Source organism: Mus musculus, chromosome 4 (assembly GCF_000001635.26).
Source record: "Mus musculus strain C57BL/6J chromosome 4, GRCm38.p6 C57BL/6J".
Classification (NCBI taxonomy): Eukaryota; Metazoa; Chordata; class Mammalia; order Rodentia; family Muridae; genus Mus; species Mus musculus.
This window is the reverse complement of record NC_000070.6, coordinates 15,374,386-15,518,564: the sequence shown is the minus strand read 5'-3', so window position 1 is coordinate 15,518,564 and position 144,179 is coordinate 15,374,386. Positions and strand designations below refer to the sequence as shown.

Here is a 144,179-nt window from a genome sequence, read left to right as displayed (position 1 = left end):
TATCATAGGTGAATTCTGGGAGGCTCCACCCAACAGCTACTGGGACAGATGCCGAGACTCACAGCCAAGCATTACACAGAACTAAGAGAGTCTATGGAAGAGTTTGGGGAAGGATTGAGGGCCTGGGAGGGGATAGGAACTCTACAGGAAACCATCAGAGTCAACTCCCTTGGACCCTTAGGGCTCTCAGAGACTGAAGCACCAACCAAAGTACATACATGGGCTAAACCTCAGACCCTGCACATTTATAGTAGATGTCCCACTTGATCTTCATGAGATTCTCCCCAACAAATGGAGAAGGGGCTTGCCCTAAAGCTGTTGCTTACCTATGAAATCCCTTCCCCTAACTGCCTAACTGGCCTGCCTAGTCTGGTCTCAGTGGAAGAAGATGCACCTAACCCTGAAGGGACTTGATTTGCCAGTGTAGGAGAACACCCAGGGGAGCTGCCACCCTCTCAGAGGAGAAGGAGAAGTGTATGCAGAAGGCACTGTGTAGGGGGGAATTGGGAGGGGCAGCAGTCAGTAGGTAAAGTGAGTAAATACGTAATTTCTAAATTAAAGCATTACAAAAAGGCTTTCACTTTAGAATCTTGATCATAGGAAAACACTATAAGGAGAATTTGGTGATGATAGAGACTAAAGATTTCACTAGAGTAAAATTAAAAGTGACAAAATAATAAATAATATCATAAACAAAGACAGGAGCTTAGTATAGGTGAATTCTGCAGCCACACACAAACTTGGCTTATAATTTTTAATAAGAAAACAGTAGGAAAAGACAACATCGTTGAAAGAATAGGCAAGTATGAAAAGGCAAAGAATCTATACAAAAATAATATAAACATTCATAAGAGCACATGAAAAGGTGGCCAGTCTCTCTATTACTTGGAGAACTACAAATTACTATACAGAAAAATTTTGTCTCATCAGAGGGACAACAATTTAAAAGTAAAAAGATATTAGACTCTTATTCAAAACTAAAGTATAGATACATTTCATATTCTCTTTTGTAACTTTTTTTTTGCATTTTACAATTACATTACATTGAGATGAATTTACAGATACTCTTTTTAGAAGAAATGTCTGAACACTTATAGGGAGATCATACAGTTTTGTTTCTGGAGAATAGGGCCAAGGAAGAGACTGGATTAGGGAATAAGATGAAAAGAATTCTTCCAGATAGTACTGTATGGTTGGATATTTTAGAAAAAGAAGATAGTCACACATTACTTATATATTTGTTTTTTGGGTTTTTTATTCTTTTTTTATTAGATATTTTCTTTATTTACATTTCAAATGTTATCCCCTTTCCTAGTTTCCCCTCCGAAAATCCCCTATTCCCTCCCCTTGCTCCCCAACCCACACCTGCCCATTCCTACCCCTGGCATTCCCCTATACTGGGGCATAGAAACTTCATAGGACCTAAGACTTCTCCTCCCATTGATGACTGACTAGGTCATTCTCTGTTACATATGCAGCTAGAGCCACCAGTCCCACCATGTGTTTTCTTTGGTGGTTTAGTCCCAAGGAGCTCTGGGGGTTACTGGTTAGTTCATATTGATGTTCCTCCTATGGGGCTGCAATCCCCTTCAGCTCCTTGGGTCCTTTCTCTAGCTCCTTCACTGGGTATTTGTTTTAAAAATAGTTAGTTTGGCTTAGAAGTGGCTAAAGAAATGGGAAGTATAACTTACTCTAGAAAACAAATATATGTGTTAGTTTTTCTTCGGATCAATTGAGGCGGTGTCTTCCTGAAAGAATGTGGCTTTGTTACAGTCTGTATCTGCTAATAAATGTGTTCAGGTCTCTTCTCTTGTTCCTATTTAATACACACAAATTCAGCTTCTCTGCGGAAATGCGGAGACCCCATGTACGTTTCCATGGCAAGTGCCTCACTAAATCAGACTTCCACTTAGCTGAAGTTGTTTCACAGCTGTTACAAGTCTTTTGGGCCATTGGGCTTAAGGGAAATATCTTGAATATGCAACTTTACAATGTCAACTTCAGAGCAAAAACGAAGATACTGAACTTGGGTAAGGTAGAAGATGCTTTCCAAGCAATTTAAGACAGCTACCAGCATTCATTATTCCTGTTTCCAATAGTAAATTAAGAAGAACACTTTGATGTCTATGCATTATAGGTGGGGATGCTCCAAAGAAGGCCTAGTCTTCTTGCCTGCCCACTCTTTGCCTTACTTTCCAACTACAGAAGAAAAATATGAGAACTTTCAGATGAGTGTCATTAAAAATACAGTCAGCAACCAAACTAGGCCCTTGAAGCTCTGGTTTTCTTCCTTTTCTATTAGCATCCTATGGCGTTCTATTTAAACCCAGACCTTGTACACCAACTTGCCTTCTCTCTGAGAAACGAGATTCTGTCACCATGGATATTTCCCAGCATCCCACTGAGAAAGCTTCACCTTTAATTCTAGACACACTTTGTCTTCCACTCTGTCATTATCTACACTGACCTGGCCCCAGAGCTGCAGAGAATCCTTTACTCCAGTGACCCACCCTTCACTCTGGAGACTTCTCTTTTTCTACTGATATCATGTTAATATTATTAACTATGTAATTAATATTATTAAATATGCTTCTTTAATGAGGTATTTCCTGAACCCTACATTTTCCCCAAGCTTCCATACTCTTTCTTTACTGTCATATTTCTAAAAAACCCTTTTGGTCCTTCTCGGGTGAAACTGTTTTTAAGTCATTAATTTGAGTAATTGCCTATATTTTTCACACTTCTCCTTGACCCCACTCAAGTGGAAAATTGCTGGCTTGGCAAGTTTTCTTCAGGGGGTTATTAAGCAAAGAGAGATTTAGAATATGATTTTCAGTCTACAGGTAAAGTTAGTGGAACAAGAGACAAAAGAGTCACCAGGCTTGCCCAGCCATAACCTCTTCCTGTTGAAATATTGTGTTGATAGACAGGAAAAGTGAATGAAGAATTGGAAATGAGGAATTCCCCCAAACACGAGGCAGTTTCTTAGTGGTGTTGTTAAGTCAGAGGATGTATGTAGACAGCACCATGTTCTTTACACAGACTTCTGAGGGAGGCTCTAGAAACAAATTGTCTCCTCTGTGTCGGTAGCCAATGAGAGACCCTGCACTGGTGCCACGAGGATCTCCTAAGGTTCAGTGAGAGCCTCAGATTTATGGGTCTTTACATACAAATGTGTGAAAAGCATCCTTAAGGTTTCCAACTTCTAATCCCCTCAGAATGCTGATTACGCTTTAAGGATGCAGAGAACATCAAAAGGACCTAGCTTCATTCTGTTTTACTCAAGTGGAATATGAAACTTTAGGTAGCATAAACCAGAACCAAAATGAAACTTAGGACAAGATGAGAAACAGCCTTTATTCTTGCTAAGCCCAGTTGATATATCTTGCATACTTTTTAATTTGATCTCGGTTAGAGGTGACTCCATTATTAACTACTCTGATGCTCTCTGTCTAAACTTCATAGCACTGAAATCTCTTATATTACCACCAACTTTTGTTACTATTCTGTCTGTTTTTTACAGGCTTTTATTTGCTTCTTAACTGTTATCACTTACTGTTTCATTAAACTAACACTTGTTCTATCTTTCATGAGCCTGGCACTTCTCAAAGTACTGGGCTTACCAAAACAAAAAGAGTAGGACTGGCATTTGTATAGATGTAAAGTCTAGTGTAATGGAGAGACTCAGGTGAACAGAAAGTGATGAGGACCTTCACTCACACTTAGGCCAGGGCTGATGGCACTCTCGATGGGATTTCAGCAGCAAAGATTAAACTGCTACGCTGAGGAAGTGGTGAACACGTGTGTAAATCAGTAATGCTGAGTGCACGTTTAAATCAGGCAACATCTCCCTGTAGAATCTTAGACAACTTTGCCCTGGAGCTCTCTCTCCTTAAATATTCTTCAACGCTTAAAACGGACGTTGTCAACTGGCTTGCTGTTCCTTGTAAGTAAGTGGTACCCCCAAACCAAGTCAAATACGTGTTCCTGTTCCTTAGTATTCATCTTATTCCTCCCCTTTAATTCCATCTTGATGATCTCTTGGGGAAAATCTCATCTAGTCATAAGATTCAGAAGTTTGATCTTATATTGCAAACCTTCCCTTTTACACCCTTGGCCACCGCCCCATCGCCCCATCAGGTTACTTCATCAGTTTATTTCAGTACCCAAGAGTTCAATTTGATCGTCCTTTTTTTTTTCCTCAAAATTTCAACTATTCTGTTGTAGGGTTGTGGGTCCTATGCCTGCTCTGCCACAGGGCTTGGACACTCGGGCAGACAAGAGGCAGAAAGTTGACCTTGCTTAACCCACACCATCCGCCGGGCAGCTGTCAAGCCGTAGGCAGCCCTGGGACAAGCTCCAGGAGTGGGGAAGCACAGTCTGAGTTGCAGGACAGGCGGAGCTGTTTCAGAAATCACCAGGCCTGTAACGGGGCCCCCGCCGTCTGGTTCTCAGGTTCTTGGACACCCAGGAGCCACTGGGGGGCACGGAAGAGCTGAGAATGGAGTGGGGGACCACAGGCTGGGTCTAACCCTGGGGCCAGAAGAAAAATTGGGGAGTTCCAGCTGGTTCTTGGCTTTTTGGAGGTTGGATTGGGCTGGCCTTGGTTGTAGTCATGGCTGCGAGCAAGGAGAGGCCTTCTATAGGAGATTAGACAGTGGTTGTGTAGGTGAAGGCCTTCTCCATGATGAAAAGAGGCAGTCCATGGTTTTAAGACATTTATTGTCATAGCAGAAAGTGGATGAGTAAAACTGTACCCCATGTCTCAGAGAGGGCCTGAGGTTAAATACATTTTGTAGGGAGGAGTGTCTGGGAAGGAAAGCTTACTAGCTAAGCCCTTCAGGCCTTTACTCACCTCCTTGTCTGTCTTGAGCCAATGTGACCTATGGTCACGTCCTCTACCTGTGGAGGGGCTTGGGGCATTGACTTTATGTGACTGATGGACACGAATCTATGGAGGGCTACGGCTAGTGACAGGGGCTTGGTGCCCGGGAACAGGCAAAATGCCTACTGTCACGTCAAGATCTCCAGAGTATTCCAGCCTTAGCTCAACCCCAGGAACTAGGCTATCGTGCTGGTCCCACATCGTGCGAGTTTCTCATATGTAGTTATTTCGTGCACTGGTCCCCCCTATCAATAACTTGACATTGTTGCTATTTTCTCCCTACTTTCATTTAGAAAGTCAGCCAACATTTAGTTTGGATTTATTTCTTTTAACAGTAGAGTTTATATTGCTACAACATATAAAGCACTCCACACATAAGACCTGTAATCACATGGTATTGTAACATCTACAATCCTCCTTCTCCACCAGTAATTCTAAAATAATTCTAAGACAGTTCTAAATAGATTCTCTGCTTTCCATTATTGTGTGACAAGTATAAAAAAATTCTTGCTATGAATTATGCATAAATATAACTCATATATGTTTAATATTTACTAATCGGATATTTAAATATAATAATACTTTAAATATTGTAGAATTGTGGTTGGAACTAACACTACCAACACTTTTAATGATCAAAAACAGGCTAAATACTATTTGAGATGCTAAGGTTTGGGTGGTAAGGATTGGGGTGGTAACTTCTGTACTACAACAGACAGAAAGCAATTGCCTGGGTTCCATCTGAGGCAGATTGATTGAGAAGCTAATGACAGTAGGGTTACAGGCTCCTTCTCAGTGAGGTTCTTTCAAAGTTTCATAGGAACTTGGCCATCTTATTGTGGTCTCGTATTTTGCCATTGTCTTTTTTCCCTCCAACTGTATTCCTATCGTTATTCGCTTTGCATGTACTGTGTTTATGCACCTACAGTAATTTTGAAAATGAAATAATACACCCTGGATACACTAAATTTGAAATACAATAAGATATATTTGTTTTCTCCATCCTTTTTTCTATGCTCATGAGTTTTCACTCACTAATGAATAAAGTATTCTATCCATGTGTGTGATTAACATCTACAAATACTCAGCAGTTCTGTAGATGGCTATCTCAAGGCCAGCCTGGACTACAGAATCAGACAATCTCAAATAAACTAAAATAAAACAAAGTTAAAAATCTATGGTTTTACATTCCATAAAAACTATTGTGTTACTTTGGTTGTTTGGTTAGGTATTTTGTTCGTTTATTTGTTGGGTTGGTTGGTTGGTTGGTTTTGTTTGTTTTTAAAAATTTGCCATTTTTGTATTGATTTTCCTAAGGAGACTATTTCAATTTTTTTGTGTGTGTCTGATGCTATGTAACTAGGTGGTATCCTTGGTTTTTGTTTTGTTTTGTTTTGTTTTTTCTGTATAAGAAGAAAGAATATAAGGGCCAGAAGAAACAAAGAGTTGTTTGTTAATACCATGAATTATAGAGTTCTATTTTCTACAGGAAGAACCGCCCTCCCCCCTCAAAAAATAATTCATCTGTGACTTGCACCCTTTAATGAAACTGGCTTCTGTTTAGGTTTTTTTTTTTTTTTTTTTTTTTTAATGGCTGTGATGGTTTGAATAGGAATGGCCCTACAGGCTCATATATTTAAATGTTTGATCATTATCAAGTGATGCTACTTGAGAGGGATTAGGAGGTATGGCCTTGTTGTAGTAGGTCCAATTTAGACCTAATAGCCAGGTGGTGGTGGTGCATGCATTTAATTCCAGCACTTGCGAAGCAGAAGCAGGTGGATTTCTGAGTTTGAGGCCAGCCTGGTCTACAGAGTGAGATGGACAGTCAGGGCTCACAGAGAAACCCTGTCTTGAAAAAAAAAATTGTGACCTAATAGCTCTCTTTTTCTGTTTCCTGTATAACTGTCAGCTGCTTTTCTGGCATCATGTCTGCCTCAATCCTGCCATGATCTAAATTCCTGAAATTATAAGCAAGCACAGATTAAGTGATTTTCTTCATAAGAGTTGCAGTAATCATGATGTCTATTCATAGCAATAGACCAGTGACTAAAACAGAAGTTGATATCCAGGGGTAAATTATTGTTGTGAAAGGTCTCACCAAGCTGCTTATTGGTGGAAAGTGGTCTTTGTATTAGGAAAAGAGTTGAGTGCTTTAAGTGGGTCTTAATGGGCCATTCTAGCACAAGCAGGTAAGATAGTGGTGCTGAGAGCAATGTGGATTATGCTGGCCTGATTTAATATGTTTCTGAGGAGAAGAATATTACTAAATAGCCTAGAGAGCCTTTTTGGGATATTTTGGTAAAGAATGTGGCTACGTTCTGCCTTTGCCACCCCCCCCCCCCAAAAATCTGCCTGGTGCTAAATTGAAGAATTTTGGATTAATGGTACTGGCACAGGAAGTTTCAAGATAGACTAGTATGTACTGTGTGCTTATTAGTGGCCATCCTCATGTAGATCTATAATTAAAAGGAGCAACCTGAACAAGAAAAAATAAAAACTTTACAGTTTAAAGAGAAAAGAAACTCCAGGATTTATAATGACGTTAAGTCCAGAGCTCAAGAATATAAAAACTTCAAAGGAAAACCAGATGCTAAGTAGAATAAAGGCAGTGGTGGCCTCAGGGATGAACTAAGCTTCCAACCTGTGTAAAGGAATTATAGAAAAACATGCAAAGTGAAGGAAAAGATCAACTACACAAAGCTGGTACTGATGTAATCAAACAAGGGAGGTATAATCCATCCCAGCAAGCAGCAGAACCTGACAGCTTCAGCCACGTGGTTCTAACTTTAAAATACATGAAATTACATAAAATACATGCGATTGTGGAATCTCCCTCCACTGCCGAGGAAGCTTACTGAGGCCAGGAGTGTGTCAGGGGCATCTCTACACATAGGTCCATCGTGGACCTTTGTCCACTCTGCAGAAAGCTCTGGAAATGAAACCTTGATTTCATTGAAGACCCCAAGATGTTTGAGATGCCAGAGTCATGAAAAACCTGCCAAGGAGAGCTGCAGACCAGTTATGATGCCATCCCATGAGAGAGCAATGTGTTCCAGGCATCAAAACTGAAAGGAAATGGAGATGTCAGGAGTGCTTTGACATCATATATGAAGATGGAGCATTTGGAGGTTGTCCATCTGGTTTTGGGCCTTGTTTTGGCCCAGTATTTCCTCATGATGCCACCCTTTCTCTCTATTGGAATGGTAATGTATATTCTGTGACATTATTTGTTGTAAGTATGTGATCTGCTTTTTACGTTTGATATTACAAGGGACTTATATTTAAGAGATTGTTCTGAGTCTCAGAGACTTTGAGCTTTAGACTTTTAAACATACACAGGCTGGACCTAGGCATCCCCACTCATGTGTAGCAAGTATGCAGCTCACTCTTCTTGTGGTTCCTGAATAATTGGGTCTGGGACTCAAAAGCTGTTGCCTGTACTTGGGATATATTCTTCTAGCTGGGCTGTCTTGTTTGGCCACATCGGGAGAGGAAGCACCTAGCCTCATAGGGACTTGAAGTGCCAGGGTGGGAGGGATACCCAGGAGTGCACTCACCCACTCAGAGGAGAAGGGAATCAGCATGGGGGAAGGATTGTGGGATGGAATGACCAGGAAGGGAGCAGTGAGTGAGGATGTCAAGTGAATATGTAAAAAAATAAATAAATTATATTTAAAAAATTTTGATTTGTTCTTGTTTTTTTAGAAAAAAAAGTTTTGAGATGGGGACTTTTGCAGTGAAACTGAATACATATACCTTTTTTGCATTATGATATAGCTATAAGTCTGTGGTGCCGTGGAGTAGAATGTTGTGGTTTGAATAGAAATGGTACCCATAGGGTCATATATTTGAGTGCTAATATTTGAGAGGGATTGGGAGGTATGGCCTTATTGGAAGAATTGTGTCACTCAGGGTGAGATTTGAGGATTCAAGGACTTAAGCTAGGCCTTGTGTCTTTTCTTGCTGCCCATGAATCCATATGTAGACCTCTCAGTTGCTTCTCCAATACCATTTCTGCCATGGTCACCACGATGATAAAAAAAGGACTAAACTCCTGTAAGGTTTCCTTTAGAAGAGTTGCCATGGTCATGGTATTGCTTTAAAGCAATAGAACTCTGACTAAAACAATGAGCTTTTTTGGATAAGCCTTTTCACCATGGTCCACTATTGTTCAGCCACAAATGAATCCAAGAAGGTGTAGCATTCCCAGAAAACAGGGCAGGTTTTAAATATGAGAGAAGATATTTTTCACACTGTGTTTTCTTTATTTGCATTCTACATGCAATAATTCTAGCTTTGGTGCCACCCTCCAAGAGATATAATAAAAATGAAACAAGAAAAGCAGGCAACCATTACACAGTCTCAAGCACATACAGTTGTTTCCCAAAGAAGCCTTGTGTTTATGATGCTTTTAGCAAACAATAACTGAAGGCACACTGAGAGGCACACTCTGCATAGAATTACGTGTTTAAATGGGAAGTGGGTAAAGGGACCTATGCCCTTTGTCTAAATGGTACCCTACTCAAACTGGAACAAAGTGTACTACTAACATATTGTCTCACAATCCTCAGGTAATTCAACATTGCTAATTGGAAGCAGAGAAACAAATTTAAATGTCTGGCAAAGAGCCTTGATGGTAGCAGTATTTAAATAACTCAACACATATAAAAGGATCTAATGTTGGAAATATTCTGCTTCATAATCAAAGAGTATGAAAATGATTCTCAGAGGAAAGGAAAAATGATGAGCTTTCTGCCAGCTTCACTAAAGTGTGAATCTCTTAGCTTCTGAGCAAGGAATTGGCTATTTTGTGTTATTACATAGCAACACTCCTGTGCTCAACAGCGAATGACTAATTAGCAACATCTAGGGCACACTGTCATTTGTTTGAGGAAATCTCAAGAAAATAAAGGAATATGCTCATTCCCAGTTTTAATTAGTGTGTTTAATGTGCTAAACTTTCTTCTCTCTGTTGCCTGACTCTCCCTTGGTAGAAGAGAATGTTTTATATGATGAACGAAACAAAATTATGTGTCTGCAGTAGAGGTTAACATTTGATGAGAAACCTATTGTTTCCATTTATTATCATGGTTAATGCACACAAGATCTCTACAAGATTAATATTATTATACCTACTTTACAAATGAGAATTGAGCTACAATGGAATAAAGTAACCAAAGTAGTTAATAACTGGTTGAGTCAGAATTTACACTCAAATCGTACCACATCTCTCTCTTACTCTGCCCCACAAATTCAGAGATTGGTTAGCTGAAAACATAGACTTTGGATAAGTTACACTTTACAAAGGAATGGTCCAGAAGCAGATCAGGGCTTCTAAATATGACTAGAGGACTGGCTCTGAGCACCATGAGACATAAAGTATGCACTCTGTCTACCTACAAAATGTCATTCCTGCCTAAGAAAGCAGTGTTTAGAAGGACTCTTGAGGACATGTTGGTTGCCCTAGAAAAGAATGGAAACTGGGGAGAGGAGGTCTTTTATTTTGTGGTTCTCAGATACTCACTGAGAGAAATAACCAACTCATCACACAATGATAAGAAATACCCAGCAGTGGTGGCACATTCCTTTAATCCCAGCATTTGGGAGGCAGAGGCAGGCAGATTTCTGAGTTCAAGGCCAGCCTGGTGTACAGAGTGAGTTTCAGGACAGCCAAGGCTGCACAAAGAAACCCTGTCTCGAAAAAAAAAAGAAAAAGAAAAAAAAAAAAAAAGAAAAGAAAAGAAAAAAATCCACTGGTGCTATTCTAGAAAGTGTTCTTATCCATGTTATAATTTTTTTCAAAATGATTTCTTTATTTATTTTATGTCTGTGAGCTCTATCTGTATATATACCTGTATGCCAGAATAGGGCATCATATCCCAGAATACATGGTATAGTTGTAAGCCACCATGTGGTTGCTGAGTATTGAACTCAAGACCTCCTGAAGAGCAGGCAATGTTCTTAACCACTAAGTCATCTCTCCAGAACTCCAGGTTTCAATACTTAGCTATCATTTGGCTACTCATCAGAGCCAAAAAATTTTCCAGGTAACTACTCTTACTCCAATTCATATACTCTCTATACACAAGAACCAGACAATATTTTCAAATTCTTTTTGTACTTTGGTATTTCTCTGTGCCTTTGCTTCCTACATCTTATTTGTTGAGTATGCCACCCACTCCAGTGTCTATGGTAGACTTCTCTGTTTTAGAGCTCAGTTAATGTTTCTGGCGTTTTTCTTGACTACTTTAGGTAAAATTAATATTTCAAGTCTCTAAGATTGTTTAATAGTTTTTGTCTTTGTTAACATATAATAATAGTAAATAATAGTATTGTATGATAATTTAATCATTTTATTTAATTCCAACTATTTTTATTTATCTTCATGTGTATGTTTATATACAGATAATGTAACTGCCTTATTTACTAGGTCAGACAATTACTTCTACTTATTTTGAGATCTTATAGTCTATTTGCCTTCTTTTTGATAATACAGACTCAGTCTTTGATTCCAAAGACATGCATAATTACATTCTAGAAACCTAAAGAAGAGAAATGGGAGCAAAAGTGGAAGAGGTGGTTAGAGAGCCTGGAGAAAGAGAGCAGTGCACACCATGTCAGGTTTCGGTAGAAGGAGTCACATGCTTTGACCATCTAGAGACTGCCATATCCAGGGATCCACCCCATAATCAGCTTCCAAACGCTGACACCATTGCATACACTAGCAAGATTTTATCGAAAGGACCCAGATGTAGCTGTCTCTTGTGAGACTATACCGGGGCCTAGCAAACACAGAAGTGGATGCTCACAGTCAGTTATTGGATGGATCACAGGGCTCCCAATGGAGGAGCTAGAGAAAGTATCCAAGGAGCTAAAGGGATCTTTAACCCTATAGGTGGAACAACATTATGAACTAACCAGTACCCCGGAGCTCTTGACTCTAGCTGCATATGTATCAAAAGATGGCCTAGTCGGCCATCACTGGAAAGAGAGGCCCATTGGACACACAAACTGTATATGCCCCAGTACAGGGGAACGCCAGGGCCAAAAAAATGGGAATGGGCGGGTAGGGAAGTGGGGGGGGAGGGTATGGGGGACTTTTGGGATAGCATTGGAAATGTAATTGAGGAAAATATGTAATAAAAATATTTTTAAAAAAAGAAAGAAAGATAGACTTAACATTTTTGCATCCTTGGTCAGAATACAATTACATCACAATATTTGAAATTTTGCTAGAAGAGGATGTCGTCATATCCTACAAAGAGGTCTTTTTTTTTAATCATTCAGTACTCTACATATATCTTAGGTCAACCAAAATCAAAGATAAATAGAGATTATTAACTTGACGGCAGCATGAGGCATTTGACAAAACAGGAGATTTCCAACTCCAAATCCTGAAATTGTTCGCCATTTGTCATTTATTCACACTGCCTTTGCATAGCTTATATAACTTCTCTGTACCCCATGGAGAAAGCATCAGCATACCAACAACAGCCCAAATTACTGAAAACACTTTCATGTCTTGCTTCAGAGTAAGAGCTGTTTACTGTCATTTTCCTTCCTTTGAAAAAATATGAAAGCACATTAAAAATGAAGTCTATCCAGCATTTTTCTCAAATTATCATAGATATAGCTAGAATATTTCTTAATTTCTTTGTTTTTTAGTTTTTGAGACAACGTAATATAGTGGTTTGAATAAGAATGGCCCCCATAGACTCATGTGTTTGAATGCTTGGTCCATAGGGAGTGGCATGATATAAGAGGGGTGGTGTTATTGGAGTAGGTGTTGCCTTATTGAACAAAGTGTGTCACTAAGGGATCAGCTTTGAGATCTCAGTAGTCCAAATGAGTTCTCCTCCTCCTGCCTTCAGATCTAGATGCAGAATTCTCAGCTCCTTCCTGCACCATATCTGTTTGCATGCTGCCCTGCTTCCTATCATGACAATAATGAACAAAATCACTTAAACTATAAGCCATCTCCAATTAAGTGTTCATAGGAGCCTTGTTTGTGATTACCAGAAGCTGGAAACAACCCAGATGTCCCACCACAAAAGAATGGTTATAGAAACTGTGGTTCATTTACACAGCAGAAACTACTCAGCTATTAAGAATGAGGACATCCTGAGTTTTGCAGGAAAATGGATGGAACTAGAAAAATATCATCCTGAGTGAGGTAACCCATACTCAAAAGGACATGCATGGTATGTACTCTCTAATAAGTGGATATTAACTTTAAAAAAAGGTGCAAAAAAAAAAGATACAGAACTCAAAAAGGTCAACCAGCTGAAAGGTCCAAGTGAGCACACCTCAATCCCACTTGGGAAAGAGAAGAAAGCAATCACAAAGGGAACAGAGAGAGGGACCTGGGAGGGACAGTGAATGGGGGGAGGGAGTGGGGAAAGAGGAGAACATGATCTGGTATTGAGTGAGGAAAAGGACTGAAGCCCTGAGGTCCAGCAGAAAGAATGGAAACAGGCAACCTCAGGAGGTAGGAGGTTGGGGGTGGGGGCACCATCCAGAATGTACCAGATATCTGGAAGGTGAGAGACAACTGGCACTCAAAGGGAGAGACCTTAGATGAAATGCTACAGTGGGGAGAGAGAACTTGTAGAGTCCACCTCTAGCAGAAAGACATGGCATCAATTGAGGGATGGGGTTGCCATCCCTCAGTCAAAACTCTAACCCATAATTGTTTCTGTCTGGAAGAACTGCAGGGATGGAAATAGAGAAGAACCTGGGGAAAAAAATAGTCCAGCAACAGGCCCAAAGTGGGATCCAGATAAACCAGAGGCTCCAAGGCCAGACACTACTACTGAGGCTATGGAACACTCACAAAAAGGGACCTATCATTATTGCCCTCTGAAAGACCCAACAAGTAGCTGAAAGAGTCAGATGCAGATATTTGCACCCAACCAATGGACAGATGCAGCTGATCCCTGTGGTTGAATTAGGGAAGACTGAAGGAAGCTGAGAAGGGTGACCCTGTAGGAGGACCAGCAGTCTCAATTAACCTGGGCCCCTGAGATTCCCTCAGACATTGGTCCACCAACCAGGCAGCACACACCAGCTGATATGAGGCCCCCCAACACATATACAAAGAGTACTGCCAGGTCTGTGTTCATTCAGAGAAAATACAACTAACCCTCAAGAGACTGGAAGCCCCAGGGAGTTTAGAAGTCTGGTGAGGTGACAGGTTGGGGTGGGGACATCTTCATGGATACAGAGGAGTAGGGAGGGGGTATGGGATGTGGAACAGTTGGATGGTAGACCGGGAGAGAAATAAAATATGGAGTGTAAGTAAGAAAATAAGTAAAAGATTAGATTTAAAAAAGAGTTGTCATGGTCATGGCATCACTTCACAGCAATAAAACCCTAACTAAGACACATAGAATATTTCTATGTGGCTGTAATAATTATGAAATAGAATGTTTTGCATCTAAAAGGCTGGTACACAAACGAACACACACAAGAAAAACAAAACAACAACAAAAACCTACTGAACCAGAATTCTGTTTAATTATCTCCTCCAATCCAAATATAAAATAAAAGGTCTATCGCTTACATCTTAGGCAGAAATATTTCCAAAAGACAATTGTATGTATTCCTCATATTGGTGGAATAGTTATTATGCTTAGCCCAGGGACCAAAACATTACTTACTTGTATACTATAATATGGATCTTCTTTATATTTATGCAATTGGAGCTTTTCAAACCGCATTTGAGTGTTTGTTTTCCTCTCAAAATAAGTAAACATGTGCACTAATAAAAGCAAAACACATTGATGTAAATATAATAGATTACTAGTGATGAGATTGTTTGGAACTTTTTAATTTCTAAGTAGTAAATATTACTGCAGAGTAGCAAAAAAATGTTAGAACTTACCTCAGAAAAATGTTAGCAATGACATAATTTGAGTATAATTTCTATGTATATAGTGTCTCACTAAGGTAACATGAGCACAATGTGGCATTACCTGATTTGCTTTGCAATTTCAAAAGGTTAATTAAATTGTTGAGCAATATTTTAATTTATTCTAATTTTCCTCATTGGGATTCATTCTTCTAATAGCCTTGAATATCTTTGCATTTGTTAAAGCCTACCAAAATAAAGCTTTTTAAAATGTTTAACTGACTACTCATTCCTGACCTCACTTAAAACATGAACCCCATTGTTAGCCAAATGTCAGACACTTTAGAAATGTGTGCCTTTAAAGGTCATTTTTCCCTTAACTGAATTCCTTTCAGTCTTATTATATCCTGGGAGAGAATTTGTTTAGTTATTCACAAGCTCTTTCCTGTCTGTTGTATGTATGGAGAAGAACTACAGAGCTTTTACTGGTATGGTGGTATTTATTATATCAAACAATTTCCAGGATTTCATTTTTATAAGGGCAAGTCACACCATATTTCCCATCTCAAGCAAAACATTTTTCTGGCCTGCATGTGGGAGCAGATATGCATGTATTGAAATAGAGCATCTACTCAAGGAAATGGCGTTTTGCCAGCAGTTCATACTCCTCACCTACTGTACACAATATGGTTTTCCCAAGCAGTGTTAACAATTTCAAGTAGGGAGTAACACTTTTTAGATTATGTGTTTCAAGAAGATTTCACTTTCAGCTATAGAGATTGCCCAGCAGTCAGGAGCACTGCTCCTGCAGAAGACTGGGTTTAAATCCGGTACCTACATGGTATTTCTCAACCATCCTTAACTCCAGTTCTGCAGGATCCAATACCCTCTTCTCGCGTCCACCACATCTGACACACGAATGATTTACATACACACATGCAGACTTAATATCATGCAGATATAAATCTTAATAAAAGAACATTCTGCTGAGCAATGATAGTGCATGCCTGGGGAGGCAGAGGTAGGAGAATTTCTGAGGGCACCCTAGTCTACAGAACAAGTGTCAAGACAGTCATAGATACACAGAGAAACTCTTGTCTCAACACCCCCCCAAAAGAACATTCTATGTGTTAGTAACATAATTTAGGGGACCATAGAATACCACAGTGAGTACAGGAAAGAAAAGCTTTTACCCAGGAGTTTTGAAGGGAAATTGATGTCACCACTCAGTAGATATACTTGTAATATGTTTTAGTATCATTGGTATGAAAAAATTACAACCAAGGTAGGTATTATTTTCAGACTTTCAGAAGTATTATATCCAGAAAATGTAGATATCAGAAGATATATGATTCTGTAAGATTTTACTTAATTTATTAATTAACAGTGAAACTAATGTACTGTTTTGATTGATTCAAAAAACAGTTATTTTTAAGGTATTTATAGAATATTTAATATTAACATGAGATGCTTAATGGTTTTGATCTTATTAATAGCCTCCAGTATAGTCTAAATGTCATAGCTATTTAACAGTTTTATGTCACCAAGTTATTTCCATCTTTATTGAATAAAAACATGTCAGATAAGTAATTTCATGAAGTCTGGGATGTCCAGTCAGTTATAATCAATGAGATAAACTAAGTACATTATTCTGGACAGTGCCTAATGGCCTTTGCCTTGCATGATATTGAAAAACATAATCAGACTCTATGACTTATGCCATGTTTTTGATAATTTTTCTGATAAAAGTAATGAATTATGCAGCACATCCTTTTGTAATGTTTTGGTAACCAGGAAATGGGTATTTCAATTGTGATATACAGTAAATGATAAATCTTTGCTTTGGTTTCCTGCATAGAATGAAGTTGAATTGAGAACGAGTATTTAGTATGAATGATATTCTATATTCAGTTTGTGCTGCTTACACACCCTGATGCCAATATACATTTTCATTGAATGCATGTCTCATTTTTGAAATGTGTAGAGTGCATGTTAGTACAGGGCAGAGAGACGCACACTGTCTGCATCGGATACTCAGATTGCCTTGCTCTGTTCTATGCAGACCCACAAGGATGATCAATTCTTGAAGGTGCAGGAATATTTTTATAATATACAAATCTACCTGTCTCTGCCCTAAATGCTGTCTTCCCCAATTTTCCCCAAAAGTGCTTCTCACAATGTCCCAACACATAGCATGATTTGGGCACATCATAAGAACACTCTTGGATTACTGCATGAGGACATAGGCTCTGAGATTGTATTTGTTGCTTTGAATTCTGATTAAGAGGCCATAGATAACCCTAAATCTCTCATTTTTAAAATAAACCAACACAAGTACCTTTCAGAGAGCTCTTTTATGAGGACTAAAGAACTTTTATCAAGTACTTAAGATATTGTATATGACATAGTAAATGAACAGCAATTAAATAATGAATGTATTTCATATCAATATAATTTTTGTAATAGTTATAATCAAATCTCAGCTCTTCTGGTCTATTTATCCTCTCCATCTGTTCTTCTGTGTTTCCTTCTTTTTCCTCACTTCTTATCACAACTAGAAAATTAACCACAGCCATTCATTGACACTCTATCCCAATTTCTCTACCTCTAAATAATGTTCAAAACAGCCACTGGAGTAAATTATTGCTCTAGTCACTGTTCTATTGCTGTGAAGAGATACCATGACCAAGGCAACTCATTAAAAAAAAGCATTTAATTGGGGGCTTGTTTACAGTTTTAGAGGGTTAGTCTATTATCACCATGGTAGATAGCAGGCAGGCAGGCATTGAGCTGGATAAGTAGCTGAGACCTTTACATTCTGACTCACAGGGATCAGACAGACATAGATGATGATGATGTAGATAGATAGATAGATAGATAGATAGATAGATAGATAGATAGATAGATAGATATAAAAGGGTAGAGGGAGAGTGGGCCAGGGGTAGGATTTTGAAACCTCAAGGCCCACTCTCATGACACATTTCTTCTAACAAGGTCATACCCAATCCAACAAGGCTATAGCTCCTAATCCTTTTCAAACTGTGTAATTCCTGGTGACTACTAACCATTCAAATATATGAGGTTATGAGGGCAATTTGCATCCAAATGACCACAATTTTATACTACCCCATGTTTGTTGCTACTCTGTGTATTAAATTAATCTTTCTATTGGACATGTGCTTCTTGACAGTTTGAGAACAGATGCAGAAATATTCTGCTTCTGCTTAAACCTGAGAAAACAAGCTCTGAGACATGTGTTAACAGATTAAGATGAAGGAGAGATGAGATATAATGTCATCAGGTAAAGTTTCTGTCCAAGAACCCTGCTTTCGACTAAGTAAACTGATTATTTCATTAGCATATTTGTCTGTCTCCCTATCTGCATATGAGGTGTCACTAGGACTCATACTTAGAGTGTTGTTTGTAGGCTTAGATTTTTTTTTAAAACCTACTTTAAAGGGGGTTCTTAAATGCTTTAACCTCCTTTCTAGCCCAATACCCACCAGAGGTGCAGTTGACTGGAAAGATTAATAGGGCAAAGGAGAGGTGTGTGGACCTGTTTAGAAATAATTCTTTGGGCCAATTCCAATATTTGTTGTCAGGATAGCAGCAGTTCCATTCATATTCCGCAGTGGTAGCTTGACCTACTCACAAACACCATTGGGGAATCACCAACAGCAGTTCAATACAGAAGAAACCTTGAGGCTGTGCCAATCAGCCTGAGTCCACAGGAAGGGCAAGAAACCACTGGAATATCATGAGAAGTTCATCAGTGGATTTCTTCCTATGAAGTCATCACAAGTAATGATCGACAAAGAAGGCAAGGTGAACCAATGCAACAGCATAGTCAGTGAAGACCAGTATCAGCCCAGACTAATAAAGACTAGCAAATAGTAGCAAGGCAAACCAATGCCACACCATTGTCCACTGTTTGTTGAGTTATACTTACACCCTTTCTAAACATCATGTGTTCTCTCAAGCATCCACTCCAGTAAAACATGACATGCCCTTTCACTAGGCAGATTATATAAAAAAGCACCATGTGTCTCTTCTCAGCAAAACTTCCTCTCATAAGACAGTTTCCATAAAAACATCACATGACACAACTGACTTTCTAAAGAAACCCAAAATTTCCTCTTCAGTTGTTCTTGACAGTTTAGTTCACACTTGATCTAGTGTCTTGAAGTACAATGGAAGAAATCACCAATTTGTAAGAACATGGAAAAATAATAATGAAACTGGAAATAATTTGCTTCCATCTGAGTAAACAACTTTTGCCTTATTACTGTGTATAAACCACTGGAGATTAGTGGTGTACAAGACATTGTTCCCTTTTTCAATCCATTTATACTTTTGTGAGCACAATAATAGTATTCCTAATTTGCTACTTTGTACTCTGAATTGTTATTTTATTTGACAGTTTTTTTTTTTTAGTTCTACATTTATTCATTTGTTTTGGTGCCTGTACTTGTGGGAAAATCAGAGTATAACAGGTGGATATGGGTTTTCTACTTGTACCATGAGTGGTCCAGATGAGACTTGGGTCATCAAGTTTGTGAATAAACACTTTTACCCACCAAGCAATCTTGCTAACCTTGTATAAATTTTAAATATAGATGATTAATTTCATCCCTATACCATTTCTTCCTTAGCAGTTTTGGTTCATGTAAGTCTCTGGAGGGAAATAGAGTTCACATAAATTTTCCTTTCACATGATTTCCAAAGAGCTTGCATTCCATACTGCTTTGGCCCAAGAAACATTTGGTCAATTCATTCAGATGTATTTCCTATTAATGTTTTGTTCCCTCCTTCCTCCCCCTCCATCTACATGCATACATGCATACATACATACATGCATATATACATACATACATACATACATACATTCATACATACATTGTTCTCCCTGTCTCTTTTTATCCCTTCTTCTTTTCTTCTTTATTTTCTTGTCTCTTTTTCCCCTTCTTTCTCTTCCCCTTTCTTCTTCTTTCTTCCCTTCTGCTTCACACCAATTCTTCTTTCTACCTCAGCACAAACTATTTCTGCCCCAATATTCTGCAAGTTTTTCAGGTAAAAGGTAGTACAGTAAGTAGGCTAGTTCTGCATATCTGCACCGGGTTTCATGGGTTCTGTAACTCAGGAAATCCTGTTTTTCAGAGAAACCAGGACAAGTAGGGATGTCTTTCTGTCAACATGGTTTTGTCTCAAATACTATATTAGAGATTCTTTTTTTTTTTTAGCTGAGGACAATGAATACTTTTTTTTAATTTATGTTTTTAATTAGGTATTATCTTCACTTACATTTCAAATGCTATCCCAAAAGTCTCCCAGACCCTACCCCCTCACTCCCCTACCCACCCACTCCCACTTGTTGGACCTGGCGTTCCCCCATACTGAGGCATATAAAGTTTGCAATACCAAGGGGCCTTCCCAATGATGGCCATCTTCTGATACATATGCAGCTAGAGACAAGAGCTCCGGCGGTTACTGGTTAGTTCATATTGTTCTTCTACCTATAGGGTTGCAGACCCCTTTAGCTCCTTGGGTACTTTCTCTAGCTCCTCCATTGGGGACCCTGTATTCCATCCAATAGCTGACTGTGAGCATCCACTTCTGTGTTTGCCAGGGCCCAGCATAGCCTCATAAGAGACAGCTATATGAGGGTCCTTTCACCAAAAATGCTGGTGTATGCAATGGTATCAGCGTTTGGAGGCTAATTATGGGATGGATCCCCGGGTATGGCAGTCTCTAAATGGTCCATCCTTTCATCTCAGCTCCAAACTTTGGCTCTATAACACCTTCCATGGGTGTTTTATTCCCAATTCTAAGAAGGGGCAAAGTGTCCATACCTTGGTCTTTGTTCTTCTTGAGTTTCATGTGTTTTACAAATTGTATCTTGTATCTTGAGTACTATAAGTTTCTGGATTAATATCCACTTATCAGTGAGTACATATCATGTGAGTTCTTTGTGATTGGGTTACCTCACTCAGGATGATGCCCTCCAGGTCCATCTATTTGCCTAGGAATTTCATAAATTCATTTTTTAAATAGCTGAGTAGTATTTCATTGTGTAAATGTATCACATTTTCTGTATCCATTCCTGTGTAGAGGGACATCTGGGTTCTTTCAGGCTTCTGGTTATTATATATAAGGCTGCTATGAACATAGTGGAGTATGTACCAGATGGAACATCTTCTGAATATATGCCCAGGAGAGGTATTGCTGGATCCTCCAGTAGTACTATGTCCCATTTTCTGAGAAATCACCATATTGATTTCCAGAGTGGTTGTACAAGATTGCAATCCCACCAACAATGGAGGAGTGTTCCTCTTTCTCCACATCCTCGCCAGCATCTGCTGTCACCTAAATTTTTGATCTTAGCCATTCTGACTACTGTGAGGTAGAATCTCAGGGTTGTTTTGATTTTCATTTCCCTGATGATTAAGGATGATGAACATTATCTCAGGTACTGCTCAGCCATTCGGTATTCCTCAGGTGAGGATTCTTTGTTTAGCTCTGAGCCCCACTTTTTAATGGGGTTATTTGATTTTCTGGAGTCCACCTTCTTGAGTTCATTATATATATATATATATATATATTGGATATTACTCCCCTCTCTGATTTAGGATTTGTAAAGATTCTTTCCCAATCTGTTGTTGGCTTTTTTGGCTTATTGATGATATCTTTTGCCTTACAGAAGCTTTGTAATTTTATGAAGTCCCACTGGTCAAATCTCAATCTTACAGGACAAGCCATTGCTGTTAGATTCAGGAATTTTTCCCCTGTATCCATACCTTCGAGGCTTTTTCCCACTTTCTCCTCTATAAATCTCACTGTCTCTGGTTTTATGTGGAGTTCCTTGATCCACCTAGATTTGACCTTAGTACAAGGAGATAGGAATGAATCAATTCACATTCTTCTACATGATAACTGCCAATTGTGCCAGCACCATTTGTTGAAAATGCTGTCTTTTTTCCACTGGATGGTTTTATCTCCCTTGTAAAAGATCAAGTGACCATAGGTATGTGGGGTCATTTCTGAGTCTTCAATTCTATTCCATTGATCTACCTGTCTGTCACTATACCAGTACGATGCAGTTTTTATCACAATTATTCTGTAGTGCAGCTTTAGGTCACCCATGGTGATTCCACCAATGATTCTTTTATCATTGAGAAGAGTTTTTATGCCCTTCCATTCCACTCGAGCACCGGGGTGCCTTGCCAGCGGAGTCGCCCGACACCTGCAAGGGCCCACACAGGATTCCCCACGGGATCCTAAGTCCTCTGGTGAGTGGAACACAGCGTCTGCCCCAATCCAATCACGCGGAACCTGAGACTGCGGTAACTAGGGAAGCAGTGGACCCGGGCCTGACCTGGGGCACAAGTCCCTTCCGCTCCACTTGAGCACCAGGGTGCCTTGCCAGCAGAGTTGCCCGACACCCACAAGGGCCCACACAGGATTCCACACGGGATCCTAAGACCTCTGGTGAGTGGAACAGAACTTCTACCAGGAGGCAGGTTCAAATACCAGATATCTGGGTACCTTCCCTGCAAGAAGAGAGCTTGACTGCAGAGAATACTCTGCACACTAAAACTAAGGAGAGACCTAGCCTCCCAGGTCTGCTTATAGAGGCTAACAGAGTCACTTGAGGAACAAGCTCTTACCAGAGACAACTATAACAGCTAGCCTCAGAGATTACCAGATGTCGAAAGGCAAACATAAGAATCCTACTAACAGAAATCAAGACCATTCACCATCATCAGAACGCAGCACTACCACCCCACCTAGTCCTGGGCACCCCAACACAACCGAAAATCTAGACCCAAATTTAAAAACATTTCTCATGATGATGATAGAGGACATCAAGAAGGACTTTCATAAGTCACTTAAAGAATTACAGGAGAGCACTGCTAAAGAGTTACAGACCCTTAAAGAAAAGCAGGAAAACACAACCAAACAGGTAGAAGTCCTTAAAGAAAAACAGGAAAACACATCCAAACAGGTGATGGAAATGAACAAAACCATACTAGAACTAAAAAGGGAAGTAGACACAATAAAGAAAACCCAAAGCGAGGCAACGCTGGAGATAGAAACCCTAGGAAAGAGATCTGGAACCATAGATGCGAGCATCAGCAACAGAATACAAGAAATGGAAGAGAGAATCTCAGGTAAAGAAGATTCCATAGAGAACATCGGCACAACAATCAAAGAAAATGGAAAATGCAAAAAGATCCTAACTCAAAACATCCAGGAAATCCAGGACACAATGAGAAGGCCAACCCTACAGATAATAGGAGTTGATAAGAATGAAGATTTTCAACTTAAAGGGCCAGCAAATATCTTCAACAAAATAATAGAAGAAAATTTCCCAAACATAAAGAAAGAGATGCCCATGATCATACAAGAAGCCTACAGAACTCCAAATAGACTGGACCAGAAAAGAAATTACTCCTGACACATAATAATCAGAACAACAAATGCACTAAATAAAGATAGAATATTAAAAGCAGTAAGGGAGAAAGGTCAAGTAACATATAAAGGAAGGCCTATCAGAATTACACCAGACTTTTCACCAGAGACTATGAAAGCCAGAAGAGCCTGGACAGATGTTATACAGACACTAAGAGAACACAAATGCCAGCCCAGGCTACTATACCCGGCCAAACTCTCAATTACCATAGATGGAGAAACCAAAGTATTCCACGACAAATCCAAATTCACACAATATCTTTCCACGAATCCAGCCCTTCAAAGGATAATAACAGAAAAGAAGGAATACAAGGACGGAAATCACGCCCTAGAACAAGCAAGAAAATAATCCCTCAACAAACCAAAAAGAAGACAGCCACAAGAACAGAATGCCAACTCTAACAACAAAAATAAAAGGAAGCAACAATTACTTTTCCTTAATATCTCTTAATATCAATGGACTCAATTCCCCAATAAAAAGACATAGACTAACAGACTGGCTACACAAACAGGACCCAACATTCTGCTGCTTACAGGAAACCCATCTCAGGGAAAAAGACAGACACTACCTCAGAGTGAAAGGCTGGAAAACAATTTTCCAAGCAAATGGTCTGAAGAACCAAGCTGGAGTAGCCATTCTAATATCGAATAAAATCGACTTACAACCCAAATTTATCAAAAAAGATAAGGAGGGGCACTTCATACTCATCAAAGATAAAATCCTTCAAGAGGAACTCTCAATTCTGAATATCTATGCTCCAAATGCAAGGGCAGCCACATTCATTAAAGAAACTTTAGTAAAGCTCAAAGCACACATTGCACCTCACACAATAATAGTGGGAGACTTCAACACACCAGTTTCGTCAATGGACAGATTGTACTGGTTAGTTCATAATGTTGTTCCACCTATAGGGTTGCAGATCCCTTTAGCTCCTTGGCTACTTTCTCTAACTCCTCCATTGGGAGCCCTGTGATCCATCCAATAGGTGACTGTGAGCATCCACTTCTGTGTTTGCTAGGCCCCGGCATAGTCTCACAAGAGACAGCTACATCTGGGTCCTTTCGATAAAATCTTGCAGTGTATGCAATGGTGTCAGCGTTTAGATGCTGATTATGGGGTGGATCCCTGGATATGGCAGTCTCTACATGGTCCATCCTTTCATCTCAGCTCCAAACTTTATCTGTGTATATGAATCCTGCAGGGTTCATTACTTACTCATGTGTTCAGTAAATCACAACTTGTATAAATACATTCTAGGGAATTGAATGTATATCTGGCCATTATTCTCAGAAAAAAAAGTTGACATGTTTTAAGGCTATGTATTTTTCTTCATTAAACAAAAGAGAAAAACATTGGCTGTTTTTCTCTTACATTTATTTCATCCTTTTACTCTAAAATTATCAAGATGGCCTTATCTTTAATATTAGAATTTAGCACTTGGTAAAAGAAAATAAAAAAGCCCATTGTGTCTGGCCAAGGAAAAGCTGGCCTTGATTTCAGACTAGACATTTAAATAAAGCATCCTTGGCATATACTGTTTTCTATAGTTAGAAAAAGAGATCAAGGTAAGAATCTTGGCTTGGAGTGATATGAAGATACTAATTAGCTGAATTTAAACAAGGAAACTTTCAGAGGAATATTTAGCTTTTCCAAAACCTGAGAACCTACAGGAGAAGAAACGAGTGGGAGAGGAAAGGAGGGATGCTGAATCTACTAAGGGGAGGAGGAGGCAGGAAGGAATAACAACACAAATTTGTAATGAGTAAGGTTTAGGGAATCATTGTTCTATGCTCTTTCTTTCATGAAACTGGTGTTAACTGATACAGTCTTCTAGGAGATAGTTGACCAACTGCTACTTTGACTTGTTATGAAGGAAGAAACTAAGAGTAGACTTAGTGTCTGACATAGGAATGGGTGAGTGGGAGTGGGTGGGTAGGGGAGTGGGTGAGGAGGGTATGGGGGGACTTTTGGGATAGCATTTGAAATGTGAATGAAGAAAATACCTAATTAAAAGTGTTCAGTGTCATGAAACTCAAGAAAAATGAAGACTGAAGTGTGGACACTATGCCCCTCCTTAGAATTGGGAACAAAACACCCATGGAAGGAGTTACAGAGACAAAGTTTGGAGCTGAGATGAAAGGATGGACCATGTAGAGACTGCCATATCCAGGGATCCACCCCATAATCAGCATCCAAACGCTGACACCATTGCATACACTAGCAAGATTTTATTGAAAGGACCCAGATGTAGCTGTCTCTTGTGAGACTATGCCGGGGCCTAGCAAACACAGAAGTGGATGCTCACAGTAAGCTAATGGATGGATCATAGGGCTCCCAATGGAGGAGCTAGAGAAAGTAGCCAAGGAGCTAAAGGGATCTGCAACCCTATAGGTGGAACAACATTATGAACTAACCAGTACCCCGGAGCTCTTGACTCTAGCTGCATATATATCAAAAGATGGCCTAGTCGGCCATCACTGGAAAGAGAGGCCCATTGGACTTGCAAACTTTATATGCCCCAGTACGGGGGAACACCAGGGCCAAAAAGGGGGAGTGGGTGGGCAGGGGAGTGGGGGTGGGTGGATATGGGGGACTTTTGGTATAGCATTGGAAATGTAAATGAGCTAAATACTTAATAAAAATGGAAAAAAAATTTTAACCCTTTAAATCCAGAAGAAAATGTTCAAAACAAGTATGAGATCTTGGATTTTTAAGTGTTCTAATCTTGAGGACTTTACAGATATTATTGGAAACACATATTAGAAGACAACATACAAGGTTGAATGTTCCTTGTCTTTGTTTTGTAAAAGGTTCAGGGTTTATGGCTATTTTTGGAGACACATATTAGGAAACACAATACAAGATTGAATGTTCCTTGTCTTTGTTTTGCAGAAGATGCAGATTGTATGATGGCAGTGGTGAATCCAAAACCCTCATCTTAAGTGTAACTTCTCATAAGTTTAACATCTATCCTGAGTGAGGTAACACAATCACAAAAGAACTCACATGATATACACTCACAGATAAGTGGATATTAGCCCAGAAACTTAGAATATCCAAGAAACAATTTGCAAAACACATGAAACTCAAGAAGAAGGAAGACCAACGTGTGGATACTTTGCTCCTTCTTAGAATGGAGAAGAAAATACCTATGGAAGGAGTTACAGAGACAAAGTTCAGAGCTGAGATGGAAGGAAAGACCATCTAGAGACTGCCCCACCCAGGGACCCAACCAATATACCACCACCAAACCCAGACACTATTGCATATACCAGAAAGATTTTGTTGACAGGATCCTGATATAGCTCTCTCTTGTGAGGCTCTGCCAGTGCCTGGCAAATACTGAAGTGGATGCTCACAGTCATCTACTGGATGGAATGCAGAGCCCCTAATGAAGGAGCTAGAGAAAATACCCAAAGAGCTAAAGGGGTCTGCAACCCTATAGGAAGAACAACAATATGAACTAACCAGTACCCCACCACCACCCCCCCAGAGCTGTGTCTCTAGTTGCATATGTAGGAGAGGATGTACTATTTGGCCATCAATGGAAAGAGAGCCCCTTGGTCTTGCGAAGATCATATGCCCCAGTATAGGGCAATGCCAGGGCCAGGAAGTAGGAGTTGGTGGGTTGGGGATCAGAGTTGGTGGAGGTTATAGGGGGCTTTGGGGATAACATTTTACATGTAAATGAAGAAAATATCTAAGAAAAGAATCAGCACTGAGCATTGCCAAGATAATAAGCATCTCTTCAGAAACTGATAGTAAAGCCCTAATGCTAAAGAAATTACCCACACAATTCATTGAACATGGAGATATTGAGCTAATGCCTCGATAGAGCCTTTATCTTTACATTCTAATATCTTTGGTATGCAAAGGTACTCTTCAGTCTACCAGAAGAGAAAAATAAACACCAACCCAGCCACAAAACCTTTAACCAATGCTTCTGTCTGTGAAATGTGCTAGAGCAATTGTGGCACAAAGCTAATGTGAGTAACCAACCAGGATCTGACTTGACTTAAGTCCCACTTCACAAGCTGCAACCTATACCCGACACTGCGTAGGTAACCAAGAACCAGAGTCAAGGTAACCCAGGGATCTAGGGTAAAACCAAATACTGCTGGTCTAAAAAAAAAATGAAAGTAGCAATAAAATAACTCCTAATGACATTATGTTATACTTGAAGATCAATTCCTATCTGGGTCATCATCAAAGAATGTTCTTGTTGTAGCAGACAGGAACAAAGGCAGAGACCAACAGCCAGACATAATGCAGAGAATACTCAGACCTAAATGGGATGTTTCCATTCAATTCCTCCCCTCAGTGCCTAGGGAGCTCTGTGAAAGAGAAGGCAGAAAAACTGTAAGAGCCAGAGGTGATGGAGGACACCAGGAGAACAAGGCCCTCTAAATCAACTGAGCAAAACATATATCAACTCACAGAGACTGCAGCAATATTAATCCTTCAGGGATCAACATCAGGTCCTCTGTACATGAATTACAGCTTTCAGCTTAGTATTTTTACATGACTCCTGAGTGTGTGAACAAGTTGGTCTCTGATTCTTGTGCCTACCCTTGGGGACCTTTTCCTTTTGTCGGTTTCCCTTTTCCAACTTCATTGTGATGGACTTTGCTTGATCTTATTATATTTTATTTTATTATGTTTTGTTGTTATCTCTTAGAATTCTATCTCTTAGATCTGGATGGGAGTGGAGATGGGATGTACTAAGAGGTATAGAGGGAGGGAAAACTGTATCCAAGGCCTTCTAGCAATGTCCAGAAAGGAATTTTACCATCACACATGATGGAGAGAAAACACTAAGGTCACCTAGTATATGGAGGCTCGGGATATTGATCCACACCACAGAGCTTCATCTAGCATTTAGTATCAATCATAACAAGATAGACAGCTCTGAACCTAGGACTTTGTCTCCTTCCATATTTCTCAGTACCTTGGCTTCCTTTGGGGCCATGTTCTCATTATATTGGCCTCCTTTCTATCCCTGAAGGAGTGTTCCCTATCCTTCCTATATTTGGAACTCTGGCATGATAATTCTACTAAAAGAGGCACTTCCCCTAGACCTTTCTATACTGCCCTAGTTAGCATTATTTTTCTTAATCCCTTGACTGTAGAAGTACTTTATCAGAGCACTTCACCCTATTAATCAGACAGAAAGTTATCAGTGGTCTTCCCTAGCTGTCAACTTTGTATGCTATAATTTCAACCTACCAGGCAAGATAGGTGCAATTGTAAGAATATTTGGGGAATGACCAACTGCTTCCTGATCTGATTTGAGGCCCTCTCTGTGGGAGAGAATATATGCCTGATACAATAAACTTGATTTTGAACAAAAAAAAGAAAGAAAGAAAGAAAGAAAGAAAGAAAGAAAGAAAGAAAGAAAGAAAGAAAGAAAAAACAAACAAACAATAAAACCCTAATGCTGGGAAGATCCCAGCCCCTAGGGGAAACCTGCTGCCCATAATTTGTTAAGTGGTTATGTAGTCAAGTTGCCTTCTATATATTAAAATTTATATTTGTAGAATAATGCTGTTATGTGTCTGGGTCAGAGAGGTTCCCTTTTCAGAGGGTGTCAGTTAAGACAGCCCCGAAATTGGTCAAAGTTCTAAAAAGTGATTGATTGTTAAGTGGTCAGCCATAGAAATGAATATATATTACCATGTCCAAGGCACAGGGAACATAGAAGAGGGTCTATTACATTGTAAGACCAAGAAAAAGGAGAGATACACTGTGAAATGTGTCTTCTGGGTATGTTGTGGCTGCCTTTTTGTTTGTTTGTTTGTTTGTTTGTTTGTTTGGTTGGTTGGTTGGTTGGTTGGTTGGTTTTGGTTTTATTTTCTCGAGACAGGGTGTGGCTGCCTTTTTTAAAAAAGACATGGGACTGGGGAAGGGGCTTGGGAAGAGGAAGCCAGCATGAATGGGAGAGAGTAAGAAAAGGTAAGAGTATGACCACAAATCTTAACCAATGTATGTTCATAGTTGTAGGTAGAAAAAAATGCAAATGCAAAAGGCTAATGTTTAGAATGGAATTTCTTGCCTGGTGTCTTATAAAACTTACTTCCTTTTTGTAATATTAGCATAAACGTTTCCTGACTTCTTTCATTTTTTTTGACAAGTGGAAACAGAGTCCCTGAGAGGCGACGATTCCTGCAGAGCAAACCTGTACATATAGTTTGTGTGGGTACCATGATGCCTGCTCAGATTTGGACGACTCCAGAGATTATTACAGAAAGTTTCTAAAAGAGCAGTGGGAGCACTCAAGAAGAAAAGAGCAAGAACCATGGAAGACACTGCTTTGCAGAGACACATTTTCCTGAAGAGTTTTGCTCAGGCAGCCTGTGTTCCAGGAAGACATTTCTAAGCATTTTGAAGCCTAGACCATGGCCAAGATGAGGTCAGATATTGCAGGCTGCAAAGCAAGTTGATAAGGGGGAGCCAGAGGGACTCAGGATTAAGGACTGGTCAGAGTTACAGACTTAAGAATATTGCTTTCTGAGTCCTGAATACTAACCATAGTTCATAGTATGAATTTTTTTCTTTTTTTTCTCATTAACCTTTCATTTTTTAATTTATTTTTACAATAAACAGAAAAGCTTATCATTAAAAAAATACCATAGCTGTCAATTTTTAAAATGTGGTTCAAGTTTTAATGCATTACATCTATATCCTATAATTATATCCTTTATATACAGGAAATGTGTGCAAAGTGCTTTCAAACTATAAAGTAATTCTGATATATAAGATACAAATGGTTGCCCTTAGGAGTTAGTTACACTTGACTACTTGCAATGAATCACAGCTGGTTTTATATTTGATATGCATTCTATTTATGTAAGAAAAAAAGCTATCACTTTATCATACCAACTTCTTTTGTAATTTAAAGCAAAAAACTTCACAGGTCTAAAGTTTTCTATAATAATTCAGTTATTTGCTTTTTTTCTTCCTTTTAAAAAGTAGAAGATAGATTTGAGTTTTTTTTATCATAAGCAAAATCCAGTATATTATTTTAGGCCTATTAACCAAGTTGTGATACACAATTTTAAAATAAAGTTACAGTTTTGAAAAATTTGTAAAGTCTAGGACTAGGAAATTATCTTCTAATACTTTTTTTTTTCCAAAGAACAACCCTATTTTCTGAAGATGGATTCTTTTCTTCTTACTCAAAATATTCAACACGTAATGCTAACACTCCCAAAATCATATAAATCAAGAACAAATTGAAATGTTACTCTCTAAAGCTGGCCATGGTGGTACATGCCTGTGTTCCCAGAAACTGAAAAGAAGTAGAGACAGGGACATCAGACACTCAAGGTCATCTTTAGCTACATAGAGAACTGGAGGTGGCAGGAGCTACCAAGACTCTGTCTCAAAAGGAAAAGCAGAAAAGGATTTGCTATAAAGTTTTTTAAATTAAATCTTCAAAGCATAAAGTATATTACTGAGCACAGGTTTGAGAAAGTACACAAGAAAGATTATCTTTCAAATTCAGTCTTCCAGAATCTAAATTAATCTTCCTTTTGTTCTAATAGCTAGAAGGAACTTAACTTTCCATGAGTTAGCCATTCCTTAATTATGTGGACATAGAGACCTGTAGACTGAAAGTACTTCTGATACCTTGTGAAGTATACCCCAAAGGAAAATGGAGGCACTAAGAAGTTAAGAGTCCAGACTGTCATTTACACTTGCAGAAAAAAAGTATTTTCATGCTTTTGTTACCTTAGTAAAAACAGTATAAATAAGTTTTCATGTTATTGCAAAGCACCCTATGAAGCAGACAGTAGATATCCTCACTTAAAGAAAAATGGTTACAAAGGATTAAGTGTGTATGGTTGAATTAAAATATAATTAACCATCTCTAGATTTGGAATACATGTTTACACCTACATTAGGCCTATTTTTCATCATTTCCATCATCAAGTTAAGTCTGTTCAGTGAATCATTTGTAAACAGTAGCACAGTACAAAGAAAATGATATTCTGAGTTCCCCTGAGCAAGCTAGGGAAATCAAGCCACTAAATAAAACCAAATCTTCTGTGCAGACCACAAAGCATGTAGAGGATTCTTCCATCATGTTTCTGCCACATAGCTGACAGTTCAGTGAATGATACAAAATCGATTTAACATCATTTAAAAATCACTCTTGTCTTTGCATTCTTCCTTGTGTTTAATTTAGAAAAGTAAAAAGCATAAATTTTATCTCATAATGGGAGCTATACCTTAGAAATGCTGCTTATAATTCTTATGGGAAAAAATCAGGTGATCACTACTGAACAATAATTAATAACTTAGTTCTTCAAGCTCAAAATGAGTAAGTCTATGGATGTTACTTAAAATCTAGTTGACACTGATTTTTCAAGTATCAGCAATATTAGTCTTTAAAATGTTACCATTTGTGTTGTGCAAAGAATATTTATGTATATAAACCAAACTACTGGACAAAAAAGCAATGCAATCATCCAAACTGAGATTTTCTTCTGAATTCCACTTCATTTCCAGTCCATCTCTTAGGTCATCCAGGCCCAGCAGCCTTCTTGAGTAAAAAGCCATTTCTTCAATTTAGTTTTCTTCTCCTTCTTTGATAATACAAGTGTGCCAACCACTGAGAAATAAAAGGGCGTATACTAGCAAAAGCTAATGCACCAGGGGACATCTCAAAGAGCCATCAAACTGGTCTCTGTGAGGAGGGCTGATTACTTGTCTACAAAGATAATTTTGCCTGCAGTTAGCGTTTCCAGTTTATGAAGTCTCTGAAGGACATTCTTTTTGTTTTGTTTTGGTTTTGGTTTTTTTTTTTTTTTTTTGATTTTTTGAGACAGGGTTTCTCTGTGTAGTCCTGGCTGTCCTGGAACTCACTCTGTAGACAAGGCTGGCCTCTAACTCAAAAATTCGACTGCATCTGCCACCCAAGTCCTCCTGCAATCTAATGAGCACAAGAGCGATCTGCTCATTGTGGTTGCCTCTGGACCCTCGGTCTGAGCTTTCTGTTTTCCAACTCCTTCACTCCCTAAGTTTGGCTGTCTTGAAAAATTTTACTATGTATACTTTTCAGTCTCAATATCCTCACTAGGATATTCATCTTTGGCATTGGATTTTGTTTGCCTGTGTTTTCTTTCTGTATTTTTTTTCTCATTTTGTTTGAAACAGGAGCTTGAGATGTAGCCAAGGTGAGCCTCAAACTCCATCATCCCATGTCAGCCTCCTGATCATAGGCATACAGCACCATGAATAATTCTGCTTGAGACAAAGTCTTACTGTGTAGCCAAAGATGGTCTGAATCACCTGCTCTACTCCAGAATGGTCTTAAACTCCTGATCATCCTACCTCGGACTCCTATGACTTGGTTTACCACAATATCTGGGTGGTTGATGATATTGTTTTCTTGTTTGCATGTGTGTGTGTGTTTGTCTGTGTGTGTGTGTGTGTGTGTAGTACATCTACTACATGTATGTTTCTGACTGTGAGTGAAGTTATACACTATCAAAGCACACATATGGTAGTCTGAGAATATAAACCTAAAGTACCAGTCCTTGCTTTCTACCTTGGCTGAGACAGGGTGTTTTGTTTTGTGACCAAGTGTAATAAGTTAGCAATTCCAGAACTACTGGAGTGTCTTCTGTCTCTCCCTTCTCTAGCCCATGCTTTCTTTCATAAAAATATAAGTATTGCCATTTTTAAGAGATCTTATTTTCAATTTTGTGGGGGAACAGGTTCATGAGAGTGAATCAGATCCCTTGGAGCTGGAATTACAGACAGTTGTGAACTTTTCAAAGTGGGAGTGTAAAACTGAACTCAGAGACTTTGAAAAATCAATATGTCCTCCTAACCACTGAGCAAGCTTTCCAGCCCCTGTGTGTGTATTTGCCTGTTTGTCTGTTTGTCTTAATTGGCTCTGTCAAGTGTGACTGCCAAGAACTGTTTCAGAGGATTGGAATAAAAAGGAAAAGAAGGCGCTTAAGAAAGGCAAGTGCAGTGCACAGGGAAAGAACTTTGTGTCTGGCGGGCCCAGAAGACTGAGATAAGGAGGTCCTAATATAAATGTTTTGTTTACTTTCTTAAACTCTCTACGCCTCTCTATATATTAAATATTACGGGATTTTTATTAGATTTTAACTATGATACTGTTGTAAAATATGCTAGTGTCCATAGACATCTTTAAGTTCAACTTATGATGACTAGATTTTGTGCTAAGTTGATCATATTTAGAAACATCCATTCAGTAAAAACATACTTCTAAATGTGACTCTGAGAGAATTTCTAGAGAGAACTGATCCCCATCTTGGAGTATAGACAGTACCACACTATAGGGCAGGGGCCACAATGGAATAAGAAAAAGTGAATGTGGAGAGCAAGCAAGCCCAGCCCAAACATTTTCCTCTCTCTGCTTTCTGGCCACCTTAAAGTGAATAACTCTCCTTCACCATATGTGCTTGTCATTGATATGCTAAACTAAGCACATGCAGCAATGCAGCTATGGACTAAGTCCCCTGAAACTGTGAGTCACTATAAATCATCCATCCTTTGGTTCATGTTTGCTGTGTTGATGAGAAAGGTAATCCAGAAAGCAAGTAGAGAGGGTCACTGCGGTGAGAAACCCTAAGCATATGATTTTGAAAACTTAAGAACTTGCTTGTGGGATGAATATGCTAGAGTTTAAAGAAATGGGTATAGAATCCCTAGGATTATGTAAGCAGAGATTGATAGGAGATTCTAGCACCATACAAAAGGGTTTATTTTACATCATAGACAATCCATCATGGCAGAAAAGGGACAGTATAGGAACATGACACAGCCCTTGGTCACATTGTGTCCACAGCCAGGAAATAGGGATAGTTGGGTATTTTCTACTTTTTCAGTAAGATCCAGTCTATGTGACACCCAAAGTAGTAGGTCAGGCTGCCTCCTGTCTGGACCCTCTTGAATAGACATCCCCAGATATTTGTTTCCTGAGTGAGTCTAGTTCCTTTGAATTTGACATTAATTTTCTGTCACACATAGCAAATATAAATGCCACATCATACCTTTGGGGTTCCAGGCCCCACTCTGAGTCTAAATGGAAGGTTAGAAAAAGAGTCTATCCCCAAAGCTAAGTAAAAATCTCTGCGCTACTAATTATAAGATCAAAAGAAAATAGACTTAAGATCTCAGAAGGGAAAAATAAAAATGAGGGTAATTGGTGTATGTTAGATATAAAAGAAATGTGGATTGACTTTAAGTATGTAAGAAGGTTAACCACTTTTTCTTGAATTTAAGTCATGACTTTAGAGAGATGACCACTAAACAATAGCATAACAAGGGAATGAACACCAAGGGAGGGTAGATAAATGTGCAGTGATTACAGCCAGAGGGTAGAAGAGGGCAAGGTATAGGCAAGAGAGTAGGCAATGATAGCACACAGAGATGGGAGTGGTCCAAAGAATGGAAGAATAAGAAATAATGTTGCAGAGTGAACAATAAAATGCACACTGATAGGATATTAGGGAGGCAAGTTTATTTATAGTGTGGAGAGTGGAGAGGTGAGTGAGCTGTAAAAGTGAGATGTAGAAAGACAAATGGGGAGTGAAGATGATGAGGAGTAGGTACTGGTTGGTAGTAGAGAGAAGAGTTAGAAATGGTCATGGTGGTGAGAAGGTAGAAGACTAGACAGTGATGGTGAACACTGGGGGAAGAATGGAAAGTTGATGAGCAGTGAATATAATGGAGGAGTGTGGGAAAGAAGGTAGTGTGGGTCATCATGAGTAAGAGTATCAGAGTGGGCAATGATAATAGACAATGAGTAGGAAGTTGAGGAATGACGGTGGGGACTGGAAAGGAGTGGGGAGTGAGAAAAGAGTGGTAATGAGAACAAATAGAAAAATGACCATTGAAAATATTCAGAAGAAGGAATAATGATAGGTACTGGGTAGGTAGCAAAGTGGGTACTAGAGGAGTGGGTAGGGGAGTGGGCAGTGATCTTGCAGCATGGAATGGATAATCACTAGCAGTGAAGTGGACAGTGTGTAGGGGAATAGGCACTGATGTGGGGCCACATTAGTATACTTGGCAGTGATAGGAGGTTTGAGTATTAGAATTGTAAGGTATTTGAGGCATGGGCATTAAAATGGGTGGCAATTGGGGTTGGCATCTCAAATGTGTCACTGTCTTTATCCAAGTGCCATATTTTGTATAAACATTTTCTCTTTTGTAAAGTATGTCCTGTCAACAATTAACTTACTGCACCACAAACAACATGAGTATAGTTAAGTACGAATCTTAGCAGTGGGTGAGCTGTGTAGAGAGTATGTTGCTGTAAAAGTTAGTTTGCTACCCTCTTCTTTAAACACATGGTGGCTTCTCTGTGCTATGACATAGCAAAAACGCTTCACAGATGCTGACTCTTTGGTTTCCTAGCCCCCACACCTATCAGGAAAATAAACTTCAATTGTTTTTGATCAATTACTCAGTCTGTAGTATGCTTTAGTTCAGGACTGGATAAGAGCAGACTGTTTCTGTAGTCCTGCTCCACACCTTCCATCAGTATGTGCAGAAATACATTATCAATGTTCTTGGGCCATGTAGAGCATACGTGTTAGTCAACAGTCCCCCTTGCATAAAACTTGGCCAAACTTGATATTAAAAATGTTTTGCTCTGAGTTTGTGGAAAGATCGCTAAACTGTGTTATTGAGAGTTAAAGACCAAAGAGAATGCATCCCCATCATCTAAGTGTGTGATTGATGCTGTAATGAGACCTAGTTTAATACCAAAAGGAGACTAATGAGCTTATCTAAAAATACATGCACCAAATATCATTGCAAAGACATAGATGCTGAGTTTCAGGTTGAAGGAAGGAACCTCGTGGCAGTAGTATTCAGTCTTTAAAGAAGGGAGTTCTGGGAAGAAATGGTTTTTCATCCTTTTCTTCTGCCTGATCTCAAAGAGAAACAACTTTACAATAGACATGAAAATGCTCATCTACTTAACAGATTAAATATGGATGATGTGTCTTCTGGATAAAACAAATTAATTTTTAGTTTAAGATTTCCCCTCATTTTGTGAAGCTGAAGAAATTGGGGTATTTAAGACATTACACAATTGAAATTGCTACCTCCAAAACCTTATCCTTAAAAAGAGGTATTCTCTGAACACCTGGCATAAATTTTCCAAGATTAAAAAAAAATGATATGGGTTTTTTTTTTGTATACTTAAATTTTCCTTGGCTCTCTACCTTTGATGTTTGAAAAGGGAAATCTTCTGTAGAATTTATTATAAAGCATCCAGAAACTTTGCCTTTGGTAGAGTAGAACTGTTATTTAATTTTTAGTCACATAAAATAACTTCTTGTTTAAAAAAGATCTCTACTCTTGGTACTTAAATGTATTTATTTTACCTATAGAAGAATTTAAAATTTTACATTTGGATACTTTGCTTGCTATGCTGTGTAGTTGGTGGCTGTTTGTTACAGGGATTACATTTTTCCTGCTTTGTTCAGAGAGCAGAGCTCTCTGACAATGGTTCACATTGCCCATGGGGACAGCTCTAGATAGAGCAGAACATCAGCACTGACCAAATTAGCCTGATATAAATACACTCTCACTTCCCAGGTACTTTCTAACTCACATGACCATTTGGAAACTGACCATAAACTATGACTGAATCTGCACCTTCTGCACTTGGCAAAAAGCCTGGAAAAGAGTCAGCCATGTGTAAATATTTATTGACTGGCTGTGGTTAGGACAGAATCCTATGGCTGCTTCAGATTTCATTGCAGCATGCTCTTACAGAGTGCATGGATTCATTTTCGTCCCCAGAAATTGTATCTGCTTCCTATCATAGTCTATTCTTTGAACATCAGACTTCATTTATAAGAATCTTATTATGTGTCATCCAGTTTCAAAGGAAATTCTGGTTCGATGGAATAAACACATTGTATGTCCCTGCTTTCAGAAAATACTGTAAAAACAAATCCCAAGTTCTTACACTATGATGGGGTTTAGGAAGAGGAGTTGTTTATGTGAGCCACACTTTCTTGTTGCTATTACAAAATATGGGCAGCAAGACCCTAGCTGGGAAAAGAATAATTTTGGCAGTGGTCTCAGAGCTTGCAGCTTATAATCCTTGCTTATGTTGGTTATAGGTCTGTTGTGAGTCTTAACTCATGGTGACAGGAACCTATGGAGGAGAAGGAGGCTACTCATCTCATAATGGACAGAAAGATATTGAGCTCAGGACTGAAGACCAAGTTTAACCTTCAAACATGACAACGATCACTTCTGTTTAATCAGGTCCTTCCTAAAATTTCAGTAACCCCAAATAATCATATCAGTAGTAACATCTGAACCTGCTAGGGACATTTAATGTTCCAAATCATAATACTTCCTCTACTCCACTAGAATCATCAAAACCCATGCTTAGTCACCTGGCTGGACTGTCATCAACAGCTAATCCCCAAACAGCTGCCACACTTCCTTTTATCTTGCATTTATGAATCCACTGGAATTTGCATTTTATATATATTTACCTACTGTCACTTCAAAGCTTGCCACGAGGCATTTCAATAGCTCCTACTTATCAAATATATATATATATATATATATATATATATATATATATATATATATATATATATATATATATATGTATATATTATCCTTAGGATGAATTTCTGAAGGTAAAATTGGGAATTTTTATGCATACATCTGTGCTTCACATATCTTTCAGGAATATTATCAGGCTACTTTCTAAAAAGATTAAAACATACTATATTTATTGCTATTATAATGTTTAAGTGTACACTTTAATATTCTCTCTCCAAAAAAAAAATATCAGATTTTAAAAGCCCAAGGAAGTTGCTCAGTTTAGTAAGTAATGATTTAATTTCATTTTGTTGGAGCTGACACTTTGGGGTTTAGAAATGCATGCTTCATTATTTTTTTATAGTGCTGTATTTCCTCATTAACTGATGAAAATGTCTTATGATTGTTTTCCTTTACAATTGCTTGCATGTTACTGATTCATATCCATTTTATAAACCAAGGTGTTTTCCAGCACTGATGGCAGAATGTTGCTTCTTTGCAAGCCATGAACAGCTAGAACTATAATCTCATTTAAATAGAAACTCAATGGGTACATGCATGGAGTAGTGATACTAAATAAAATTTTAGACCACTTAAAATTTTCCTTCATTTGCTTAATTAGTACATACTAGTTCATTGTTTTGACCATTAAGATTCTTATAGACTGAGATTTAAACCAGTAGGGGCCAGTCTACCTTGGTCACAAACTCAGCAGACAGTCCAACAGCCCCCAGAGGAGGTACCAGTCCCAGAATCTATGGGTCCCAGGATCCCAGGATCCCAGAATCTCAGAAACTTGGTCACACCAGGATCTCAGGGTCTCTAAGGCAACTTTACTCCCAGGAACTCTGACAGACCCAAAATCTAAGAATCATAGGCACCTGGAATCTCAGGATCACAGAGAAAGCTGGGCTCTGAGGAGTTCTGATTCAGACTGCTAATCAGAGACTATGAAAGCCAGAAGATACTGAGCAGATGTCATACAGACCCTAAGAAAACACATATACCAGCTCAGGCCACTATACCCAATAAAACTCTCAATTACCATAGATGAAGAAACCAAAGTATTCCATGACAAAACCAAATTTACACAATATCTTTCCACAAATACAGCCTTTCAAAGGATAATAAAAGGAAAACTCCAACACAAGGAGGGAAACTATGCCCTATAAAAAACAAGAAAGTAATCTTTCAAAAAGAAGATAGCCACATGAACAGAATTCCAACTCTAACAACAAAAATAACAGGAAGTAACAATGACTTTCCTTAATATCTCTTGATATCATTGGACTCAATACCCCAATACAAAGACATAGAATAATAAACTGGCTACATAAACAGGACCCAACATTTTGCTGCATACAGGAAACCCACCTCAGGGACAAAGACAGATACTATCTCAGAGTAAAAGTCTGGAAAACAATTTTCCAAGCAAATAGCCCCAAGAAACAAGCTGAAGTAGGCATTCTAACATCAACTAAAATCAACTTTTAACCTAAAGTTATCAAAAAAAGACAAGGAGGGACACTTCGTACTCATGAAAGGTAAAATCTTCCAAGATGAACTCTCAGTTCTGAAGATCTATGCTTCAAATGCAAGGGAATCCACATTCATAAAAGAAACTTTACTAAAGCTCAAAGCACACATTGTACCACACACAATAATAGTGGGAGACTTCAACACTCCACTCTTATCATTGAACAGATCCTGGAAACAGAACCTAAACAGAGACACAATGAAACTAACAGAAGCTATGAAACAAATGGATTTAACAGATATCTATAGATCATTTTATCCAAAAATAAAAGGATACACCTTCTTCTCAGCACCTCATGGTACCTTCCCCAAAACTTACCATATAATCAGTCACAAAACAGGCTTCAACAGATACCAGAAGACTGAAATAATCCCATGCATCCTATCAGATCATCATAGACAACGGCTGATCCTCAATAACAACATAAATAATAGGAGACACGCATACAGGTAGAAGCTGAGCAACACTCTACTCAATGATAACTTGGTCAAATAAGAAATAAAGACATTTTAGGGTTTAATGAAAATGAAGCCACAACATACGTATGGGACTCAATGAAAGCAGTCCTAAGAGGAAAACTCATAGCACTGAGTGCCTCCAAAAGAAACTGGAGAGAATATACACTAGCAGCTTAACAGCAACCCTGAAAACTCTACAACACAAAGAAACAAATTCACCCAAAAGGAGTAGATGCCAGGAAATAATCAAACCCGGGGCTGAAATCAACCTTGATTTCATAGGTGGAAACAAAGAATCAACAAAACCAGGAGCTGATTCTTAGAGAAAATCAACAAAATAGATGAACCCTTAGCCAGACTAACTCGAGGGCACAAGGACAGTATCCTAATTATCAAAATCAGAAATGAGAAGGGAGACATAACAACAGAAACTGAGGAAATCCAAAAAATCATTAGCTCCTACGACAAAAGCCTACACTCAAAAAAAACTGAAAAACCTGGATGTAGTGGACAATTTTCTAGACAGATACCAGGTACCAAAGATCAGGATCATATTAAAGATCTAAACAGTCCTGTATCACCTAAAGAAATAGAGACAGTCATTAATAGTCTCAAAAAAAAAAAAAAATCCCAGGACCAGATGGGTTTAGTGCAGACAGAATTCTATCAGACCTTCAAAGAAGACCTAATACAAATACTCCTCAAACTATTCCACAAAATAAAAAACAGAAGGCACTGTACCAAATTCATTCTATGAAGCCACAATTACTCTTAAACCACACAATGACCCAACAAAAAAAGAGAACTTCAGACCAAATTTCCTTATGAATATCAACGCAAAAATACTCAAAAAAATTCTTGCCAACTGAATCCAAGAATGCATCAAAATGATCATCCACCATGATCAAGTAGGCTTCATCCCAGGAATGCAGGGATGGTTCAATATACAGACAGACATCCATCAATATAATCCACTATGTAAACAAACTCAAAGAAATAAGCCATATGATCATTTCATTAGATGCTGAGAAAGCATTTGACAAAATCCAACACTCCTTCATGATAAAAGTATTGTAAAGATCAGGAATTCAAGGCCCATACCTAAACATAATAAAGCAATATACAGCAAACTAGTAGACAATATCAATCTAAATGGAGAGAAACTCGAAGCAATCCCACTAAAATCAGGGACTAGACAAGGCTCTCTCCCTATCTATTCAATATAGTATGTGAAGTCATGGCCAGAGCAACTAGACAACAAAAGGAGCTCAAGGAGATACAAATTGGAAAGGAAGAAGTCAAAATATCACTATTTGCAGATGATATGGTACTATTTATAAGTGACCCTAAAAATTCCACCAGAGAACTCCTTAACCTGATAAACAGTTTCAGTGCAGAAGCTGGATATAAAATTAACTCAAACAAATCAGTGGCCTTTCTCTACACAAAGGATAAACAGGCTGAGAAAGAAATTAGGGAAACAACACCCATCAAAATAGTCACAAATAATATAAAATACCTTGGCGTGACTCTAACTAAGGAAGTGAAAGATCTGTGTGATAAGAACATCAAGTCTCTGAAGAAAGAAATCAAAGAAGATCTCAGAAGTTGAAAAGATCTCCCATGTGCATGGATTGGCAGGATTATTATAGTCAAAATGGTCATCTTGCTAAATGCAATCTACAGATTCAATGTAATCCCCATAAAAATTCCAAATGAATTCTTCACTGAGTTACATGCAAATTCATCTGGAATAACAAAAAACTAGGATTGTAAAAACTATTCTCAACAATAAAAGAACTTCTGGTGAAATTACCATCCCGGACATCAAGCTGTACTACAGAGCAACAGTGATAAAAATTGTATGGTATTGGTATGGTGACAGGCAGGTAGATAAATGGAATAGAACTGAAGAACCAGAAATGAATTCACACACCTATGGTCACTTGATCTTTAACAAAGCATTTTCAACAAATGGTGCTGATTCAACTGGTGGTCAGCATGTAGAAAAAAGCAAATCAATCCATTCTTATCTCATATAAAGCTCAAGTCCAAGTAGATCAAGTACCTCCACAAAAACCACAGACACTGAAACCTATTGAGGAAAAAGTGGGGAAGAGCTTTGAACTTATGGACACATGGGGAAAATTCCTGAACTGAACACTAATGGCTTGTACTGTAAGATCAAGAATTGACAAATGGGACCTCATAAAATTGCAAAGCTTTTGTAAGGCAAAGGACACTGTCAAAAAGACAAAAAGGCAACCAGCAGTTTGGGAAAAGATCTTTACCAATCCTACTTCCAATAGAGGGCTAACATCCAATATATATATATAAAAAAAAAAACTCAAGAAGTTAGACTCCAAAGAACCAAATAACCCTGATAAAAATGGAGTACAGAACTAAACAAAGAATTCTCAGCTGAGGAATACCGAATGGCTGAGAAACACCTAAAGAAATGTTCAACATCCTTAGTCATCAGGGAAATGCAAATCAAAACAACCCTGAGATTCCACCTTACGCCAGTCAGAATAGCTAAAATCAAAAACTCAGGTGACAGAAGATGCTGGTGAGGATGTGGAGAAAGAGGAACACTCCTCCATTGCTGGTAGAATTGCAAGCTGGTACAATCACTCTGGAAGTCATTTTGGTGGTTCCTCAGAAAATTGGACATAGTACTACCTAAGGACCAATCAACACCCATCCTGGGCATATACCCAGAAGATGCTCCAACATGTAATAGGGACACATGCTCCACTATGTTCATAGCAGCCTTATTTATAATAGCCAGAAGCTGGAAAGAACCCAGATGCCCCTCAACAGAGGAATGGATAAAGAAAATGTGGTACATTTACACAATGGAGTAGTACTCAGCTATTGAAAAGAATGAATTTATGAAATCCCTAGGCAAATGGATGGACCTGGAGGGTATCATCCTGAGTGAGGTAACCCAATCACAAAAGAACACACATGATGTGCACTCACTGATAAGTAGATATTAGCCCAGAAGCTTGGAATACCCAAGATACAATTCACAAACCACATAAAGCTCAAGAAGAAGGAAGACCGAAGTATGGATACTTTGATCCTTCTTTGAAGGGGGAATGAAATACCCATTGAAAGAGTTACAGAAACAAAGTGTGGAGCAGAGACTGAAGAAATGACCATCCATAGAGTGCCCTACCTGGGATCTATCCCATATACAATCACCAAACACAGACACTATTTTGGATGCCAGCAAGTATTTGCTGACAGAAGCCTGATATAGTTGTCTCCTGAGAGGCTCTACCAGTTATTTACTGACAAATACAGAAATGGATGCTCACAGCCATCCATTGAACTAAGCACAGGGTTCCCAATAAAGGAGCTAGAGAAAGGACCCAAGGAGTTGAAGGGGTTTGCAGACCCATATGAGGAACAACATTATGAATTAACCAGTATCCCAGAACTCCCTGAGACTAAACCACCAACCAAAGAAAACACATGGAGGGACTCACTACTCTAGCTGCATATGTAGCAGAGGATGGTCTAGTTGGTCATCAATGGGAGGAGAGGACCTTGGTCCTGTGAAGGCTTTATGCCCCAGTTGAGGGGATTGCCAGGACCAGGAAGCGGGAGTGTGTGTGTTGGTGAGGAAGGGGAGGGGGGAGGTGATAGGGGTAGTGGGTTTTTGGAGGGGAAATCAGGAAAGGGGATAACATTTTAAATCTAAATAAATAAAATGTCTAATTAAAAAGTCATCACACAATTGAAAAATATTTTAAAAATTTTTTTTAAAAATGAAAGAAAATAAACAACTCAAAATACTTTCAGGAAGTACCTGAAACTGACAAGATTCTCTAGACTTTTTCCCCTATAGTCACAGTTCTTCATCTGTGGGACACAGCCTCTTTCATGTAGAACTATCCTTTCACAGGGTGTCTCATCAGATATCCTGCATATCAAATATTTATACTACAAACCATAACACTAGCAAAAGTATAGTTATGAAGTAGCAATGAAAATAATTTTATATTTGGAGTCACCCACAACACAAGAAACTGTACTAAAGAGTTGCATTATTAGGAAGGTTGAGAGCCACTGCTTTAGAGTATGTGAACAATAAAGAAAGATTATCTCTAAGATAAGGCCAGTCACCTAGAAGAAACAAAGGATAGGTAAACTGCCTAGAAAAAACAAAAGCACTGCCTGGAAAAGGCTCATACACACACATCCACCTAGAAAGGATATTTTTCAGTCTGTTGAGCTGCCTGCAGTCTGTCCAGTGTGCTCCAGATTTCAGCTTTTGTGAACTATCACACATAGTGGGAGGGCTTTGGTGACACAGCTGTCTTTGAGTCATTTCTGGTTCTATAAGTAACCCCTCACCCATAATCCTGTAAGTAATCTCAATAAAATTCATTGGTTCATTAAATTAGACTTTGTTGGTAATTATCCTTTGGTCTGTTCCTAGTTTCCTTTCTAGGGTGAGTAGGTGTGTGTGTGTGTGTGTGTGTGTGTGTGTGTGCGCGCGCGCGCTCTTCCTATATAAAGTCTGTCACAAGACAGATGTATTTGGCAATGGTGCCTTACCATGTAGTTATGGTATCTAGTCAAATGCCATGGCAGCCTATAAAACCTGTGTGATCAGTAACTCTTAGGGCAGTAAACTGCCACTGAGAATTTTTTGTTTGTTTGTTTAACAGCTAGTATCTGCTGTGAACAGTATTCTCCACCTATAAGGGGAGGGTACATCTGTTTCAAACCCCTTTTTTAAAAACGAAGTTTTTAATTACCTTACAAAATTGTGGGTTTCCATAAGGCTTTTTCATAATCTTCAGTTGTGGTTATCACACCCGTTCACCTTCTCCTCTTCACCATCTCGTTATTCTTGAAGGCTGTTATTATTACTTTGAACTTCTTTTGAGAAACCTGCCATTTTTAAATTAGATGATTTGCTTGAAATATTTTGCAACTTAGAGAAAAAAGTGTCTCTTTAAATATCATTGGAGTAAGTAGTTGGGTTGACTACAGATGACTAAGGGCTATGCCGTGATCAGTTTTTTGTCACTATCAAACTACCATAAACATTCTACTTTTTTTATTTATTTGGGGTTACAGTTTTTAAGCCTTCTGCCTTGATCTTTATTTTTTATTTTTATTATTTAGTTAGTTTGTTTCTCAGAATGTATCCTGCTATTTGAGTGTCTGTTGCCTGAAGGCATCACTATCCTAGACTGTCACAGGATCTAACCACTGCCAATAGCATACTGCATGCCTGCTGACTTCCCTGGATCTTCTAGGTCAAGGTCCTAGTACACTGAGATACCACCCAGGTGGCAAGGAGTGTTACCCAACAGTGACCTCAGATCACTGAAGTTCAGGATAGCATTGGAGGAGGTGCTTAACCTTAGATGATTGGTATGGTTTGTTTGTTGTTGTTAGGGATGTTGATGTTGTTGTTGAAAGTTAATACATTGTAAAAGGGAAAAATACCCTACTATAAATTCTTTAGAGGTTAAGCTAAATTCATATATTTTTAAGTTAAGTAAGAAATCAGACTAGATAAGCAAAAAAAATGTCTCAATCAAATGGCTTGGTTGGTACTGTTTTCAGACAAGGGCTATGGGGACAGCTTTTCACCAGGAGTCCCTGAGCTCATTCATCAGTACTTTCAAACAGTGTATGGTCATATCGAGACAAACAGCTCATAGAAGAAGAACTTCCTTTTGGAGGAGAGGATTCCAAGTGCACCCATATAACTGGGATTCGGATTCACCTCTGCCACTTACTGGCACAGTGACATTAGGCTGATACCCTTCCTGAGCCTCGGGCACTTTTATAAATAAATGAGAATCTCAAGGTTATTCCGCACATAGCAAGGAGAAAATTAACTGAGGACATACACTGTGTGCTTGTTTGTTTCCAGGGTACAGCATAAAGCTAGGAAGAAATTAGGGAGACATCAGGATCAGGACTCTATGAGACCCATATTTTTGTCTTCCTTGCCAAGATATGCCTTTTGGGTGACACTAAGCACAGTGCAAGCTCCAGACGGTGTGAGAAAAGAACCAAAATGGCCATCTCTGCCCTGTTGTTATCTCTACCAGCAGAGAAATCTTTATCACAGCAGTCTGCCCTTTCCAAGTACAGCTTGCTGTAAGTGAAAGAATTAATTGGGTATATTGCAGGTAGTAAGAATGTCTTTGGGGTAATATCCACTTATCAGTGAGTGCATATCATGTGTGTTCTTTTCTGATTGAGTTACTGCACTCAGGTGATATCCTTCAGATCCATCCTTTTGCCTAAGAATTTAATAAAGTCGTTGTTTTTAATAGCTGAGTAGTATCCCATTGTGTAAATGTACCACATTTTCTGTATCCATTCCTCTGTTGAGGGACATCTGGGTTCTTTCCAGTTTCTGGCTATTATAAATAAGGCTGCTATAAACATACTGGAACATGTGACCTTATTACATGTTGGAGCATCTTCTGGGGTATATGCCCAGGAGTGGGGTTGCTGGGTCCTCAGGTAGTACTATGTCCAATTTTCTGTGGAACCACCAGACTGATTTTCGTGATAGCATTTGAAATGTAAGTGAAGAAAATATCTAATAAAAACAAAAAAAAAAAAATGTCTTTGGGGAAAAGCCTGGTCTGGTTTGGTCAACCTGAAGGAATATTTGTCCTATTGGTCCCTGGACCTATAGGACCTTCCCTGTCTCTACTACATTTTTTGGAAGTTTGTAGTAGTTAACGTTAGAGTAGAGAATGGTATGAGGATTGGGTAATCCCCTTGTAGGGTTGGACATGAGGTAGAGTAGTTTCTAAGATCAGAAATGGTGAGGCTTAGAACCCAAAACTCTTACCATTTCAAACCTGGGAGAGGCTGAAGTAGTCAGAAACCTAAAAAGAAGCAAGCCATGATTAAGCTAGGCTAACAATTTGAATTTCAATTTTGTTTATCTTAAAAATTAAAGCAACAGCCAACACTCATATGTATGGATAGGCATTACTTTTCCTAACAGTTTTAACTTGTTAACTTTCAGTACCCTGTTATAATGTATAGATTATCTGAAGCTTCTGCTATTCTACTCCATGAGAATTTCCAAAAACCATTTGTCACATCCCTTCCACTCTAATCTGTCATATCTACTTGTCATCTTTTTAATATAGAGCCTGTTGGAATTTGTGAACTTTAGCTCCTAGCTCTTTTAACTGTCCCTCCCTTAGTATACATTAAACTTTTTTATTAATTAGTTATTTTATTAATTTACATCTCAAGTGCTGCCCCCTCCTGGTCCCCCATCATACAATCCTTCCCCCATCTCTCCTCCCCTTAACCTTTAAGAGGGTGCCCGCCAACTAGGTGTCCCTCCACCCTGGGGTATCAAGTCTTTACTGGATTAGAAACATTGTCTCCCCATGACACCAGACAAGGCAGTCCTCTGTGCCAGAGGGTCTTGGACCAACCCATGTGTGCTCTTTAATTGACAGAAGTTCTCAGGGAGCTCTCACGGTCCAGATTAGTTAACACTACTGATCTGCCTGTGGGGTTTCCATTCACTTCAGACCCATCAATCCTATCTAATTCTTACCACCCCTGGGCATATACCCAAAAGATGCTCCACCATAGCACAAGAACACATGTTACACTATGTTCATAGTGACCTTATTCTTAATGGTCAGAAACTGGACGCAACTCAGATGTCCTTCAATTGAAGAGTGGATACAGAAAATATGGTTCATTACACAACAGAATACAATCTAGCTATTAAATACAGAATGGAATACAATTCAGCTATTAAAAACAAGGGCATCGTGAATTTTGCAGACAAATGGATAGAACTAGAAAATATCATCCTCAGTAAGATAACCCAAACCCAAAAGGACATATATGGTATGTACTCATTGATAAGTGGATATTAGTCATAAAGTACAGAATACCCATGATACACCCCATAGAGCCAAAAAATGTTAAACAGGAAGGAAGGCCTAAGTGAGGGTTCTTAAATCCCATTTACAAGGAGGAACACAATAGTTATGGGAGGCAGAGGTAGGAGGGAGGGATCTGGGTGGGAAAGGGAGGGGGTATAAGGGGTCAGGATCAGGTATGGGGGGAAACAGGAGAGAGGCCCAGAAAGCCAGGAGAATGAATGGAATATGTAGCTGCTGGGATGCAGGACTGGGGAACCTCTCAAAAGTTCCAGAAACCTGGGATGGGGGGGGGTGCTCCCAGGATGTAGTGCAGGTGACCTTAGCCAAAATGCCCAAGAGTGAAGAGATGGAAATTGAAGAGACCACTAGGACCCCAATGGAGAGATGGGGACACCAATCCACCTATAAAACTTTCAACCCAAAATTGCTCCTGTCTAAAAGAAACACAGGGACAAAAATGGAGTAGAGACTGAAGGAATGCCAACCAATGAACAGCCCAACTTGAGCACCAATTTGGGGACCAATCCCTAACACTATTACTGATGTTATATTGTGCTTGCAGACAGGAGTCTAGCGTGGCTGTCCTCTATTAGCAGCTGACTAGACAGATGCAGATACTTAAGCCAAACATTGGACAGAGTTCAGGGACCCCTATGGAAAAGTTCAGCTGAAGAAGCTGAAGAGGTTGTAACCCCATAGGAGGAACAACAGTATCAATTAACTAGACCCCTCAGAGCTCCCAGGGATGGATGGCTCCTGCTACATATGTAGCAGAGGACTGCCTCATCTGGCATCAGTGGGAGGGTATGCATTTGATCCTGTGAAGGCTTGATGCCTCAGAGAAGGGGGATACTAGAGGAGTGAGGTGAGAGTTTGTGGGTGAGTGGAGGAGTACCTTCTCAGAGGTGTGGTGGAAGACTCATGGAGGAGGTACTGGGAAGGGTAAATAAAGAAAATAATTAATAATAGAAATTAAAAAGAAAAAAAACAGTTAAATTGAAATCAGAGTCCAAAGTGGCTCTGATGAATATTAATATTTTGGTATAGTTGAGGGAATAATTCTATAGGGACATACTGGAATACACTTAACAAAATTTTACCTAAAGTGGTCACACATTACTTTTTCTGCAGTTTTACTAAACAACTTGTTTAGTCTTTTTCATGTCTGTAAAAACAAATATAAATATTTTAAAAATATCTTCATGGCACATTTATGACATGCAGACATGAGCAGATCAGTGGGTGTTAGCTGCTAAGTAATGTAGACATCCTTATGAGTAAATACCTATTTTAACACACTTCAAACTCTTCTTTTCTTACATCTCAGCAGAAACGTCCTTGCACGAGCTGAGTTCCATTTTTTTCTGATGTGAATTGAACACACCCAGAGATCTTCCTGACATTTCACTGAACATGAGCCTCAGTACTTTCAGCCAAGCGCATTCCAAAGTATGTTCACTACCTTTCCTTCTTGAACTATGGTCTCAAACTGAGCAAGCAAATGCACATACTCCTTGACTGAGCATGCTCAGTAATGTGACCAGCGTAAAGTTCTTTTCTATATGAGTGTGTGTGTGTGTGTGTGTGTGTGTGTGTGTGTGTGTTTCTCAAGCAAATGCTCATCCTTTCCTTGTAAGAAGAATGATTATTTGGGAGATACCATTGGTACTTTTCTTACCAGTTTCAAGCAAAGACTAACAACAACAACAAAAACCACACACACACACACACACACACACACACACACACAAACCAAAACCCAAAAAGCACCACATCTTTTTCACTATTATTGTTGCCTATTTATCTTGTGATTGCCCTCACCAGGATGCAAACCCACCACATTTAGTTATACTGTCCCTGTCACCACCTGGATAGTCACTGGTATGTGGCCAGGGTGATCATTTCACTAAGTATTCATTTGATATTCTAATATGAATACTTTTACAAATAGCTAAACCAGTCAAAATATTTTGCTGTGATTGCCACAAGCAGTGTTGAGCTGCATGGGGACTGAGAGGGCCTTTCAGTGGCTGAGTGGTATTTTGCTTGGATACATATGCATATGATATGATAGTGCTAGGTAGGACCTTTGAGGGTGAGAGTTAGGTGACATGGAATGGTGCAGTCATAATGACAGAGTTAGTATATTTATAACAACTACTTCTGCTTTGAGGACCTTTGAGGGAGAAGTTAGCCTGTGCCACCTTCAAGCAGGCTGATCCCAAAACTTCGGATCTCCATAACCCTGAGATACGGCCTTGATTATAAAACAACCAAGCTAGAGACGTTTCTTGTAGCAATGTAAACAAACTGTCCTGATATTGTTTTCCAATAGTCTGCTTTTATGTAAATAGATTTGTAATAAATATATGGAGATTGAGCGTGGCTCTTTATCCTAATCTTGAAAATGGTGTGGGGGATCACGTATCAATATCATGGAACAATGGTAAAGTGTTGAGGGCCAGCCTGGGGTTTGTCAGTCCTATCGCTAGTTATTACATAGTTTTAAAAGAACAATTTCAGTGTTATCCAGTGTATATTCTAACTAGCTATTTCTTATAAAGATATTCATTCATTTTGCTAGCATTTTCATAACTTTAAAAATGTCAGTGAATGATAACCTACATACTATTATTGAAAATAAAATCTGGTGGCTGGAGAGTTGGCTCAACTCTTAAGATCAGATGCTGCTCTTGCAGAGGCTCTGGGCTCAGTGCCCAGCAAGCATTTGGCATCTCACAAACACCCATAACTCTAGTCCTATGGGGTACAAAGCCCTCTTTCAGCCTCCTAAAACACATGGTGCACATACATAAATTCAAAAAACACATATAAAAAATTTTTTAAAAAATGAATATGGGAGCACGGGGGTCTGCCCGGCCTGAGAGGTTTGTGTCACAGGCGCCGGCGGGAGCCTTCTTGGCTCCGGGACTCCACGGAGGGCAGGCTGCATGGGAGACCGTGTGGAATACAGAGGCCAGCCGTTTCTGGGACAGGTGAGAGTCGCAGAGCTTCTGGGGCGGCGCCATCTTCGGCTCCAGACGGCCGGCCACCTTCCTGGCGAGAGCCACAGAGCTTCTGAGGCAGTGACATCTTCGACTCCAGACAACCGGCCACCTTCCTGGCCAAAGCAACACAGCTTCTGGGAAAGATCCTGTTTTGGGCCTTCACCTTCAGCCAGGAGGAGGTCCAAACACCAGATAACTGTACACCTTCCCCGAAAGAGGAGAGCTTGCCTGCAGAGACTGCTCTAACCACTGAAACTCAGAGGAGAGAGCTTGTCTCCCACGCCTGCTGATTGAGGGTAACAAAATCAACAGAGGAACAATCTCTTAACAAAGACAACTATAACAACTAACTCCAGAGATTGCCAGATGGCGAAAGGTAAACGTAAGAATCCTACTAACAGAAACCAGGAACACTCACCATCATCAGAACCCAGAACGCCCACTTCGCCCAGTCCAGGACACCATAACACACCTGAAAAGGTAGACCTGGATTTAAAAGCATATCTCATGATGACGGTAGAGGACATAAAGAAGGAATTCAATAACTCACTTAAAGAGATACAGGAGAACACTGCTAAAGAGTTAAAAGTCCTTAAAGAAAAACAGTAAAACACTGCTAAAGAGTTACAAGTCCTTAAAGAAAAACAGGAAAACACAACCAAACAGGTAGAAGTCCTTATAGAAAAACAGGAAAACACATCCAAACAGGTGATGGAAATGAACAAAACAATACTAGACCTAAAAAGGGAAGTAGACACAATAAAGAAAACCCAAAGTGAGGCAACGCTGGAGATAGAAACCCTAGGAAAGAAATCTGGAACCATAGATGCCAGCATCAGCAACAGAATACAAGAGATGGAAGAGAGAATCTCAGGCGCAGAAGACTCCATAGAGAACATCTGCACAACAATCAAAGAAAATGGAAAATGCAAAAAGATCCTAACTAAAAACATCCAGGAAATCCAGGATACAATGAGAAGACCAAACCTACGGATAATAGGAGTGGATGAGAATGAAGATTTTCAACTCAAAGGACCAGCAAACATCTTCAACAAAATTATTGAAGAAAACTTCCCAAATCTAAAGAAAGAGATGCCCATGAACATACAAGAAGCCTACAGAACTCCAAATAGACTGGACCAGAAAAGAAATTCCTCCCAACACATAATAATCAGAACATCAAATGCACTAAATAAAGATAGAATACTGAAAGCAGTAAGGGAAAAAGGTCAAGTAACATATAAAGGCAAGCCTATCAGAATTACACCAGATTTTTCACCAGAGACTATGAAAGCCAGAAGAGCCTGGACAGATGTTATACAGACACTAAGAGAACACAAATGCCAGCCCAGGCTACTATACCCAGCCAAACTCTCAATTACCATAAATGGAGAAACCAAAGTATTCCACGACAAAACTAAATTCACCCATTATCTCTCCACGAATCCAGCCCTTCAAAGGATAATAACAGAAAAAAACCAATACAAGGACGGGAACCATGCCCTAGAAAAAACAAGAAGATAATCCCTCAACAAACCTAAAAGAAGACAGCCACAAGAACAGAATGCCAACTTTAACAACAAAAATAACAGGAAGCAACAATTACCTTTCCTTAATATCTCTTAATATCAATGGACTCAATTCCCCAATAAAAAGACATAGACTAACAGACTGGCTACACAAACAGGACCCAACATTCTGCTGCTTACAGGAAACCCATCTCAGGGAAAAAGACAGACACTGCCTCAGAGTGAAAGGCTGGAAAACAATTTTCCAAGCAAATGGTCTGAAGAAACAGGCTGGAGTAGCCATTCTAATATCGGAAAAATCGACTTCCAACCCAAAGTTATCAAAAAAGACAAGGAGGGACACTTCATACTCATCAAAGGTAAAATCCTCCAAGAGGAACTCTCAATTCTGAATATCTACGCTCCAAATGCAAGGGCAGCCACATTCATTAAAGAAACTTTAGTAAAGCTCAAAGCACACATTGCACCTCACACAATAATAGTGGGAGACTTCAACACACCACTTTCATCAATGGACAGATCGGGGAAACAGAAACTAAACAGGGACACAGTGAAACTAACAGAAGTTATGAAACAAATGGACCTGACAGATATCTACAGAATATTTTATCCTAAAACAAAAGGATATACCTTCTTCTCAGCACCTCACGGGACCTTCTCCAAAATTGACCATATAATTGGTCACAAAATAGGCCTCAACAGATACAAAAATATTGAAATTGTCCCATGTATCCTATCAGACCACCATGGCCTAAGACTGATCTTCAATAACAACATAAATAATGGAAAGCCAACATTCACGTGGAAACTGAACAACACTCTTCTCAATGATACCTTGGTCAAGGAAGGAATAAAGAAAGAAATTAAAGACTTTTTAGAGTTTAATGAAAATGAAGCCACAACGTACCCAAACATTTGGGACACAATGAAAGCATTTCTAAGAGGGAAACTCATAGCTCTGAGTACCTCCAAAAAGAAACGGGAGAGAGCACATACTAGCAGCTTGACAACATATCTAAAAGCTCTAGAAAAAAAGGAAGCAAATTCACCCAAGAGGAGTAGACGGCAGGAAATAATCAAACTCAGGGGTGAAATTAACCAAGTGGAAACAAGAAGAACTATTCAAAGAATTAACCAAACGAGGAGTTGGTTCTTTGAGAAAATCAACAAGATAGATAAACCCTTAGCTAGACTCACTAAAGGGCAAAGGGACAAAATCCTATTCAACAAAATCAGAAATGAAGAGGGAGACATAACAACAGATCCTGAAGAAATCCAAAACACCATCAGATCCTTCTACAAAAGGCTATACTCAACAAAACTGGAAAACCTGGACGAAATGGACAAATTTCTGGAAAGATACCAGGTACCAAAGTTGAATCAGGATCAAGTTGACCTTCTAAACAGTCCCATATCCCCTAAAGAAATAGAAGCAGTTATTAATAGTCTCCCAGCCAAAAAAAGCCCAGGACCAGACGGGTTTAGTGCAGAGTTCTATCAGACCTTCAAAGAAGATCAAATTCCAGTTCTGCACAAACTATTTCACAAGATAGAAGTAGAAGGTACTCTACCCAACTCATTTTATGAAGCCACTATTACTCTGATACCTAAACCACAGAAAGATCCAACAAAGATAGAGAACTTCAGACCAATTTCTCTTATGAATATCGATGCAAAAATGCTTAATAAAATTCTCGCTAACTGAATCCAAGAACACATTAAAGCAATCATCCATCCTGACCAAGTAGGTTTTATTCCAGGGATGCAGGGATGGTTTAATATACGAAAATCCATCAATGTAATCCATTATATAAACAAACTCAAAGACAAAAACCACATGATCATCTCGTTAGATGCAGAAAAAGCATTTGACAAGATCCAACACCCATTCATGATAAAAGTTTTGGAAAGATCAGGAATTCAAGGCCCATACCTAAACATAATAAAAGCAATCTACAGCAAACCAGTAGCCAACATCAAAGTAAATGGAGAGAAGAAGGAAGCAATCCCACTAAAATCAGGGACTAGACAAGGCTGCCCACTTTCACCCTACCTTTTCAACATAGTACTTGAAGTATTAGCCAGAGCAATTCGACAACAAAAGGAGATCAAGGGGATACAAATTGGAAAAGAGGAATTCAAAATATCACTTTTTGCAGATGATATGATAGTATATATAAGTGACCCTAAAAATTCCACCAGAGAACTCCTAAACCTGATAAACAGCTTCGGTGAAGTAGCTGGATATAAAATTAACTCAAACAAGTCAATGGCCTTTCTCTACACAAAGAAAAAAACAGGCTAAGAAAGAAATTAGGGAAACAACACCCTATTCAATAGTCACAAATAATATAAAATATCTCGGCATGACTCTAACTAAGGAAGTGAAAGATCTGTATGATAAAAACTTCAAGTCTCTGAAGAAAGAAATTAAAGAAGATCTCAAAAGATGGAAAGATCTCCCATGCTCATGGATTGGCAGGATCAACATTGTAAAAATGGCTATCTTGCCAAAAGCAATCTACAGATTCAATGCAATCCCCATCAAAATTCCAACACAATTCTTCAACGAATTAGAAGGAGCAATTTGCAAATTCATCTGTAATAACAAAAAACCTAGGATAGCAAAAACTCTTCTCAAGGATTAAAGAACCTCTGGTGGAATCACCATGCCTGACCTAAAGCTTTACTACAGAGCAATTGTGATAAAAACTGCATGGTACTGGTATAGAGACAGACAAGTAGACCAATGGAATAGAATTGAAGACCCAGAAATGAACCCACACACCTATGGTCACTTGATCTTCGACAAGGGAGCTAAAACCATCCAGTGGAAGAAAGACAGCATTTTCAACAATTGGTGCTGGCACAACTGGTTGTTATCGTGTAGAAGAATGCGAATTGATCCATACTTATCTCCTTGTACTAAGGTCAAATCTAAGTGGATCAAGGAACTTCACATAAAAACAGAGACACTGAAACTTATAGAGGAGAAAGTGGGGAAAAGCCTTGAAGATATGGGCACAGGGGACAAATTCCTGAACAGAACAGCAATGGCTTGTGCTGTAAGATCGATAATTGACAAATGGGACCTAATGAAACTCCAAAGTTTCTGCAAGGCAAAAGACACCGTCAATAAGACAAAAAGACCACCAACAGATTGGGAAAGGATCTTTACCTATCCTAAATCAGATAGGGGACTAATATCCAACATATATAAAGAACTCAGAAGGTGGACTTCAGAAAATCAAATAACCCCATTAAAAAATGGGGCTCAGAACTGAACAAAGAATTCTCACCTGAGGAATACCGAATGGCAGAGAAGCACCTGAAAAAATGTTCAACATCCTTAATCATCAGGGAAATGCAAATCAAAACAACCCTGAGATTCCACCTCACACCAGTCAGAATGGCTAAGATCAAAAATTCAGGTTACAGCAGATGCTGGCATGGATGTGGAGAAAGAGGAACACTCCTCCATTGTTGGTGGGATTGCAGGCTTGTACAACCACTCTGGAAATCAGTCTGGCGGTTCCTCAGAAAACTGGATATAGTACTACCGGAGGATCCAGCAATACCTCTCCTGGGGCATATATCCAGAAGATGCCCCAACTGGTAAGAAGGACACATGCTCCACTATGTTCATAGCAGCCTTATTTATAATAGCCAGAAGCTGGAAGGAACCCAGATGCCCCTCAACAGAGGAATGGATACAGAAAATGTGGTACATCTACACAATGGAGTACTACTCAGCTATTAAAAAGAATGAATTTATGAAATTCCTAGCCAAATGGATGGACCTGGAGGGCATCATCCTGAGTGAGGTAACACATTCACAAAGGAACTCACACAATATGTACTCACTGATAAGTGGATATTAGCCCAAAACCTAGGATATCCAAGATATAAGATACAATTTCCTAAACACATGAAACTCAAGAAAAATGAAGACTGAAGTGTGGACACTATGCCCCTCCTTAGAAGTGGGAACAAAACACCCTTGGAAGGAGGTACAGAGACAAAGTTTGGAGCTGAGATCAAAAGATGGACCATGTAGAGACTGCCATATCCGGGGATCCATCCCATAATCAGCTTCCAAATGCTGACACCATTGCATACACTAGCAAGATTATGCTGAAAGGACCCTGATATAGCTGTCTCTTGTCAGAGTATGCCTGGGCCTAGCAAACATAGAAGTGGATGCTCACAGTCGGCTATTGGATGGATCACATGGCCCCCAATGAAGGAGCTAGAGAAAGTACCCAAGAAGCTAAAGGGATCTGCAACCCTATAGGTGGAACAACATTATGAACTAACCAGTACCCCGGAGCTCTTGACTCTAGCTGCATATGTATCAAAAGATGGCCTAGGCGGCCATCACTGGAAAGAGAGGCCCATTGGACACGCAAACTTTATATGCCCCAGTACAGGGGAATGCCAGGGCCAAAAAAGGGGAGTGGGTGGGTAGGGGAGTAGGGGTGGGTGGCTATGGGGGACTTTTGTTATAGCATTGGAAATGTAAATGAGCTAAATACCTAATAAAAAATGGAAAAAAAATGAGTATGGACTTTTTTGCAGGGGAAGAAAAGCTAAAATCAGTACAATATAATAAAGTTTACTTTGTAAAAGCCTTAAAGCCAAATACAGCATTTTATCCCAAATACAGGTCAGAATGTATCTCTCCAGTGTGGTACGTTGCATTTATAATCAGAAAAACGAACTACAGCGATTGTCCACTTCCTACAATGTGACTTAGGTCAGCCTTCTGTCTAGGATTGCATGAATTTTACTGTAATGATTTATGTAAGTTCCCTTGCTTCGTTATAAGTGTATATGCATGTTAAGTTTCAGTTTATTTTATGTGGAGGTTTTTTGTGTTTATATTTTGTCACAGAGGTAGGGGTGCTGGTTTAAGCTAAACAGAACACTGTGAAGTGCACAAAGACTAAGTTTTAGTTGAGTGGATTTCAAAATGAAATATACCTTCAATGCCTCTTGAGGTATACAGTCTACATAGTGTTACCCTTATATTTTCCTCAGAAGTATTCTCGGGAATAATTCACTTTTTAAGTGTAACATCAAGCCTGTGAGAAGCTAACAGTGTTAGTTTTCCTCCTGAGTATATCACCATTGATATATTCATTCCACTAGTAACGTTTGTGGTTGCCAAGTCAGAACAGCCTTCATTGGACTTCCTGCACATATCATTGGTATACATCTCTGTAACTCTGGTTAGTGTGCACACAAGTGCCTCAGGGCTGTCACAGACTGTGTTCTGCCTCCTAAAGGATTCCCATAACGGCTGTCAAGTGTTCTTTCTCAGAAGTATCATTTGAGCACCATGGCACTTATTTCTTGGCGTCATGTAGTGTTGTCATGGCACCAGGTTTTGGTTCATGCCACGTAATGGAGTCAGTGAGTCAAGAGTCATGGAAATGATCAAGGATCTTTGTTAGCAACCAACATGTCGGAAGTTGGCCAGTTCTCACCCTTCCACAACCATACGCCTTGCTCTAAAACAGAATCTTTAATAGATTTCCCCCAAGGGAAGTCATGTGCATCCTAGACACTGGGTAGTACAGTTGCCCAGTGTTTCAAAACGTATCCTCTAGTGTGGACTCTTCCCAGCACAGCTCCTTCTAGGTGACTAAGAGCCATAGCCTAGTGAATCTAAAGTCAGCAATCATCAAATCCTCTGTTGCAATTAATGTAGCATGCATAGAATTTTTTATGGAAAAAGAGAGAAGGTAGAAAGAGGTAGAGAGGCCGGCCATGGCCATGTGAAGAGAGGGGGAAGGGAGAGAGAGAAGGAGGGCTAGAGATGAGAGTAAGAAATGTGAGACTTTAAAGAGATGCATAGTATTTTTGTGGCTAGTATTTCTGGCAAGCACACTTCCAGATATGTTCTTCCAGTTTCTCAGAACTTGGGAGTACTAGGAAAAGGGGGTCTTGTACATTCATAATTGTATTTACAGTGGAGGTAATTTGTTGAAGTGGCTGTGAACCTTAAGAGATGGAGCAGAAAGTAGCAAAGAGAAACTTCTGAGACTGGGTCTCTGTGCAGAGAAGAGCGCTGCATCTCTCATCGCTCTGCAACATGTTTTTTTTCTCCATTATGGTGGTATGTGGTTTCCATTCACATCTCTTGGTGACTGAGTTTGCTCAGCACTCTTCCTTATGCTTGCTGGCCTTTGGTGACCTCTGCTGCCAGAAGACTGTTCAACCTTCTTGCCTAAAGAACTGGGTCATCTGTATTTTTATTCTTATTTCTCAGCTTTCTGCTCTGGATATGGTCCTATGCTCCATCAATGTGTGGCAAATATGTTCTATCTGTTTCCCTTCTGAATTTTTGAAGTAGGTTTTGATTAAAAACGACTTTTTAATTTTAATCAATTTTTCTTTAACTGTTGCTTCTGCTATCCTCTCTTTTCCTACTTGGATAAAAATTTTATATCTATTCTGAGTTTTTAGTTCTGCTTGCCTATTGATTTTTCTGTTCCCTTTTATTCTCCAACCAATACCTTTTATAGTCTTCAGTTTGAGACCCCCCTTTTTGTTTGTAATTATGTGCTGGAATTCTCATTCATCATGATCACATTGATTTTTAAAGTTTACACATCATGATTTTATGGTTTTAATCACTATAATTCTGGGCTGTGTGGTCGTGGCTTTCTCTTAGGACTTACTATCTCCACTTAGATAGATTTCATTATTAATTGGCTATTTTTCTATCACAAGCTTTTGAGGGAAGCCAAAGTTGTGGTCACAGACTCAGCAGTGGGGCTTTGATTATATCTATGTTGGAGTCCTCCATCTGCAGATCACAGGCTACGTTTCGTTTTGGGTGAGGGTCTTTCCATTTCCAGTTCTCAGGTCTTTCTGCTCTGGGTGTATCTCAGGACACAGCTAAGTCTTACTCTGCAGTCTTCACCTTGAGATCTTCAGCTCTGGCACCTCTGCGAGAACCTGTTTGTCAACACTGGGCATGGTATGAGGGACAGTTTCAGAGCTGAAAGAGTTACTTGATCATTGTCACAGGGCTTCGGTCTGTTCCTAAGTGGGGATATCCACATTTAGTCCTATCCATTGTAGCAGTGTACTGATCTCACTTCCTCGATTTGAATGTGAGTACCTTTATTAGATTATTCTGTGCTTGTTTCTGAAGCAGGTTTGCATGATGCTCTCTCATACTATTGTCAGATATACATTACTGTTAGCTTTATAATTTTTATTTCTTTAAACTAGTATATATAATAATGTGTTCATGGTATTTTCACACATACTTTGCTTTTGTTCACCTTCTTCCCAGTTTTTTTTTTTTTTTTGTCCATTTTCTTGTGTTATAGTGCTCTTCTTTTCACCAAAAGTGTCAGTTCTGCATTTATTTCACATGAATTTTATTACACTCTTTATAAAAGCAAAATTTTCCTCTAACCTCCTTAAGACTTTTAGTTCCTAGTTCCATGTTCTCACCAACACATGCATAAGAGGCACAGCTAGGTTACGTCACTTCGCGTGTACTCTATGAGTGCTTCTTCATTTCTTAGTTCTGCTTTAAGTGTAGGCTGGGATGGATGGAGCCTTCCTTCAGCTCATGGTTTGCTTGTTTTATTTTCTGAGTCCTCCTGGTGAATTAGCCTTACTTTGACTAAGTTCTCTCCTATTATTTGGGGCAGGGGTGGGGTGGGGACAGGACTATATTAAGAACTATGATTTGGCAGAAGCCCTGCTTATATTTGTGCATATAACTTGCATTCCAAACAAGGTTCAGAGAAAATAGTACTAAGGTACTGTTTGGGAAAATATAGGTGGTAGTTTTTTATGGATTTAAATTTTTTTAATTTACTGATGCTTCATTACAATCTTTTATTTTATACTCCTTTAGTTTTTTGTTTTGTTTTGTTTGGTTTGGTTGGTTGGTTGGTTGGTTTTGTTTGTTTGTTTGTTTGTTTTTTTTTTTTTTTTGGTGTTTTGAGACAGAGTTTCTCTGTATAACCCTGGCTGTCCTGGAACTCACTTTGTAGACCAGGCTGGCCTCAAACTCAGAAATCCGCCTGCCTCTGCCTCCTGAGTGCTGGGCTTAAAGGTGTGCACCACCATGTCCGGCTTATTTTCTTTTTTTAAAGATTTATTTATTTTTTTAATTAGGTATTTTCTTAGTTTACATTTCAAATGTTATCCCAAAAGTCCCCCATACCCTCCCCCCCCCACTCCCCTACCCACCCACTCCCAGTTCTTGGCCCTGGCATTCCCCTGTACTGAGGCATATAAAGTTTGCAAGACCCAGGGGCCTTTCTTCCCAATGATGGCCGACTAGGCCATCTTCTACTACATATGCACCTAGAGACACTAGCTCTGGGGATGCTGGTTAGTTCATACTGTTGTTCCACCAATAGGGTTGCAGACCCCTTTAGCTCCTTGGGTACTTTCTCTAGCTCTTCCTTTGGGGACCCTGTGTTCCATCCAATAGCTGACTGAGCATCCACTTCTGTGTTTGCCAGGCACTAGCAGAGCCTCACAAGAGACAGCTATATCAGGGTCCTTTCAGAAGAATCTTGCTGGTGTATGCAATGGTATCTGCGTTTGGAGAATGATTATGGGATGGATCCCTGGGTGCGGAACTCTCTAGATGGTCCATCATTTCATCTCAGCTCCTAACTTTGTCTCTGTAACTCCTTCCATGGGTATTTTGTTCCCAATTCTAAGAAGGGGCAAAGTGTCCACACTTTGGTATTCGTTCTTCTTGAGTTTCATGTGTTTTGCAAATTGTATCTTGGGTATTCTAAGTTTCTGGGCTAATATCCACTTATTAGTGAGTACATAGCATGGGAATTCTTTTGTGATTGGGTTACCTCACTCAGAATGATACCCTCCAGGTCCATCCATTTGCCTAGGAATTTTATACATTCATTCTTTTTAATAGCTGAGTAGTACTCCATTGAGTAAATGTACCACATTTTCTGTATCCATTCCTCTCTTGAAGGGCATCTGGGTTCTTTCCAGCTCTGGCTATTATAAATAAGGCTACTATGAACATCATGGAGCACGTGTCCTTATTACCAGTTGGAGCATCTTCTGGATATATGCCCAGGAGAGGTATTGCAGGATCCTCTGGTAGTACTATGTCCAATTTTCTGAGGAACCACCAGATTGATTTCCAGAGTGGTTGTACCAGCTTGCAATCCCACCAACAATGGAGGAGTAGGTGGTAGTTTTATTAGAGATAAGTATATAAATATTTCATGGTAAAATGAGGGATTGTAAATAGAAAAACAATAACAATGGTAAGAATGAAAAGAAGTTGAAGAGACGCAGGTAGCCTACCTATGTGCTTTCTGGCTGCTTGCAGAATTTCACTACCACCACCACCACCACCACCACCACCCTGCTCTTTCCTGCAGCTAACAGAGCTCCCCTCCCCTCCCTAGCCTTTCAGAAAGGACCAGATCTGGTACCAAAATATTGCCATCCTCATTTTCATAGAGGCACTCCCTAAAGAACCCCACCCCCACCCCCAGGAGCTTGAGAATAGTCAAAAGGCAACATCCCTCAGGCCCTGTGTCACCAAGGCTGGCACTCTCACTGAAGGATGGCTAAGCACTTCCCAGTGCAGGTGGCACCTTTTCTTGGGGAGAGTGAAGACCAAACATCCTTGAAGAAATAAGTGTCCCACATTTGGAACATGAAAGGAGGGTAATCAAGCATCCACAGACAGTTGTGGCTAGTTGTAAAAACACCCTAGTTCCTGATAACACCATAAAGCTACTTTCTAGGTCAGAAGGGTCCCACTCCAAGTTGCCTGATTCTGTACCACCACCTGAACAAATGTTATCATGTTTCCCTTGTCACCTCCCCCAGCCCAGGCACCGTAAAATCCAAAGAACCCCTGATTATGATTATATAAAAATGCCAAACCCCTAGACACAGGGTCACACTTCTCTCCTGCACAGTGGGAAGTTTTTGATCCAAGCCTGACTTGAATAAATAAAAGATTCTCCTGTTTCACTACATTGGGTCAGAGGTTCTTAGAGTTCTGTTGCAGATCCTGCCGTAATGTGGACACAACATTTTGGGGGACTCATCTGCCCAGGATTCCCCAGATCTCCAGAATCTGCAATCCAGAGAGTCTAAAGCCTGAGACCGAGTGTGATGAGTGTCAGTGTTTCTGTATTGTTCATGTCTGTTCTCTGTATGGTTCATGTCTGTTCTTTCTGGCCATATTTTGGCATCAGGACAAAACCTTGAGGTAATGGTGTAAGGAGCAAGAAGTGGCTAAAGTGGACACTATGGGAAGTCATGACCACAGGGGACAGTAAGGTGTTCCTGACCCCAAGTCCAGGGTGGATGAGATACATGCCCATTGGTTGGAAGTGTTCGAGGAGAGACCTCATCACAATCTGCTTCTGTATCCGCCTCGCTTCCACTTTTTGAGGTGAGGGTCTGCGAGTTCTAATACTTGGATTTACTTTTGTTTCCAGTTGCAACGTGGCTATTTCATGCATGTGGTTTTATAAGTGGTGTTTCTCATAGTGTTTAGTATCATATTATACTGGACTATAATGGACACAACGCGACAGGTTAGCTCTCACTCTCTTCTCTCCCACCCTAACATTGTTTTAGCTCACTTTAAGGAAATGAAAACTAGAGCTCACAATCTCTCAGTGGACATGAACAAGAAGGAAATGCACACATATTGCAGCTCAAAGTGGCCTAACTTCTGAGTAGATAAGCACCAGAGGATACCTTCCATCTCCTCATCTAGCAGTGGAAGACAAAGTGTTTCTGAAGGTTCGAGGGCATCTAGAACAAGTACCCTACATTGTGGTATGGAAAGATTTGGTTGCCAACCCACCAGCTTTGGTGAGATCTTTTCTATTGCCCCTAACTAGCACCTTCATCTTCAGGAATAATGCCTGCCCTTATGGGAGAAGAACAAAAGTGGGAAGTCTCCAAGTCTTCCAAGTCCCTCTATTCCATTTATAAGGCAGTCAGTACACCAGAAGAAGTCATTTAGCCAGTGACTTACACTCACACACCAGCTCTGGCTGAGGCATCGACCCTTGCCTCAGCTGGGACCCCACCTGTGCTTCTGCCTAGGGGACCTGCACACGTGTTCCCACTCACACCTTTGCCTGCAGGACCTGCACATGCGTTTCCACCCCAGAGAATTCCCGCAGAAGAGCCAGCAGTCCCCACACCAGCTCTATTCCCACACATGTATCCCCCAAAGGGAGCACCCCATGTTCCAATAGTGTCCACCTCAGGAGTGGAGAGAGGTCCAGTTCAAGGGACTAGGAGCAGGTATGCTGAGGCACTGCCCCAGGCTATAGAACCAGGGGCAGATTCCATTATCTTTCCCCTGAGAACAACGGGATCAGTTGATGCACAGTGATACCAGCCCCATCAGTACTGGCCTTTCGCTACTGCTGATCTTTACAATTGTAGAAGAGAGCATGCTAGGTTCTCTGATAACCCCTTCATGCCTTCAAAACCAGTACCACCTGGGTGACCCTTACACATTACCAAGTCCTGCTGCAGCAGGAGTACATCCTTGGCTATCTCTGGAACACAGCCTCTTTGTGTTTTCAGAAAACACTTCCCAGAAGATGTCATCTCAATGATGCTGGTCTCTTCTTAATCACCGCAAATTTCTTAGCTCCAGCTAACCAGCATCAATAGTCCCAGTAATCCAAAGTTTTTGCTTTAGTAGTTCTGGTATCTTGTTAATCACAGATGATTCTTCAGCCCCAGCTAACCAGAACTACAGAATCTTCACAATCAAAACAGCAATGGCCCTGAAAAGAGTCTTTAATTTTCTCTCTGAAATTTCACAAACCAGACTGTTCTCAACATTATCTTCCAAGCTCCTACACAACATCTGACAGAGCTCTTAACAATGAATGGATCTTCAAGCCCAAAGTTCCAAAGTCCTTCCACAGTCCTCCCCAAAACATGATCAGGTTGTCACAGGAATACCCCACTATGCTGGTACCAATTTGTCTTAGTCCAGGTTTCTATTCCTGCACAAACATCATGACAAAGAAGCAAGTTGAGGAGGAAAGGGTTTATTCGGCTTACACTTCCATACTGCTGTTTATCACCAAGGAAGTCAGGACTGGAATTCAAACAGGTCAGGAAGCAGGAGCTGATGCAGAGGCCATGGAGGGATGTTCTTTACTGGCTTGCTTCCCCTGGCTTGCTCAGCCTGCTCTCTTATAGAACCAAGACTACCAGCCCAGAGATGGTCCCACCCAAAAGGGGTCTTTCCCCCTTGATCACTAATTGAAAAAATGCCTTACAGTTGGGTCTCATGGAGGCATTTCCGAAACTGAAGCTCCTTTCTCTGTGATAACTCCAGCTGTGTCAAGTTGACACAAAACTAGCCAGTACAGAGTTCTTAGGGAGTCACTAGCAAAAGTTAGAGAAAGCATAAATAAGCACCAAAGGAAAGGTTTGTGATCCGAGTCTGACTACAACAAATAAAAGACTCTCTTGTTTCACTATATTGGGTCAGTGGTTCTTAGTGGTTCTCCTGGGGATCCTGCAGTGACCTGGACAAAACAAAGTTGTTGGTTAATATTTTTTATGTGACAAACCTTTCTCTGGGGAGATGCAGCATATGAACCTACTCAGCCACAGTAGGGAATCCATGACAGGCCAAATTATGGATACCACCAAAGTCCAACTTGGTGAACCAATGGGTTTTATTGAGGTCACTTACAGAAATGGGTGAGCGGTTACATAAATGAGCAAAAATGACTCAAACAAAACTACTACCATCACCAAAGCACACCCAACATGTGCATGCTGAGAATGTGGAATACACTGCACAGCCTGCAGGCAGCTCAACAAATTGGTTAGTGTTCTTTCCAAGAGACTCTCTGAACTTCTTCCAGAAGCTAGTCTTGTCTCAAAATTTTCTTTGTAGGCTTTCCCCTCTGAGAGCCATCTTTGCAGTTCAGCTTCCTTCCACCTGAGGGAGACTCACAGCTTTTATTGTTTACTTTGACAGGGAGGAGACTAGTGGATCTGGTCAGTTTCAGGGACTTCCTGAAGCTACTTTGAGTTTTTTTACCTTACTGTTCATAAAGCTTCCCTGCAGGATGAAATGTTTCAATCTTGGGGGAACCTGTTACACAATAGCATTGTAGAGAAAATTTTATAGGCAGTATGTAGCAAAAGCAAGGACAAACATGAAAGCCTTTTCCTAAAATGTGTATGTTAAAGTACAGCAGCCAAACAGTGAAATCACAAAAGAAGATGTAATAAAAATGAAAACAGCAAAAGCAAAATTCACAATAACATCAAGCAGAAGGTATTATGGCCCCAGTCAGTACTGCTTAGCCACTGGAATGACATCATTTCTTCCTCCCTTTGTTTGCCTGTTGTATTCATATCCACAGCTCCAAAAGAGGCTGCTGTTCTCCAATTCAAAACCAGCTAAGAAAGTGTGTCCTTTCAAATGAAGATTCTCTAACCAAAGTTTACTTTCTGGCAGATTTGCCTGGCCTGGGGTCCCTGCCTACATATTATAGGTTCATCTTTAGTATTTGGGGTTGTTTAACCCATAAGCAGGGCATTCTGTAACTGAGGCTATGAGGGTATGAAAGGCCTTCTTATGTCTATGATGCTCTCAGCATACTACACTGTTTTGTAAGACAGTCCTCTTCCCCCAATCACTAGTAGCCTGCCCAACTTTGAAGAAGGAAAGAGATCTGCCTTCACTAGAGAAAAAAATCTGTTAATCAGAGAAGCCATACTTCTGTTTTGATCTCTCTACTTTGTTCTGTTCCAACCATACTCCTTCAAGAGTCTCTGGTTTCTATTAGCATCTCCAGAGCTCAGGCTGACTCCATGACAGTACTTCCAGGAAGCCATATTGACTCCAGCCTGATATTACGTGTCTGGGTGTCAGAAACTTGACAGTTTCTTTGGTGAAAGTGGGGCATCCCATCTTGACATCTTTTTTTTATTTCTTTAAGTCTTGTTCTTACAGAAATAGAATTCATTGTCTTTTCCTTGTCCTTCTTGTACTAACAGTTAAGGCTTCTGATCTCCTATCTTACTCTGAGGTCACAAGCATTGCCCTTTTTATTTTTTTCTTTTATCCACATGAACTAGATTTATTTGATAAATGCTCTTCCTGAATAATCTAAGCCGATCCTGTTTCTTGTGGTACCACTGAGGAACTCTTTAGAAAGAAATGCTACGGTTTGGGTGCCACTCAGTGTCTGCTCAAAATTCAGGGATTTCAGGGCCGTGGGGGAAGGAGATGAACAAACAAAAATTAACACTCAGTGTCTTTTAACTATGAGCCTGAGTCAAGGCCTGCCACATTCTGTAGGAAGAGCATTAGCCTGTGTGTGGTCATATTAAATGTCCCTCGGCAGGGCCCATTTGAACTTCCCTTGCCAGATTTCTCATAGAATTTAGCCTTTCTAAGGCTGTTGTTGATAGGATTCCTTTTACTCCTTCCTGCATGGACTCCATGCATTATAGCAGCTAACCATTTAGTTTCCTGAGAGCTACAGGGTTAGGGGAGAGAGAAAGATACCAAAGTCTTGAAACTTAGTCTCACTTTTGTGAGGTTCTAGTTGTTAAAGCAAGATGATAGGTCAACTCATATAAGGAAAAGGTGTTTTACATAACTCACATTGACATTAATTTCTAAACATGATCTCTTTTGAGAGTAAGAATGTTGTTGGTCACTCTAACCTGAGGTTCCAAGATGGAAATAAGGAGAATACTATACTATATCAAAAATCACATGACTTCTTAACATATAATGAAAATGTTATTACATTCTCAATTTGGATGTTAGCTATTTTGTTTGTTCATTTGTTTTTAGGAAAGGTGTTGCTATATAACTCAGGCTGGCCTTGAAATCACTCTCTTGCCTCTGCTTCTAAAATTAGACTCACAATTTTTGAAGAATAAAAGAATAATATGAACAACCATCTCTGATAATATACCCAGTAGATGAGACATATTAGCCATGTAAAGAGTCCCTAGATTGTTGAAATTTAGTTGCTCAAATAGAATAAAAACAATCCTCTGTAGAAAAGTTAGTATAATTGAAGTTTGAAAGGTACCTTTAAAATGAGCAGCTCTTGAGACGCTCTGGCTTGGATACTACAACAGAATAAACAGATCATTCAATGGCAAATGATAGTATTGCTAGGTAAGTCTTTAGAAATTCATCCTAAAGGTAATAGTATATGACCTTGCTGCCCCCTAGTTTCTCAAAGTGACTATCAAACTCTTAGATATATGTATTTTGATGTCCAGTTGCCGAAGTCAGCTTCTAATTTATGGAAGTTTGACCAGATGCTGCATCATATTGCCAAAGGGAAGGCAAGATCCCTCTAAGCTGTCTCATTGGACTTTGATGAGAGAAGAAGGGGCAAACTTCAAAACATCAACTATTTACTGTTGGGAATCATTTGAAAGCTATGGATCACTTGATCAATAATCTTAATTAAACTCATTTTAAGTTATATTTTCTTATATATTTGCCCTAAAGCCACTTTAACAAGAAGAAAAATGCCTATAATCAAGCATATAAACAGAAAAGTCCTTGATATATCATATAATAATAGAATCAGTAAAAGAATTAAGTCTGATTTTCTTGACCATTTAAATGGATTGCCTTAGCAAGTCTTTTTATATGTAAATACCAGCTTCTCAGCATTCATTGTGTTATAAACACCCAGTGCACAACGGGAAACATACCCGGTTAGTATAATTTCAGAATTTAGAGTAGCAATTGCTTTCAGGAAATTATGTGTTTACTCCTTTTAGAGTGTTTGTAAAGTTTTTGAAATTTAATTATTTTAGGAGTAATGTGTTCTTTTATTCAGTTTCACTGGATTAAAACCCTAATGGCATCTGTTATTTTTATGCTGGGTATTTTGATATAGCATATTTCATTTGTAATTTTTATGATTTCTGTATCTTATGGGGTGGATGGTGTTCTTTAATTTCACCTGACTGTATAACTGTACTTCCTCTCATTCTGTATGTCATCTTAGTACTATTTTTTAAGCATGTAAGCAATGTCCACTTGCAAAGACTGTAAATGACAGGCTTACTGGGAATTTATGCTAAAGTCAATTCTCTATCAACTCTTGAAGTTATATAGGCACCAATAGTTCCATTTCATCAATTAATAATGCTCTAGGACATATTTTATCAACTAATGCAAAATAGAGTCTGTGGTTACCTTCCTTTTAATATTGAGAAAATGAAATATTATGATACTCGAATTAAAATACTGCCAACAAAACATTGATTTATTTCTCTGTAGTCAAAGAATGTCACACATAGGTCCAGCTACTAATGGCAAAAGATACCATGTTGCTTGGGAGAGGAGAACAATTAGAAAAATAAATTTAAGGCTTCTTCATTAGCAGCAAAATAGATACTTCATAATAACATTTAATTAGTTTCCCTAGTGATTATGTAGTTTAGTGCCAAGGCATCTGTATGGTTTCCTGCTTCTTCAACGTATAGCTCTCTGAAGACTTTTGTGGCACCCATGTAACTTGTCTCCAGAAAGGAAAATACTCGGATTTAAACTCCTTTGTCATTAAAGGATAGTGGACCAAAGAAATGGCTCTTATCAACACTGAATAGTCAATTCAAGCAAACAATCATCAACTAGCTTATTTGGTGAAAAGTTTAAAGATAAGAATATGGCGTTATCCACAACTGTAGGCCCAGAGAAAAGCATACCTCCAGTGCAAACAAGAAAGAGCTGCCACCAACAATGATTCTTCTACAGGTGATGATGCATAGTCAAACTCGACAGCATCAAACTGGAATGTATCTCATTGTTTTCCCAAGTGTTGCTGTGTATTAAGACTGATTCTGAACAGAAGTTAGCATTATATGTAAAAGGTATTTCAGTGGTCCACAAATGAAGTAATATGAGTGTAGGCCAGTGTGACTGTCCATGAGAAAGAAAAATTAATGGTAGATTTGGCAAATAGTAATCAAGATCAGAAAAAAATGGAGGAATAATAAAGGAGAATGGGGTATTTAGGAGTTGTCAATAACACTAAGTAAACCAAAAACATTTCTATCTAGAAAGATATTGTTCACCAGTTTACTGTTTCCTGTGTATGTTTGTGTGTGTGTGTGTGTGTGTGTGTGTGTGTGTGGTGTGAATACACACACATACATACACACACAGGCATACCACATATCACACACGCACATGTGTGTGTGTGTGTGTATATATATATATATATGGCATTTCAGTTTAGGCAGCTCTAGGGAACAGCCCTAATCTCTTCCATCTCATTTGTAACTGGGACATATGCCACAATGGGCTGCTGAGCAACAGACACTAATTACTCCCTGAGCTTGGGCAGAGACAGCTTTCATTTCAGTTCAATGAACATTGACTTAGTGGTCATTCTGTAAAGACACTGCATAGAAATTAGGATAGAATCCATGCCATAGGAAACAGGTTATGTGTTACTGCAATTGTGCATTAGACAAGGAAGTCACTAAAAGCTAAGCAAAAAAATCCCAGAATTTTGCTAGTCAAAAAAAAAGAAGCAAGCTCCAGAAGGTGAAGGAGATAATACAGATGCAAAGGATGCTATCTGTCTAATTAACTTGCATAGTATTACACATTTGAGAGCTTAGTTTAGTATAACACTCAGTAAATATAGGCACACAATGACTGCCTCTAATGCCATTGTGTGAAAGCCATGTTTAGAGAATGAAAGCCAAGACTGCTTCCATTTTCTGACTGAATAGTAGACATGTACTATATCTGGACACAAGAAAGCAAGGGTGAAAATAGAAGTAAGGCAAACACCTGATTGGGTTGAGGGCTCAGCATTTCATGATACAGTTTCAATAGCCAACTAGCTCAGTAAATGCTTTGACTCTGCAAGGAAGAACGCTTTATTAATAAGCTGTTAAATAGCAACTATTAACTGTATTGAAAATCATATTCTTCTTAACAAAAACAAAATTTAACAAGCTGGACCTGAACATAATATTTCAACATTTTGAACATACCCATGCTATGTTTGCCTTATTATCTTTATGTCAGGATAGGTAAATATCACTAAGCAAACCTAAGAGTTAAGGACACAGTCTTTGTATGATTTAAAATCAAATGCTTTGGAATGTACACAATGGAGACAAACTGTGCTTACCATATGGAAGTATAAGATGAATTACTAATATTTGAGTGTTCATTTTTATTGCTTTATCTTATTTTAAAACTGCACATGTTTACAGCTATGATAATTTTTTGGGAAAGGGCACCAGTTGAACATTTTCTAATAATGTTTGTTGCAAGATTTCTTTATATATGACTCATTAAAATTAGAGACTTTCAACAATCACTTTCTCTGTCAGCATGCTTGCCTACATGATGCTTCAGATATGTGAGAAATGAATGATGGCTTTTTAAGACAAGAAATTCATAGCACTTTTGCAATTCTATTTCTTGCATTTTACTTCTCTTTCTCATTTATATAATTTAACAAATTTACTCTGTTAACCTAGTCATAAAAATAGCAAATGCTCAGTACACAAATAATCAAAACTAGAGAGTACATTAGCAAGTTGGAAAATCAGAATTAAAAGTCTTGATTAAAGACATGGCAGGGTACAGCCTTTGTTGTTTGTTCAGATTCAGAGAGAAGCTCGTTATTTAGGAAGAACATCTGAGAACAAGACAGCCTGGAAGTGAGCATAGTCAGACCAGACTATACAGTCCCAGGGAGGCTTCTACCAAACCCAAACAGTGACAGTACTTGACTAATAACTTTGCCAACTTTCACTGTTTGTTCCCCATCAGAAAGCTGAACAGCTGTCTCAAGGCTGCATATTGGAGCCAAAGTCTAAATTCAAAAAAACCAGTAAGTTAGACTGCTAAATGAAGTGCCCAGTTTCTCCCATCCTCTGATAATTCCAAAGATTGATTTGTATGTGTTCAGAACCCTGTAACTTTATGAGAACTCTTAGATTTATAGATCTGCTTCACTAGAGCAAAAGAGTTTTTAAATTAAAAATGTTCTTGTTGCTTAAAATTATGATCCCTTGAGTTATTACTAAGGGTTGAATAATAAGTTGATTGTATGGTGCACATATTTACTTTGATAATCACTCTGAATGCCCTATCATAGGATGTGATAGTTTTGGTCTTGGTTGCTAATTTGACTGCACTGAGATGTCTAGGATGGTGAAATGCACCTGCCTATTTGCAGAGTTTTCTCTAGAGTGGAATGGCATAAGAAATGCCGTCATGGAAAAGACCCACCTTAAACATGGGCAGTACCTTCTAAGGAACTGGCAGCTTATGGAAAAAGGAAGTCAGCATGGAGCAGCAGGCAAGTTCTTCTTTCTGAACATCCCTGTCTATCAATGCTGACATTGGCTTCCAGTTCCTTTGATCTTTCACTGTGGGTTATTCAGGGAGTTTCTAGGCTTTTAGCATAGTTTTGGGCCTGATGAGCACCCTGCTTCTTAAATTGGAAACTAAGTCCACTGGCACTCCAGGATGTACAGAGTCATTGTGTTGGATTCCCTGGGCCCTGTCCTATGAGATTATTCTATAAATCTCCTCTATGATATCTACTTACATTCTGTTATTTCCAATCCTGCAAAGAATCCTGTCTAGTACATCTAGTCATTACTTCATTTAGATGTTGAGGAAGAGTGGAGAGAATTTGCACAGCCTGTTTGAGGCCATCTGTACAACTATAGATAGTAGAACTGAGATATGAGATTCAAACTCAACCCTGAGAAGGAAGTTTAAATGATAATGGCCCCCGTTCTGAAGTTAGAAGAACTATTTGGGAAGGATTAGGAGGTGTGGCATTGGCAGAGTAGGTGTGGCCTTGTTTGAAGAGGTATGTCACTGGAGGTGAACTTTAATGCTTCAAAAGGCCACACTAGTCCCAGACTCAGTCTCTCAATCTCTCTTTCTCTGTCTCTCTGTCTGTCTCTGTCTGTCTCTGTCTCTGTCTGTCTCTGTCTCTGTCTGTCTCTGTCTGTCTGTCTCTCTCTCTCTCTCTCTCTCTCTCTCTCTCTCTCTCCCATTTTCTTTTCTGCAGATTAGGATATATTGCTCTCAGGTGCTTCAGTGCTGTGTCTGCCTGCTCTCCACCATGATGATTAAATGTCTAAAACTATAAGCAAACCTCCAGTTAAATGTTTTCTTTCATAACAGTTGCTTTGATGATGGTGTCTCTTCATAGCACAACAGTAACTAAGATACCATTCCACTGCAAGTTCATTAGGGAAATCAGCAAAGGTCTTCTGGCATTCTCTCTGGTTGGCAGTTCAGTTGCTATGAGCCTCTATGGGTCTAGGTTAATTGACTCTGTAGGTTTTCTTGTAGTGTCCTTGACTCCTCTGCCTCCTTCAATTCTTTCCCCTCTTCCACAGTAATCCACAACCTCTACTTAATGTTTAGCAGTGGATCTCTGGATCACTTTTCATCAGTCTCTCTGATTACAGTTATGCTATGTTTCTGTCTGCAAGTACAGCAGAATAACATTAATAGTGTCAGGGGTGGGGTCCCTCTCATGGCATGGGTCATAAGCTGGGTCAAATATTGGTTGGCCACTCCTTCAACTTCTCCTGTATCTTTAGCCCTGTACATCTTGTAGGCAAGACGAATTGTGAGACTAAGGTTTTGTAACTGGGTTAGTATTTCAATCTCTCCATTGGAAGTCTTGCCTGGTTACAAGAGATAGCCTGTTCAGGCTCCATGTCCCTTATTGCTAGGTGTCTTAGCTAGAGTCACCCTCACAGAACCCTTGGAGTTTCCATTATTCTAGGTTTCTAGCTCATCCCAGAGATGCCTACCCCAAATAATCCAGTTGTCCCAGTACTCTCTCCCTCTATCCTCCCCATACTTCATCCCTCCTGTTCTCATCCCTGCTCCCTCTTCCACCCAGTCACCTTCCTCCATCCATCTCTGATTTCTCATTTATTTCCCTTTCTCAGTGATATTCATGACACGACCCCGCCCTTAGGCACTTCTTTTTGCTTAACATCGTTGGGTTTTCAGTTTGTAGTATGGTTATCCTGTACTTTATGACTAATATCCATTTATAAGTGAGTACATACCATGTTTGTCCTTCTAGGTCTGGGTTACCTCACTCAGCATGATGTTTTCCTTTGTACAGCTATGTCTTCGTATGGAACCCCTAAAGTAGAAGCAGGGGTAATCTCATACTACATTGCCAGTCTTTGGATCCATTTCCCCTCACTAGACTGCCTTATCTAGCCTCAATAGATGAAGATGTGTTTTATCATACTGCAACTTGAATATATCAAGGCTGGTTGATACCCAAGAAAGACCTCCCCTTTCTGCAGAGAAAGGGAGGGGAGATGGGGAGGAAAGGAGGTAAGATAGAAGAACTGGGAGGAGAGGACGGAGGGGCAGCTGCAATAAGAATGTAAAGTAAATAAATAGTTTAATCAATAAAAAATATCTTGCCATAAATAAACTTAAAAAAGAAAAAAAGAAGCAGAGGTTTTTGTCTTTAAAATACTCAAACACCCATCTGCAGTAATAACAAATTCTGAGTTAGAAATCATGAGGCTATTTAGCGAAAATAAAAATAAAATAAATCTGAAGTGCTTATCTTCCCAAATTTTTGATCACATCCTCTAGCAGGATGGTAACAAGATGACTCAGTCAGTACTTTCTGAAAAGATCTCAGTAAGTCTCACATCCTGCTTCCCTCCCCGATGCCCTGGTCCTACAGCTGTCCTCCTGATTTGCTCTCCAGATCTATGAGATTCTTTCCATTCCTCATTCACTCACCCCTTCCAGTTCCTCAGGGCTGCACATGCAGTCTGACACAGACACCTTTACACCCTTCACATACCGCTGCCCTTGCCCAGAATCCTGTTCTCTTTTAAAGGTCTTGGACTGAGGTCCCCTAAATCAGAGCCTAAAATGAGGTCTGGAAGAAGTTAAGTGATTCCATAGTGCAGTAGTGAGGGAGCAGAGTATGAACACAAGAAAGCAACCAACCAGAAATGGTTGCCTCTGTGGCAATGATGTTCCTTCTTGCTGACAATTCTCTGAAGAATCATTCCAAATTTATCCCAAAATTCTTCCTCTAAACTGTGGACACCTGCACATTACTCTTCCAGCTGTTTCCCTCTTTGAGTAACTATTACTCTCTAGGCCCCCAGCTTCCCTATGTTTCCAATTGGAGCAGGTTTCAGGGAGGCAGAATCACTGACGGAAGAGACCAATGACAGGTGTGGAAAATCCCACAGTCCAAACATGAGGCAAAGTCAGTGGGAACCCCAGGAATTATGATGTAAAGCCCCAAGATCATATACACATGGAAAATTTAGTCTACTTATTCACTTGTTAGGGTGTAATGATTTTTTCTTAGTCATTTGTTGTTGGATCCTCAAGCCTATGGGTTACTCAGGGTCAGAACACAGGTGCATGCTTGTTGTCATTTTCTCAACTTTCTGAGAACTTTTCCTGGAGTATCAACACACAGAGCACTGCAGAATGAAAGTATTACTGTGTGGGGCTATATTTGTACCCATTGCAAGAAATGCTGGCACATTCTATGAGACCTCTTCTCTACACCTCCCCAAGGAAAGAACTCTCTAAGCACATATCTTTTTTTTTTTTTTTCTGTATACATGGAGTTTAACTCTGGGAGCTCCAATTTCTCCATCTTCAGGTTAGAGATTATTGACATGCAAGCATCTTTGGGTGACATCCTTTTCTGTGTAAGCCACTTTATCTACTAGTAGAGGTTTTCTCACTCCCTGGACACTGGGAATTGCTTGTACGGAAATATTCTATAGATTATTATACAAAGTGAAAATTTGTAAACTTTATTTAAGCTTTATTTTACTTATTCACTTTCCATCCTGTTCACTGCTCCCTTCCTGGTCACCACACACACACAACCCTTCCCCTATACCCTCTTCTCCTCTGAGCAGGTGGATCCCCTGGCCACACACACACACACACACACACACACACACACACACTGGCACTTTGAGTATTTGCAAGGCTAGTCACATCCTCTCCAAAGTGGAACTTTTGATCCTTCCCATTGATACTTGGATCAAATTAACAAAACTAAGAAAACTGAAGAGCTGAAGAGTCATGGGTTTCACCATCTTTGGATTTCAGACATAATAATTATTCTTGAGGGACTCTTGTTCTATCCCTAAAATCTCAAGAAACAGCCCATTTGATATTCCCTTCCTATCTGTTCTCTCCAAAAATAATGGGGATATGTTTTGAATACCAACTATGTACAACACTGTGCACTAGAGTTTAATTCATTGACTTTTACGAGATCTTTATGTAAAATATAAAATCTCTGGAAAAATAGATATAGACTCAGAGAGTGGACTAACCAATCTGAAGTCACTGAGCAACATTCAAAGAACCAGGCTATACTGCCTTTTGTCTTTGGGTGTGCAGATATGAGCACAATCCCTGCTATGTATAACAGATTCTCCATTCATCTTAAATGCAGCATATCCAATGGAACACTCAGTTCTATACTTCACCTATCATCAGCTATTTTACCTATGTCTAAGGTCAGCTTAGGCTTTGCCAGACATTGGCAACCAATGTCTTGGTTGGATTTTGTCAACTTGACACAATTGTAGACATATCTAGGAAGAGGGAATCTCAACTGAGAAAAACTTCCATCAGATTGGCCAGTTGTGAGTCTGTAGGGTGTTGTTCTGATTAATGATTGAGGTGGGAGAGTTCAAATAACTGTGGACAGTGCCATCCCTAGGATGGTTATCTTGGGTTCTATTAAATGCAGGTTGTACAAACTATGAGAAACAAGCCAGTAATCAGAACTCCTCAGTGTCTTCAGGTTCCTGCCTTGAGTTTCTGCCATGATTTCCCTCAGTAATTGACTGTGATCTGAGAAATATAAGATGAAATAAACCCTTTCTTCCTCAAGCCACTCTGGTTGTGGTGTTTTATCAAAGTAAATGACACCCTAAGACAACCAGAGAGGGAAATGACTGAGGAGCTATATTTTTGCCACCATGGATGTGAGACTTCAAAGAAAGCAAAGGAGAACAGGAAAGGTAATGGAACCAGAAGAGATGAGCCAAAAGGCACATGGAGGTTGGTGCACTCACTCTGTGTTCTCAAAGCACAGAAAGTCCTCAAGAACCTCACAGCCCTCAGAGAATACAGGTTATTCATCCTTGGTGTTGCCATGACCTACTTCCCTGGAGAAATGGTGAAACACTGAGTAGAAAGCATACAAGATGTGAAGAGTATATTATGGAAGGCAATGGAAATAGATTTGCTTTGGGGAAATATAGAAAAATACAGTGTGACATGCAAGAACATTCAAAGAACGTTATGCCTGTGATTTTTTTTAAACTAATGTTAATTTCACAGCAATTTCTACATGATCTCATGTCATTTTGAATCTGTTCTCTTGACCAGTTTTGTTTTACAAGAACTGCCTTTCAGATGTGATTTTATGAAATAATTACTTGCACCATGGGTTTACTTCATTTTCTTTCAAGAAATTGCTTTTGATCTTGATTGCATAATAGTTAGGTGAGGTACTTAAAGAAGCTAAAAGCTCACACAAATAGGAACTGGAAAAAAAAAGTAAGAGATGTTGCAATAATTTTCTTCCTTTTGGGGAAGACCCCAGAGAGCTCCCACTTTAACCTTAACTGGAGGCTATTATCATGAGCACTCTAGAGAGAATGAGCTTTGGCCCGATTCTATCATTTTTATGACAGGTGCATTTCTCTCATGGCCCTTTACAAAATGAAGTGGATATTTTCAATATAGTTTTCAGATTGATCAGAATAGAAAACAAATACTCATGAACAAATGAGACAATTATTAACAATAAATAGTGGAAAACAAGATCATAAAAATGGAATAATTGAAAATTGTTATATATTTTTTTTCCTTACTGGAGATTGAGCCCAGAGACTCACATGTCATTAGATACTCTCTCCATTATTCTTTCTGCCTCTCTATCTATCTCTGTCTCTCTGTCTATGTCTCTGTCTGTCTCTGTCTGTCTCTGTCTCTGTCTCTGTCTCTCTCTCTCTCTCACACACACACACACATACACACACTGCCATACTTCCAGCCATTATATATCATTACATTTGATATTTGATTATCCACTGATATTTGCAATAGTAGCTCACTAATCAAGAAATATGAGTCAGTAATTGGTAATGATAATTCTAGAATGACAACTAAAACTCTGGTTACTTTAAATCTACTAATGCATAGAAGCACAGAAAAGTTAGTTAACTTTCACTGGACATTCTAGATAAGAATGGGACCCCAGGTGCTTAAGCTTTAATACCTATGCATTTGACTAGTAGTTAGTCCTGCCACTAATGAAGTCTGAGTTATTCATGAAAATGGACAAGATCCATTCTCTGCTCTAGGAGATTGTATTTATATAACAGAAAGACTGAATTTCTGTCCTGACTTCCCTTAGTGATGGACTAATTATACTCAATCTTAGTGAGAGCTTCTTAAGAAATATCCAGGGAACATCAGAACCCATCTGGATAATTGACTGAATGGTGAACAGAAGCTAAGCAGATAGATATAATAGAAGGCTGTTGATGGTGAAAGAAACAATTCAAAAGACACTGAGAAAGAAGTCTTGAAGATTTAGTAAAGAGAAGTAATCGAGAAAAGGCTTCTGTAACAGGGGGAAGTTGATAGTATTGAGATGGGACTCAAGAATTAAGTTTCTAACCTCCCAGAGACTCCAGTTAGGGCTTCTATTGCTGTGATAGTTAGAACACTATGATCAAAGCAACTTTTGGCAGGTTTGTTTTGTTTTTGTTTTCTTTTGTTTTGTTTTGTTTTCAGTTTTAACACTTTTAAGCCCACAGTCCATCACTAAGGGAAGTCAGGACAGAAATTCAAGGCAAGAACTTGAAGGCAAAAATTGATACCGAGGCCATGAAGGAATGATGCTTACTGGCCAGTCCTCATAGCTTGCTCAGTCTACTTTATTATAAAACTCAGGATCACCCAGAGCGAGCTAGACCCTCCCACCTTAATCAAGACAATTATCTGCATTAACCTGTTTCCAGTTCAATCTAATATAGACATTTACTTAGTTAAGACTCCCTCTTCCCAGATAAGTTTAGGTTTTTTACAAGATCAATCCAGAAAAAGAGCTTTGTGGATCAGACTGCAGATTTTGGCTACTCACACTGTAGCTACAAAACTTCCAAGCATTCTATGCAGGCATGTGATCTAACAATACTTTTAAGTAGATACCCAAAGAATAACGGAGAAAGTTCTGGAAGGTGGTGTCTTCTGACATAGAGAAAATTTGTGGGGAGTTAGCAATAATTACTGGGAAAACAGCAAGTTATCGAGTCTTTGAAGGTCTCTGCATGTCTAAACTGGACTCAGTAGTGGCTATTTCCAGGGGAAAAAAACTTCTGCAGCATTCTTTCAGTTAAAATTTTAATAATAACATTTCACATCTGATAGTTTCCATAAATTGCCTAGTGATGTATGTAAATTGTGTTTTGTATGTGATATATGTAACTATTCAATTATTTAGCCTTTGTGTACTTCATATGACACTCATTTAATTGGAAGTATTTGTTGAGGTTTTATTTGTATTTTTTTTTCAAAAATTTGTAGCAATATAAACTGTAAAGAAAGCCAGGCATAATAACGCACAGATATAATATCAGCACTTAAGAGATGACGGCAGGCCAGGCAGTGGTGGCACAGGCCTGTAATCCCAGCACTTGGGAGGCAGAGGCAGGCAGATTTCTGAGTTTGAGGCCAGCCTGGTCTACAGAGTGAGTTCCAGGACAGCCAGGACTGCACAGAGAAATTCTATATCGAAAAACCAAAGAGAGAGAGAGAGAGAGAGAGAGACAGAGAGACAGAGAGACAGAGACAGAGACAGAGACAGAGACAGCAGAATAGCGAGTTCAAGATAATCCTCGGCTACCTAGCAAATTCTGGGACAGCCTGCATTACAAGAGCTCAGTGGGGCAGGGAAGCCTTGGTGGCAGAAATATGAGTTAGCTGCTCACATTATATTTACAGCAGCAAAGGTGTGTCTGACCGACAGTTCAGTCAATAGGTAAAGTATTATGTACTGCTAGATAGAATCAATATGTCCAATATCAGTAATGTATTTTATATCTCAAGATACTTAAAAGAGTTAGAAGAGTGTAAGGGTCTTCCAAGAAAAGCCATCTGATGGCCCACTGAAGGTTGTAAGTGAAGCTATTTCTGTATTCATTTGAATATGGGCATCATGGTGAAACAACCAAAAACAAGTTTAGGATGATATATATGTGAATTACCCTGAGTTGATTACTGCTCCATATATCCATGAATCAAAATTCCATGTTGTACCATATAAATAAGGACAAATACATTAATAAGAATTGAAATGAGAGTTCAAAGGGTAAACATGCAATTATTATATTTAGCAACAATTATCCAATTTTCAACTTTGGGAGGGTTAAATATAGAAATTAGATTGTGACAAAACCCTTTTGGCCAGCTATGCAACCCTTTCCCCTTATTGCTGTGCATTTATGCTAAGCTTGTGACTCTTTATCTTTGCATCTCAAGGACAGAAGTGAGCCCATTTTGGGCTGATTTTTTTTTTATAATCATGGTGGACTGCTCATGAGGAGTGGGACAATTTTTATAAAAACTGCACTCAGAGGAGTTTGTTAAACTTTCCAAAGTAGCAATTCAAAAAACTATGGGAAGTGTTAGTGAAAGAAAAAGCATTGTTCTCTAACAATGGTGATAATTTGGATGGAATCTTAAGTAAGAGAAATCTAGCCTTACATCACAAATGAAATAATGATGCCTGTGTGCTGGGATAAATAAAGTCTCTTCCTAAATGCCCAATCTGTTACCCTGGCACGACAGGAGACCCCAGCTCTGAAGCACAGGGCTTTGTCTGCTTTATCTTATTCTATCTGTGACTCAGCCAATTAAGTCCTATTGTCATAGTGATTACAGTCATTTGTTTTCCATAGTTACTCCGGAGCACTAATGTATAATTTGTTCAATAAAGGCCATTTACCTAAAGTAATTTTTCCTCAGATTATTTATGGCTGTAAATACAGACGAGCACGCACACACACACACACACACACACACACCATAAATATGTCTAATAATGAAAAATAAAATTTCCAGGGAAAGTTCATATTATCCCTTTGTCTCTGTCAAGCAAGCCATTTTTCTGTCTGCCACAATTCAGTATTTCCAGTGTCATTAATGTGGGTATTTGATATGACGGTTGGCTTTGATTTAGGGGAGGGGAAAAGAAGAATGTCTTCTCCGACACATTTCAGCCTTGCCAATCAAGAACCAACTTAAGAGTGCTAAGGAAAAATAAATGATAACTGCTAGCTACAACCCTGGGCTGGGAGTGTTCACTCCCCCAGTACCTTGCTGCCTTATTACAAAAGGCAATGTGAGGTTTTCATTGCCTTGCCTTTTGTGTTTCTGAATGCTTCCCTAGCCTCCACTGTGGCTTCGTCTGTGGCAGCTGATGCCCTTCACTGAATATTCTAACTATATCACTGTTTTCTCTTTTGTATCTTTCATACGGTTTATGTTCCCACCTAGCTCAGCATAAACATGAAACAAGGGCATGCTGTAAAAAAAAGTAAGTCCGGTGGCCAGCCTGCTTAGAGAAATCAAGTCAGCAGAGTGAGGATTCTGAGTATTGGGTTCATATAACAAGCTATTGTGGAAAGATGAAGACTATAGGACTTTTCTGGGAAAAACAAAAGCAAACAAAAAGCCCCAGGTGGGCCTTTGAGTGATGTAAGCTAAAATTATTTTCCTATACAATAGCATCAGACATTCATGGTAAACTGCTGAGACATGAAACAGAGTCATTCAGAGAGTGTCACATGGTCTTGTCCTTGAAGTCCTAGCAGAAAGATAATTGACTTTTACTTGTATAGAAAACAAAGAAACCTCCTAGCCTGCTAGACACAATGCCTTCTCTTCCCAAACATGTATTTCAAGGGTGTGAATCAGGATGACGTGGCCTAAGAACTCTTGTCTCTGGTCTAGTGAATGCAGGATTTGGCCATGCTGCCTGCAGTTCCTATGCAAACTACATGGACTGGTCCAAAATGACTTCCAGCTGAGGCTGACTCCACAGAACACTTTAGCTAGGGAGCAAATCAGTCTGTCTGTCAGATAGAAAATCCCTCCAAGAGCTTCCACAGATATTCAGAAATCCTGTGTATCGATCGGAAAATATAGATGTGTTTTAGGCCGAGACAAAAGCGATACCTCGGTACTCTTTACCTAACACGTCTGTAAGGGTCTTTGCCTGAACAAGTTTCTCTGTCTCTTTCTGTCTCTGTCTCTGTCTCTGTCTCTGTCTCTCTCTCTCTCTCTCTCTCTCCCTTTCTCTTTCTATCTCTCTCTCTCAAATTTATGAGTAACAAGTATTCAGTGTAGACAGAAGTCTGAGACCAAAGTCTAATGAATTCTCATGATTAAAAATCCATATCTATCTATATATCTATATCTACATATCTATCCCTATCTCTCTCTATATATATATATGTACATATATATATATATATATTCAATTTTGTTTACTGCCAAAATACTGAATCAGAATTTTAAGTTTAAGAGGGAAAGTCTAGCATGATATAATTTTTCTCTTCTCCATCTCCTTTTTCTTTGTGTTGCCTCCATTACTACTGCATGCTATGAGGATTAGGGCAACATGAGTACTTTTCTTTTTTTTTTTTTTTTTTTCTTTTTCTTTTTTGGTTTTTTGAGACAGGGTTTCTCTGTATAGCCCTGGCTGTCCTGGAAGTCACTTTGTAGACCAGGCTGGCCTCGAACTCAGAAATCCACCTGCCTCTGCCTCCCGAGTGCTGGGATTAAAGGCGTGTGCCACCACGCCCGGCTGTACTTTCCTTTTCTTAACCCATTATCTAACTCAGTGGCTCTCACCATGTGGGTGGAAACCCTCTTTAGGGGTTGAATGACTGATTCACAATGGTCACCTAAAACCACTGGGAAAACATAGATATTTACATTAGAATTCAGAGCAGTGGCAAAATTTCAGTCATGAGGTAACATTAAACATAAGGTTATGGATTGGGGTCACTATAACACGAGGAAGTGTATTAAAGGTGGCAGCATTAGGAAGGTTAAAAGCCACTGGTCTAACTCAAGGTAGTAGACCATTTAAAATAATTGTCCTAACAGCTGCTGTCAACAGTATTTCTGGAAAAGGAAACAGAGCTAACCTTGGAAAATCTGTGGTTCTTAACTCCAAATACAAAAAGAAAACAAGGCTCTGCTGGTACAGAGCAGACCGCAGTCACAGTACCAGCGTATTGGCCTGTATCAGCCTCTGTCTTCTCCTAGGCAGCCTTGAATCACACCAGGAAAAGGTAGCCATCTACCTGCTTTCCAGAAGAAGGCTATTAGAGCAAGACCAACTTTCTCCTACATGACTTGCAGAGCTTTCTTATCTGGTACAAAAATAATATAAACCACCCTAGCAGTTACCCTAGAAAAAATGATGAGGTGTTTTGGGCAAAGACACACCCACCTGCATTCTCTCCTCTCTGGGGAGCAGAACACTGCATGCCATCTCCTTTCTTGTACTCAGAATTACTGTCAGACATCTGTTTTTGACACTCTCAGAAAAGCAGCATTTATCTACCAAATACACAGCTTTATCTCCTGTCCACCCAATTACTGTCGAATTGGGTTTTTTTTCTCTTTCCTTTTTGAATAATTTGACATTTTCAAATGAGGCAAAAGGATTTCTCGTAGGCCAGATATCTAGCTTTGTATTTAATTATCCTGTCCATACTAATGAGCCATTTAAATCAACAACCAGTAGACCAAACCCCAGGAGAAGATTTTAACACAGTGTTTGAAGACTTTGTCAAGTCCACCTTTGAGGCTGTCTCCTCTAATTACTAGAAATTTACTGCTGGTTTCAGATACACGCACTATGGGGGAGAGAACACATTACACAGCAGTTTCACTTCACAGCCCGTAGTCATGGCAACATCAGGGGATACATCTTAAAATAAGGAATACATTCCAAGGGCAAGAGCTTGGCTCTTGCCACCAGATGTTTGCAGTCTCGTTTTTGGAAATAAACATATTATTTGTGTTTTTAAAAGCCTTAAAAATCTATTTTAATGGTACAGTATTTTTTTTAAGTTCACCACAAAAAAAAAAAAAAATTCATGATGTTTCTCAAATAGCACCATATGCTCCATTCATTTTACAGCTTTTAAAAATAAGTTTTGAATTTTCTTATTTCAGAAATACATGTTTACATATCCTGGTTCATTCACACAACCTTTTACTAAGCACTTACTTTGTGCTGAATACCTTGTTAAATAACTTCCTCTCACTGACTTTGAACCTAGAAGAGTGCTTCCTCTTGTACAAACTTGAGAAAAATTAATGTTTACTTTTTTCCTGTTACAAATTTATAGAAATCACAAATACTTACGTGGTAATCCAAGAGAAATTACTCTTCTTTATGCTATGTGTAGAACAGGAAACAAGCTACATATAATATTATCTTTTTAGCTTTTAAACATTTTGATCAAAGAGAAGTGATAACTGACTGGGCTATATTTACAAAAGTTTTACACCACTATCAATCTTTGGAAGATAAAATGGAATTTACTGCCTGTGGTAAAGCTCAAAATTCTGTATTTCTGTCTTATCAAACTCAATCGAATTTACCATTCTATACTTACCACCCTGCACTCTTACAGAGTTCTATTGGCTCACTTTGAGAAAGTTATTAACGGTGTCTCCAATATGCCAAGCACTGTGGAAATAAAAGGATGAATCGCCCAGATTCTTTTTCTTTGGGGAGTATTTGGTCAGGTAGGAGGAACAGTTGTCTTACCAGTAATCAGACAGCAGCATGCACACGTGGCTATGTGAGTGTGCATAGCAAAGCCAGACTGGAAATTAGAGGGTTCGGTGGGTGTGAACATGGTTGTTAGGAACAGGTCATTTGAAGGCCTGCAAGGAAGACTTTACAGAAGAGGTGACTTCTAGCAGGCATTATGGGAGAACTGTGGGTGTAGCTCAGGGGTGGAGTACGTAGGTAACAAATGTGAGGCCTTGCATTCCACCCTGGTTTTCAATACAAGCACAGAAACACATAGACAATGAGCATCGTAGAAAAGCTGAGCACTTAAGCATTCTTTTGTCTTTCTCCTGCCTTCAAATTTACTCCACATTTTAAAAAAAAAGTTAAATTGCACATATTTTGCTCTAGCTACACCTGATAGTGTGCACTGTTCTTCAGCTATGTCAGGATATATTGGAGAATTACTAATCTTTCAGGATGTCCTCCTCTCTCCCATGGCCGTGAGCTGTGCTTTAAATCATGTACTTGATTAGAAGTGCTCATAACGCCTTCTTGAAATAACAACAATGTCTTCATTTTTAAAAATAAATTATTTGATTGAAGGCAACGCTATGTAGGTTCAACTTAAGTCTAATGATATGTTGGTCTCTTGCTCTGAGAGAAAGTTTGCCTTTTATGATCCAGCTCAATTCATAATCTTTCTAATTGCCACCCAGCATTTTGTAACTCGACTCCATACCCACAACTGCCCTCTCTCTAGAACTCTGGCTATGTCTTTCTCTGAATTTGAAGCTCATTTGATGTGCTTTTTTTTTTTTCTTAGCAGAGGGAACTCAGTGATTAAATGGTATTTACATTTTACTCCCTGTGCTACATTGTCAAGTGTTTTCTGCTGCTCATCAGGGATGCAACATTTATTAAACTGAGGGATGTATGCCTACATTCAGGAACAGTATTATTATTATTTCCAAAAGCCTGATGAATATTAAACCTTCTTTTCAAACAGTGGCATATTTTGCCTTCTGATGTTTTTGTGTGGTAGTCACTTAGCTAGCATATGCTCCAGACTTGAACTTTTACTTGAAAAGGAAAATTACTACATACCTTTCAAATTTGTGTATATATTCATATATATGCATTAATTATAAATAATACACACATGCATACAGATACCTAAAGAAACAATGGTTCTAAACATGGCACCAATTTGCATTGTTGTAAGCATCATAAGCACATGACCATTATTTCTACTTTGCACTAAATAGCCTTAAGAGTTTGTGAACTATTCTGCTTAAGACATCTCATTCAAGGGGCTCAGAATCCATATGTCCTTATTTTCAAGCTACATTTAGCAAGAAATGGATATTATACCAATACTTAGACATAACTACAGGACAGAAGCAAAACACAGCACTAATTGAAACAAATTCACCTACTGAAGATTTGGCTATGATGAGACTGACTGTGCATTTCATTCATGTAAAATTCATTTTAGGAAGAAAAAGTTTCATCTCCATATTATCTAGGATTTACATTTGGATATTCAATAATTTATAAGCATTTCCAGCCATTTTTTATATTTAGCCCAGCTTAACATAACAAAGTACAGACTTTGGTATCAACAGTACCTATGGTATCAAGCTAGTACCTCAGTATCAACAACAAGAAGTTAAGACTAGGACTAAGCTTAGGAACTTCTGATATTTTCAAATTTTAAAAAAGGATTTTTATTTTCCTAATACAAAAGAAATCAAACTTGCCATTATAGTAAACTCTAAATTCATTTTTCCTTCAATTCATTAGAATAAGAGCATCCTACTTTAGAAAAGCAACCTCCACGCGTTTCCATGGTATCCGTGCAGAAGAGGCTCCACTAGCCTTGGTCCTTTGCACTTCCCTTTCTTCCATCTTAACTTCTGGGTAGTTTTATCCGAATCCTGATTCTTTCTTTTTAAAGTGATCAAAGGGCAAAAGTCTCAATATATGATGCATTCTTATAAGTCTACTCTACAAAATGCTGATATTTTTCTACATGACCTTTTATGCTTGCCTTGTATGTCAACATAAAGCAATCCACCTGACTTGTTCACGTTATAGATCTTCCTTCTCTGAAAGAACACCTCATTCAAAGGAACACTATGGTGTGGAAGTAATTTTCGACTTAGCCATTTAGAGGACTTCAGTGGGCTGGAGGCATGGCTCAGTCATTAAAGGCTAGGCTCACACCCAAAACTAGAGTTACTCCAGCAGCTTTTGGCATGGTTGTGACATATGGCCCAACTATGTGTCATAAGAACTTCATAAGCTTACTGATAAATTGCTTATGTAGTATTCATTTTTCACTTTTACCAAGCTTATATAAAATTTCATTGATATCCACTCAAGTGAAATGCTTACTTCGAGGCATACTGTGGGCAGTGGAGTTACACTCACTCTGAAAGTAAAACAGACATAGCAAAATGTCAAGGCCACAAAAGGCTCTAGGGAACACTGAAGTTTACAAGGAAGAACAGCCCAGGTAGAAATTAATGAGGCCTAATCACATAGTGCTGAAGGAGTAACCCAAGTGTGGAGTTCTAACAGAGCATGTCTCTATAGGCAATGTAAAACACCTGCAATAGTGAGTTAATGAACAGTGTCGTTGGTTTGTGCAGTGATTCTATGTCATTTCTTATACACTGCTGGAATTCTAGAATTCAAATGTGTGGAACACATTAAAATGTTTATGAGGATTTGTTTCAGGAGAGCAAGAACACTGATAAAGAAATGGAACAGTATAATCTTTGTAAATGTTTTAATTTTGACAGCTTGCAGCATTACAAGGAACAGCTATTAGGACAGCTTTCTTTGAATCCTAAATAACGCACAGAGCCAGCCTATAATTATGTCTAGAGAGGTGTCAAATCTATATTGTTCTCACTGACCTTGTGTTCTAACCAATGGAATCCTAACAGAACCATAAATGTGTAAGGTTGAAAGAAACTGAAAGAAATCCTATAATTCATGAATCAGAATTTGCTAGATGTAGCTTTTCTGAGGCACATATCTTTTGCTAAAATAATCAATCCTTTGTTATGAAAAGCTCTAAAAAGTAAGACCAGAAATTTTAGAGCAAAAATTCAAGTAAATGATTATGACATGTGTCATTCTTTTCTAAATTTAAGTTTTCAAGTGATTATTAATTAGCTCATAGTATACCTTAGATGAAAATTCTAACTTGAATATTAAAAAGTGGATTATGGCTTGCATTGTAAGCAAAAAGATTCAGCCAAGATTTGCTTCCTAGAAATACAAAAGGATATTTTACATTAGAACATTTATATTAAAACCTATATGTGCCATATATACATGGAAATACATGGAATGTGTTTGCATTTATTGCCAAGGCATAAATGAAACAAAATATTTAAAATGGGGGCTGGAGAGATAGCTTAGAGAGTAAAATGTGCACTCATGTGAAGGATACATGCAGTGGTACTCATTTGTAATCAGAGATCTGGGGCAGAAGGCAGAGACAGGCACATCCCAGAGGTCTCCTGGCAATCCAGTCCCACAAAAATAACAAGCTACAGATTCAGCATTTACTGTATCAAAACTAATGTAGAGAAACAATAGAGAAAGACATGTGATGTTAACCTTTGGCCTTCACAAGTGCATGTGTGGAAATATATGCACCCATAGACATGGATATTCATAGAAAACACACACTCATACCTACACCCAACACACAAACACATGGACACGCACACATGCACATGGACACACACATATATACACACATTCCTTATATACACATATATGCATGCAAAAAGAGTACTATAAGTGTAAATATTAAAGGCAGGCTTCTATATAGTCTTACTGACTGATCTGCAAGACAGTAGATTATTACTGCAATATTCTCCTTTGCTGAGTCCACCTTTATCATACTGGGCACCTTAATTTTTTTGGAGTTTGCCAAGAAAACACTTCCTTCTAAATACTTTCTGCTTCTGCAACAGGAAAGCTCCTTCACTGAAAGATGGATGCTTCAAAGCCTACAGGCTCTGATCCAATATCAGCATTGCAAGAGTGTTTTTCTTTAGTACCGTGAAGACCAGCAACACCCTGCCCACCACCATTTTTAGTACCTTGCTCTCCCCTGCTTCTTTCTGCTGATGCAAGTTGTGCTTGACATAAAAACTTTCATTTTGTGCTTTCAATTTAGTGTTCATTAGTAGAAAGCAACAACTTCGTCACTATTCTGCCCTGTTCAAAAAGAGGTTACAGGTGTAACCCAGTTGTAGAGCATGTGCTTAGCATGTGCAACACTTGAATTCCATCTCTAGTGTGAAAGATGAGACTGGTGTTGACAACCATGAAGACAGTAACAGAAAAATTTCAGATGCCTTAACTTGTGTTTTGCAATCCAACCATAATAAGTCGGTAACAAACCCCAAACACAACAGAGACTCACTCATAGGATAAAATAAGTTTAAATTACTTGTTTCCAAAACAGAACAGAAAAAAATTTTTTAATTTCATGATGACACCTGCCTATGGTAAGTATGGTGTAATGTTTAATTTCATGATAAATAAGTCTTCTACTTCCACTAGTAAATAGAAATGTTATATAAAATTTTAGTCACTAAAACTTATTGTTAAAAATAGTTTAATAATAATTGTTTAAAAAAGAAGGGTATAATCTATGTTGAATTTGATGAAAAGGTACTCAGATTTAAGGGGATGAAGAAAGACACAGAGGAAGGAAATGAACGGATATTAATAAAATAACTAACTAAATACATCTAGCTCAGTGATATTTCAACTTGAGGAATTCTGTCCCTTCACTAGGGAATACTTGAAAATATCTACCATATTGTTGGTAGCCATAGCTCTTTTGTGTGCATTTCTAAGAGACATGGACCATAATACCAGCATATAGTAACTATAGGCTAAGGATTGGGCTAACCCACTTATTTATGCTCAGAGCAACCTAAGACCTATCCAATACAAAGCTTCAATGATGCTGAGACAGAGAAACCTAACAGTTTCCAGGCTCATAAGAAGACATAATGCTATTTTTACTATTGTAACATGAAAGCCTGCACTCGTTCTGATTAGGCTGAGATCTCCCACTTGTTCAATATTGGTTGAATACAACTAATCAATCAGTGTAACTCAAAGCTATCCAGTGACTTAGTTGTAAAGACGAGAACAGGACCTACTTTGTCAGATTTTAAATGCCACCTTTCTCACCACAGTGGTGCTTCATGCAGTGTGCCTGAAGCTCATTGTATTTACCACATGCTTCCTTTGCAAGCAAGTAACAGCTGGTCATTGGACCCCATGAAGATGAAAAAAACCTTGAGCAAGATATTCATTTGGTCTATAATGATTGTCCTCTGATCATAACTGTGATGTGCTGCACACTAAAAAAAATGAAAGCAAATGAATAGTCTTCATTTCCCTGGACGATAATAAAATCAGGTCTTTTCCTTTTTCCTAATTGTTATCGAAATGATGTTTTGTGCCTAATTTTTCTAAATGTATTACAATATCATGATATATTGCCCTTTCCTGATTTTTTTCCAATCTCACTGAGTTTTTATTATTGTTCATATGTGCATGGGTGTAGTCATCTATTGGAACCTGGGTAATTTCTCAGAGGAGACAACTGAATGCCCCAGGAGCTATCAATTGCCTGTATCTTCTCAACCAAGAATGGCAGTCCCTTCCATAATAGATGTGGGTCTTGGCTCACTCGATCTTGTATAGGTCTTATGCATGCACTCACATTTGCTGTGAGTTTATGTAGGAGATGACCCTGCCGTGTTCCATAAATTAAATTTCACTGTAGGTATCTACTATTTCTGGATTGTACAGCCTTCCTGCCTACTCTACTGCAATGATACCCTAAACATTGTAGGGAAAAGGAATGAATATCTGTTCTGCTTAGTACTGAGAACTCCATGGGCTCTTATTCTCTGCAAGTTGACCAGTTGGGTCTCTTTATACTAGTAATCATATACTATAAAAAGAAGTTTCTCTGGTGAGAATTGAGAGATGAGTATGTCTGTTAGTGTCAAAATACAAACTTAGCAGACAGTTTACTACTATGTTTATAGTAGAATAGTATTAGGATCTGCCCTAGGCCCTATTGCATATTCAGTCATGGATTTTTGAGCCATTTAATATAACCATTCATGAATTCATATTTTCCTTATGTAATTTCAAACCAACAATAGTCCCAGAACTGAAGATTAAACTCACCTATCAAAATTAGGCCACTAAATTACTTCTTGCATTCATTTGTCCTCTTCTGTTTCTACTGGCAATACCATGATGTATATGATGTCAGCATACAATCGAGGCCTTCATTACTACCCAGCTGCAAAAATACCAACTTTACTCTCTAGCATAACTGCCAAAATTTTCCCTTATATCTGAAATGCCCATACAGGGCTGATCTTGATTATCAACTTTATTGAATTTGGAGACATAATAAGTTGGTAAAACAACAACAACAACAACATACCTTTGGGTATGTCTGAAAGATCATTTCCAGAAGTAATTAGACTGTGAAGGGTCTGGCCTAATTATGATTTAATCCTATGATGTATTCATGATTAGAGGCATTATTGGAAAATGGCAGAAAGGAGGAGGGGCGGTCTAGTTGAAAGGAATGTATCAGGACAGGTGGAGGCCACACAGCTTCTGGGCTAGACCCAGTTTCGGGCTCCAGACATGCAGGCACCACCCCTGCCAGAGGAGAGGTGTCTGCCCCACCCAGGAGGGCTTTGCTAGAGCACCTGGGGGAGCCATCTTGTTTCCCAGAGCCATCTTGGTTCCCAGATCCCTCAGAGACTGGTCTTCACAGGTAAGAGTGTGGACTACAGAAGCTGACAGCTTCTGGGACTTGCAGAGGTGGCAAGGCTTCTGGGGCAGACCCCGTTTCAGGCTCCAGACATCTGCACACCGTCCCTGCCAGAGGAGAGGTGTCCATCCAACCCAGGAAGGTTTTGACAGAGGACCTGAGGGAGCCATCTCTGATCCAGGATCTCTCAGAGACTACTAGACTGTGTAGGTGAGAGTGCAGACTACAGAAGCTGCATGGCTTCTGGGACAGGCCCTGTTTCAGGCCTTCATCTTCTGCCAGGAGGCAGGTCCGAAGGCCAGATATCTCTGCACCTTCCCTACAAGTAGAGAGCTTGCCTGCAGAGAGTACTCTGACCAATGAAACTCAGGACACAGTTAGTCTTCCAGGTCTGCTGATAGAGGCTAACAGAATCACAGGAGAAACAAGCTCTAACCAGAGACAACTATAACAACTAACTCTAGAAATTGCCATATGGCTAAAGGCAAGCCAGAATCTTACTAAGAGAAAACAAGATGACTCACTATCATCAGAACCCAGCACTCCCTCCTCAGCCAGTACTGGGTATCCCAACACACCAGAAAAGCTAGACCCGGATTGAAAAGCATATCTCATGATGATAGTAGAGGACATCAAGAAGGACTTTAATAACTCACTTAAAGAAATACAGGAGAACACTGCTAAACAGGCAAAAGTCCTTAAAGAAAAACAGGAAAACACAACCAAACAGGTGATGGAATTGAACAAAAAAATACAAGACCTAAAAAGGGAAGTACACACAATAAAGAAAACCCAAAGTGAGGCAACGCTGGAGATAGAAAGCCTAGGAAAGAAATCGGGAACCATAGATGCGAGCATCAACAACATAATACAAGAGATGGAAGAGAGAATCTCGGGAGCATAAGATTCCATAGAGGACATGGGCACAATAATCAAAGAAAATGCAAAATGCAAAAAGATCCTAAGTCAAAACATCCAGGGAATCCAGGACACAATGAGAAGACCAAACCTAAGGATGATAGGAGAAGATGAGAATGAAGGTTTTCAACTTAAAGGGCCAGCAAAACCTACAGAACTCCAACTAGACTGGACCAGAAAAGAAATTCCTCCAACACATAATAATCAGAACAACAAATGCACTAAATAAAGTTAGAATATTAAAAGCAGTAAGGGAAAAAGGCCAAGTAACATATAAAGGCAGGCCTATCAGAATTGCACCAGACTTTTCACCAGAGACTATGAAAGCCAGAAGATCCTGAGCAGATGTTATAAATACACTAAGAGAACACAAATGCCAGCCCAGGCTACTATACCCAGAACAAACGTTCTATTACTAGAGATGGAGAAACCAAAGTATTCCATGACAAGACCAAATTCAAACAATATCTTTCCATTAATCCAGTCCTTCAAAGGATAATAACACACACACACACACACAAACCAGCAATACAAGGTCGGAAACTACACCCAAGAAAAAGCAAGAAAGTAATCCTTCAACAAACCTAAAAGAAGGCAGCCAAAAGAACAAAATGCTAACTCTAACAACAAAATAATAGGAAGCAACAATTACTTTTGCTTAAATCTCTTATTATCAATAAACTCAATTCCCCCAATAAAAAGACATAGACCGACTGGCTGCAAAAACAGGACCCAAAATTTTGCTGCTTACAGGAAACCCATTTCAGGGAAAAAGACAGACACTCCCTCAGAATGAAAGGCTAGAAAACAATTTTCCAAACAAATGGTCTGAGGAAACAAGCTGGAGTAGCCATTCTAATATCTAATAAAATCAACTTCCAACACAAAATAATCAAAAAAGACAAGGAGGGGCACTTCATACTCATCAAAGGTAAAATCTTCCAAGAGGAACTCTCAATTCTGAATATCTATGCTCCAAATTCAAGGGCAGCCACATTCATTTAAGAAACTTTAGTAAAGCTCAAAGCACATACTGCACCTCACACAATAATAGTGGGAGACTTCAACACACCACTTTCACCAATGGACAGATCATGGAAACAGAAACTAAACAAGGACACAGTGAAACTAACAGAAGTTATGAAACAAATGGATTTAACAGATATCTACAGAACATTTTATCCTAAAACAAAGGGATATAACTTCTCAGCATCTCATGGTACCTTCTCCAAAGTTGACCATATAATTGGTCACAAAACAGGCATCACAGATACAAAAATATTGAAACTGTCCCATGCATCCTATCAGATCACCATGGACTAAGGCTGATCTTCAATAACAACATAAATAATAGAAAGCTAACATTCACGTGGAAACTGAACAACACTCTACTCAATGATACCTTGGTCAAGGAAGGAATAAAGAAAGAAATTAAAGACTTTTTAGAGTTTAATGAAAATGAAGCCACTTTTTCCCTACCTATTCAACATAGTACTTGAAGTCCTAGCCAGAGCAATTAGACAACAAAAGGAGACCAAGGGGATACAAGTTGGAAAGGAAGAAGTCAAAATATCACTAAATGCAGATGATATGATAGTATTTATAAGTGACCCTAAAAATTCCACCAGAGAACTCCTAAACCTTATAAACAGCTTCAGTGCAGTAGCTGGATATAAAATTAACTCAAACAAGTCAATGGCCTTTCTCTACACAAAGGATAAACAGGCTGAGAAAGAAATTAGGGAAACAACACCCTTCACAATAGTCACAAATAATATAAAATATCGTGGTGTGACTCTAACTAAGGAAGTGAAAGATCTATATGATATGAACTTCAAGTCTCTGAAGAAAAAAATTAAAGAATAGCTCAGAAGATGGAAAGATTTCCCATGCTCATGGATTGGCAAGATTAATATAGTAAAAATGGCTATCTTGCCAAAAGCAATCTAGAGATTCAATGCAATCCCCATAAAAATCCAAACTCAATTCTTCAACAAATTAGAAAGGGCAATGTGCAAATTCATCTGGAATAACAAAAAACCTAGGATAGCAAAAATTCTCAATAACAGAACCTCTGGTAGAATCACCATTCCTGACCTCAAGCTGTACTACAGAGCAATTGTGACAAAAACTGCATGGTACTGGTATAGCGACAGACAAGTAGACCAATGGAATAGAATTGAAGACCCAGAAATGAACGCACACACCTATGGTCACTTGATCTTTGAAAAGGGAGCTAAAACCATTCAGGGGAAAAAAGACAGCATTTTCAACAAATGATGCTGGCACACCTGGTGGTTATGATGTAGAAGTATGAGAATTGATCCATTCCTATATCCTTGTACTAAGATCAAATCTAAGTGGATCAAGGAACTCCACATAAAACCAGAGACAGTGAAACTTATAGAGGAGAAAGTGGAGAAAAGCCTCGAAGATATGGGCACGGGGAAAAATTCTTGAATACAACAGCAATGGCTTCTGTTGTAAGATCAAGAATCCACAAATGGGACCTCATAAAATTACAAAGCTTCTGTAAGGCAAAAGATACCATCAATAAGACAAAAAGGCCACCAACAGATTAGGAAAGGATCTTTACCAATCCTAAATCAGATAGGGGACTAATATCAAATATATATAAAGAACTCAAGAAGGTGGACTCCAGAAAATCAAATAACCCCATTAAAAAATGGAGCTCAGAGATAAACAAAGAATTCTCACGTGAGGAATACCGAATGGCTAAGAAGCACCTGAAAAAAATATTCAGCATACATAATCATCAGGGAAATAAAAATCAAAACAACCCTGAAATTCCACCTCACACCAGTCAGAATGGCTAAGATCAAAAATTCAGGTGACAGCAGATGCTGGCGAGGATGTGGAGAAAGAGGAACACTCCTCCATTGTTTGTGGGATTGCAAGCTTGTAAAACCACTGTGGAAATCAGTCTGGCAGTTCCTCAGAAAATTGGACATAGTACTACCGGAGGATCCTGTAATACCTCTCCTGGGCATATATCCAGAAGATGTTCCAACTGGTAAGAAAGACACATGCTCCACTATGTTCATAGCAGCCTTATTTATAATAGCCAGAAGCTGGAAAGAAACCAGATGTCCCTCAACAGAGGAATGGATACAGAAAATATGGTACATTTACACAATGGAGTGCTACTCAGCTATTAAAAAGAATGAATTTATGAAATTCCTAGGCAAATGGATGGACCTGGAGGGTGTCATCCTGAGTGAAGTAACCCAATCACAAAAGAACTCACATGATATTTACTCACTGATATGTGGATATTAACCCAGAAACTTAGGATACCCAAGGTACAATTTGCAAAACACATGAAACTGAAGAAGAACAAAGACCAAAGTGTGGACACTTTGCCCCTTCTTAGAATTGGGAACGAAACACCCATGGAAGAAGTTACAGAGACAAAGTTTGGAGCTGAGGCAAAAGGATGGACCATCTAGAGACTGCCATACCTGGGAATCCATCCCATAATCAGCCTCCAAATGCTGACACCATTGCCTATACTAGCAAGATTTTGCTGAAAGGACCCTGATATAGTTGTCTCTTGTGAGACTATGCCGGGGCCTAGCAAACACAGAAGTGCATGCTCACAGTCAGCTATTGGATGGAACTTCCCCAATGGAGAAGCTAGAGAAAATACCAAAGGAGCTGAAGGGATCTGCAACCCTATGGGTGGAACAACAATATGAACTAACCAGTACCCCCAGAGCTAGTGTCTCTAGCTGCATATGCATCAAAAGATGACCTAGTCGGCCATCATTGGGAAGAGAGGCCCCTTGGTCTTGCAAACTTTATATGCCTCAGTATAGGGGAATGCCAGGGCCAAGAAGTGGGAGTGGGTGGGTAGGGGAGTCGGGGGGAGGGTCTGGGAGACTTTGGGGATAGCATTTGAAATTTAAATGAAGAAAATACCCAAAAAATAAATAAAAAGAAAGGAACGTATCACTAGGGGCTATGTTTTGCCTTAAGCCCTTCATGTATTTCCTCTCCCTGCTTCCGGTCTACTATGATGTAAGATGCTCTGCTCTGCTTCCTCTCCACTATGAAATGAATATTTTCCTCAAATACATACTTATCCCACTATCACCTTCAACTGCATCACAAGCCCAAAGGAATGGAACCAGCCAATGAAAGGAATCCTATACATCTGTGACCCAGAGCAAATTCTTTCTTCCTCAAGTAGTTTTTCTCAGGTGTTTGGTCACAACAGTCTCAGTCATAACTGTTGCCTTTTTCCTTGTATTTATCATCTACAGGGCAAAGGCATCAGTAGCCTATATTTTCCCAGAGTCTCTTCTGTGCATAGCTCATGTCTCAGCAGGAATGATTTGTGGTCAATTAAAAATACTACAAGAAAATTCACTGTTCTCCAGACAACATAATACTTGTTGCTCCAAGTACTCCACTGTCCTAGTGCTTAGGGCCATTGGTTTCCTCAAATGTGGTGTAAACACCTCTTTCGTTTCAGTGTCTTGACATTTTATGACTTACTCAAAGTGCTAAGATCATTGATACATATTTTTTCTTAAAGTTTTATTGGAAGATAATTGAAAAATAAAATTTTTGTATATGCAAATTATAAACTGTTATGTTCCCCTTCTGCTTATTCCTTTTTAATGGCATTTGGATCCAATGTAAGGATGTTACCCATCTTCAGAGCAAGTCTTCCCCTGTAGTTCATCCTCTCTGAAAAGAGCACCACACAATGGACTCAGATATGAGCTTTGCTAACCTGGTAGCTGTAAACTAATGGTCAAGACTAACCATCATGCTGACCCCGCTAACACCTACTACTTAAGACTCTTTACTATTTTTAAGAAGAAAGTATAAAGAAAACATGACTTTTTGAAGGGTGCATATCCCTGGAAAAGTGGGCACATTGTGAGTCTGTGTTTGTGAACATGAACCAAGTTGAAGGGGGGGACATGGAGATAGACCAATCACTCACATGGAACCATCTCCACTAGGCAAGTTGATTCTGTGTGTATGGGGACATGTTTGATTATTTAATAATCATTAAATGTTTGAAAAGTCTGAAAATTTATTTCTACAAGATCGGCACATACATTGGCCAGCCCCTGCCATGCCACGCCCCCACCACCACCTCCCATAGTTCATTGACAAGATCGCAGCCTTTCCTTGAATAGACATTTGAGGTTTCTTAGAAAAATCTTTCCTGGTTTATTTCAGACTAGTCCTCTCTGTGTGTGAGTCATCCCGGTACACGGGAAGGAATGTATGCCTTTGTGAACCATCAATGAAGGACCAGAGTCCTCAGCAAAACTTCTGTGCCCTAGTTTGAATGAAACATAAATTGTGTAACTTAGTGGAGGAGATGATTTTTAATTAATTCTTAAATGCAAGTACCTTGTAATAATGCTTTCTTTTCTAAGACATTTTATGAAGCTATCAACTACATCAAAGTTTTCAGATAATTTTCAGCCATTCAGGTTTAAATCTATTTGTTACCAAATTTCAAGCACTTTGTCAATTTTTATTTAAATAATTACTTATTTTAGTTTTACAATCTGTGTTTAGTTGAGGGGGGAGAAAAAAACCTTCCTATGAGTATGTTCTGGTTTTCTTCCTTAGTTAATGAGATGTTTGCTGTGTACCTGACAGGCTCTGATGAAAACAACTGACCTCTATTATCTGACCATAGAAAAGACCCACATCTCCAATGTCATGGCCGTCTGCAAACACAGCAAAACTGGCCTTGTTTTTTCTTCACTCTAGTTACTGGAAACATCTATTCCATAGAATAAAAGTGACCATGGCAACATGCAGTTGCCAAATCAATCCCAGGAGGTGGCAGCAATTGTCAGCACTGCAGTTAGTTTCCACCACCAAACACATTTCACATGCACCCTATTACTCATCCCAGCAATTCAGCATTTTTAGGATATTTTATTCTATTATTTCTTTGTGTCCCTGTCAATGATGAGCAAGTGTGCCTGGGCATGCATGTAGAGGTCAGAGGCCAGCATGAAAAAGTCTTTCTCCCTCTACCATGTGGGTTCCAGGGGTCAAACTTGGGCTGGTAAGCTTGCCCAGCAAGCATTCTTACCTACTGAGCCATCTCACCAGCCCCAAATGTTTGCTTTTGACATCTATTGTTCCTGTTGATGTTAGTATCTTTAATATATCTCTTAACACATTCCATTTTCTTTATTTTTTTTTAGATTTATTTTTATTTATTTTATTTATACAAGTACACTGTAGCTTCAGACGTACCAGAAGAGGGCATCAGATCCCATTACAGATGGTTGTGAGCCATCATGTGATTGCTGGGAATTGAACTCAGGACCTCTGGAAGAGCAGTCGGTGCTCTTAACCACTGAACCACCTCTCCAGCCCCCACACTCCATTTTCGATGTCCTCTTCTCATTGCCAGTGGAGAAACGGGGACCCACTGCTGGCCCATGATGGGCAGCTCTCCTCAGCTCCAGGTTAATGTGCTCAGTGTCAACACTTGTCAGATCTCAATAGATTTGTGTTGTTGTCTCTTTGCTTTTACTCTCAAGTTCTGTGACAAATTGTTTTAGTTTTTATATTCTGTAATCACCACACTTTACACAGTAGAAATCCAAATGCTTTTTTGTTCTTTTCGACTACTACTGATTGTCCTTGGAATAACGGACAATTTCTATAATTATTAAATGTATTTCATTTTTGCTGCACAAGTCATTTGATATATATATATATCTTAGGGTTTTACCACTTGACCAAGGCAAGTCTTATAAAAAAACAACATTTAATTGGGGCTAGCTTACAGGTTCAGAGATTCTGTCCATTATCATCAAGGGGGGAGCATGGCAGCATCCAGGCTGTCATGGCACAGGCAGAGCTGAGAGTTCTACGTCTTCATCCAAAGGCTGCTAATAGAAGACTGACTTCAAGACAACAAGGGTGAGGATCTTATGCCCACACTCACAGTGACACACCTACACCAACCAGGTCACACCTATTCCAACAAGGCCACACCTCCAAATGGTACCTCTCCCTGGTCCAAGAATATATAAACCATCACATTCCACTCCCTGGCCCTCATAGACTTGTTCAAAAACATGAGTCTATGGGGTCCGTACTTAAACATAGCATAATGCAAATGCATTTTGTCCAACTTTCAAAATCCTCATAGTCTATAGCAGTCTCAACAATGTTAAAAGCCCAAAGTTCAAGGGCTCTTCTGAGATTCATCCAACTAATTAACTGTAATCTCCAAAGCAAGGCAGGAAACCAGCTGGGCAAACTGCAAACTCTGCATCTTCATGGCTGATGTCAAAGCGGTCTTCAGATCTCCACTCCTTTTTCATCTTTGTTGACTGCAACAAACTGCTTTGTCCTGGGCTAGTTCCACTCCCTGTTAGCAGCTTTCGTCAGCATGTATCCCATGGCTCTGGCATCTTTAATATCTTTAAGTCTCCAAGGCAATTTTAATGTTACAGCTTCTTGTTTCAGTGTCTGGGATTCCACTTGATCTTTTGGAATCCTCCTAAGGGCTCACATCACTTCTCCAGCTCTGCTCTCTGTAGCACTCTAAGCTCAGGTTGATCCACTCCACTACGGCTACTGTTCTTGGTGATCATCCCATGGTACTGACATCTCCAATACACTGGGGTGTTCCACTCCAACTAGGCTTTACCAATAGCCTCTCATAGGTTCTCTTCATGGTGCCAAGCCTCAACTCCTTTGCCTGACCCCTTCAGACCTGGGCTACTGCTTGTATATTCCATATTCCTACTAGGATGGCCCATTAATCCCCATTTAAAGCATTCCACTGTGTTCCAAATACAAAGTCCCAAAATCTACATTCTTTTAAATAAAAGCATGGTCAGGACTATCACAGCAATACCCCAACTCCTGGTACCAACTTCTGTCTTAGGGTTTTACTGCTGTGAACAGACACCATGACCAAGGCAAGTCTTATAAAAAAAACAACATTTAATTGGGGCTAGCTTACAGGTTCAGAGGTTCTGTCCATTATCATCAAGGTAGGAGCATGGCAGCATCCAGGCTGTCATGGCACAGGCAAAGCTGAGAGTTCTACGTCTTCATCCAAAGGCTGCTAATGGAAGATTGACTTCAAGGCAACAAGGGTGAGGATCTTATACCCACACTCACAGTGGCACACCTACACCAACCAGGTCACACCTATTCCAACAAGGCCACACCTCCAAATGGTGCCACTCCCTAGTCCAAGAATATACAAACCATCACAAGATATGTATATATATATATATATATATATATATATAGAGAGAGAGAGAGAGAGAGAGAGAGAGTCTGACATGTAAATGCCTGGGGGTAGAGTGGATAAAAAATACAGAATGTGATACAGTTATACAATGGACGATTACTCATCTGATTAAAAAAAATAATACCATGAAATTTTCAGGCAAATAGAACTAGAAAAAATAATCTTGAACAAAGTAATCCAGACCCAAAAGGGAAAACATTGTATGTACTCATTTATAAGTCAATATTGGCTGTAAAGAAAGGATAACCATGCTACAAACCACAGACTCTGAGAAGCTAAGTAATAAAAAGAGTTCCAGGGTGGGCACATGAATCTCCTTGGAAGGAGGAAGTAGAATAGATAATGTGTGTTGTGAGGTAGCAGATTGGGTAGGAACAGGAGAAATCAGATAGGAAAATGATGGAAAGAGATTACTTGGAGAGACAACTGGAATTGGGGGTCATTTCAGGGGTGATATAGAAACCTAGTGCAATGAGATTTCTAAGCAATCTACGAGGGTGGAACCAGTTAAGACCCTTAGCAATGTGCAACAGTGACCCTGAACCAGCCATCTCTTCTAACCAAGCAAGACTTTCAATGATGAGACTGGCTCCACAACCTAGCCATGAAACCTTTGACCTACAATTTGTCCTGGCTACAAAATGTGCTGGGATAAAGATGGCATAGACATTGTGACAATGGCCAACCAATGACTGGTCCAGCTTGAGACCTAAGGCATTTCAGGGAGTCCATCCCTGAACTACCTAGAAGGATGGATAACCCAGATACACAGGGCAGAACCAAACAGGACCAGGAAGGAAAAAATAAAAATAAATCAACAAAATGATTCCTATGGATATTCTGCTATACTCATAGGCAGGAGCCTAGCATAATCATCTTTAAGAGGCTTCATCCAGAAGCTGATGGAAACAAATTCAGAGACCCACAGCCAAATATTACAAGAGCTTGATGAATTCTGTGGAAGAGGGGAAGGAGGAACCACAGGGTTTGAGGACACTGAAGAAAACCCACAGAAACAACTATCCTAGGCTCATAGGGGTTCACAGAGACTGAACAGTCAGGGATCCTCCATAAGTCTGACCTAGGCCATATATGTTATAGTTGTGTACACTATCTTCTCATGGGATACCTAACATGGGAGCTGGGTTATCTCTGACTCTTTTGACTGCTTTTGGGATCCTTTTCCTCCTACTGGATTACCTCTTCTAGCCTAAATACTAGGGAAGGTTCGAGTCTTACTGCAACTTGTTATGCAATGTTTGATTGATATTCCTGGGAGGCTGTGGTAGTTTGAATAGATTTGACCCCTTGCCCCCCAAAATTCATGTGTTTGAATGCTTGATCATAGGTAGTAGCATTATTAGGATGTATGGCCTTATTGGAGTAGGCGTGGCCTTGTTGGAGGAAGTGTGTCACTGTTTAGGCAGGCTTTGAGGTCTCCTATGCTCAATCTCTGCCCAGTGTGAGAAAAGAGTCTCCTCCTGGCTACTGGTGGAAGAAAGTCTCCTCCATGCTGACTTCAGATCATGATGTAGAACTCTAGGCTCCTCCAGCAGCATGCCTGCCTGGACACTACCATACTTCCAGCTGTGGTGATAATGCATGAAACATCTGAAACTGAAAGCCAGCCCCAATTTAATGTTTATCTTTACAAGAGTATCCTTGGTGTACCTTCACAGCAATGAAACTCTAAGACAGAGGTTTGTCCTTTTCTGAAGAGAAAAGGAGGAGACTTGGATTGGGGTAGTGGGGTACTGGGAGGAGAGGAGAGAGGGAAATTGCATTTGGGATTTAATATATGAGAATAAATTTCAAAAGAATCAGAAAGACAACTTTCAATTCTGGAATGATGCTTTTAAAATATTTATAGGGTTGCATAGAGGTTGGTGTGGGGAGAAGAGCTAGTTTTATGTCAAATTGATACAAGCTAGAGTCATCAAATGAGACCTCAAATGAGAAAATGCCTCCATAAGATTAGGCTATAGGCAAGCCTGTAGGGCATTTCTTTAATTGGTGTTTGATAAGAGACAGTACAGCCCATTGTGTGTGGGGACATCTCTGGGTTGGTGATCCTGTTCTCTATCAGAAAGCAGAACAAGCCATGGGGAGCAAGCCAGTAAGCAGCACCCCACCATGGCCACTGCATCAGCTCCTGTCTCCAGGTTCATGTCCTGTGTGAGTTACTGTCCTAACTTATTTTGATGATAAACAGTGATATATAAGTGTAAGCCAATTAATCCTTTCCTCCCCAGGTTGCTTTGGTCATGCTGTTTCTTCAAAGACTTCCTTTGGTGAGGAACAGTGATGTAGAAGTATAAGCCAAATACACCCTTTGCTCCCCAAATTATTTTGATCATGGTGTTGTATCAGAGCAATAGTAACCCCAAGACATAGAGAAAACATCTACCTATATGTACATATTCATTCTCTTAATCTTTCTCTGTGCTACACACACACACACACACACACACACACACACACATGAGAGAGAGAGAAAGAGAGAGAGAGAACACCCCACTAGTCTGGCTAGCAGAAGAGGTACCCATAGATTTCCTGATAAACCTATTGTTACCCACGTAATTCCTAAAATCAAAACGATTTAAGATGCCTGAGATGTCTCAGAGTTCTACAGAAAGCAATGTGAAAACTTAATTTTAAGTACTATTAAGAACTCCAAGGATAATTTAAATTGGATAAATATAAGACAAAAATAAAAGATTAATGGAATAATGCAGATACTTTCAAGCCACGGTGCATATGCTCAGACAATATCCTTTGTTCCCTTCACTAGACTTCTTGCCAGCCCTTGAATCCATATGCTATGAGTAGACATTCTCCATGTTACCTCATTCTAGGGACACTATGTGAGCTAGCTACTTCCTGTATAACAGGTTTACCTTGAACTGCAAAGTTTCCAACTCTGGATGCATACTAAGTAGTTCATAAAAATTTAATACATTCACATAGGGACTGGTAGATAGCTCAGTCAGGAAAGTGCTTGCCCAGCAATGAGTATGTTGCAAAACTTATCATGGTAGTATGCATCTGCAACGTCAGAGACAGAAGAATATCTGTGACTTCTTGACAAGCCAACCCTACCTGGAGCTCCAAGGTCTCATGAAAAGACCCAGTCTCAAAAATAAACAAGGTGAAAAATGATTGAAGGAAAGAAATAAAACTGAGGGATACCACTGGCCTCCATGAGCACAGGCACATAAGCACATATCCACCTCCATACATGCAAACACACAGACTTACAATTACCTTCCACACGCATAATGCATACATAAACCACACTTACAAAGTATATCACCATACTCTAGGAACTGAGGCTGGCTTTCTGGAATTCTAAAATCCAAGTTAAAGTGGTTACATGTGAGTCCTGAGACCAAAACACCACAAGGAGCTCCTAAGTTTGTTTTCCTTTTTTCAGGACACATGTCTAGTTGACTTTTTGACTCTTCCACAGTAAGTTACTTACCACTAACCAGGCAACAGAACATAGACTCATAGCCTGTCAGACATCATGCCACACCTAAAACGAATTAACTCCTATAAAGTAAAAATATGTATATCAAAAATAGAATTATTTGCTAATGCCACCCACACTGCACGCCTTTAAACTGTAGAGATTAGTTGCCTTAGAGAAAAGCAATTTCAGTGCAAGAAGAGAAAAAAAAAGCATTCTAGCTGGTTAAGTAGTAAGTCTGTAAAACACATGATTTAAAAGACTAAACTGAGTTATGAAATTCTCGACTCCAATTTAAAGTTTACTTTCAAGGCAATTATGAAAATGCATGAGGCTATTTTTAATAGGCCAGAGAAACATTGCTAGCAGGAAGAGCAGTGAGATCTCCATCTTGTTAGATTCTGGAAGATTTCCCCTCGTTTACATAGTTCAAAGAGCTCTGCATATTCCATTAAGTAGTTGGGCTTCTATTAAAGACTGGGGACACACTGGGCAAAAGAAGAGAACACAGACAAGCACTGTGGAGGGGGTTGAGGGGAGAGTGTACAAACTACTGAAAGTAACCAGAATTAACCAAGAGCTCACTAAACACTCTCTTTCAAAATGAACCACCAGATCTGCTTGCAAAGTTTAAGGGTCAGAAATGCCTAAAAGAGGACAGAAGGCTTTACAACTCAGGGCACTGAGGCAAAACAGTGTGAAACAGAAGGTGAAGGTAGAGGGTGTTCTGCTCCTTCAATCACTATAAGGAGTCTGAGTCCAGATAATACCAACTATAAAACAGTGATACTCAAGTGAGTCTAAGGTTCTCCACAGAAGCTTGAGCTTTCAAAAACTCCATGTTCCCTCAAATGACATTGCGTCTACCTCACACCAGTCAGAATGGCTAAGATCAAAAATTCAGGTGACAGCAGATGCTGACGAGGATGTGGAGAAAGAGGAACACTCCTCCATTGCTAGTGGGATTGCAAGCTTGTACAACCACTCTGGAAGTCAGTCTGGAGGTTCCTCAGAAAATTGGACATAGTACTACCGGAAGATCCATCAATACCTCTCCTGGGCATATACCCAGAAGTTCCAACTGGTAATAAGAACACATGCTCCACTATGTTCATAGCAGCCTTATTTATAATAGCCAGAAGCTGGAAAGAACCCAGATGCCCCTCAACAGAGGAATGGATACAGAAAATGTGGTACATTTACACAATGGAGTACTACTCAGCTATTAAAAACAATGGATTTATGAAATTCTTGGGCAAATGGATGGACCTGGAGGATATCATCCTTAGTGAGGTAACCCAATCAAAAAAGAAGTCACTTGATATGCACTTACTGATAAGTGGATATTATCCCAGAAGCAGAACACACAAGATACAACTAGCAAAACATAAGAAAATCAAGAAGAGGGAAGACCAACGGTGGATACTTCATTCCTCCCTAGAATAGGGAACAAAATACCCATGAAAGGAGTTACAGAGAAAAAGTTTGAAGCTAAGACAAAAGGATGGACTATGCAGAGGCTATCCCACCTGGGGATCCATCCCATAATCAGCCACCAAACCCAGACACTATTGCATATGCTTGCAAGATTTTGCTGAAGGGATCCTGGTATAGCTGTCTCGTATGAGGCTATGCCAGTGCCTAGCAAATACAGAAGTGGATGTTCACAGTAATCTATAAGGTGGAACACAAAGCCCCCAATTGAGAAGCTAGAGAAAGCTGAAGGGGTCCTCAACCCTATAGGTGGAATAACAATTTGAACTAACCAGTACCCCCAGAGCTCGTGTATCTAGCTGCATATGTAGCAGAAGATGGCCTAGTTGGCCATCACTGGGAAGAGAGGCCCCTTGGTATTGCAAACTTTGTATGCCCCAGTACAGGGGAATGCCAGGGCCAAGAAGTGGGAGTGAGTGTGTAGGGAAGCAGGGCGGGGGGAGTGTATAGGGAACTTTCAGGATAGCATTTGAAATGTATATAAAGAAAATATCTAATAAAAAAAGTCCAAAAATGCTCCTAAATAAAACAGTGCTTTCTAGTTAACAATAAGCCAACTTCACCCTCTACAAAAGCATGCCTTGTTATTTTTCTTAAGCCAGATTTAATTTAATATAGTTCTAACAAAATGGGATTTTGCAAATATTCCTGTACCAAAAATATAAATACTTTGTGTTTCCTCCATTATATTGACATCTGGTTCTACGAGGAAGTCAAAAGAATGTGATTATCACCATGAGTAAACCGGAAGCAGAGAGGTGAGAGGAAAGAGTTAAAGAGTTGAAAATGATTTTAAATAATTATGTAGGAAATAAAGCAGAGAAGGTTAAAGAGAAACAGACCAATCTGGAAGGCAAAGAAGACGGCACAGGGCAAGGCTTAGCAAAGATGGGTGCTAGTGCTGTGCCTGCTTGTTTTGGGCTCTACTGTGCAGCTCTAGCACTGGACTAATATCTGGTGCACTGAAGTCTTCGATGCTTGTGCTGTTCTGAAACCCTCTTTTATTACTTTTCCTCCCCATGAAAATAAAGGAAACATTTTATTTTATTCTTTCTTTTTCAGGTAGTATTAACAAATTCAACCGAATTTCAGCTAACACTGTCAGTAAGAAGAGCTGTCAAATATTACAATTCCCCTGTCACTCAGAAAAGAAAATATGCCAAATTTACCTGTCAAAGTTAATTGTAGTTAAAATGTATTATTATTTCCCTGCAAGAACCACTTGTAAACTTGGAAGACAGAGGTCTAGAAAGAGTATTGTAATTCCAAACTGTACTAATAATTATGTATTATGTATGCATTGTCTTTTACTTGAGGACATGAAAATACATTAACTCTACCAACTAATTAGTAATCTAATTATGCAAAGTTACTAAGAAGGAAGGATTACGGAATAATCCAAAGCAGGATGCAACATGACATACTTATCTAGTCACTGTGTTTTACCAGAGTTCAGAAACAAAAGAACTACTGCCACTCTGTATATGCAAGTGATTTGCTCATCATTTATACTATTCTCTTTACATTATACTTGATTAAAATTCTGAAATTATGGACTTTTAGGAATTGACCTGGCTCATAATTTTATAAGTGATAGCCTTTATCAATAAACCCAAAATAGTATAAATTATATATTCCAGACCTTTCTTTGAGTACACTTAATTTGGGCCCATATGTTAATAGTGCTGGGACCTATGTAGAAGTCCTTCTCTAAATGTCTTCTTTCATATGCTGCCCCATGAGTGTGACTAGGTGTTCTTCTGTGGTAGAGTCAGCCTAGGAAGAGACACATTCTGTTGTTGGTCCTTGATGCACACATACTGCCCTGAAGGTTCACCACTGAGTAAGATGTCATAGACATGCAACAATAGAGACAGTGTTTTATTTTTAAGAAAATACTGTGTGCTCAGGAATGTAAAGCCTTCAGATTTATCTATTCATGTTAAAAACAAAAGCACTCTCTGTGTATGTAGACATTATTAATAGTACTTTTCCTGGAGATAGAAATGAAATAGTATATAAAATGGAACACGGGGCCCCCAATGGAGAAGCTAGAGAAAGCACCCAAGGAGCTGAAGGGGTCTGCAACCCTATAGGTGGAACAACAATATGAACTAACCAGTACCCCCCAGAGCTCGTGTCTCTAGCTGCATATGTAGCAGAAGATGGCCTAGTCGGCCATCATTGGGAAGAGATGCCCCTAGGTCTTGCAAACTTTATATGCCCCAGTACAGGGGAATTCCAGAGCCAAGAAGTGGGAGTGGGCGGGTAGGGAAGCAGGGTGGGGGGAGGGTATAGGGAACTTTCGGGATAGCATTTGAAATGTATATAAAGAAAATATCTAATAAAAAAGAGAAATGAAATAGTAGGGATGGTATGATAGATTACTTTTGCTCAACAATTTTCATTATAGATTGATATCAGAGTTTGTTGGTCCCATTTGGAGAGGTTCCAGTTTCTGCACTCCTGGGACTAGGAATTGGATAGTAGCAGAGGCATGGGTTTAACTGGAAAAAGATGCTTCTCTGAGGGAGTTAAAAAAAAGAGAGAGAGAGAGAAGAGTAGCAGCCTTTCTTGGAGGAGGTGGAGCTGATGTCACACGGTGGGGCTTCTCATCTGATACATGCAATTCTGCTACAATTTTGTCTGTCTTATTTACATCTTAAATCTTCACACAGCAGCATTTTTGTATGATAATGAGCTATTAGATCAATTTAGACACTCTGAGTACCTTTGTACTTGTGCCAGTTGTTCTGACCTACATTCTGGTCAGTTGGTCTGAGCCTGTGATTTCCAGTCTTCCTCTTTGGTAAAGACATCTCATATGCTAATTAGACCTCCTCCCTATCCCATTTTCCTACCTCAGTAAGAATATTTAATAATAGAAAAACTGTATTTTTGTTATAAAGTTAGCATTCTATAAATTCTTTTAAAAAGAGGTTGAAGTTTTTCCAAATAAAACCTGGAATTGAACATTTTTGGCACCTAGGTAAATAAGTTGTATTTGAGTAGAGTATAATATGATGTTATTTCAAAGTCAGGCCACAGAGGCTAGTCCATTTCACTTATGAAACAAACCAGTATTGAGCATCTATAATTAGCTTATTTATTCTCCCCAGAATTTAGGGACTGAAAGCTCCCTTATCTCTATGACCTAAAGCAGGTGACAGGAAGCAAAACTATAATAAAAATAATCATCTTACAATTCTTGGTGTGTGAACATGAAAGAAGAGTATGAACCTCAAATGGAAAGGTCTACATATCAGTGCTTGACCATGACTCTCAAAGAATAAACAATAATTAATGAAAGGATCCTGACATGGGGGAAAGCCCTCATAAAAGAGACTGGAGAAGGAGGAGGAGGAGGAGGAGGATACTGTGTTTCAGAGCCTTGTACTTAGAAGTGATTTTAGTATAGAGACCTGTTCCCACCCCTTCCCTTTCTTCCCCTTCCCCCTCCCACCTAGGGCAGGGTAAAAAAGAATTTCACCTAATAAGTGAGTCAATAAGAATGCATGAGAATGCATGTAAAGCTACAAAAAAGAGGGAAGGATTAGGTCCTGGGAAGATAATTATGGAGTGGTAGGGAGGTCACAGTAGAGGTTAAATAGCCATAGGTGGGCAGAAGCTATTCTGTACTGACTGGAAGGTAAACAAGGAAAGACTTGGATGAAAATATTTTGGGGGATTGTTTGAAGTCAGTAAATGAAGGTAATACCTGAAATGATTATTTTTTCAATTGTTTTCTGTGAATATAAAGTCCATGAGTAAGCCAGGTGCTTAATGTTTAAAAACTTACTTAAGGGCATATAAGATAAAGATTTTTGTTATGCAATTTAGGAAAAAAGAGAAGATATATAGTTCAATAAGTTATAAATGGAATAAATGTAATAGGAGAACTTTTTAAAAGGGCACAATAGCTCAAAGTAACATATTATTTTAGGTAACATTCCTTTTTAGTTTAGAAGTACCAGGAAATTTTTTAAAGTGACACAGTGGCTTCAAATAAGGAACTGAGCTAAAAATCAGGGAAGCACATAAAGGAGTGATTATAGACTAGTCACTGCAATGAAGGAAAGGGAGAGGCATCAGCATCTTCTCCCACTTAAAGACTGCTAATCCTTCTTACTATCTCTAATTTAATAGCCCCTCTTTCTCTTCTCTCTTTCCCTTCATCCCTCAGTTCTCCTCTCCTCCTCTGTTTGCTCTTTCCTCCTTCATCTCTGGAGACCTGTAAGACTATTGATCTCACTCTAACAGAAAACAGTGGTCTTCTTAGAATTCTGAGAGATAACACTGGAGAAACTGAAAAAAAAAGAAATATGGGAATATTTGTGTTAATGAGGGGAAAGAAAGGGATCCTGAAAATAAGTCAGGAAGAAAGAAACAATTCATACTTTGGTTTACCCTAGAGGCTAGGATACTATAGATTTATGTAGTATAAGTATCTTATAGATAAGATTATTATAATACATGAGGACCAGGGTGTTACAAACTCTGTCCTCTAGCTATGACATGGCTATTACTGTCTTAAAATCAGCGCAGATATGATTAATGATTACCCACAAAAGATAGTCATAAGATTGAGCTTATTGCCCTTCCACCCACTCCTTTCTGCTGGGACAGACTCCTAGTTGTCTGCTCCCTTGAAGACATCATATCCCAATCCATTCCTAGAGGACCTGCTGCACTCAGAGCAGTTGAGCAGTTGAGACCCCTCTGCACTCAAAACAGTTGAGGATCAGCTGCTCTCAGGGCAGTTGGACAATAGCTTGATTGCTCCACTGAAGACCCAACAATCTCAAGGTCTCCCAGGAGATCTACTGCAGGCAGGTCAACAGAGCAGCAGCTTCTCTGCCCCTGTAAAGAGCCCCCAGTTGGAAGGCCCCACAGGTGGTCTGATACAGCAAGGACCACAGGTCTACCAGGAGACCTGAAGCAACCCAGGGACAAAAGAGGCAGAATCCATACAGTCACCCAGCCCAACAAACACCAGGTTTATCCAGATGTTGAAAGGCAAGTACAAAACCATAAGCAACAGAAGCCAAAATATGTGGGAATCATCAGAACACAGTTCTCCCAACACAGCAAGCCCTGAATACACCAACACACTTGAAAATCAGGAATCTGTCCTAAAATCCTATCTCATGAAGATAATAGAAACCTTTAAGGAAGATATCAATAACTCGCTGAAAGAAATACAGGAAAACACAAGTAAACAGGTGAAGGAATTGAATAAAGCAACCCAAAACCTTAAAGTGGAAGTAAACACAATAAAGAAAGCACAAATGGAGGCAAATCTGAAAATGGCAAACCTAGAAAAGAGGTCAGGAATTACAGATGTAAGTATTGCCAAGAGAATACAAGAGATAGAAGAGAAAATCTCAGGTGTAGAAGATACAGTAGAAGATAGTGACACAACTGTCAAAAAAAATAAAAAACAAACAAACAAACTCCTAACCCAAAGCATCCAGGAAATTGAGGACACAATGAAAAGACAAAATCTAAGAATAATCGAAATAGAGGAGAATGAAGATTCCCAGGTGAAAGGAACTGAAAATGTCTTCAACAAAATAATAGAAGAAAACTTCCCCTACCTAAAGAAAGAGATGGACATAAAGTTACAAGAAGCCTACAGAACACCAAATAAATGGCACCAGAAAAGAAAATCTTCTCGTCACATAATTATCAAAAATAATAAATGCACAGAACAAAGAAAGAATATTAAAAGCTGCAAGGGAAAATGGCTAAGTAACAACATAAAAAGGTAGACCTATCAGAATTACACCAGACTTCTCACAGAGACTATGAAAGCCAGAAGAGCCTGGTAGAGGTCATGCCGACTCTGAGAGAGCACAATTGCCAGCCCAAGCTACTATACCCAGCAAAATTCTCAATCAACACACATGGAAAAACCAAAATATTCCAGGACAAGAACAAATTCAAACAGTATCTATACCAACCCGTCCCTACAGAGGATCCTAGAAGGAAAACTTCAATACAAGGAAGGAACCTGCACCAAAGAAAGGACAAGATAATAAGCATCTCACAACAAAGCCAAAAGCAGAGAGCCACAAGCACATAAAGCCACCTATAAAAAGAAGCATATCAGGAACCAACAGTCATCTCTCTTTGATATCTTTCGATCCTAATGGACTCAACTCACCTACAAAAAGACATGAGCTAACAGACTGGATATGCAAACAGGATCCAGCATTTTGCTGCATACAAGAAACACACCTCAATAACAAAGACAGACACTAACTCAGAGTAAAAGGATGGGAAAAGGTCTTCCAAGCAAATGGTTCCAGGAAACAAGCAGGAGTTGCCACCCTAATATCCAATAAAATAGACTTTCAACCAAAAGTTATCAAATGTGATGAAGAAGGATGCTTCATATTCATCAAGGGGAAAATCCACCAAGAGAAAGTCTCAATTCTGAACATCTATGCCCCAAATGAAAGAGCACCCACATTCAGAAAAGAAACTTTACTAAAGCTCAAAACACACATTGAACCCCACATGAAAATAGTGGGAAATTTCAACACCCCACTCTTACCAGTGATCATTGAAAAAGAAACTAAACAGAGATACAGTGAAATTAAGAGATATTATGAACCAAATGGATTTAGCAGATATCTACAGAACATTTCACCTTAAAACAAAAGAATCACCATCTTCTCAGCCCCTCATGGTACCTTCTCCAAAATCGACCATATACTTGGTTACAAAACAATCCTCAACCGGTATGAGAAGACTGAAATAATACCATGTACCCTATCAGATCACCATGGCCTAAGGCTGGTCTTCAATAACAGCAAAAACTACAGAAAGCCCACATACACATGGAAACTGAACAACTCTTTACTCAATGATAACTTGGTTGGGGAAGAAAGAAAGAAAGAAATTAAAGACTTTGGGGAATTTAATGAAAATATTGACATTTCCAAATTTATGGGACACAATGAAAGCAGTGCTAAGAGGAAAGTTCATAGCAATAAGTGCCCTGGTGAAGAAACTGGAGAGATCTTACACTAACAACTTAACAGCACACCTAAGAGCTCTAGAACAAAAAGACACAAACTCACCCAAGAGAAATAGAAGGCAGAAAGTAGTCAAACCCAGGGCTGAAATCAAGCAAATAGAAACAAAGAAAACAATACAAAGAATCATCAAAACCAAAAGCTGGTACTTTGAGAGAATCAACAAGATAGATAAACCCCTAACTAAACTAGCTAAAGGGCCAACAGGCAGTATCCAAATTAAGAAAATCAGAAATGAAAAGGAAGACATAACAACAGAAATGGAAGAAATTAAAAAAATCAGCACATCCTCCTATAAAACCTTGTACTCAACAAACAGGAAAATCTAAATGAAGTGGATGGTTTTCTAGACAGATGCTGCATACCAAAGTTAAATAAAGAGCAAGTAACTATCTAAACAGACCCATATAGCAAAAGGAAATAGAAGAAGTCATTAAAAACCTTCCAACCAAAAAAAAGCCCAGGGTCAGATAGATTTGGTGCAGAATTCTACCAGACCTTCAAAGAAGACCTGATACAAATTTTCCTCAAACTATTCCATATAATAAAAAGTGAAGGAACACAACCTAACTCATTCTATGCAGCCACAATTACTCTGATACCTAAACCACACAAAGATCCAACAAAGAAAGAGAACTTCAGACCATTCTCGCTTATGAATATTGATGCAAAAATACTCAATAAAATTCTTGCAATTCAAATCCAAGAACACATCAAAACAATCATTCATCATGATCAAGTAAGCTTCATACCAGGGATGTAAGGTTTGTTTAGCATATAAAAACCCACTAACATAATCTACTATATAAATAAATTCAAAGGAAAGAAAATCACATGATGATCTCCTTAGATTCAGAAAAAGCATTTAACATAATACAACACCCCTTCATGTTAAAAGTATTGGAGAGATCAGGAGTTCAAGGCCCATACTTCAACATAATAAAAGCAATTTACTGCAAACCGACAGCCAATATCAAATTAAATGGAGACATACTTGAAGCAATCTCCCTGAAATCTGGGACAAGACAAGGTTGCCCACTCTTCCCATACCTATTCAATAAAGTATTGAAGTGTTTGCTAGAACAATAAGACAACAAAAAGATCAAGGTGATACAAGTTGGCAAAGAAGAAATAAAAGTATCACTATTTGCAGATGATATGATAGTATAAATAAGCGACTCCAAAAATTCTACCAGGTTACATCTCCAGCTGATAAACAACTTCAACAAAGTGAATATAAATTAACTCAAATAAATCAGTAGCTTTCCTTTATACAAATGATTAACAAGCTGAGAAAGAAATTAGGGAAACAACTCCCTTCACAATAGCCACAAATAATATAAAATATCTTGGGGTAACTCTAACCAAACAAGTGGAAGACCTGTGTGACAATAACTTCAAGTCTGTCAAGAAAGAAATCGAAGAAGATCTCAGAAAATGGAGAGATCCCCTATGCTCATGGATGGGCAGAATTAACATAGTAAAAATGGCCATCCTACCACAGGCAATCTATAGATTCAATGTAATCCCCATCAAAATCCCAACACAATTCTTCAAAAAGACATGGAAAGAGTAATTCTCAAATTCATCTGGAAAGGCAAAAATCCCAGAATAACAAAAACAATTCTTAACAATAAAAGAACAGCTAGGGGAAATCACCATCCCTGACCTCAAGCTGTACTACAGAGCAATAGTGATTAAAAATTGCATGGTATTGATATAGAGACAGACATGTTGATCAATGGAATAGAATTGAAGACCCAGAAGTAAAATCACATACTTAATGGTCATTTGATCTTGACAAAGGTGCCAAAAATATACAATGGAAAAAAGAAAGCATCTTCAATAAATGATGCTGGTTTAACTGGCTGTCTCTATGTAAAAGAATGAAAATAGACCCATATTTGTCACCTTGTACAAAGCTCAAGTTCAAGTGGATCAAGGACCTCAACATAAAACCAGATACACTGAATCTAATAGAAGAGAAAGTAGGAAAGACCCTTGAATTCATTGGCACAGGTTGAAATTTCCTAAACAGAACTCCAGTGGTTCATGCTCTAAGATCAAGAATTGATAAATGGGACCTCATGAAACAAGAAAGATTCTGTAAGGCAAAGGACATAGTCAATAAGACAAATCAGCAACCTACAGATTGAGAGAAAAATCTTCACTAACCCCAAATCCAGTAGAGGACTAATATCCAAAATATACAAAGATCTCAATATACAAAGTAGATTTAAAAAAATCAAAAATGGGGTATAGACCCAATAAGTAGCTAAAAGAGTCAGATGTAAATATTTAGGGTTTTTCTTTTCTTTTCTTTTCTTTTCTTTTATTTTCTCTTCTCTTCTCTTCTTTTCTTTTTTATTGGTTATTTTCTTCATTTACATTTCAAATGCTATCCTAAAAGTCCCCTATACCCTCCTCCCCACTCTGCTCCTCTACCCACTCACTTCCACTTCTTGGCCCTGGCTTTCCCCTGTACTAGGGCATATAAAGTTTGCTAGACCAAGGGTCCTCTCTTCCCAATGATGGCCAACTAGGCCATCTTCTGCTACATATGCAGCTAGAGACACGAGTTCTGGGGTTACTGATTAGTTCATATAGTTGTTCCACCTATAGGGCAGATGCAGATATTTGTACCCAACCAATGGACAGAAGCAGCTGACCCCTGCTGTTGAATTAGGGAAGGCATAAAGAAGCTGAGAAGAACAGTCCTGTAGAAGGACCAGCAGTCCCAATTAATTTGCCCCCTCCCCCGAGATCTCTCAAACACTGGACCACCAAACAGACAGCATACACCAGCTGATATGAGGCCCCCAAACACACATGCAGTAGAGGAATTACAGATCTGTGTTCCTTCACAGATGGTGTACCTAACCCTCAAGAGACTGGAGGCCCTAGGGAGTTTAGAGGTCAGGTGGAGTGGGGGTTGAGGACATTCAGGTGGAGACAGGTGGGTGGAGAGGAGGTATTGGATGTGGAACATGTGGAGGGTAGATCTGGGGGGAGGGATAAAATACAGTGTGTAAAAAATTAATTAATTAATTAATTAATTAATTAATAAAAATACTGAGCTTATTAATATTCCTTTATGGGATGGAGAGAGATTATGAGTCAGTCATGAATGCCATAGGGGGCCCCACCCTTATTTGAGGGCATATAAACCAAGAAAGGTTATTAGAGATTGTGAGCATCTTTCCTAAAGTGGTATAGACTTCTGTAAATTGCAAATGTGGCCTGAAATTTTTGATGTTTACTCCAAAGCCCTGCTCTGAGCTAATGCTTGTAGCAAACAATACGTTAGACCAGAGGAGCACATGTGATAGACCCAAGATGCTGAAAAGAAACTAGGGTTAGTCTAGATGGAGACTTATAACAGAAGTGCAGAGGGGGCTTCACCAGTGAAGACCTGTGTTAATCTGAGCACATCACACAGGGAAGGCAATCCGATGAGCAGACTGGGTAAAAAGGTATGCCACAAGAGAAGTCTTGCATTGATTTTTCCTAGGTTATAGTTGACTTTTTCTATTCTGTTATTAATGCTATTTAATATACACCCAGATATCAATATTTTAATGGAGAAAAAATGCTTGGGCAGTCAATGTTTTTAGAGCTTTATTGTAGAAAGGCAGGGGGAAAAAGATAAGGTAGAAAGAGAGAAAGAGGCCGGCCATGACCAAATGGAAAGAGGGGGGAAGGGAGAAAGAGAGAAGGAGGGCTAGAGATGAGAGTAAGAAAGGTGAAAGCTTAAAGAGAGTGAGGAGGTGCCAAGCAGTCTCTTTTATAGTGGACTAGGCTATCAGGTAACTGTGGGGAGGAGCATACCTGGCTATAGTCAGGTAACTGTGAGGGTGGAATATATCCAGAATACCATAAGCTTGGGACATTGTCTGCTTGACTGATAGTCACAAATCTCTCCTGTGGGGGTTGTGGGGGAAGTAACTTTGACAGGAGGCAGGGGTCCAGGAGACATGACCGAATACCTTCCATCCCATGTAGGTAGAAATGACCATCCATTGGGTCACCCAGAGTTCAAGACCTATGCTTGACTGGAAACCAGGCTGTCTGTGTGCAGCCCACTGCCCCACAGGTAACATCATAGGAGTATCTAAAAGATAGATGTTACCATCAAAGAAATATATAAGTATCCACAAAAATTTTGACATAAATAGGCAGATGTTCATCAAAGAGATTTGTGTTGTTGTGATAAGATACCCAAACAAAAACACCTCAAAGAATAATAAACTTATTGTAGCCCCCACACCCAAGCTATAGAGCATCTTGATGGGAAGTTAGGAAAGAGGGGCTGGAAGTAGCTGGTCACATGACATTAACACTCAGTCACAAGACAGAGAATGAGGAATGCTTGTGCTCAGCTCACTTTCTCCTTTTTATTACATAAAGAATCCTGCCATAGGGAATGGCACCACCCTCAGTGGACAAATCTCCTACTCTCAATTAGCCTAATCAAGATAATTCCTCACAAAGATACATCTCCAACACGACTCTAGATCTTCTCAAGTTGATACTTAAGATTACCACAAGGAGTAAGTCATGGTTTGTGTATGTGATGGCATACCATATGATGTATTGATGTATTACTAATGCTATATTAATAGCACACCATGGTATAACCAATGATCATGAAAAGCTGGAAACTAACATGTACAAATATTAATAATAGCTAACTACAGACACTTTACAAGCAACTTACTTATCATAATGTTTACTATATTTGTTTTAAAATGCATTCATGAATATAATTTAAGATAAACTAAGTAAAATGGTAAGCCGTGCAGTTTACATTGCCTCTCAGTAAATATCTAGCTTTTATCATTTCACTCGAACAGTGAATAAATAAGGGAAATTAGTCAATATACTTCCATTTATAATATTTTCAGGCTGATGTGCTGACTGGTCTCCAAGAGAATCAGAAAGCATTGTAGCAGATATAAGAAGTTAATGATTCTCATAACAAGAAATTCAGGCATATTAGCACTGTTATTGTTTTGCTTTAATTTTGTCTCATGTTTCCACAGTTATAAGAGATCTTACCAGGCTTTTTTGCTCCATAAAATAAATAGTATAAGATGAATACAGGAGCAATGGCAACCATCTTTGTAACAGTCACTTACTTCATATCAAAGAAAATAGATGTTTAATCTGTTTTGTTTAGACATCATCCTGGCTTTGGGCAAAAGCTAGAACTAATTATATCCTAAGTTACATTCAGACTGGTATCATGATACTGCAAGATAGTATTCAAAATAAGCTGGCTATATTATCATCTATATCTGATGACTTGCATTCTCATGCATATCACCTAGTCACTAAAGAACACATCTAAAACTAATTAGGTATCAGAATGACCCGTCTGGAGAGCTTGTGGAATCAGATTACTATTTTGTACTTCGATAGTTTTTAATTCGAAGCCTTGGAATGGATTTGGATTTCTAACAAGATTCTGGATGCTGTTGATACCACTGAGTTACCTCAAGAAACAGTCACTGCTCCACATTGATCACTTCAGTTCCTGTAGTTACTACTCAAGGCAGACAGTCATTTGTTTTCCCTGACTACATTTACCCTAGTCGTTTACTTTTATAAAGATAACACAACAGATAACGGGAGTGTTTCTCATTTTCCCCAAAAGGCATTTTTGATAGTGATGGCATAAGTAGCTTTCCAAAGAGAAATCAGGCTGTAGATTAGGAGCACGAAACACAGCGTTGGTACTCCTAATGCCTGTTTCCATGGCTGCAACGTGTCCAGGAGATAGAACACAGCTCACCTGAGCACTAAGATTATGAGCTTCTTCCTCAATAATACAAGCTAACAAACAGATGTGGAGATTTTGAAATAGAACTTTTGAAAGGCAATATCTGGGGATTATCTATAAAAGGTGAACAGTTATCACGAAAGAAAAGTTAACACTAAGCATGACATTCTGAAACCTAGTCCACACTCTTAAGCTTTTGTAGCAGAATCAAAGCTCTTTGTTCTCAGCACTGTTTTAGATGAGCTCTTTGAAAAAGCATAGTATATCTGACCCATGTTTCTCCGGGATCAGAGAAAATGTAACTATGGATGACACCATTAAACATTTTACCTACTTTACTTTGTTATATAATTTGCATATACATGCTTTTCTTAGTGTTACATATGGAATTGTTATCATATCCTTTTGAATCATTGTAGAATGACACACACTTAAACATACATGTAGGATATCAGAAAGAGTTCAATATAAAAATAAAAACACAATGGGGATTTTTTTTGTAGTATGATGGAATTAAATGGAGAATGCAACTAATAATGTAGAACTTGAGGATACAATCAAGAACGTGATAGCAACTTACCTCTGGAGTGGCATGATGATTGGTGTTAATGTCACTTTGCTATGTATTTGAAAATTAGAGACCTCAACTGAGGAATTGTTTTAATTTCCTTAAGTGACATGGAAATACCCATCCCAAATATGGGTAGCATTTTCTGATGAGATCCAAGATGAAAGGGGACATGCCAGAAGGAAGACTGTGGCCTTTTGCTCACTTGTTCTTTCCTGATGTTTCCTTTGTTAATATCCTACCCAGAGTTTCCCCAGGATTTACTGTCAAGTCAAAAGTTAAAGGTCATCACGCATAGCCACACGTGGCTGTTCTATTAAAAGCCTGGCTATGTCCACTGGGTATATAAACTCCCTTTCAGAGTTTCACTTTCTAATATAAAATGACAACGAAGGAGAAAAACTGTTTGAGACATTCCTATATTCTAAAAGACAAGCTTGAACTAAACCAACTAACAACATGGCTGCTGAGGACAAGCTTGGTTTTGCTACAAAGCAAACAAGTTCAAGCAAAAACAGCAATTGTTTTCTACTTCCTTCTATATGCTCAGCATAGACTACCAAGAGGGATCTGTAGGGTTACTCATAGTTCTTGGATGACACAGATGAGTAGCTTAGCCTTGCTTTCTAACTGAACAGTCACCATGCCAGGGCATAAGGGAAAACTCTCTGAAGAGACTGGAATGAGGCCTTAAATTCTCTAGCCTGAAAGTGATATGTCCCATCTGTTCTCCACTATTAGCAAGCCTAAGTGTAGTCACATGGTTGCACTCAACATTGAAGAACCTAAGGAATCATATTATCAGGTTCTTAAGTGTATGTGTATGCATACATGAATTTATGTGCATCACATGCATGCAGGTGCCCATGAAGGGCAAAGGGCATCCAGTCCTTGGATTATATTGCCTGGCACTCAAAAGGAATAAATGTAGAAATACTTTTTAGGTAAGAATAACACCTGAAAAGCAGACATAGATGATTTATGGAACAAAATCAAGGCTTCAGAAAATCTATAATATTATTAAATATGTATAAAAGTATTGTGTTTAGGGCTGAAAAATAGCTCAGTTGTTACAGCAATTGCAATAGAAGCAGAGAAAGGCTGGAAATTTTATGCATTGGTAATCTCAGCTGTAAGAAGGTAGAGATAAGAAAATCCCTCCATCCCACTACCCTACTAGTATAGTAGCCAGGTCAGCAAGTTCCAGGTTTAATTAGAGTCTCTATCTCAACAACAACACCCAGGGAAACATACCAGCACTGGGAAACATACCAGACAACCATTGGATTTTTTTACACATAAATAAACACATGCACATACTTGTGTGTTCTTGCATGAATGAACACACTTGCACATACACATATTTACACACACACACAAAATATTGTGTTGCCAGTCATAGTCACTCATATCTGTAATTCTAGATACTTAGGAACCTGAAGCTGGAAGACCACTGACCCTGAGAGTTTAGATAAGCATGGGCACTATGGTAATGCCCTTCCTTTCTAAAAAAAAAAAAAAAATAGAAATAAAAATAAGTGTTGGGTATACAAAACAAAAAGAGAAATCTATTTAAAAGAAAGGATATGAATGAGTATTAATCATTTCCAGGTTTTTAGGTGAAGTTAAATGACTAAAAGGATACCATACTCTGAGCCTTCTGTCATTGTTCTCTATAGATGTAAGTCTTCATTCTGTGTTTTCAATTCTATTATATATTTAAAAGGATAAACAACACTAAAAAACCTGTTTGCAAACTTCTTTTAGAATAAAGATTCATTTTTATTTAAAAATAAAGAAAAAATGGAATGTCTAAAACCACAAAATGTTCTCTGAAAATTAAGAACAAAATATTTATTAAAAATATTACATAATTAAATATTCATTAAATGTTTTACATCACAAAATGTATATTCATCTTACAACTATAAATTCTATACATAGTAGATAATTATTTGCATATTAAATATATAGAACATATGTCATATGAATGAAGTTACGTATTATCACAAGAAAATATAAAAATTCAAGAGAGTGAAAATTCAAGAGATTTAATCCAATTCTTTAGGAAATGGAATATAATTTAAAAGTAGGGCAAAGACTGTATGCTTAAAGTAAAATAAAGATATGTCAATAATCTCAATTGATACAATGTCCAGAGACCATGGAGAAGCCCTGTTTACTGCTTAGTAGTTTGCCTCCACCACCACTCTCAGGATTCCTTGACTAACTTTCTTATACAATCCAGAACCATTTTCCCAGGAGTGGTACTGCTTACAGTGAGCTGTGCCCTCCCAGAACAATCATTAATCTCCCATAGTCTTGCCTACAGACCAATCTGTTGGAGGAATTTTTTTCAATTGACTAACTCTCTTTCCAGTGTCAAGATGACAGAAAAAGAGGAAAAAAAAAAAAAAAAAGGAGGAGGAGGGAGGGAAGGGGGAGGAAAAGGAGAAAGGAAAGGAGATAAAGAATGAAATTATTAGAAGAACACAAACTCCTGACTTGAGCTCCTGCCCTGGCTGCCCTTGTTGTGGAATGATATGAAAGTATAAGCCTAATAAACCCTTTCCTCCCAAGTTGCATTGGGTCATTGTGTTTTATAACAACTAAAAGCAAAACAAGACACACAGAAAGGATAAGGGATGCACAGAAAATAACTTTTTAAACAAATACTGCTGCCTACTCCATTATAATTACTTCTTTCCCAACACTATCTGGAAATAAAAAAAAAAAAAAAAGCGTATCTCCAAATCACTGACATAAGGAATGGTGTGCAATCTGTTTTGCCTGGTAGAGCCAAAATAGTTCAGTCTAAGTACAAAAATCTTTTAAGGCCATCACTGGATTCTCCAATTTATTCTTTTCTTTTTCCTGAGGTCAGTAGGTCACAACCAAAAACTACTCATTCATCCTGGGCCGAGACATAGGATACCAGAAGAGATGAGTTTCCACCCTGACACAGAGAAGACTAAAGCCCAAAGAAGCTAGCATTGGTTTGACTAGTGTTTATTGCATCCGCATAATTTAGGCTAAGCTGATTAAATACACAGGAAAACAAACAATCTAATAAGCCAAGCAGTGGGAATGCAAAGGCAAACAATTACAAAAGAAATTTAGCTCATTGTCGACTATTACACAGCTCAACTATAAACAATGCATTCATCCAACAAATATTAGTACCTCCATGTACCAAGCACTGTTTTATGCACTGAAAATAGAACAGTGGATAAAATTGACACTGTTATTACCCTGTGCAGCTTAGTAGAGTGTGTGGATACATACACTAAACAAAGTATCAACTAAGTTTATCAAGTTATTCAGAAAAAAATTAAGGAGACTATGGGAGAAAGATAACCCAAGAAAGGAGGTATAGTTTATTCAAGAAATGTATCTGGGTTTGTAATAACACTTGAAGTAAATGAAAGGTGAAGCTATGGGGTGTCTGAAGACATAAACTTGTAGGAAAAGTATGTTTAAAAATAGAATATTGATTTCTTATATAATATATTCTGATGATGGTTTCTGGTCCCCCAACTCCTCCAAGATTCTTTTCACTTTGCCACCCACCCAAATCTATACCCTCTCTTGCTCTCTCTCATTAGAAAACAAGAATCTTATATAAGGCAGATTCTATTTGCTTATGACCTATATACATCTCCCTGTGTACTTCTTTTTTATTAGATATTTTCTTCATTTACATTTCAAATGCTATCTCCCCCCGCCCCGCCCTGCTCCCCTACCCACTCACTCCAACTTCTTGGCCCTGGCGTTCCCCTGTACGTACAAAGTTTGTAAGACCAAAGGTCCTCTCTTCCCAATGATGGCCGACTAGGCCATCTTCTGCTACATATGCAGCTAGAGACATGAGCTCCGGGGGTACTGGTTAGTTCATATTGTTGTTCCACCTATAGGGTTGCAGACCCCTTCAGCTCCTTGGGTACTTTCTCTAGCTCCTCCATTGGGGGCCCTGCGTTCCATCCTATAGATGACTGTGAGCATTCACTTCTGTATTTGCCAGGCACTGGCATAGCCTCACAAGACACAGCTATATCAGGGACCCTTCAGCAAAATCTTTCTGGCATATGCAATAGTGTCTGCGTTTGGTGGCTGACTTGAGCATCTACAGATAGTGGTATTTATATGAGGTTCTAGAATCAATTCCCCATGGATACTGAGGGACAATTATGCATGGTTTTTGTATCAGAAAGTAGAACTGGCATGCCTCCAATGTTAAAGGTGTTACTAACTCATTCTTCCCTTCGTTTAAAATTTTCCTCTGTACTGATTCCAAATTACACTTACTGAGATCCCAGAAAGAAATATAACTTCTTGAAAGACTGTCTTGTTTTTAAAATGAAAATTAAAAAAAATATTGAAAAAAGAAAACAAGAATCTTAAAAGGTTATAATGATAAAATAAGATAAAATAAAAACAAACAGGAATGAAGATGAAGCAAACATTAAGCAAATGGCCACCAATGACTGGCCCAACTTGAGACACATCTCATATAAGGGAGATAATCGTTGACACTATTAATTACACTCTTTTATGCTTGCAGACAGAAGCCTAGCATAACTGTCACCTGAGAGACTTCATCCAACAATGGAGGGAAACAAAAGCAGAGACCCATAGACAAACATTAGGCCATACTCAGGGAGAGTTGTAAAAGAGTGAGGGATAGAATTGAATGAAACAGAGGGGTCAAGGACACCACAAGAAGACCTGCAGTGTCAACTAACCTGGACCCATAGGGACTCACAGAGGCTGAACCACCAACCAAATAGCACTCAGGGTCTAGACCTAGGTCTCCAACATGTTGTAGCAGATGTGCAGCTTAGTCTTCATGTGGGTCCTCTAATAACTGGAGCAGAGCCTGCCATTAGATCCCTTTCCCCTAACTAAACTTGCTGATTGGCCTTCAGTGGGAGAGGATTCACTTTTTCTACTGTGACTGAATGTACTGGGGTAGGGTGGCACTCAAGGCAGGGGCAGGGGTCCTCTTCTCTGAGGAGAAGGGGAGAGAATAATGGCGTAGAGGGATTTGTGAAGGTAGGATTGAGAAGAAAGGATGGGTGAAGAGATGTAAAGTGGATAAACAAATAAATTAATAAATAAAAATAAAAACAAACATGAAAAAAAGAACCAAAAGGAATATTTTGATGCAGAGACATATGGATTAATACACACAAAAATCCCATGAAAACTCAAAACTAGGAACCATAATATACAAGTAAAAGACCTGTAAGGGGAAAAAAAGTTTCCCAAAATATAATTGAGTTAGTTTTATGTTAACCATTGGCTACTGGGAATGGAGTTTGCCCAGTAAGTGGGGTTTGTATACCCAATGAGACTTGGAGAAAATTAATTTCTTTTTCTTTGTGAGTGATTGTCAATTAGAGATAGATTCTTGTTTAGGAAAGGAGGGATATGTCCACTTCTCTCAGTGTTGGACCATCATCTACCCAGACCTCTAAAGGCCCTGTGCATACTGCCACTTTCTCTAGGAGTCCATGTGTTTTAGGCTTGTTGTATCTGGAAGTCGTGATGTATCCAGGTTTGGGTTGTTGTTGCTGCTGCTGCTGCTGCTGCTGCTGCTGCTGCTGCTGGGTTTTTCTGGTTTGGGGGTTGTGTTTTATTTTATTTTGTTTTGCTACTTTCCATTCACACTTGCTCTTACATTATTTCTGCTCTTGGAGTACACAAGAACAGGGAAAAAAAGAAAAAAATGAAAAAGGAAAGACAACAGATTATTGTAATACTGGAAGAAATCACCATGTAAACAATATAATGATAAAAGCCATAGTAAGTTCAATTCTCGTAGAACTGGGCAGACTCACATTTTAGAAATGAGAACCTCCTGTGTGGGCTGATGAGAAAACAGATGTTTTCATTGTGAGCCTTATCATGTTTTCATGCATATGTTATTTTCATAAAAATAGAAATAAAACTTGAAAGCACTATTTTCAGTAAATATTTAATACCTATAGTAAAGAGAAATACATGATAAAAGTGAACACGCTGGGGAATTACCTAAGATGAAAGCTTTTTAAGATATTTATAATCCATATTTATTCAATCTGAACTCAGCACCTATAATAGAGAGCCAGAAAAACAAGATAAACATTTTTTTTCATGTAACATTTTCGAAACAAACGATTCAAAAGCGGAAGACCAGGATTTGAGAAACTAGAATGCTCACAGTTGGTTTGCCTCCAATGCAAAAATCAATACACAATCATTCTTTGTTATTGAAAATGCCTCCTTGGATTTCACTTCTTAATCTGTGTCAGACTTCTTACAGAGAAAGAAAACAGCACCATCGGGGAATGAGCATAGGTCTCAGAACCAAGCAGTTCTGGAGTGGAACCAGCTCACTTGGTGATTAACATAGAAAAGTTAATTAAGCCACTTCCACTTCCTTTTCCCTATGTGTAAGAAAGACACAACACTATATAATAAGTAGGGCTGTTGTAAAGATTAAATGGCATACTATATAAACTTTAAAAATATTTGCCACGTAATAACTGTAGCTAAGGTGAAACTCTTAAGTAATAAAATGGTAAATAAGGGACTTGTAATGTAGCTCACCTTGCCTACTATGTACAGAACCATAGATTCCATCCCTAGCACTGCACTGTGAAAAGTGGGCAAGGTGGTACGTACCCTGTCAGTACTTGGCAGGTGGAGGCAAGAGAATCAGCGATTCAAGAGCATCCCCAACAGTATAGTGTGTTCAAGGCCAGCCTGTGCCATATAAAACCACATATATTATTCTGACAGTTCCAGGATTCACTGCATATTAGAATCAGATCTCAGTTTCTTACCATAGCTAACAGGACCTATCTATCTATTTGTTATCTCTCTAGTAAAACTAATTCATGTTTTAGAGTTATGACTTTTGCTGTTCCCTCTGCCTAGGATTCTCTTTCTTCAATATACAGATACATGCCTACCAAGCTCTCTAATTTTATTAATGTTTATGCTAAAATATCACCTTCCTAGAACACCACTACTATCCATTATTTATCTATCTCAAAGCTGGGTAAGGACAGGACTTTGTAATTCTCAGCTGTATCCACAGTGCCTGAGGCTGCAATCAATGTATGTTACAAATGCTTTACAGAGCATCAGTGAGACAAAGGTGCATTGCACCCACTGCAATATAGATAGTCACAAAGTGATTTCTATAGAAAAGAGAGGCAAATAAGGAAGAAGGTGGGGGCTGAAGGGAAGGAGACACCAGAGCTCATATTTGGTGATAGGAAAGAAGCGAGGTGAAAAAAGAATTCCTGGCTCTTGAGTCAATCCCAGCTCCTGAGTCAGTATAAACAAGGCTCTCCTTCCTGCTGTAGAATAAATGATTTGTACAGTAACCAAGCTGAGCTTTGGATGAGGTTTCTCATCACTCAGTGGTGAGAAAACACTCTTTTGAGCCAAGATGTCCTGGACCAGCTGCCTATATTTATGAAATCAATTTAATGGACACTTAAGTGTTTTACATTTTATACTCTGTGTGTTGTACTTAAAAATGAACCATAAAAAACCTTTTAAAAGGCCCATTAGGAAGGGACTGCTTTAGTACTTAGACAACTAACAGAGCATAGATATTTGCATGTAAACACATTAAAGATTCATTCTTATTGGGTATTATCTTAGTTAGGGTTACTATTGCTTTGAGAAAGTATAATGACCAAAAGCAATGGGTGGAGGAAATTGTTTATTTTGCTTACACTCATACAGCACAGCACAGCACAGCACAGCACAGCACAGCACAGCACAGCACAGCACAGCACAGCACAGCACAGTGAAAGACTCCGAGAGGAGCCCCTCGTGAAAGACTCTGAGAGGAACCCCTCGCTCAGGCCTCAGGACAATAGCGGACACCCAAGAACTCACGATAGACCAAGCTTGTTGCAAACCACATGAGGCTTTATTCAGGGAAAGCCAGAGCTCTGGGGATGACTCATATCCCACGCAGGGGTAGAGGAGTCGACCTCGAGGGGAAAGAGGTCCCAGTTTTTATAGGCCCTCAGTGGGGAAAGGAGAAGGGGGAGAGTAGGGGATTTCCAGATCTAAACAACGTCTAGTCTCAAGAAATGGGGGCGAGGTACAAGGAAAGAGTCTGGTGCAGGTGTAGCTACTCTGGATTGGTCAGGCTGTGGTTGCTGGGGAGATTTTCTGACTCTTTCTCAGCAACCAATATCACAAACACCTGGAAATGGGCTTCATCAGTGGGCACACACATGGGTCAAGGAATGGTCAAAACATTGGCAGACACACAGGTTCAAGGAGTGGCCAGAGCATTGTGCACCTCTATTTTTCTAAATCAGTGAAGCTAGTTCTGCTAACACTGATGTCTATCTTGCCAATTTCAGGGCTTCTGTGTCCTTTTATATTCTGTCAGGATCTTTCAACAGCACAGCACAGTTCATCATCCAAGGATGTCAGGACAGGAACTCAAACGTGGCAGGAAATGGGAAACAGGAGCTGACACAGAGAGTTTGGAAGAGTACAGATACTGGCTTGTTCCTCATGGCTTGCTTAGCCTCCTTCCTTATAGATCCTTTGACCATCTGCCCAGGGATATCCCCATCTTCAATGATCAGGATCCTCTTCTATCAATCACAAATTAAGAAAAAAAAATGTTCTACGTGTTTGCCTGCCTACAGCTGGATCTTATGGAGGCATGTTCTCAAGAGGATTGCCCTCCTCTCAGATAAACTTAGCTTGTATCAAGTTGACATAAAACTAGCCAGGAAAACCATAAGTGGACAGAGAATACTGATTTTTGTAATTTAAGATTATTTATTGTACTTCAAGAACAATAAGGCAGAATTACAAAGTGATAACATTACTGAGTGTTTCCTGTTGTAACCAGTCTCCTTGTTAATGAGTATAATTTAAACAGAATGAGTTAAGACGGGATGTATTTTAGATAACTGAATTTCCAGCTTTTTTAACTTAAGTTTGAATACCATACATAACATCAGAATTTACACATGAATGATAAAATACTGATAAATACAACTAGTACTGAGAATTACATTAACAGCTTTCTAGATTAGATAAACAACAGGTGGGATGCTGGGCGTGGTGGCGCACGCCTTTAATCACAGCGCTTGGGAGGCAGAGGCAGGCGGATTTCTAAGTTTGAGGCCAGCCTGGTCTACAAAGTGAGTTCCAGGACAGCCAAGGCTATACAGAGAAACTCTGTCTCGGAAAAAAACAAAAAAAAACAAAAAAAAAAAAACAAAAAAAAAAACAAAAAGAAAAAACCAAAAACCAAAAACAAACAAACAAACAAACAAACAGGTGGGAAAATTTTTATTTTGTCTTGTATGTTATAGGTTTCCTCTGTGTTACTCTACAATCATTTATATTCTGTCTGTCCATTTTGCTCCGTAGCTTTTTCTAAACTTCCCCTACACTCATGAGTGTAGTTTTTATTCCTTGTGTTCCTAATACAGAATCAACTCAAATATATTTTAAAACCTGTGTTACTTGATTCCCTAATTCTGCTTTCCAGCTCTCTGCCTCAGCATACAGCACAATGAATTTTATGAATAGAGTGACACAGAACACACTTTTAGTCTTTAGTGTTTAAACATCTATGACTGGATTATTAGTAACCATTAGCTTTCCTTTCTATGATAACCCAAGAGATGCTACTGAGTTGAATCTCCAGCGCAGTAGTCTGCCATTGGCTTCATTAATCTATGAGCAAACTATGAAGCCAAACAAATTCTTGATCTAGGTCATGGTTTAACCTTACATCCACATCTAGACCAGCAGTTCTCAACTTTCCTGATGCTGTGACCCTTTAATTCCTCATGTTGTGGTGACCACCCCAGCCATAAAATTATTTTCATTGCTACATTAAAACTGTAATCTTGCTTCGATTAATGATCATAGTGTAAATATTTGTGTTTTCTGATGGTCTTAAGCAACACAAGGGGGTCATGACAAACAGGTTGAGAACCTCTTATCTAGCATCTATTTGTCACGTTTGTATAGCTATGAATAAAAATAACCTGAGGACAAAATGAAGGAGAGCTACTGAGATCAGAGGACTCACTCCCTGCTTTCTTGGCCCCATGCACTAGGGAAAAACATCATGGAGTTAGAAGCATGGTAAGAATGAGGTTCTTCAAAACTGCATGGTACTGGTATAGCAACAGACAAGTAGACCAATGGAACAGAATTGAAGACCCAGAGATGAACCCACACACCTATGGTCACTTGATCTTTGACAAGGGAGCTAAAACCATCCAGTGGAAAAAAGACAGCATTTTCAACAAATGGTGCTGGCACAACTGGCTGTTATCATATAGAAGATTGCGAATTGATCCATTACTATCTCCTTGTACTAAGGTCAAATCTAAGTGGATTAAGGAACTCCACATAAAACCAGAGACACTGAAACTTATAGAGGAGAAAGTAGGGAAAAGCCTCGAAGATATGGGTACAGGGGAAAAATTCCTGAATAGAACAGCAATGGCTTGTGCTGTAAGATCGAGAATCGATAAATGGGACCTCATAAAATTTCAAAGCTTCTGCAAAGCAAAAGACACCGTCAATAAGACAAAAAGACCACCAACAGATTGGGAAAGGATCTTTACCTATCCCAAATCGGACAGGGGACTAATATCCAATATATATAAAGAACTCAAGAAGGTAGACTCCATAAAATCAAATAACCCCATTAAAAAATGGGGCTCAGAACTGAACAAAGATTTCTCACCCGAGGAATACCGAATGGCAGAGAAGCACCTGAAAAAATGTTCAACATCCTTAATCATCAGGGAAATGCAAATCAAAACAACCCTGAGATTCCACCTCACACCAGTCAGAATGGCTAAGATCAAAAATTCAGGTGACAGCAGATGCTGGCGAGGATGTGGAGAAAGAGAAACGCTCCTCCATTGTTGGTGGGATTGCAAGCTTGTACAACCACTCTGGAAATCAGTCTGGCGGTTCCTCAGAAAATTGGACATAGTACTACTGGAAGATCCAGAAATACCTCTTTTGGGCATATATCCAGAAGATGCCCCAACCAGTAAGAAGGACACATGCTCCACTATGTTCATAGCAGCCTTATTTATAATAGCCAGAAGCTGGAAAGAACCCAGATGCCCCTCAACAGAGGAATGGATACAGAAAATGTGGTACATTTACACAATGGAGTACTACTCAGCTATTAAAAAGAATGAATTTATGAAATTCCTAGGCAAATGGATGGACCTGGAGGGCATCATCCTGAGTGAGGTAACCCAATCACAAAGGAACTCTCACAATATGTACTCACTGATAAGTGGATATTAGCCCAGAAACTTAGGATACCCAAGATATAAGATACAACTTGCTAAACACATTAAACTCAAGAGAACGAAGACCAAAGTGTGGACACTTTGCCCCCTCTTAGAATAGGAAACAAAACACCCATGGAAGGAGTTACAGAGACAAAATTTGGAAGTGTGACGAAAGGATGCACCATCTAGTGATTGCCATATCCAGAGATCCATCCCATGATCAGCTTCCAAACGCTGACACCATTGCATACACTAGCAAGATTTTGCTGAAAGGACCCAGATATAGCTGTCTCTTGTGAGACTATGCCAGGGCCTAGCAAACACAGAAGTGGATGCTCACAGTCAGCTATTGAATGGACCACAGGGCCCCCAATGGAGGAACTAGAGAAAGCACCCAAGGAACTAAAGGGAACTGCAACCCTATAGGTGGAACAACAATATGAACTAAGCAGTACCCCGGAGCTCTTGTCTCTAGCTGCATATGTATCAAAAGATGGCCTAGTCGGCCATCACTGCAAAGAGAGGCCCATTGGACTTGCAAACTTTATATGCCCCAGTACAGGGGAACGCCAGAGCCAAAAAGGGGGAGTGGGTGGGTAGGGGAGTGGGGGGTGGGTGGGTATGGGGGACTTTTGGTATAGCATTAGAAATGTAAATGAGCTAAATACCTAATAAAAAATGGAAAAAAAGAGAATGAGGTTCTTCACCACATGACGGACAGAAGGCAGAAGAAGATAAAGGGACAAAGAGCAAGTTATAAACTTCAAAGGCACATCCTGAAGTAACCTACTTTCTAAAGCTAGGTCCCAATTCCCAAAGATTCTGCCACCACTCAAAACAGTGACACCCAGTTGAGATCAAGTATTCAACCCATGGATCTTCAGAGGACCACTCTCATATTTAAATCAAAACTCTAAAATTATCTTAAAAATAAAAAAAATAACTTCCTGTAGTTTAAACTCCATGTTATCACTACTGTATTAGCCTGTAATTCTTCTGGTTGGTAAATCAAAATTTTTCCACCAATGTTTAAACAAAATCAATAGCTAGAATGTCTATTATAGCTTTACAGCCTTGTCTAATCCTTTAAAAATTAGACATAACATTGTTATCCATAAAAGTGGCTAATGAGAACCTTGCAATCTAGTGATAAGTCAGTCTCTCTCTCTCTCTCTCTCTCTCTCTCTCTCTCTGTGTGTGTGTGTGTGTGAGAGAGAGAGAGAGAGAAAGAGAGAGAGAGAGAAATAACCACTCATAATGTTTGAAATGAGTTTATGGGTTTGTGTTGGACTGTAGCCATGATTATCGTGGGGTGTATGTGGCTTGTGGGCAGAAGGTTGTACGTGCCTGAAAGCAATGCCTACACTCAGGAGATGGAAGCAATACCATGAGTTGAAAGCCAACTTTCAATGCCACATCGAGCTTAAAGCCAACCTGAGCTACACAACAAAATATTGATTCAAAGAGGCAAGAGTTGGGAGCTAAAGCTCAGTGATAGAGAACTAGCTATAAAAGTTCAAGGATTTTATTCTCAACACCATAAAAAGAAAGATAAGATGGTCCTAGATAGGCAAATCTAGCTCCCCTCTCCCACCCCCTACTCCCCACTTCCAGAGACTTCAAGTTTTAAATGGAATTCAAGTATCTTTTAGTTGCCATAACCCCCATCTCTAGAACCTGCTGCACAGTGGCCATTTGAATAGAAGGTGGGGCTTGTGGTTGGTTCTTCACCTAGAATGACTGCTGCAGCTGATTCCTGGAAGGCAGGAAGTTGCTGCTTCTCTGTAGACAACTTAGGTTGAGGATTTGGATTGCTCCTTCCCTGGGAGTTTCCGCTAGTGTTCAGGCCATACCCTAGCGAGCCTGTTGATACTCTGCGACTCTATTTCCCTTTATTAAGCAGTTTGGGCCAGAATTAGGCACCTTGGGCAGCTAATTTATGCCAGTTCATACACACAGGCATCATTCAAGCATGACAGGAATTGTGAGATGGTTAGAGTGTGAAAGGGGGAACAGAAACAAGTGACAGAAGCTGTGACTGGTCTTAAAGTTGAAAAGTAAAGAAGAGCAAGCTTCCTCTCACAAAACTGTCAGGTCATAGTCACAGCTAGATCTAGCAGGCAAGTCCTAAGGCAGCGCCCATGGGGTAGGATGTCTTAGGAGTATCAAAGACTGATGAAGTACAAAACTCCATGATTAAATCCATGTTTTATACTGCATAACCTATTCATATATGGCTGTGTGTGATGGGGTAAGTGTGTGTGTATGTGTTTATATGTGTGTATGAGAGTGTGTGTGTGTGTGTGTGTGTGTGTGTGTGTGTGTGTGTGTGAAGGAGAGTGTGAGTATGTGATTGTGTATGTGTGGTGTGTGTGTGCGTGTGTAATATATTATTTAGTAATGTGATGGCCATTCATTGTTGGCCGCTTCACTCCATCTGGAATTACCTAAAACACAAGTGGCTGGGTATAACGTGTGAGGGATTGTACTTAGTTAAATCAAGTGTGAAGACCCAGCTTTAGTCTGGGTCCTCTTAGATGGGAAGATACACCTTTCATCTGGACCTCACCCTTCCATGGCAGCAGCTTATATAAAGATCATGAGAGAAGGGGATGCTTTTTCTTTGCCTGACAGCCCTCACTCACGAGTTTATTCCTGCACTGGCATTAGAACCTGCTTCTCTAGGCTCTGGCTTATACTAAATATACTGAAGTATATTCTATCATTTCTATTTTTCTAAAGAACCCTGACTACTACAGGTAAATTGATCTTTATAATTTTTAAGATAAAATATATCTATTAATAAATCCTTTTTATTCTTGTAAATATGACCCAATATTTAAAGCAAAAAACTTGAGGTGTACTCTGCACAGCAGCATGTACATGGGCTTTGGAAACCGAGTCTTATTTTACATGCACAGGAAAGACTTGAATTCATTGAATGAATGTAGGCATAGAAAATTTAGCCCAATTACCACCATTCAGTATTGTTAAGCCATCTAAGCAAGTCATGTAATTTTCATCAGGATCCTTTCATGCATATTCAAGACTATATAATGACAGTAGGAAATACCCATTTCTACAGTGAATTAATTAGAGAAAAAATTCATTTCGAATCCATTAACTGGGAATCTTTTTATAGATTAATTATTGATGAATTGTTCATCAGGTGTGCATAATTCTACAGTGACAAGATTAGTCTTGAGAAAATTCAAAAGCACTTTACTCACAGGAGCTCTTAATGGCAGATTATATTAGGTAAGTGTTCAGGCTAGTGTGATTTCTTTGAAGGATAATTTTTGCAAAGAATAGTTGAAAATATGGATTGGTAGTATGTTTATTGGCATTATTAGCCCTTCGTAAATTACTTCAGAACATCACATAGCACTCATTAAGTATCTAAGCAACAGAAGCAGGAGAACAAAGACAAATCTCTTAGGAAATTGCTGGGAGAGGGGGGAGGGGTGAAATAAATTAATCACAGAACATGTTTCCATTCTTAGTCTTATTAAATACAAATATACATACAGTGTAATGGTAATTATATACCATGTCTTGTATGCCACATTCTTATAGACAGATAAGATTTCCTTACCTAATAGCAACTATCCATCATTATTTTAAATATTCTTCAATAATCCGGAAATTCCTCCCTCTTTGCATCTTTCCTTTCTTTCTTTTAATTTTTTCCACTATGCTTCAATCCTAAGTTTAGAGAATACACAGAGCCTGTGAAGATATTTACATTTATGTATGCCCAATTCTGTTTCTGACTATAATGTGCTGAAAGAAATGTCTAAACTTCCAAAGCAATGCAATATACACTGGAAAAGACTCATGTATATTAAAATTCGCCAGACATTTTTCTAATTGTACTTTTACTTAATTTCTTTAGTATTTGAAGTTTCATATTTTATGGTACTACTTAAAGCTCATAAGCTTAATCAATGCCAGGTACATTTTTGAAAAAGTCTCACCAATGTACATAACACCTAACCATGCAAAGGTCCAGGTTAGTTTCAAGCCACTGTAGCTCCCAAATTTTCCAGCCTGGAACCTATGGTTCAGAGATGGAACTCAGGCAAATTGTGAGTATACACCATCTCCAATATTCACTCAGCCCTTTGGGAGTTTAACCATTTCTTTCAGCACACTGTAGTCAGAAAATAAAGCAAGGACCATAGAGGAGTGCTACTTAATGACTTTCTTCCCCTAGCTTCCTCATTGGCCCATGTGTTTAAAGATAGCACCACCAACGGTGATCTGGGCTATCCTATGTCACATAGCAATCAAAAACAAATGCTCTATAAACAGTCCCAGGCTGATATGGTGGAGGCAATTCCTCAACTGAGTGTTCCTCCTAAGTATATCAAGTTAGCAACTGAAGCCAACTATGACAGACTCCAAATACAGTAAAGATAACACTAATTTTAAAACTATAACATAATCATGTAATAGCAGATAAAATAAAGATATAGATGAGATATAGAGATAGAGGGAGAAAGATTAGATGATATGGATAGAGATAATAGAAAGAGAGTTTAGGGAGAAAGAGAGAGAGGCAGGGAGAGAGAGACAGACACAGAGAGAGAGAGAGAGATGCAGGCTGTACTATCAGAGGAGGAACTCTTTTTTTAAAAAAACATTGGATATTTTACTTATTTACATTACAAATGTTATCCCCTTTCCCTATTCTCCGCCCCCCTGCAGAAACCCCCTATCCCATTCTCCCTCCTCCTGCTTCCCTGAGGGTGTGGCTCCACTCTCCCACCCACTCCTGCATCCCCACCCTCACATTTCCCTACACTGGGACATTGAGCCTTAAAAGAACCAAGGGCCTCTTCTCCCATTGATGCCCTACAAGGTCATCCTCTGCCACATATACTGCTAGAGCCATGGGTCTCTCCATGTGTACTCCTTAGTTGGTGGTTTAGACCCAGGGAACTCTGGTTGGATGATATTGTTGTTCTTCCTATGGGGTTGCAAACCCCTTCAGCTCCTTCAATCCTTTCTCTAACTCCTCCATTGGGGACCCTGGCACTCAGTCCAATGGTTGAATTCGAGCATCAGCCTCTGTATTTGTTTTGTTGTTGTTTAAAATTTTTTTATTAGATATTTTCTTTATATACATTTCAAATACTATCCCAAAAGTTCCCTAGACCCTCCCTCCCCACTGCTCCCCTACCCACCCATTCCCACTTCTTGGCCCTGGCGTTCCCCTGTACTGGGGCATATAAAGTTTGCAAGACCAAGGGGCCTCTTTTCCCAGTGATGGCCGACTAGGCCATCTTCTGCTACATATGCAGCTAGAGATACGATCTCTGGGGGTACTGGTTAGTTCATATTGTTGTTCCACCTATAGGGTTGCAGACCCCTTCAGCTCCTTGGGTGCTTTCTCTAGCTCCTCCATTGGGGGCCCTGTGTTCCATCTTATAGATGACTGTGAGCATCCACTTCCTAGAAATATGCAACACTTCACGAATTTGCGTGTCATCCTTGCGCAGGGGCCATGCTAATCTTCTCTGTATCATTCCAATTTTAGTATATGTGCTGCCTAAGTGAGCACCAGCCTCTGTATTTGTAAGACTCTGTATGGGCCTCTCAGGAGACAGCCATATCAGATTCCTTGCAGCATGCATTTCTTGGAATCAACCATAGTGTTGGAGTTAGGTGACTGTATATGAGATAAATCCAAGGTGGAACAGTCTCTGAGTGGCCTTTGCTTCGGTCTCTGCTCTATACTTTGTCTCCATATTTGCTACCATGAGTATTTTGTTCTCCTTTCTGAGATGGACCGAAGGAAGACACTTTGGTCGTCCTTCTTCATGAGCTTCATGTGGTCTGTGAATTGTATCTTGGGTATTCTGAGATTTGAGGCTAATATTCACTTATCACTGAGAGCATACCATGTGTGTTCTTTTGTAATTGAGTTCCCTCACTCAGGATGATATTTTCTAGTTCCATTCATTTGCCTAAGAATCTCATGAATTTGTAGTTTTACATGGCTGAGTAGTATTCCATTGAGTAAATGTACCACATTTTCTGTATCCATTCCTCTCTTGAAGGACATCTAGGTTCTTTCTAGCTTCTGGTTATTATAAATAAGGCTGCTATAAACATAGTGGAACATGTGTCCTTGTTATATGTGGGCACATCTTTTGGGTATATTCCCAAGAACAGTATAGCTTGGTCTTCAGGTAATACTATGTCCAATTTTCTGATGAACAACCAGACTAATTTCCAGAGTGGTTGTACCAGCTTGCAATTCCACCAACAATGGAGGAGTGTTCCTCTTCCTCCACATTCTTGCCAGCATCTGTTGTCACCTGAGTTTTTGATCTTAGCATTCTGACTGGTGTGAGGTGGAATTTCAGGGTTGTTTTGATTTGAATTTCCCTGATGACAAAGGATGTTGAACATTTCTTTAGGTGCTTCTCGATATTTGCATTTCCTCAGTTGAGAATTATTTATTCAGCTCTGTACTCCATTTTAATAGGCTTATTTGATTGTCTAGACTGCAATCTCTTGAGTTCTTTGTATATATTGAATATTAGCCTTCAGAGGAACTCTCTTAAGAGTGAGCAAGAATTAGTAAGTCTACTAACAGAAGAGTTAATGCAGGCTTTGCTTGTCAAATTGTCTTACAACCAAATAGATGTGTGATGGGTCCTTCCTAAACTCTACTGCAAAGTTAGGGATATACAGGGAATGGCTGATAGAGGATGAAGAATTCTTTATCACTGATACCCAAAAATTTAGTCCTATGAGTAGCACCATGATCTCTATGAGTCTATGAGATAGACTAAACTAGAGAAAGCCACGGGGAGTAAATGGAGCAATAAGCATACAGTAGAAAACACACCTGAGGACCATAGCTCCACCTGCAGAGGAGTTCACCCCTCTCTGGGCAGAAATTGTGAAATCAATGGAAGAATTACTCTACATTCAATCCATTGCTTACCTACTCTTTCTGTGGATGTGTAATAACTGCATGTAATTCTCATTTCAATATCACTTAATCCTTCATGTTTTTATCTATTTGTTATTGCAAAGAATTAATAAAGATGAATGGCAGTCAGAATTCTAGTTCCCAGAGCAAAAAGACCAAATGGCATATAACCTTTACATAAAGGAACTGACCTTTGCCAGTGAAGCCAGGTCACCTGCTTCCCATGGCTCTGTCACTGTACCTGGTAGCAGTCACTATAGAAAATGCTGGAGAAAACACACTAAATAGGTTTCCTTTGCCTTAATCTGTGTCATTTTCCTCTTACAGAGGTTTTAAGACTTTCAAGAGTAGTCTCTGTTCACTGAGTCTAAAGATATATTAATTTTCATAGCCATATTGGTCACATGATCATGATAAAGCATATCAAACCCCAAAACCACATGCCTCTTAGGTAGAAGAGCCAATGGTTTTTCTAACTGACCTGACTCAGAATTGTTGTGGTTAAGTGTGAGGATCTGTCTTACAAAAAAAAAATTGAAGAGAGGATATCTTGTGTATTGGATAGATGCAGGGCCTGTCAATTAAAAGCCTATGGCCTATGGCTTAGGCAGGAGATGGAAGGAGAACCATAAGGGGAAGAAGAGAAAGTGAAAAGAGGAGAAGATGCCATGGGATAAACAATCGTGAGAACTGGCCATGAAAGTTGTCCAGTCTGAATAAGAACTCGGGCAGAACATGGCAACTTTTATCTCAGGGTTTCTGAAAGGAAAGTAGACATTAAGGTAGATATCTGCCCAGCTCTAATGCATTAAAGGCTTATCATGAGTATAAGGTTGTGTGTCTTTTATCTGGGAACTGAATGATCAAAGGCGGGATGGTAAACCCCAATTGAGATTAAATACTTACTACAACAAAAGTTCATCTTCAGCATAGAGAAATTTGTCGCTCTTTCTGATGCCTCAGGACAGACAACTTTCTTAGAATGAAGGGCAAAGAGAAGGATACAGGAAATCAAGCTTACCATTGCCCAGCATTGCCCTGTGTTACCAGAACTAGGATTTCTGTAACTGCTTACTCTGTGGCAGGAACATCCTACCCTAGTGAGTAAGGCATACTCCAAAATACACTTGAGGTAAAAGAGTTCAGTATAAACTTGCCTCGAGGAGTCCCATGCTTGGAACTTTTAGGTTTGCCTCCTTTTTACCCAATTAATACTTGGATGTCTTAAACATCTCATCTTTTACCATATCGCTTTCTGGAGCATCACCCTTCCTCTAGCCCATAACAAACACGTCTTTACTTTGCTTCAATACAGCAGGTTTCTCAGAGTTGTTGAAGATCAGTAGGAAGTAAAGGGAAGTGGGAAAGTTGGACTCGGTGCTGCCTTCTGTCCTTAAGGATCTATTTTTCCAGTTAGCCACATAAAGTTAACTTCTTTATACCCAGTTTTCCCATGCACAAGGAGAAATGGAGTTAGAGTATGTCAAAGCCATGAAATTAAACAAGAAAATATCTTGTACACATTTGAAAGCTCAGCATTGCACTCCTGAGGTTTTCTTTTCAGGGAAGATGATTTGCCCATAAGTTCCATAAAATGCTTTCATCTTGTAGCCATTGAATGAGCCCAGAATCCATTTCTCATATGACATTGAACTCACTGAACTGAGAGTATCAGATTTCTTTCTTAAGATAAACAGAATTCATAGAAGGACTCAATTATCCTTCTCTATCCTCATAGCTGCCCAGGCGAAACTAGAGATCCTGTATCTAATGGACCAGACATGATCTGAGACTGTCCCTTTGGCTAAAAGATGTCTAGGTTCTGGGCCTTGGTAGCCACTGAACACAGCAGCTCTCATCTGCCATACCTCCTTTCCCATTATACTTACAGTGAAGGCATGTCATGGAAACTACTGCCCTGACACTACTCAGACTCTCCTGTTTACTCCCAGAGGAGAGTAGTGCACAATGTTTGTAGTGATATGCAAACCACTTAACATCACATAATCATATTATCATTGCTGTTTTATAACAAGGTCTATGAACCCATTAAACCCACTAGTTTACAATTCTTTACAGGCCTTAAAAGGACAATTCTCAATTTCATGTGGAAAATCAAAAACTGAAAAATAGCTAAAACAATCTTGAACAATAACAGAACTGTTGGAGGTCTCACCATTCCCACTTCCAACTTGTATGATAGAGCTAAAGTAATAAATCCTCAGAGTGTTTACACAATGAAATCAAACTGAAGAGACACGAACCAATACTCATATAGACACCTGGTTTTGTTTGGTTGGTTGGTTTGGTTTTTGGTTTTGTTTTGCTTTGTTTTGTTTTGTTTTGTTTTGTTTTGTTTTGTTTTGTTTTGTTTTGTTTTGTTTTACAAAGAAGCCAGAAATACACACTGGAAAAAAAATAATAACAGCATCTTCAACAAATGGTGCTGGTCAAACTGGACATTTGCCTATAGAAAAATGAAAACAGACTCATACGTATCACTATATGTGAAGTCCCAACAAGGTTGATTAAATTTACCCAAGGATAATATAAAGCTAGACTTCAACTCTCCTGATTTTTTGGTCCAGCGTTTCTTTAAGTGAGTCACAGCTCTGTGGATCCAAAGTCCCATCAAATAGGGAACCAGGGGACTGATGAATAAAGAAATGATTTCTCTAGAGTTATGGGACTAATTAGAGGGAAAAGAAAGATGAAAACCTAGCTCTTTTGCTTTCAAGTCTACAAATGTCATCCCTAATGAAGGGAGGGCAGCATTGACTAGAGACAAGCAAATTAATAAATGGAATGGATGTAGGAGCACAGCTTCTAGGGGCATGATCAATAGAATAGTTAGGAAAACAAGCACTAATGATTTTGCTCTAATTGGCTGGTAGCTATTCAAGAAGAGAATACAGGAAATAGATTAAATAAAACTGGTCTCATTAAATGGTACAGATATGAACAGAGATAACTTTTAACTTCTCCTGATTTCTTGGTCTTTTTACTACTAACTAACTATGTGTGTGTGTGTGTGTGTGTGTGTGTGTGTGTGTGTGTGTGTGTGTGTGTGAAGACATGCTTAATGGCAGAAATATTAGTGCCAGAGATAGTATAACATCCATATATTTCCTAATATGTTTAGAGTCTGACAGTCTTCAGATACCTGATATGATATAACATTACAGTTTTAATAGAAATGGTTTTCAAAAACTCCTCCACAACTCCCTTTTTATTATTTTAAGATAGTCAAATATTGACATTTAACTTCCACCCTAGTGTGTTTCTTTTCAATTCTTTTTTTCTTTGTCCAAATAAACTATGATGAAAAAATAATAATTAGTTATCATACTCTAGGGCATGGCTAGGAGCTCCCCAGATTTACTTTTGCTACCTCAAGATTCCTTTGGTAACCATTTCCATTCACTTCACAGGGAAGGGGACTGAAGTAGAGACAATTAGGCTTCCAAAAGGATCAGAGAAAAATTTGGAGAGAGAGGCTTGATAATCGTTGTGTTCTTAAGAGTGGGCAGCAGTTATGGTGCCTGTGTACAGTCCTCATTAATCTACAGAGTAGTTTCATGAGAGAAGTGCTGACTCTTTACAGATGAAGGAGGAAGAACTAAGGTTAAGCAACAGGCACAGGCTTATTATGTAGCTGGTGTTTGACTGGGGAGTATAGAATTAAACTCTATCTCTCTCTCCTCACTGCTGTTTCCTTTAGAATTTTAAATTTGGAAGACTAAAAAAGTTTTTTTGCAGTGAACAATACATCTAAGATTTATCACTAATAAATGAAGCTCCCCAATTAAAGTTGAGATTAGGGGGCATGCAAGTGATTGAAATTTATTTCAAGCTATGGATCTGATCCAAGCAGTACGTGGTCTTCCATTCAACGAGAAGTGACTTTGCAGGTGTCTGATGTTCAGAGAGAAGTACAGATGATGCCTTTAAAATGATTATTTACTTGCTTATAAATAACACTGTGATTTGCATAAATACAGACAGAATAGGCAACTAAAAATTACACTCACAGAAAAAGTTCAGTACAGAAGCTGAGGAAGTTCCAGCTGTGCCTTCCCAAAACTGGCAGCTGTGTCTCACTTTGTAGATGTGTTGAGTAATCGTGACAGTGTCTAGTATATACTAGAATGTGACCAAGAGCAAAATAAAAAAGAAATCATTCCTGTTCTTTCGTTGAGGTTGAATAGCACAAATGATGGGGACAAATGTCCCCCCAAACAATCCTCTGATGCTGAAGTAAAGGGAAGGTGTGAAGGTTGGTTTTCTCAACTTGGCACAACCAACCTGTGAAAATAATATTAATGAGGGGTTGTTGGCCTGTGAACATGGATGTCCTGATTGCCTTAAACTAATATGGAGACGCAGCCTAAACGTGGATGGCACCATTCTCGGCGTTTGCATCCCTGACTCTACAACAAAAGGAAAATGTGAGCTGAGCACCAGCATGTGTATCACCTTCCTGCTCCTGGGTATGGATGGGATGTGACCAGTTGCTAAGTCCCATCACCTTGGCCTTCTGCGATGATAAAGTGTAACATGGAATTCTGAGCTAAGATAAGCCTTTTCTTCTCTAAGTTGCTTTTGGCAGGGTATTTTATTATATCAACAGGATACAAAACTAACACAGAGGCATCATAGATCTAAGAGAAACTACATTCAGATTATATGAACAGACTGCTTCAGGAGAGTATATGATAGAATTGAAGTATTTTTTTCTTCTCTAATATGTGTGAGTATATGGTTACATGCTTGTATGGATGCATGTGCTCATGTATATGTGTGGCTACATGTACATGTGTGTATATGCATGCATCTGCACATGGAGACATGAAATTGATATATTTGGACTTTGAATAGAGTGTACTTCTACATTATTCTCTCTCTCTCTCTGTCTCTCTCTCTGTCCCTCTCTCTCTCCCTCCCTCCCTTCCTCTCTCTCTCTGTCTCTCTCTCTCTCTGTCTCTCTGTCTCTCTCTGTGTGTCTCTCTCTGTCTCTCTCTCTCTCCCTCTTGCTATCACTCTCTCTCAATTTATGTTATATATATATTTGTGTGTGTGTGTGTGTGTGTGTGTGTGTGTATGGGTGTTTTTCCTGCATGTACATATGTGTAACACATGTGTATCTGGAGCCTGAAAATGTCATTAAGAGGATTCCGAGCTTCAGAGACTGGAGTTATAGATGATTATAAACAACTATGTGGGTGCTGTGAATTGAACCCATGTCCTCTGCAAGAGCAAAAGTGTTCCTGGCCTCTGATACATCTCACCAACCTTTGCCTTGGTTTTATTTTGTTTTGTTTTGTTGATTTGTTTGTTTGTTTGTTTGTTTGTTTTTGTTGTTTGTTTTTTGAGGCAGGGTCTTCAATAAAATGCAGTGTTCAGTGATATGGTTAGTCTTTTCAATAGCCAGCGTGTTCCAGCTATGCCTGTCTCTTCTTTCGCAGGCTGGAATTGCACACCTCCACATCCACATAGCATTTATGTGGGTCCTAGGATCCTAAAGCTGACACTTCTGCTCATGGGGCGAGCACTTTAATTGCTGATGCATCTTCCCAGTACATGGAACCCTTTTTAAAAAAAAAGGAACTCAATTTTTCCCTAACTATCCACAGTTGCACTCCATTTTTAAAATCATATCTGAAGGCTAGCATGGTGCCTCCAAGTGTTTGCTACCAAGCCTGTCACCCTGAGTTCAAGCCCCAGGACACACAAATGGTAAAAGAGGAAAACCAACTCCCACAGGTTGCTTTTTACACACACACACACACACACACACACACACACACACACACACACACACACACTTTTTTTAATTTAAAGGATACCTGAAAAATATTTAATGTTATTGTGAGAGAATAGGTAAATGAGGGGGTTTCTGCCTTCATTAGCTACACTCACATTTCCTCTTTTATGCCTGACCATGCATTTCCACCAATTTATTGTCCAAGTGGAACCAAAGTCCTTCATTTTTCTAGATTGTTGAAGGAATGAATAAATTCAGTGTCTATTGCCCTTAACTCCATTCACAAAGAAGATGTCTTTTTTTTTCCTTTTTTCTTTTTTATTACGTATTTTCCTCAATTACATTTAGAATGCTATCCCAAAAGTCCCCCATATCCTCCCCCCCACTCCCCTACCCACCCATTCCCACTTTTTGGCCCTGGCATTCCCCTGTACTGGGGCATATAAGGTTTACAAGTCCAATGGGCTCTCTTTCCAGTGATGGCCGACTAGGCCATCTTTTGATACATATGCAGCTAGAGTCAAGAGCTCCAGGGTACTGGTTACTTCATAATGTTGTTCCACCTATAGGGTTGCAGTTCCCTTTAGCTCCTTGGGTATTTTCTCTAGCTCCTCCATTGGGGGCCCTGTGATCCATCCATTAACTGACTGTGAGCATCCACTTATGTGTTTGCTAGGCCCCGGCGTAGTCTCGTTAGAGACAGCTATATCAGGGTCCTATCAGCAAAATCTTGCTAGTGTATGCAATGGTGTCAGCGTTAAATACAACATTTTATTTTATTTCAAACTGTTACCAATTGTTGAGCCTTGAATCCCAAATGTCCTCTAAATGTGCATGTGTTAAAGGCTTGATCAGCAAGTAATGGGATTCTTAAAAGCAACTGACTCATGGGAGATATGAATTCATCCATGTATTAATTCATCAATGAACTCATAATTTGGTGGCATCATTAGGCAGTTGTGGAAACTAGGGGATGAGGAGCTCTGATCTCAGGATGTGAGCCTTGGAAGGTCCCTGGCTCCTTCCTGCTATTTAAAAGTTTTCTGGGAAGCTTCTCTTTCTCAGTCCTGACAGCAAGAGGCCAATTGCAATGAAGTGTGCTCCCCAGACACTAAAACCACCCAAACTTGGAGCTGAAATAACTCTCTCTCTCACTTTAAGTTTCTTTACACAGGTATTTTGTGTCGGCAACAAAAAGTGACAAACATACTAATTTATATCTGATACAGAAATTGAGATGATACCTGGTCAAAACAACGTGGAACAATAATGCAGAAAAGTCACAGGCTGCCAGTAAACAACACCTGCTAATAAACTGTTATGTCCAGCTCGTGAGACCCCAAAGAGACCATCAGAGACCCCAAATCTGATGCAAGTATATGAGAGTCTTTATTCATGCTCGAGCTTGGGCTATAAACCTTCCTGATGGAACAGGAAAGAGAGTGACCCCCAGCTCTAGGTGAAGTGGGTTTTTAAGCCTTGGCATTACAAGAGAGAGTAAAGGAATTTTGATCTTCTTCCCAGATGTGGGGTCCATATCATTTCAAGTACTGCAGACGGTAGCTTTTTCCAAGAACAGCAGCTTAAAATAAAGTTTATTCTGCTACCTCAGTCC

At 39.2% G+C, this 144,179-nt stretch overlaps 1 non-coding gene across 1 annotated transcript; it reads right to left on the bottom strand.

Annotated features, from left to right (window-relative positions):
- Window positions 1–135,310: 135,310 nt before the first annotated feature.
- On the bottom strand, window positions 135,311–135,417 carry Gm24317. The gene has a single exon (XR_003955558.1). It is a non-coding gene; the product is annotated as a U6 spliceosomal RNA (small nuclear RNA).
- Between the last annotated feature and the right edge of the window lie 8,762 nt (window positions 135,418–144,179).